Raw genomic sequence first — 144,179 nt, forward strand, 5'->3', positions numbered from 1 at the left:
CCACAGAGACCTGGCAGGCCAGAAAAAACAGGCATGATATATTCAAGGTAATAAAGAGGAAGAATATGCAGCCAAGAATTTAGGAGTGATAAAAAGCTTCGAGGGTAAATAGAAACCAGAAGAATTTGTGATCACCAAACCAGCCTACAAGAAATATTGAAAGGGGTCCTCTAACAAAGAGAGAGCCCCAGAGTAACACAGACCAGATAGGAACAGAGATGATATACAGTATTAGTCATCTTACAGCAGGCAAAACAATGGCAATAAATTCCTATCTTTCAATAGTTACCCTGAATGTAAATGGGCTAAAGGCCCCAATCAAAAGACACAGAGTGTCAGACTGGATAAAAAAAGCAAGAGCCATGTCTGCAAGCAAGAGACTCATTTTAGATCCAAAGACACCCCCAGATTTAAAGTGAGGGGGTAGAAAACCATTATCATGCTAATGGACAGCAAAAGAAAGCTGGGGTGGCAATAGTCATACAAATCAGATATTAAGCTTAAGACTATAATAAGAGATGAGGAAGGACACTATATCATACTTAAAGAGTCTGTCCAACAAGAAGATCTAACAATTTTATTATTTTTTTTATTTTTATTTTTTTTAAGATTTTATTTATTTATTTGACAGACAGAGATCACAAGCAGGCAGAGAGGCAGGCAGAGAGAGAGGAGGAAGCAGGCTCCCTGCTGAGCAGAGAGCCCGATGCGGGGCTCGATCCCAGGACTCTGAGATCATGACCTGAGCCGAAGGCAGCGGTTTACCCACTGAGCCACCCAGGCGCCACCAGATCTAACAATTTTAAATATCAATGTCCCTAACATGGGAGCAGCCATGTACATAAAGCAACTAATAACAAAATCAAAGAAAAACATTGACAAGAATACAGCAATAGTAGGGGACTTTAACCCCCCCCCCCCCCCCACTGAAATGGACAGATATCTAAACAAAAGCTCAAGAAGGAAATAAAGGCTAAAATGACACACTGGACCAAATGGACATCACAGATATATTCAGAACATTCCTTCCAAAGCAAAAGAATTCACATTCTTCTCTAGTGCACATGGAACATTCTCCAGAATAGATCACATCCTCGGTCAGAAATCAGGTCCCGGCCAGTACCAAAAGACTGGGATTATTCCTTGCATATATTCAGACCACAATGCTTTGAAAATCAAACTCAATCACAAGAGGAAAGCTGGAAAAAACTTAAATACAGGGGCGCCTGAGTGGCTCAGTGGGTTAAAGCCTCTGCCTTCGACTCAGGTCATGATCCCAGGATCCTGGGATCGAGTCTCCCATCAGGCTCTCTGCTCAGCAGGGAGCCTGCTTCCCTTCCTCTCTCTCTGCCTGCCTCTCTGTCTACTTATGGTCTCTGTCTGTCAAATAAATAAATAAAATCTTAAAAAAAAAACCCATCTTAAATACATGGAAGCTAAAGAACATCCTACTAAAGAGGGGCACCTGGGTGGCTCAGTGGGTTAATCCTCTGCCTTCGGCTCAGGTCATGATCTCAGGGTCCTGGGATCAAGCCCGCCATTGGGCTCTCTGCTCAGCAGGAAGCCTAGTTCCCACCTCTCTGCCTGACTTCTGCCTACTTGTATTCTCTCTTTCTCACTGTAAATAAAATCTTTATAAAAATAAATAAATAAATAAATAAATAAGTCATGGAAACAAATGAAAATGAAAACACAACTGTTCAAACTCTTTGGGATGCAGCAAAGATGGTCCTGAGAGGAAAGTGTATAGCAATACAAGCCTTTCTCAAGAAACAAGAAAGGTCTCAAATACATAACCTAACCCTATACCTAAAGGAGCTGGAGCAAGAACAGCAAATATAGCCTAAACCCAGCAGCAGAAGAGAAATAAGAGAAATCAAAGAAATAGAAACCGAAAGAACAGTAGAACAGATCAATGAAACTAGGAGCTGGTTCTTTGAAAGAATTAGTAAGGTTGATAAGCCCCTGGCCAGACCTATCAAAAAGAAGAGAGAAAGGACCCAAATTAATAAAATCATGAATGAAAAAGGAGAGAGCAGAACCAACGCCAAAGAAATACAAATAATTGTAAGAACATATTATGAGCAACATGTGCCAGCAAATTAGACAATCTGGAAGAAATGGATGCATTCTCAGAATCATATAAACTACCAAAACTGAACCAGGAATAAACAGAAAACCTGAACAGACCTATAACCAGTAAGGAGATTGAAGCAGTCTTCAAAAATCTCCCAACAAGCCTGGGTGGCTCAGTCGTTAAGCATCTCCCTTCAGCTCAGGTCATGATCTCAGAGTCCTGGGATCAAGTCCCACTTGAGGCTTCCCTCAGGAAACCTGTTTGTCTCTCTCCCACTTCCTCTGCTTGTGTTTCCTTTCTCGCTGTATTTCTCTCTGTTAAATAAGTAAGTAAAATCTTAAAACAAACAAACAAACAAACAAACAAAAGAAACCTCCCAACAAACAAAGGCCCAGGGCCAGATAGCTTCCCAGGGGAATTCTACCAAACATTTAAAGAAGAATTAATTCCTATTCTCCTGAAATTGTTCCAAAAAATAGAAATGGAAGGAAAACTTCCAAACTCATTTTATGAGGCCAGCATTACCTTGACCCCCAAACCAAAAAAGACCCCGTCAAAAAGGAGAATTACAGACCAATATCCTTGATGAACCTGGACGCAAAAATTCTCACCAAAATACTAGCCAATGGGTTCCAACAGAACATTAAAAGGATTATTCACTACGACCAAGAAGGATTTATTCCTGGGTTGCAAGACTGGTTCAACATCTGCAAATCAATCAGTATGATACAATACATTAATAAAAGAAAAAAACAATTACCATATGATCCTCTCAATAGATGCTGAAAAAGCATTTGACAAAGTACAGCATCCTTTCTTGATTAAAATTCTTCATAGTGTAGGCACAGAGAGTACATACTTCAGTATCATCAAAGCCATCTATGAAAAACCCACAGTGAATATCATTCTCAATGGGGAAAACCTGAGAGCTTTTCCGCTAAGGTCAGGAACACACAGGGATGTCCACTATCACCCCTGCTATTCAACATAGTACTAGAAGTCCTAGGCTCAGCAATCAGACAACAACAACAACAAAAACAAACAAAAGGCATCCGAATCATCAAAGAAGTCAAACTCTTCACTCTTTGCAGGTGACATGATACTTTATGTGGAAAATCCAAAAGATTCCACCCCAAAACTGCTAGAACTCATACAGGAATTCAGTAAAGTATCAGGATATAAAATCAATGCACAGAAATCAGTTGCACTTCTATACAACAACAAGACAGAAGAAAGAGAAATTAAGGATTCAATCCCATTTATAATTGCACCAAAACCATAACATACCTAGGAATAAATCTATCCAAAGAGGCAAAGGATCAGTACTCAGAAACTACAGATGCATGGAAGAAACTGAGGAAGACACAAAGAGAAAATGGAAAAACATTCCATGATCATGGACTGGAAGAACAAATATTGTGAAAATGTCTATGTTACGTAGAACAATCTACACATTCAATGCAATCCCTATTAAAATACCATCAACTTTTTTTTTCACAGAAATGGAACAAATAATCTTAAAACTTGTATAGAATCAGAAAAGACCCTGAATAGCCACAGCAATGTTGAAAAAGAAAACCAAAGCTCGTGGCATCATAATTCCAGACTTCAAGCTCTATTACAAAACTGTAATCATCAAGACAGTATGGTACTGGCACAATAAACAGACACATAGATTAATGCAACAGAATAGAGAACTCAGAAACGGACCCTCAACTCTATGGTCAACCTATCTTCGACAAAGCAGGAAAGAGTATCCAATGAAAAAAGACAGCCTCTTCAACAAATGGTCTTGGTTAAATTGGACAGCTACATACAGAAGGAATATGGACCATTTCCTTACCCCACACACAAAAATAGACTCAAAATGGACGAAAGACCTCAATGTGAGACAGGAATCTATCAAAATCCTTGAGAAGGGGCGCCTGGGTGGCTCAGTCGGTTAAAGCCTCTGCCTTCCACTTGGGTCATGATTCCAGGGTCCTGGGATCGAGCTCTGCATCGGGCTCTCTGCTCAGCAGGAAGCCTGCTTCCTCCTCTCTCTCTCTGCCTGCCTCTCTGCCTACTTCTGATCTTTGTCAAAAAAAAAAAAAAAATCCTTGAGGAGAACACAGGCAGCAACTCTTCAACCTTAGCCACAGCAATTTCTTCCTAGACACATCATCAAAGGCAAGAGGAGCAAGGGCAAAAATGAACTACTGGGATTTCATCTACTATTGGTAACATTCAAAAAGCAAGATAAAATGCTTTTGCACAGCAAGGGAAACAGTCAACAAAACCAAAAAACAACTAACAGAATGGGACAGAATATTTGCAAATGACATATCAGATAAAGAAAGGGCTGGTATCCAAAATCTACCAAACTCAAACTTATCAAACTCAACACCCAAAGAACAAATAATCCAATCAAGAAATGGGCAGAATACATAAACAGACATTTCTGCAAAGACATGGCCAACAGACACATGAAAACATGCTCAATACTATTAGGCATCAGAGAAATACAAATAAAAACCACAATGAGATACCACCTCACACTAGTCAAAATGGCTAAAATTAACAAGCCAGGAAACAAGACACTAGCAAGGATAGGGAGAAAGGGAAACCCTCCTACATTGTTGGTGGGAATGTAAGCTGGTGTAGCCACTCTGGAAAACAGTAAGGAGGTACCTCAAAAAGTTGAAAATAGGGCTATTCTATGACGTAGCAACTGCACTACTGGGTATTTACCCCAAACATAAAAATGGACTGATCTGAAGGGGCATCTGCATCCTAATGTTTATAGCAGCAATGTCCACAATAGTCAAACTATGGAAAGAGCCCAGGTGTCCATCAACAGATGGATGAAGATGTGGTACATATATATATATGGCAGAATATTATGCAGCCTTTAACAAAAACAAAATCTTGGAGCACCTGGGTGGCTCAGTGGGTTAAGCCTCTGCCTTCAGCTCAGGTCATGATCTCAGGGTCCTGGGATCGAGTTCAGCATCGGGCTCTCTGCTCAGCGGGGAGCCTGCTTCCCCTCTCTCTCTGTCTGCCTCTCTGCCTACTTGTGATCTCTGTCAACTAAATATTTAAAAACAAAAACAAAACAAAACAAGAAACCCAAAATCTTGCCATTTGCAATGACATGGATGGAACTAGAGGGCATTATGCCGAGGAAAATAAGTCAATCAGAGAAAGACAATTATCATATGATCTCACTGATATGTGGAATTTGAGAAACAAGGTAGAGGATCATAGGAGAAGACAGCAAAAAATGAAATAAGAAGGGAGACAAACCATAAAAGACTCTTAATCTCAGGAAACAAACAGGGTTGCTGGAGTGAAGGGGGATGGGAGGGATGGGGTGGCTGGGTGATGGACATTGGGGAGGGTGTGTGTTGTGGTGAGCACTGTGTATTGTGTTAAGACTGATGAATCATATCTTAAAAAATGGGGATGCTGTGGGTGGCTCAGTTGGTTAAGCCACTGCTTTCGGCTCAGGTCATGATACCAGAGTACCAGGATCGAGTCCCACACAGGGTTCCCAGCTCCGTGGGAAGTCTGCTTCTCCCTCTGACCTTCTCTCCTCTCATGTTCTCTCACTCTGTCTCAAATAAATTAAAATCTTATTTAAAAAAAGACTGATGAATCACATACCTGTACCCCTGAAATAAATAATATATTATATGTTAGTAATAAAAAATAAAGGTCAAGTTTAATGTATGTTATCTTATTTTCAACTTATGCTCGGAGTTCACATAAAATGGATTCAGTTATCCACACAAAGAGAGCATGCAAACAAAATGTTAAAAACGGGTGAAACTACTATAATGTACATTCACTGTACTGGATGTTCAAATTTTGTTCAAAGTTTCAGATTTTACAGAAGAAAAACTGAGGGGATAAACCACACTCAGTCCAAACATCCTGTTAAGGGTAAAGTCAGTTATTCTGGACTAGTGCCACAAGGCCCCCACCTTTTTCTCCTGGAGGCCCTTCTTGCGATGGTTTGTGGGGGATGCCGGGGCCCAGGATGTTCAGAGCATGAGACAGCGGAGTATTCTTGCTTTCATTTAGAAGAATGGCTTGTGGCCCATACATGTCCCTTCTTATACACAGAAATACACACACCCTTGAACCTAAGTCTCTTTTCTTTCTACCTATAGGTAACGTTCAAAAAGAAAAACAGGGGGCGCCTGGGTGGCTCAGTCCTTAAACGTCTGCCTTATTCTCAGGTCATAATCCCAGAGTTCTGGAATCGAGTCTGGCCTAGGGCTCCCCGCTAGGTGGGGCGCCTGCTTCTCCCTCTGCCTGCTGCTCCCCCTGCTTGTGTTCTCTTTCTGGCTGTCCCTGTCAAATAAATACATAAAATCTTTTTTTAAAATTAATTTTTTTTTAATTTGACAGAGATCACAAGTAGACAGAGAGAGAGAGAGACAGAGAGAGAAGGGACTCAGCCTCCCCGCTGAGCAGAGAGCTCGATGCGCGGCTGGATCCCAGGACCCCGAGATCATGACCTGAGCCAAAGGCAGAGGCTTTAACCCACTGAGCCACACGCGCCCCTAAACACATAAAAAATAAAGAAAAAATAAAGAAAAATAAAGAAAAAATAAAGAAAAGAAAAAGAAAAACAGACAATGCCAAGGCCAAACGCTAGCAAGAAACTTTCTCTTGCCTAGGAGTAGAGGAAAGGACCGCTGAACCAAGGCTCCGCCGGTGCTCACCACAAGGGCCAGGATTGCCAGCGTCGTGAGAACCGCAGGGCACCGGGTCGGGACAACGTCCCTGGCTCGTCGGAAATTCACTTCCTCCGGGAAAAGAGTCGCAACGGTTACTTGAGGCGTCTGAACCGGGAGGCACCGTGGCCGAAAACACTCCGCAGGCGCGCCCTCACCGCACCCGGCCCGGCCCAAAGCGGGCACCAGCGACCGCGAAGGGCACGAGCTCATGGATTCCTCTCCTCTCAAGAGGCCGTTTGGAGACTGGGTCACACCTGTGTTTTAACGCCCTCCGCGCATTCGGGCTTCCTTTTCACGCGGCCTTGCCGAACACAGGCTCAGCCCCCCGACGACTAACTTGAGTCGCCCAGGGAGACGCTGAGCATCGCGACAAATACCGCCGCGCGCGAGTGACGCCACTTCCGCTTCCTGCCTTTCGCCGTAAGGGGCGGGGCTCCAACTAGAACCGTCGGACTCGTTGGACCACTTCTTGCTGGGAACCCGTAGTTTCCTCTCCAGTGGGTGCTGAGGGTCTTCGAGTTGGGCCAGCGTGGGGGCAGACGGCAGGGACAGACCCGAGAGACTAAGTGGGGCTCGAGCCAGGCCTGTGCTGTGTTTGGAAGTCAGGAGGGCAAGGCTGGGCATGGGGCGGGGGGCGGGGTCTACCCTCAGAGGATGCTTTCTTAACAAGTAATTTTGAGGGTTCCCCCTTACCCTAAAAATTCTCTTCAAACTCTAGAGTCCAACAGATTTCCTAATTTTCTTCTAAATGAATTGTTTTTAGTGACATTTTAAGAATGTAGTTTCATGGGATAGCAGTGTGGAATAGTAGATCTATTTTTCCTTTCCTTTTTTTTTTTAAATTTATTTGACAGAGAGAGAGATCACAAGTAGACAGAGAGGCAGGCAGAGAGAGAGGGAGGAGCAGGCTCCCTGCCCAGCAGACAGCCGGATGTGGGGCTTGATCCCAGGACCCTGAGATCATGACCTGAGCTGAAGGCAGAGGATTGACCCACTGAGCCACCCAGGCCCCCTCATTTTTCCTTTTTCTTCACAAATAAACTGTACTGTAGTAGGACCTATTGATAAACTATCCGTGACATGCGGATTTAAAATCCCACTTTTGTTATGTAGTAAATTCCTCTATATACACTTGCATTGGCTTCATTTTTTTTATTTTTCAAAAATTTCCATACAGTCCAGGGCCCCCCATTCTAAGTTGTGGAACAGCACCTATAACAGGCATTTTCAGTTATTCAGCAATGGTTCTAAAGTTCCTACCACTGTCGGGTGATGTGGATTTCAGTGGGTGGTCATGGTGGAGTTCATAAAGGTTCTTTTAGATCCCAGTTTATTAGCACATTACGGAGAATGGTTTATGTGCATTATCAAATGTGTCTTACTCATCCCTTGAATTCATAACTGTTTTGCTATGTTCATGTTTCTGTATAACATATTTCATTTTCATGTACCCAAAGGAATCTTTTGAAAAAAATCTGTTTTTTTTTTTGCCTTGCCTTGAAAAATTCTCTTTGAACTCTAGATTACATACATGTTTCCTACTTTCTTTCTTAGTGTATGTTTTAATGACAATATAATGTTTATCCTCCAAGAATGCAATTTATCATGTGATGTTGGAGAGTGGATCTATTTTTGCTTTTTCTCCAGAAACATAGTCTTCTGTAGAATGATCTACTGATAAGCTATCCTCGACATACTGATTTGAAATTCCACTTTCATTAAACAGTGAATTGCTCTATATGCAGGTGCATATATCATATTTCTAGACTTAGGGTCATATCATACTCTCTTTTTACAGTAATTTTATACTATATTTTAGCATTTAGTGGTAAAACTATTATGGCAGCTAATGGTTATTACATCTTTTTGCTCAATGTTCTTCAGAGACAAAATTTTTTATGAATTTACTTATGTAGCTATTATCATGATTTTCCCTTTGGTCTGTGTTTTGCAACAGCTATTATTGAGATATAATTCACATATCATATGATTTACTCTTTTAAAACTATACCGATCCACGTTTTTTAGTATATCACAGAGTGGTGCAAACGTTACATTTTAGAACCTTTGGATCACTCTGCAAGCACCCGTGGCTGTCCAACCCTTATTTTCTTCCTCCCTCAACATTTAAGCACCCACAAATCTATTGTCTTTCTCTATCAGTTTGTATTGATTGTATAGTCATTTCATGGAAATGAAATAATATAATTTTTGTTAGTGATTTTTTTCACTTAGTGTGCTTTTCAAGGTTCATATGCTTTGTAGTATACATCATTTTAAAAAAGATTTTGAGAGAGAGAGAGAGAGAGAGAGAGAGAAAGAGAGAAAGCACACTTGAGTGGGGGCGTGGCCGAGGACAAGGGGGAGAGAGAATCTCAGGCAGACTCCCTGAGCACAGAGCCTGGCTCAGAACTTAATCCCAGGACCCTGAGATCATGGCCTGAGCCAAAATCAGGAGTTAGCAGTTTAACCAACTGCGCCATCCATTCACCCTCATCATGTTTTTTCTTGGTGACTAATATCCCATTGTATGAGTATATTACATTTTATTTACTTATCAGTTGATGAATATTTGGGTTGTTTCCACTTTGTGCGTATTAGGAGTGTAGTTGTTGGTTTTTTTTTTTTTTTTAATGTATGCTCTATGCCCAAGGTGGAGCTTGAACTCATGAGCCCGAGATTCATGTTTGTTTGTTTGTTTGTTTTTAAATATTTTTATTTGTCAGAGAGAGCACAAGCCCGGGGAGCAGCAGGCAGAGTCAGAAGCAGGCTCCCCACTAAGCAGGGACCTGATGCATGACTTGATCCCAGTACCCGAGGATCATAACCTGAGCCAAAGACAGACGCTTAACTATCTGACTTGATACAATTTATACAGGAATTTTACTCAGGGCATCTTAGAGATGGGGGCATCAGCTGGATGAAATCCAGGTGCTACGCATCTATTCTTTGCAAAATCCAGAACTTACTCCACAAATTTTATAGATCAAGAGGATGCCCCGGCTTTTTTTTTTTTTTTTTTTTTTTTTTTTTTTTTTAACCAGGGAGAACTGTAGGGAAATCAAAAGTTTCACATGCACACAATTGACAGCTAACATTTAAATAGATTTTGTGGTGCACTCTGTGTGTCATGAAGGGGAGAAACTATGTTATCTTGAACAAATTTATAGAGGACCAAAGCAAGCCTACCACCCCCATCCTGGCCTTGGCTATATTAGTCTACAAGGGGCCCAAAACAGGTAGCCCCAAGAGAGGTCATCATTTGAACACGAGCAAAAAGGAGGCTTAAAGCTGCAGTCAATATTGTCAGTGATCCTACAGTCCTTAGGTTCTCACTGTGGCTCCCACTTCCTAAGGACAGCCCTTCCCAACTACCGACTCTTCTACATCAAAAATAAACTTTTTCTTCTTTTTTTTTTTTTAAAGATTTTATTTATTTATTTGATAGAGAGAAATTACAAGTACACTGAGAGGCAGGCAGAGAGAGAGAGAGAAGGAAGCAGGCTCCCTGCTGAGCAGAGAGCCCGATGCGGGGCTCGATCCCAGGACCCTGAGATCATGACCTGAGCCGAAGGCAGCGGCTTAACCCACTGAGCCACCCAGGCGCCCCTCAAAAATAAACTTTTATGGACACTGTACATATTGTTGCAGGTCATGAACCAAATGTTAATGGATTGGACTGTAGTCAACCCTGTGTTGGGTCACCTATTTCTCCTTTCAAAATTAAGGGCTTAACTCTCCAGGTTCAGGGACTACAGCCATCTGACAACCCTCAGCCTTTAACCCTCTTGGAGAATTGCCCGCAGCTAAAGAAAGCCGACTCACTTACCCACACAGATCTCCTGCTGCAGGAGCATAACTGCCTGACAGCCATCTGTATCCACCACTGTCTTTGGTCTGAGAAACCTCCTGGGCTGCTCCCATCCACTGATTGGTCACAGGTGGATACCAGAGCACGCCGACTGCCAGGCTCACACAATGACATTCATGACGACGGTCAATTAACCCTGCCAAAATGGTGTCTCCTCCTTCTGGCTTAACAGATCTCAAATTCCAGGCATCTGGAAAACTTCAATAGGACCATGGCCATATTTCTGGAAGAGCTAACCTTGTAGGTGTCAAGAGCTCTAAAGCTGCTGAGGCCAGCGTTGAAGAGACCTGAAGCAAATACTGCCCTATCGGCTCACTGGGCATGACATTAGACAGGGCTGCTTCTAACAAGCCTTGATTTCTGGACCCAAGTATCCCATATATTTGAGTTAGGGAACATTATGATTGTCACTGACTTAGAGTGTATATGCATCCTGTGAATTGTGTAGCGAGAATATCTACCGTACGCAAAAGTCTGCTCTAAATGTCATCATACTTTTTGAAATTAAGCCTGTTGCATACTTCCCATTAAACAAAATTTTTAAAGATTTTATTTATTTATTTGAGAGAGAGAATGAGAGAGACAGCACATGAGGGGGAGAAGTCAGAGGGAGAAGCAGACTCCCCGATGAGCAGGGAGCCTGATGTGGGACTCGATCCTGGGGCTCCAGGATCATGACCTGAGCTGAAGGCAGCTGCTTAACCAGCTGAACCACCCAGGTGCCCCTAAACAAAATTTTAAAAACTAACCATACTCACCATTTTTCATCTGCATAGTTTTGCCTCTATCCTCACACTCTGTGATAAACTTTAGAGGTGGTTTATATTGGCACCTCTGTTTCCTCAATACTCACTCATCAACCCACTCTACCTGGATTGTTTAGGTCCCTCTCCCTCATGTTAGAGGTAAAAAATGGAGCCCTCTCTAATATCAACAAAGGCCTCCATGTCACCAGCAAATGTAAAGGGATATTTTTAGTTCTCATTTGGTTAGTCCTTTCAACAGAACCCAAACTATTAACCACTCTGCTTTTCTTCAGGAAGGACCTCTTTGCCTCCATGACACTGTGGACTAAATGATCTTTGAAATCTCCAAAGATTCTTCAAGGAATGGGTATTCCACAAAGTTGATTCCTGGTTTTTGTTCTTGTAGAAATTAAATGTTTCTTAGGGGATGTTTTCTCATTTTAAGTCAAACCAAAGGAAAAAGATTTTTTTTTTTTTTTTTTTTTTTTTTTTAGAATATACCTTCATCTTTGCCCACTGTTGCCTACCCAGACATGACTATAAAATTCCCATTCTTTCATCTTTATATCCCAGGGGACCTGAATTGTTTGCAGTGAGGAAAGTGAGAAGAACAATTTTTTCAATGAGGACCTTTGAGAATTCAGCCACTGTGATAATAACATGTCCCGTTCCCCCTTTCCTGTAATTCTCTGAGGGCAGCTTAGGGGTTCTCCTGGGACAGACTTCTGAGAAGAGAAAGCTTCCATGCTAATCATCAGAGAGGGTAGGATCATTGCTTCCCAGTCATGGCTGGAGGAGTAGGGGGAAAAGGGGTGAGAAAGTGAGCACTGGGTGTATCTCTAGAGTAATGAGTTAGGTTCAGTCCCATATTTAGTCTACAAAGCTGAAGTCCCTGTAGTATGAAGGTGCTTTACTTGCTACTTAAACCAGTCTTCCCCAGCTCTTGTTCTGTTTCCTTCTCTTTCAGAATCTAGAGACACTCTTCAGTAAGTTATTTTCCAGTGAGTCTCATCTTTATCATTTCCCATGAATTCTAGTTCCTGTTCCATCACTTATTATTAACTACTCAGTTGATACGTGTTATGCATGATATGTTGTCCTCTTTATTCCTCAAGTGATTAGATTTTTAAAAATTATATTCACTGTTTCTGCTGGCAGATTTGCCTTAAGTGTCTGATCACACTTAATAGTTCTGTATTGTCGTTGTTTTCCTTTAGTGTCCACAATACATCTACAAATAATGCAATCATTTCTGACATTTGGTATTCAGGCTAATATCCACTCCCTATCTTACTAATCTCTATAAATATTCATGAGAATATGCAGTGATTGAGTTGGAGCAGATTGTCTTGACCTGCTCACAAATATAAGAGAAATAATTTAGTTTATTAATGTAGAATACCCTGTTGGCTGCAGTTTTTTTTTTTTTAACGTGACCTCTGTGCTGAGCATGGGGCTCAAACTCACAACCCAGAGATCAAGAGTTGCATGGTCTACTGACTGAACCAGCCAGGTGCCCCTTGGTTGCAGTTTTAAACAACTATTCTTTATTGTGTTAAGAAACTGACCAAAGTTCCTTCATGTAGTAAGAGACTCTTTCCAGGCAACTAAGCACAGTAATGACTATTACATTTTCTCAAATATTTTTTTCCATTGTGATTATGGTTATGTTCCTCTTCATTTCTTTATCTTTGTGATGCAGACTTTTAGCAAACATCGTAGCATTAAGGAACTTTCCATTCCTAAAATACTTGTTTTACTTGTTTAGGATATACTACTCTTCTTAAATAGGCATGACTGCATTGTATTTAACTTTACTATTCCAAGTTGCTGTTGTCATTGTTTTTGTCTACATTTACTCATATGATGAGCTTGAAGATTCCTTTCTTGTGTTATAGTGGAAGCTTTTGGTTTCAATCTTTATTATACACCTAACATGTCATATGTGGAACACATAGTATGTGCAGACACCATGTCTTTAGAAAGAGCAAAAACAGTCACAACCTCTGGCCCACAAATAAACATAAAATCACCAATGTGAGAGGCATATTAAGGAATAGTACAGGAAGCTCCCTGTGTGCTCCTCACATACTCTGTCCCTCCTGGACTTCACTGTCTGCTCTCCATCTCACTGGCCTCTCAAATCCCTTCCATTACTAAGCTGACCCAACCACGGAGAAAGTGCAAATTCTGTTCTCAGGACCTGAAGTACGTGCTCTTTCCTTATTTCCCTTGATTAACCATTACCCATGCTTCCTCTTGCAGCTCAAGTGTGTCGGGGGCAGCTATGTACAGAACATGCAACGTGGCGCTTGCGCCTGCGGCCAGGCAGAGGACCTGCGCACCACCTGAAAGATGATTGGCTATGCCCAGAACAGGAAGCCCGTGGACACTGCGTGTGCTCTATCATGCTAAGCGTTGATCATGCTTCCTTTCATGTGTACAGCCTGCTGATTGGAGGGGAGGGGATATAAATAGGTAAATATCCGGGTGAGACTACAATAAAGATTCGCAAGCTTGTCACTCCGTGTCTCCTGGTCGTTCTTGCTGGCGAGAGTGACACAAGTGTACCTATTTCAGAAAAGACTTTTCTATTACCTCCTCAGACTAAATTGGTTCTCAGTAATTCTTTTCTCTTTAATTGCAATCTCTAGACATTAGAAATAACAAGGACCTCCTTTTTGTCATGGATAATGTAAACATTTATTTTCATGTTAAATTTGCCTTTTAATTTTTTTTAAAGATTTTATTTATTTATTTGACAGAGAGAAATCACAAGTAGATGGAGAGGCAGGCAGAGAGAGAGAGAGAGAGGGAAGCAGGCTCCCTGCTGAGCAGAGAGCCTGATGCGGGACTCAATCCCAGGACCCTGAGATCATGACCTGAGCTGAAGGCAGCGGCTTAACCCACTGAGCCACCCAGGCGCCCCTGCCTTTTAATTTTTTAAGGATGATTTCCTTTATAGAAGTTTTTGAATATTTTAAATCAAATCTACCAGACATGTCAAAAATCAGCAATGGAAGTGCTGATTTTTAATACAACAGACACCTGCTCTGGAGTGGGCACACAGGAGCACACACTCCCAAACTTTGTATTTTACTTTAGTGGTTGTGTGCTTCTGTTTCACCCTATTATCTATGTAGTCCACCTGCTCATCTCTGTTCTTAGAGAAATCCACCTGGCAAGTGGTATCTGAAAGAGGGAGGTATAGGGTATTCATGAATGAGAAGTGCTTGAAGGTGGTCAAAAGAGTTACCAGACCTATTGTGTTTATAATGATCAGAATTCCATCTTTGATGGATGTCTCAGTTTAATATTGATAAGTGATAGCTATACAAGGCAGATTTATTGTGATGGTAAGGGCAGAAGCTCACATTTTCCAAGTGTCCACAGAATGTCACAAGAACTACAGTAGAAACATAACATGCATCTTTTCATTTAATTCACTAACCAGGCTTACAGTGTAGGGAATACTAACCACTCCTATTGTAGAGGTACACTATCTGCAGCTATAAGAGATTAACTTTCTCCAGGTCACACACAGGGAGTACATTGGTAGACCAAATTTCTGTTCTAGAAAGACTGACCCAAGATCTCATATTTGGAATAGCAGGTCTATACTGAGTTTGGGGATATTTGTCTACCAAAGGAATTGACAAAAATAGCCATCATTTATTGCCATCCTACTGTGTACAAGAGCATTCTGAATCCTCACAAAGAAGTTAATATCAATAACTGCATATTTAGAATGAAAAATAATAAGACACATAATAATAACAGATAGTTAACTGTCACGTTGATAGGCAGCATCACCTCATCAAAGTAAGGCTATTTGAGTTGAGAATCCACATTGTATAACTAGTATAGAGATATCTGAATAATGGAGATTATCAAAGAAGACATTTGATGTCTTCACTTCTTTTGAATGATCGTATCATAGAAGAAATTGGCTGATGTCCATGGCCTCAAATAGAATTATACCAGTGAGTAGGCAATTAAAAAAAATTAAAAATTTAAAAATGTTTAAATTTAAAAAAATAGAGAGATGTCTAAATTTTTGAAAGGATACCTAAGTACATTTAGATTGAAAATGAGCTACCACTTGGGTGAGTGAATGAATCATTGCCTTTGGAAGGACTAATGGAGGGTGAAGGATGTCCACCTAAAGGTGGTATTAGAAATATGATGACTGGCTGCTGTGCCAGTTGGCTAGTCACTGAATATTGCTTTCAACCCCTGCTCTAGCAGGCACATTGGCTACATGGAAGCAGGAAACCATACCAGAGGATCCGAATTCTTCCTCCAGGGCCTCTCAGATGACCCAGAACTGTAGCCCCTCCTCTTTGGTTTGTTTCTGTTCATGTACTTGGTCACCATGCTGGGAAACATGCTCATCATTCTGGCTATCCTCTCTGACTCCCATCTCCACACACCCATGTACTTCTTCCTCTCCAACCTGTCCTCTGTTGACATCTGTTTCATCTCCACTACTGTCCCAAACATGCTGATAAACATCCAGGAACAAAGCAAAGACATCTCCTATACTGGATGCCTCATTCAGGTGTATTTTTTTTTTTTTTATGATTTTTGCTGGAATGGATGGTTTCCTCCTGACTGTGATGGCCTATGACCGGTTTGTGGCCATCTGCCACCCCCTGCACTACACAGTCATCATGAACCCACCACTCTGTGGCCTGCTGGTTCTGGTGTGTTGGGTCATCATTTTCTAGGTCTCCCTGATTCATATCCTACTGATGAAGTGGCTGACCTTCTGCCCCGGCACAGAAATTCCACATTTCTTCTGTGAAGTGGTTCAGATTCTCAAGGTGGCTTGCTCTGACACCCTCATCAATAATATCTTTTTATATGTGTCCACTTCCATACTGGGTGTGTTTCTTCTTATTGGGATCCTCTTTTCATACTCTCTGATTGTCTCCTCTTTAATGGGAGTATCCTCTGCAGCAGGAAAATATAAAGCATTTTCAACCTGTGGGTCTCACCTCTCTGTGGTCTCCTTGTACTATGGGACAAGCCTGTGACTTCATTCTTCACAGAGTTCCTCTGCAACTCATTCTTCACAGAGCTCAATTGGCTCAGTGATGTACACTGTGGTCACTCCCATGCTGAATCCCTTCATCTACAGCCTGAGGAATAAGGATGTGAAGGGGGCCCTAGGAAGATTCCGCAATCCAGGAGCCCTTTGTCCATGAGAAACGACTGGCCTAAGAACCAAGGGGACATTGTGGGCTCCAAAGGCAAATACTGTGCATGTAAATCTGGGTTTCTTCCCTCTCCTAAAAGACAGGCCTCACTTCTTCTATTCCTAAAGTACTCACAAGTTTGTTTTTGTTAGGTTTTGTTTTTGTGTGAGTTTCTCCCTAACAACCTCCTCAATAATTTTTTCTCCTTTTTCTTCCCTATTTGGAGCCTATAATATTCTTTGGTCAGCTTTCCTAGAGCCATTCCTGAGATTTTCAATATTACATGTGAAGTACTTATATCAAGTGCTAGCATGGTTTCCTCCCCAAATTGTCCTCTGGAATGCTGATATCCTTCACCTTGATTTGGTTATATGTTTGTTTTAACCTGGAAGAAATGGAATGGAAATCACACAATAGTCATAACCAAAATGCTTGCCATATTGAGATTGTACTTATTGCTCTACATCTGCAAATTTATGTATCTTGACATTTCCTTAAGATATTTTCTCTCTTTAAAAAAGGTTGGCATTGGGGTGTGGAAACCTGACTCTGAGCTCACACTCCTAAGTTTGCTACCAAAGTGTTCCTGAAAACACTGGTCTCATTTTCAACTTCAACAGTGGGAATGTTGATTTGAAACCTTGTTTGTTCAGGGTTTTTTTTTTTTTTTTTAAGGATTTTACTCATTTGGAGAAAGAGTGCAAGAGCACACAAGCAGGGGAGTGGTAGGCAGAGGGACAGGGAGAAGCAAGCTCTCCAATGTGGGACTCAGTCCTTGGACCTTGGGATCATGCCCTGAGACAATAGCAGACACTTAACTAAGACACCCCGGTGTCCCTCATTTGTTCAGGTTTGTAGGTATTATAGTGCATTGCATATCACTGAAATATTGCCTACTTGTCTTCTTCCTCTTCCTTCTTTCCCTCTACATATTCTTTGTTCTATTGGACCTTTATTTCTCATGTCAGGCTCTCTGCTCAGTGGGGAGCCTGCCTCTCCCTCTCCCTCTGCCTGCTGCTCCCTCTGCTTGTGCACTCTGTCAAAAAAAAAAGTCTTCAAAAAATAGTAAACAAGAACAAAAAAAGAATTTTGATAGAAATGAGTCTGCAGTGAGGAGTGTATTTGTCAGCATTTCTCCTCCATTTGCAGGGATCCTTTCACTTTCTCCATTGCATACCAACCTGCCAATCAGTGTTCAGCAACAGGTGCTCAAGGTAACAAGTAACAGGGAATTATCCCCCAACTAGGATAGCTCTCTCTCTCTCTCTTTTTAAAAGATTTTGTTTATTTATTTGATAGAGAGAGAGGTGGGGAGCACAAGTGGCAGGCAGAGGGAGAGGGAGAAGCAGGCTCTCTGTCGAGCAGGGAGCCTGATGCAGGGCTCAATCCCAGGATCTAGGATCATGACCCAAGCTGAAGGCAGCTGCTTAACCTACTGAGCTCTTGGAGTCCAAGGACAGCTCTTGATGGAGAGGTGTGAAGTATACCGTCTTCATCATCAATTAGCTGGCATAATTCTCATATCTCTGTTTTGTACCACTTTCCAATATTTCCCCACAGGAAAAAAACTGTTCAATTGCTGTGGGAGCTGACTTAGGGCACATTTTATTGGATGTACTTTCTTCCCTGTTTCACTTCCCCTCTCCCTAACCCATGTCCTTCTTCCTTGCTTCTTCCAGTAATGTGCGTGCCAATGAATCACTGGCTCCGTGTCTTCTTCTGAGGAACCCAAATGAAGTGATGTAGTAAAGATTGTGATGGGTATTAAAACAATTATCAGGGATGGAACTAATAACTTTTGGGACAAAACCAACCCAAACAAAAAACAAGTATTCCATATATAATTAGATCTTCAAATTACTGGAAAAAAGACATATTTCAGCAATATGGGGCAGCTTAAATTCATTTTCAGTCCATTAAGTTTCAAGCAATGTTTAATTATTGTCTATGTGTACAAATTGAAGAGGGTACCAAAGAGGTAAATATGATTGCAATACAGAATTGTGAGCATAATAATGTTGGTGTGTAATAGAATCTGTTGAAAAGAAAGGTAAAAGTTTACGACTCAAGTAATTCCAGAGAAAACATTTGCTTAATGAAATTATTGAGATATAATTTGTATACCATAAAATCCATTCAAAATGTAAATTCAGTAATTTTAGTAAACTTATAGAATTATGTGCCTATTACAATGCAATTTTAGAACATTTCTATCACTCCAAAATTTCCCTTGTCTCCAGTTGCAGTTACTGTCCACTCTCACCTCAGTCTTAGGTAACACCATATCTGCTTCCTGTCTCTATAAATTGGCTTTCTCTAGATATTTTATGTAAATGTAATCATACAATATATGGTCTTTTGAGTCTCACTTCTTTCACTTAGCATAATTATTTTTGAGGGTTATCTAGTGGAAAACTTATATCAGTATTTTGTTTCTTATAATTGCAGAATAATACTCAAACATATAAATATACTTCTATTTGTTTATTCATTTATCAGCTGGTAGACACTTGGATATTCCAGCTTGGGGTTATTATGAATAATTCTATTATGAACATTTGCATGTGTGTCTCTGTGGTGACATGTGTTTTCATTTCTTTGGAGTAGATAACTCATGGTGTAATTACTGAGTCACATGGTAAACTGATGTTCCATTTTAAAAAATCTCCTAAACTGTTTTTTTCAAAGTGGCTCCACTATTTTATATTTTTACATACATTCCCTTGAGCAATGAATGATGGTTCCACAGTTTCCACATCACCAACACTTGGGATTCATCAAAAACTTCTTAAAAAGACTTTATTTATTTATTTGACAGAGAAAGAGATTACTAGTAGGTAGAGAGGCAGGCAGAGAGAGAGGGGGAAACAGGCTCCCTGCTGAGTAGAGAGCCCAATGTGGGGCTTGATCCCTGGACCCTAAGATCATGACCTGAACCGAAGGCAGAAGCTTAACCCATTGAATCACCCAGGTGCCCCAAAAACTTTAAAAAAAAAAAGATTTTTATTTATTCATTTAATTGATGGAGAGAGAGAGAGAGAGACAGTGAAAGAGGAGAGTGGATATACACAAGCAAGGAGAGTGGCAGAGGGAGAAGCAGGCTCCCCACTGAGCAGGGAGCCTGATGCGGGGCTCAATCCCAGGACCCTGGGATCATGACCTGAGCTGAAGGCAGACGCCTAATGACTGAGACATCCAGGTGCCGCTCATCAAAAACTTCTAATGGGACAATACACTTGAGCACTGCGTAACAAATAATCAGTAGAAATTTAACTAAAGAATGGTTTGGGTAGGAAGTAGAGAGAAGAGTCGGAACTAGAGCAGAAAGGAACCACGTACACATAAACATGGAAAATTCAAGACTAAGGCATTTCAGGATGATATATAGAACTGTTGACTGAGTTATTAGAAATAAACCTAGAGGGGAATCTGGATGGCTCAGTGGGTTAAAGCCTCTGCTTTCAGCTCAGGTCATGATCCCAGGGTCCTGGGATCAAGCCCCACATTGGGCTCTCTGCTCTGAGGAGAGCCTGCTTCCTCCTCTCTCTCCCTGCCTGCCTCTCTTGCCTACTTGTAATCTCTGTCCGTCAAATAAATAAATAAATAAATAAAATCTTAAAAAAAAAGATATAAACCTAGATATGTAGATGAAGGACAGACTATTAAGAATCCAATTTGAAGGATGCCTGGGTGGTTCAGTTGGTTAGGGATCGGACTCTTAATTTCGGCTCAGGTCATGGTCTCAGGGTTGTGAGATCAAGCCCTGAACTGGCTCTGCATGGGGAAAGGAGCCTGCTTGAGAGTCTCTCCCTCTGTCTTCCCCACTCCTCCCCGCCTCTGCTCTAAAAAGAGAGAGAATCTAATTAAGGATTTTGAAAGCAATGGAACACTAGGGCCATGCTGTAACCACAGATGTATTACGAAGACTTTAGGGTTGCTCTGAGTGGGAGAAACTGGAGGCAGAAGTAATATTTAGAAGACCCTTGAAGTAGTTGAGGGGAAAAGATGATGGGGACCTGACCTAACCAGTGGCAGTAAGATGGGAAGATTTTGGAAGAGAGATATATTAATTTCCTATTGAAGCTATAACACACTGCCATAAGTCTAGTGGCTTAAGATGACACAAATTTATTATTTTACGTTGCTGGAAGTCAGAAGTCTAAAATGCATCAGCAGGGCTACTTTCTTTCTGGAGGTGCTTGAGGAAATCTGTTTACTTGCTCTTTCCAAATTCTAGAGACCTCCACCATTAGTGGGAGTTTTGGTATTCAGGTATAAGACTACAAAGCCCCATCAGAGCTCAAGAACAAGGAGGGACATTTTGAGAGGGCAGACCTATGCCCAGATGGTCGGCTAAATATAGTCCCAGCCACACACTTGGAAACAGTTTTATCCTCATGTGGACTTGGATATAGCTCCATTTGGCTCTGGCACCATCCCTCAGCCCCCAGAAGAAGACACAACCACCCATACCTTTCAGGTTAACAGGCTGCTGACCTCACTTTGAGATGCGGACTATGAGCAGCCAGCCTGTGATCCAACTCCAGTCTCTATGATCTGGGGTCTTCTGCACATAAGAATCCAGAATGACATGTGCCCGTCTGTGTCTGTGCCTGTCAGCAGGTTTGCCTCCAGACCTGGTCTGACTGCAGATCTTGAAGCAGCCCACAACCCAGCTCCAAACACTTTGAGTCCCACCCAAGGGGAGACTCGTCCATCAGTGCCCACTGAAGCAGGCCTACAGAACTCAGACATGGAGGGGACTCTAACGCAGGACATGGCTCCAGCCCCTCTCAGCTGTGCTATGGGGCCATTCATGCACGTCTAGTGAGAGAGCCATACTTTCCCAAACAACTAGGAAAATAGCTCTGCCGCCTGTGGATCCTGACAAGAATCCTTGTGCGGGGCCAGCCCTACTGACCAAGGTCCTGGAGGCGGTCCTGTCTACCCAGGGACCAGGCAAGGTTTACTGCCCTACTAACAGGATTTTCAAACAGACTGTTACAGATCCAGGAGCAGCTATATTACATGGCTCCAACCCAGCTCAACTATGATCCTAGAAGCAAACCACCAGGCCTGAAACCCAGCAGAAGGTCTTTGAGTGAAAGCAGCTTCTAAAGACTGAAAGAAGTGTTTACTCCTTCAAATGCACAGACCCTAATACCAATACCACTTGTCTGCATACTCTACTAGCTGATCTGTGAAGGATGTCAAGCTGAATACCTACTGCAGTTATATGCAACAAATATCACCTACCATTATATATTTACCATGAGATATTAAAACATATAAGCCTACCATAATCAAGAGTGAGATATGTTTATATATAAATACATTACTAGTACACAAGAGTTTTAGAAACTGATACAGGTATTTATAAGAATTGTTTTTTAAATAGGGGTGCAATTCCAATTCAGTGTGCCAGTTAATTTATCAGTAAGTGGTACTAAAACAATTAGCCATGTTTTCTGGGGGAAAAATGTGTCTGGATCCACTACCACACACTCTATGTCAAAACACATTCCATGCAAATTAGAGATTTAAGTGTCTTTAAATATATTTAAGAAGAAAATGATAAAATCCAAATACGATCTGTTGTTTGAAGAGACTTTTAAAATTAAAGCAGGATAGGCACCTGGGTGGCTCAGTGGGTTAAAGCCTCTGCCTTTGGCTCGGGTCATGATCTCAGGGTCCTGGGATAGAGCCCATCGGGCTCTCTGCTCAGTGGGGAGCCTGCTTCCTCTTCTCTCTCTCTGCCTGCCTCTCTGCCTACTTGTGATTTCTATTTGTTGAATAAATAAGTAAAATCTTTAAAAAATAAAATTAAAGATAGTCTTTTTGCGGGTGCTTGGGTGGCTCAGTCGGTTAAGGGTCCAACTCTTGGTTTTGGCTCAGGTTGGTGATCTCAGGGTCGTGGAATCATGCCCTCCATTGGGCTCCTTGCTGGGCAGGAAGTCTGCCCAGTCTCTCCCTCTGCTCCCCATACTCTCTCATAAATAAAATCTTTAAAAAAAACCACCCCTAGACTTCTTCATCTATATAACACTTAAACCTTTGTACAGATGGCCTGAAGGGCAGGGCGTGAGGCGTGCAGGAGGGAGAGCACCTAGGCTGGGGCAGTGCTCAGGAGCATGAGGGTCATAGTACTGCAGCCCTGGGGTCCTGGCATTTTTTAGCATCTGTGAAAGCTTCCTTATAATTCATTTCCTCTCACTACAGTATTAAGAATTATACCAAATTGAAGGGCTCTTGGGTGGCTTAGTCGTTAAGCATCCGCCTTCAGCTCAGGTCATGATCCCAGGGTTCTGGGGGTAGAGCCCCACATCAGGCTCCCTGCTCAGCGGGAAGCCTGCTTCTCCCTCTCCCACTGCTTGTATTCCCTCTCTTGCTGTCTCTCTCTCTGTCAAATAAATAAATAAAAATCTTTAAAAAAAGAATTATATGAAATTGAAAAGATATGAATATCCTAAAACAAGAAAATGTAAGACATTACACTCTTCTTGTCACTCACATTCCTCTGGAATAAGCAGAATTGCAGACGAATTCAATGGAATTTTTTCTGTTCAGTTATAGTATTTGTTTTATGAGAAAACCAGACTAAAATATTTTGACAACAGAAAGGATGATTCTGATAAAGAGACATCAAATGATTTGCCAAAATTTACAGATGTAATCAAGACCAGAAATAGAAATTCTAACTACCTTGTTCCCAGTCCTGTATTGAGAATTCTAGACCAAACTGCCTTTTGTGGAAAAAAAAAAAAAATCTGCTGATACTGAAATTTGTGATGAAGGGTGTGACTCATCTGAATTGGCAACCAACAAACTCAAGAGGAGAGTCCTATAGGGGCACCTGGGTGGCTCAGTGGGTTCAAGCCTCTGCCTTCAGATCAGGTCATGATCCCAGGGTCCTAGGATCGAGCCCCACGTCGGGATCTCTGCTCTGCAGGGAGCCTGCTTCCTCTTCTCTCTCTCTCTGCCTGCCTCTCTGCCTACTTGTGTTCTCTGTCAAGTGAATAAATAAAATCTTTAAAAAAATGTGGGGTGCCTGGGTGGCTCTGTGGGTTAAAGCCTCTGCCTTCAGCTCAGGTCATAATCCCAGGGTCCTGGGATCAAGCCCCGCATCAGGCTCTCTGCTCAGCACGGAGCCTGCTTCCTCCTCTCTCTCTCTCTCTGCCTGCATCTCTGCCTACTTGTGATCTGCCTGTCAAATAAATAAATAAAATCTTTAAAAAAGTGTGCGAACTTTGCGAGTTCAACAGCATATATTTTTCTGCTATAAAGCAGCATATGATGCTGAAGCACAAAGGTACTAATTCAAATGCATTGAATATGCAAGGAAAGTTTCTCTACCAACATGCTTCTGATTAAACACATCAAACTGCATGAAGAGGATCCCTACATTTGTAAATACTGTAATAATAAAACATTGATTTTTGAGAATAGCCAGCACATTGAAGACACCCATTTAGTGACTTTTATTGCTGTGAGCAGTGCAATGCAGAGTTATCTTCAAGCAACGAAGGCTACCTACATTTCCAGGAGCACACTATTAGTGTCAGTTTTGTAAACATGAAACCAATGATCCAGGAGACTTGCAAAGCCATGTGGTAAATGAACATGCATGTAAATCAACTGAGTGCTAAGTATTAACAATGGAGAACATGGATAGTACATCCTCTTTAGCAAAATAATCTTTTCTAAAAAATATATGGGGCGCCTGGGTGGCTCAGTGGGTTAAGCCTCTGCCTTTGGCTCAGGTCCTGGGATCTCAGGGTCCTGGGATCAAGCCCTGTGCATCATGCTCTCTGCTCAGAAGGGAGCCTGCTTCCCCCCACCCCGGCCCCCCCATCTCGGCCTGCCTCTCTGCCTACTTGTGATCTGTGTCAAATAAATAAAATCTTTTAAAAATATATTTTATTTATTTATTTTGAGAGAAGGCATTTTGCGGGGAAGGGCAGCAAGAGAAGGAGAGAGAGACTCTCGAGGAGACTCCCCACCGAATGCAGAGCCAGATTCAGGCTTGATCTCATGATCCTGAGATCAGGACCTGAGCCCAAATCAAGAGTTCGATGTTTGACAGCTATCCAGGTCCCTACAAAATTCCCTTTGACAAATATAAAAACTTCTTTGTATGTCAAGTATGTGGTTTTCAGAGTAGACTTAATATGAATGCTAACAGGCATGTTGCTATTGAACATACTAAAATTTTTCCTCATGCTTGTGATAACTGTGAAAACGAGTTTTCAAGTATGTGAGAATACAGCAAACATAAATTCACATTTATCTGAAGGGATTTATTTATGTCAATACTGTTAACATTCAACAGGACAAACTGAAGATCTTAAAGTTCATTAGATTTCAAGTAATCAGCTGACTCACTTTTAGCCCTAGTGACTGCTAGATGGGGTTTGGAAATGAATGAATGAATAAGTCACCTTCCCGTCCGTAAGACAAATTAATTATTTTCTTTAACTTCCATAACGTTGATGTAAACTAATAAATTTGGCATTTTTGGTGATGTTAAAGAACAATTAAATATTTGTACAATTAAAGATGAAACATTAACACAGCAACAGAGGTTATCAATTCAGTCGATGCATAAAACACAGTTGATGATGCGCAAGAACAGGACGTTTCTCTTTTTATTGATGAACAACTGACATACAATAATTGATTACTTTCAGGGGCACACAGTGATTTGACACATACACACGTCATGAAATGATCACCACAATAAGTCTAGTTAACAGCTGTTACCATACAAAGAATGGTGAAATATTACATCGACTATATTCCATATGCGGGCCCATGACATCTCCTGTCTTACTTTACAACCGGAAGACTGGACTTCTTATCCTCCTTCACATACTTTGTCCATTACGCCTCCACTTCCCTCCTCTAAGTCCTGAATAGATGGGATCACCCAATCGTGTTAAAAAAGAGCTCTATTTACTGCAAAAACGCCACTCAATAACACTCAAAATAAAGGCCTAAAAATGGGATGGACCGCTGGGTTCTCGGGCTTATCGATAAGGAACGACGACCGTACAGGCTCTAGGAACTGCGGGGAGGGAGACACGAAACCTTTCACTGAGCAGGCCCTTGGGTTTGCCCAGGGGTGTCCTCCCACCGCGCAAACTGCAGCTGGGGCTCGCCCCACGCCACCCCGGCCCACTCAGCGCACGGGTCCCGCCGTCCGCCCGCAGCCGCGCCCACGTACCTGGGTCCAGCCCTCGCCGTGTCCTCCCGGCCGCATCCCGGCCTCAAACCTAGCGCAGCCCGTCCCGCCATTCAGCCGGCGAATGAGGGAGTCACAGTTCTGCGGTCTGAAGTGGAAGCCCCGCCCCCTTGACAGGAAGCGGAAGTGGCGTCACACGCCCGCCGGGGTCTCTTCCGGCTGCTTCCTCTGGACCGCGTTCAGCGCTTGGGGATGGTAGTGGTGAGCTGTGGGCTGGCTGTGGTAAGGGCGGCGTGAAGGGGAGTGAAGGAGGAGGGAACGCAGGGACGGGTTTAGTCAGGGTCGCGGATGGGCCCGCTGAGGGGCCGAGCTGCGCGGTGCGCATCCGCCATTGAGGCCGGCGGTTCCCGCCCCGAGCCGTTGTGGACCTGCTGTGAGGCCGCTGCCTTGGGGTCTTTTGTGTCCACTGCGCAGGCCGCCTTTGTGACTTTTCTCAAGGAGGTAAAGAATTTCAGCTGTTGGGAGTGACCCAGACTCCGCCTCCTCGGGGACCTGACTGGTGAGCATTGGGAAAGCTGGTTCACAAGGGCTTGCGTTTTCTTTTCGTGCGGAAGAGAATGTGGCTTTGTCACGCTCGTCCTTTATTTTGGACGCACCGTGTCTTAGTCGGAAGGTATTTTGTTTTCTCGGACGTCAGTAGTGGGCATGTTTCAGAAGCCAGTGATACACGCGTGCACCACAAGTGTACTACAGAGAAGCAGATTTCACCTACCTTAACATCCTTCCCTCCTGAACCCGTCCATCCCCACCAGGTTTCAAACTAGGGGACCCCTGGAGAAGAGAATGGAGGCTATATTACCCCACTTTTAAATAATTGAATTTCACAATTACAGGACGTGTATTTCCCCGACATTTTTGTTTCCAAAGATCTTAACCTAAAGGAAATGTAAATACTACTGCTATGAATGTGGTCGAAGTAGGTTCGCCCATTTTCGCATTTTGCATGGTTGCGCTCTCTGGATCACGACATGTATTGAGAGTAAAAAGGAAATTGCAGGCGTGATACTTGACCTTTAAATACTCGGTAGTGTTGGCGCCTGGGTGGCTCAGTTAGTTGGTTGAGCGTCTGTCTTCGGTTCAGGTCATGATCCCGGGGTCCTGCGATCGAGCCCCACAGAGCAGGGAGTCTCCTTCTCCCTCTGCCTCTGCCTGCTACTCCCCCTGCTTGTGCTCGCTCTTTCTGTCAAATAAATAAATAAAACCTTTTTAAAAAGTTAAAAAAAAAAAAAAGACCGGTGATGTATCTCCTAAGTATAAGGACATTTTGCTACTAAAACGATAATACATTGATTTCACCCCAGAAAATTAAAAATGTTAACTGATACCTGCTCCGTGAAAATAAAATCCTATACATTGTCTTAAAATGTTTTTGGACATTTTTGGATCTAGGACTCAGTTAAGGTTTATATGTGACAATATATATGTTTATGTCTCTTAGTCACTTTTAAGCTAAAGCAGAGCTATTGTTTCTTCAGAATACTGACTTGGAAGAGTCACATGTTTTTTGAGAAACTCATACTTTTGATATTCGTGATTTTATTTCCATGATGTGTTTAAATGCTTTGTTCATCTTGTAATTTTGTAATATGGTCATTGGGTCTGGTATAGAGGTTGGTAGACTTTGTGTCAGAAAAGGCCAAGGTAGTAATGTAACGGGGGGCTCAGGGGTGCAAGAGCACCTGTTTCTGGGGCTCTAAAACAGACCAGGTTCCGCCGCTAGTTGCTGACAAAATCAAAGAGGAGAGGGCCGCCTGGGTGGCTCAGTGGGTTAAAGCCTCTGCCTTCAGCTCGGGTCATGATCCCAGGGTCCTGGGATCGAGCCCCACATTGGGCTCTCTGCTCAGCAGGGAGCCTGCTTCCCCCTCTCTCTCTGCCTGCCTCTCTGCCTACTTGTGATCTCTCTCTGTGTGTCAAATAAATAAAGTCTTTTAAAAAAAGGAGTTATAATGTACATCAAGTATGTTATCTCCCTCATGGTCCATAGTAACTACTGCTGAAATTTAGTTATAATCTCACAAAAATCAGTTACCTAAAGACTAAATTGTAAAGTTATCCTGTAATAACTTGAGTATTAATGAAAACGGGAAGGATATAGATGCAACTAATCTTTTGAAGAATTAATCTTTGTATCTCCTCCTGCAATGTTGGTATTGTTTCTGGATTATATTGTCCAGTGGTGGGGAATTTCAGGATACTCCTTTCAGCTTTTCCTACCATAATGGTCCTTACCCTATGGGTCAGAGATAAGGAAATTCTGCTAGTTGCCAAAAATTCCAATTATATATTTAGGTTTTAGGGAAAGAAATAAACACAGGGTGGGTGCTTGCTACAGCTGGATCCAGTCTGCGTTCACTGAAGGTTAAGATTAAAAAAAAAAAAAAAAATCACCTCCTAAGTCTCTGCTTTGGTGGTGTGCCAGAATGATATTTTGGATCCTCAGGAATTATTGTCTTCTTAGAGACTGTCTGAATATTTCCTTTTCCCCCATGCATAGTCACTTGTAAATGACTGTACATCCTTTTATGAAGAGCCTGTAGGAAGGTTTATAGTGTGACTAGTGGTGATGATGCAAGATCCTTCCTTTGCTGAAGGAGTCCCAAGTTTGTGATATGGCCTATGTCTTGAAGTTGGGTAGGTGGCTTGATTTTCCACAGTGGTCAGTCAAATCTGAGTTTTGGTTACTGTACTTGAGGTTTCTAGTTATAGACATCAAATCAAATTCTAGTACATAGGTTGGCAAACTGAACCCTGGGCCAAATCTGGCTCTCCACCTTTTTCTGTAAATACAGCTTTAGACAAACTTAACCATATGGTTTACATTTTTAAAAAAATATTTTACTCATTTGTTTGATAGAGAGCACAAGCAGAGGGAGAAGCAGGCAGAAGGAGAAGCAGGCTGCCGAGCAAGGGAGCCTGATGCAGGGCTCAATCCCAGGACCGTGGGACCATGACCTGAGCCAAAGGCAGATGCTTAACTACTGAGCCACCCACGTGCCCCTGGTTTACATATTTTCTATGGCTTCTTTGAAACCACAGAGACAGACTTGAGTTTATATAGCACAGACAGTATTTGGCCTGCTGTGCCCGCAATGTACTGTATGGACTGGTAAAGCAGGTTTGTTGAGCTCTGCTAGAACAGGCTGCATATCTGTTTCATTGCAAGGGACCAGGTAGGCTGGGCTCAGTTAGCCACCGCTAGTGATTTCTGCAGGCCAGAGCACTCTGATTCCTGTTTCATTCCCACTGCTCTTGACAGTTCACATGCCTACTTTTTCTGTGGCAATTAAGTGCTGCCTACTTGATTTCTGCCTCTCTGGCTTTGCATCATCCCCACTGAAATCAGGGAACTCTGTGATCGTATAGCCCCAACAGTTGTACCTCACCTATCATGGAGAATAACCACAGAGGCTTCTAGGATGGAGGCCATCTACTTACCTGTTTTCTGTGCCCTTGTGGAGACCCTTCTGTTCTCTCAACATAGAGTGGGGAGTGGGGCTGTGTATCACACAGGATAAATCCAATGTCACATTGCTATCTCTCTGGGATTTGCCCCTTCACATTTTATGGTGGAATTTCTGACATGTGAACTTGTTACTGTGGGTTACCATTGAGTCTATGGTACCATCCAAGCAAGTAAGCTGTTAGAGCTTTCCCTGCATCCATGAGGTAGTATATATTAAACCCATACTGTCATTATTATAAGTGCTCCCATGTCAATGAATTTGGCCCAGTTTATTGTTATATCCACACTTAAGGGTCTGGCATGCTTATAGTTTATTCCCCGACAGGGTACTCAGGTTTCTTCTACATATTATACTAGTTGGAACTGTTCTGTTGTACAAGCTATTTTATCTTGCATTGACTTGTATCCCTGTTACCCTGCACTATGAATTCATTATGTCACTAGAGGCAGTAGCAGGTATTTTGGGTGGATCTTGAAGAGAAGGAGCATTTCCTTCTAAGACTTTTGCCCCAAGTGAGAGTTCTTCGGTATTTTTAAGTAGAGGAAGGCTCATCTCAGAAACCAGAGGGCAGGAGACTTCCTGATGAGGGAGAGTTGGTGTCTTGTGGATTCAAGATTGTGACTTTCATCTTGGTCTGACTCAGTGTCCCCATTCATTTTCAAATCTCATTCTGCCCTTATCAGTGCCCTTATTTTCACATGAACAACTAGTTGATATAGACACTCTAATTGTGGTTGTAATTTTACCTGTGCAGTTAAATTTCATGTTTGATTTTCAGCGGTGTCAGTCCTATGGCCACAAAAAATGTCCTTTTTAAGAGTTGTCTTGAGGCTTTGTGATGATCAGACCTTGATACGAGCATGCCATTTTCTGTGCAACTCTAGTCATAAGACTCTGTCTCTCACCACAGTCTTTGTAATCATTACTGAGGTAACAGCTAAGCCTTGCATTCACTTGGATTCCCAAGGCAAGTGCTTCTGTTTACATCTTCCAAGTGATAGCACTCATAATGCAGCTGAGTGTCTTTCAAGGAGCTCGGCATCTGGCTTCAGACAAAGATTTGATGAAATCAACCCCCACATCTCTATAGATACTCTACTACTCTGTAGATAGCATTTGGGCTGCTGTTCTCTTTTCAGTTTATTAAAGAGAGTCAATAATGTTCAACATAGGAGTTGTCCTTTAAACTCTATCAGGTTAAAAGATAGAAGGAAGCCTTATTAAGAAAGAACTAAAAATAAAATAAAATAAAAGCTTGGTGAAAAACAGAAGTTATAATAATAAGGAAGTTCTGGAAAGACTCCTAAAAATAGATCACTGTGAAGGACAGGCTGATTGGGCATTGCTCCTTTGCCAGGGCGAGGGTCAGACTTTGATTGCTTTGAGCCTCAGTCAAGACCCTCCAGAGGCTGTTGAATACTTGGAGAGTCTATTGAGTTTTCTAAAATCCTTCCAGCATTATTTTTCTTAAAATTTTGGATCCTATTTAGAACCGCCTTCCCTTTTTCCTGTCATATTACCCAAGAAGCAAACCAAAATATTTGTGTATACATTTGTATTTGTATATAAGATACTCTTTATTTTTTCATCTATTTGAGTTTTTGCTTCAGAAGCACCAATAAGCGGATGTGTCCATTAATAACTGAATATCTTGTCCCTTGGGAATAATGGGCCATTAAGCCCTGGGCCATTTTCTGTATATTTCACCGTTTTCTGCATAATGCCTAGGACAGAGCCACAATTTCTTAATTATTTGTGGAAAGAAGGAAGGAATAAGCCTATTAGATAAATTAAAAGGAGGTGCAGGGCTCCAAGCCACTCTCAGCTCCATGAAGCGAAGCTCAAGGGTGTTACCAAATTAAACGCTTCATTTTGTTCCTCTTCATAATATCCAGCAGTATTCTAGGCCAGTGCTGGTGAATGGAAATATAATGTGCAGGCCAAGTATATGATTAAAGCTTTTCTGTAACTGCAATAAACAAAAAAGAAGGAAATCTTATGTAATAATATACTTTATCCCATCTATTGAATATATTTCATCATGGAACTCCGTATAAGAATTGAGGTATTTTAAATTCTTCTCATCATACTAAGTATTCAGAATTCACTGGACACAAAATTTTCATCAGATGTATTTTATGTGTTTGGATCACGTAATAAATATAGTTGAGAAAGATGTATTTAAGTTTATGGAAACATTTAAGTTTTCTAATAAACCTGCAAAAAGTTTAAAATTTAAAATTTAATTAAAAATAAATAAAATCTAAAATCCTGTTTTTGCTAACTGCGTATCAATTACTCAATGGCACATGTGGCTGCTGGCTACCAGAATGGACAAGGCAGGTCTAGAATGACGTTTGCTCATATTGGGGAATAAGAACCTCAGGATCTCAAACATTTGAGAGAAGCCTGTCTACATTTAATTGTGGATCTCTTTTTTTTCATAATTGGATAGTATTGGACCAGTGATTAGTGTTCTGTGAATCTAGCTTTATCAGCTATTAAAATAGGGCAGATGATACCTACTGTAAAGGGTTGTTACAACAATTAGGTGAGCGGATACACATACAGCTCCTAGTAAGACAGATATCTGTCATATGTCTGTTGTAAGGAAATGGTAATAGCTATTACTGACTTTCATGCCAAAGGTTATAACATTTTTAGTGAATTTCCCGTATACCTCTACTGAGAGAGAGCTAATGTATGATGTTTGATAATGGATTAGTAATGCTTACTGATTGATGATTGATATGAATGAAAGATACTCTGGGTAACACTGTGCCAAGAGTAATGAAGTCTGCCATATTTACTCAGATTTTTAAGTTGCACTCAAGTGATCTTGGCATCAAATTTCTCATCAGGCATATTTCATCACTCTCCCAGGATGGCAGCCATTGATCTGACCCATGGTAAGTCATTGTTGATTCTCATTTTCAGATGATTCTTAAAGGTCACCCCTACACAGTATAGGGCAGCATCTGGGTCTAGGCAGTCAGGCTGCCGGTTCATTTAGAAAGAGCTGAAATAGGCCAGAGAATGCTGTTACCTACGTCAGCTTCCTGGTGTGTATGCTTTGGGACTTGGTGCTGCATAATCCCATAGATGAATTTTATTATCTTGGACAAATAAAGAATTGGATTTCCCAGGGACTGGGTTTCCATATCTGTAAAATAAGGCGATGACCCCTTTCCTTGTGGGTGGTATGTCTAGCATGTCCCTTTTATGGCTCTGGGTGAGGGAGGGCTACTCTGATATTTTATGGCAGTATTGTGTATTTCTGTGAGATTTCTTGAGTGTACAGGAATATATAGAAATCTCAAACTAGGATGGAATGATGTTTCAGGTAGGTGATTCTGGTCATGCTGCATTCTTTTTTTTTTCCTCCCAGATCTTTCTAGAGATCCTTTTTATCTGCCTGAGGAAAAAACAGAGGCAGAAAGGATGGTGGCTGTCTGGCTGAAAAATTATCAACAGGTAATAAAAAAGCATATGAATCAACGGAATACCATACTTACATCCACCAGGTGGATACATTCCTTCTAGGACATCTGTGTTCTGAGCTTCCTAAAGCAAATAAACCCCGTACAAGTCCCCAGTTGCATTTTCCCTGAAAGGGGACACTCATATTGAAAAGGGATTACTCTGAAAATAATCTTAGTATTTCACTAATCACCTGTGAACCTCATGGATAACAGGTACATATTTCCACCTTGCTATGTGTTCTGACGTGGTAAGGAGGGTGTAAGTATCTTTTTCAATGAATTTAGTCATTCTGTGTTATTTATCAAGGATCTTTAGTGTGCTTAGAAGTCTACTGCAATGGAGGGAAATAAGAACTCCTACTCTGGTTTTTCTGAGATAAGCTTAAAAGGTGCCATTAAAGCCATATGAGTGGAGATGAGCAGTGAGTGAGTTTAGATGGGAAGAAGAGGACCTAGGACCACAGAACCGTGGGAGGATAAAGAGAAATCTCCTAGACCTGCATAGGTATTGAATCTCCTGTCCTCATTCTCCCGTGAACATTGGTGGAGATGTTTTTTGTCTCAAGCCAACATGGGTGTGATGGTTTAGAGTGCAGTGACCTTCGAGGATGTGGCAGTGGACTTCACCCAGGAGGAGTGGCTGTTACTGGACCTTACTCAGAGAAACCTATACAGAAAAGTGATGCTGGAGAACTACCAGAACCTGGTTGCAGTAGGTAAGTCTGCCAGCATTCCAGATGTGTGTCATATGCTTACTGTGTTTCCAGCCTTGGTGATGCCCTCTGAACATAATCGGGAAAAAGAGATACATAGTCCCTGCACTAAAGGGTTATCGTCTGCAATGCGTGTTCTGTCAATGTGGCCCTCTGTTTGGAATTTACATTCTTAGACTCCATTTCTGACATTCCGAATTATAAAGCTGGGGTTGTCGCCCCATCTTCTGTGTTTCAGTAAGCCATCCTGCTGATTGTGATGCACTCCAGTGTTTGAGGACCACTCCTCTAGTGGTTTCCCCATCAGAATGAAGATCTTTCATCATCTTAATTTCCTATTTGAGTACCTATATGCTCTATAAATATGTATATACATTCAAAATTGGCTTTCAGGTGTCAAGAGATAACTTATCTCTTGTCACAGAAGGGGAGTACTTGCCTCTCTTGGTCCTTTGGGGATAATTTCATGGCTTTCATTAGAAATATAGTTCTAGATTTATTAGAGGCTTTGTCTTCTCTTGCATGAGCCTCTCCTCTTAATGTACCTTTTCCTGTGGACAGAGTATCAACTATCGAAACCTAAGCTGATTGCTTGGTTGGAACAACAAGAGCTGAGGACAGTGGAGAAGGGAGTTTTCCAAGGTGAGTGCTGTTAACAGTCCTAACTGGTCATTCTGAAGGATGGCATCTTTGCAACTTTGATATGTAAAATTTTAAGATCCATTGGTCTCAGAGGGATGAAACCATTTACCTCTGATGTTTGGGATATCTTCAGGTTCCTTCAGTCTTTTACTTAAAATTCCTATGATCTCACAAATGACCTGTTCTGATTCTTTAAGTTTATCATTTTGGTGTATCCTCCTTGTCCAGGTATTTTTCACATGTCTACTTGGTAATAATATATTACCTTGATAATATTTTGTTATTGTTTGACATCTTGTTTGATTTTCAGAAAATTATTTTTTAGTAAGCCTCTGAAGTCTGTCCCTACACACTCATTGTCATATATTGCCCATAAAAAAACAGGTGTTTTTTTTTTCTTGTTATTTCACCATTTTTGATAGGAAAATAAAGAAAAGTGAGTCTTAATTTAAAATTGTTTAGTGGTGCTTCGGTGGCTCAGTCATTAAGCATCTGCCTTTGGCTCATATCATAATCCCAGGGTCCTGGGATTGAGCCCCACAGAGGGCTCCCTGCTCAGCAGGAAGCCTGTTTCTCCCTCTTCCATTCCCCCTGCTTGTATTCTCTCTCTCTCTTGCTGTCTCTCTCTCTCTGTCAAATAAATAAAATCTTTTTTTTTTTAAGATTTTATTTATTTATTTGGCAGAGAGAGAGAGCATAAGCAGGGAGAGCTGCAGGCAGAGGGAGAAGGAGAAAGCAGGCTCCCTGCTGAGCAGAGAGCCTGACATGGGACTTGATCCCAGGACTTTGGGATAATGACCCGAGCCAAATGCAGACACTTAACTGACTGAGCCACCCAGGTGCCCACATAAATAAAATCTTTTTTTTTTTTTTAAAGATTTTATTTATTTATTTGACAGAGAGAGATCACAGTAGACAGAGAGGCAGGCAGAGAGAGAGAGAGGGAAGCAGGCTCCCTGCTGAGCAGAGAGCCCAATGCGGGACTCGATCCCAGGACCCTGAGATCATGACCCGAGCTGAAGGCAGCGGCTTAACCCACTGAGCCACCCAGGCGCCCCCAAATAAATAAAATCTTAAAAAAAAAAAAAGGAGAAAGAAAATTGTTTAGCCTATGATTTCTTCCTGCAAATACTTAAATTTGTGTTTTATTTTACTTTAGAATGGGAAACACAGCCTCAAACGAAAGGATCAGCATCTCACCAAGAATTTTTTGGAGGAAAAACAGCCATTGAAATACAGAAAGTAAGATTGATATGTGATATTTCTTATATTCCACATTCAAAAAAGATTGGTGGTCCTGTTATAAAATTCAGTGCAAGTGTGAGATACTTGAGACAATTGGCATTCACCAAAGATAGAGTAATTCGGAAATAATCTGAATATGACGATTTGGCATTTATAATCCAAATCTATCTTGAAAATTGTTGCTCTCTAGATGCCACAGGTACACATTCCCAGATATATAACTTGTGATTGAATCTTTAAATATTTTCATGAAATTTTAATGGAATGATCTTAAGAGTAGATGGCATCAGTTTTTGGCAGACAGGTTCCCTGGCTTAACTTGAAAGAAATCAACAGGACCTGTATTTATGTAATGAAAATGCTAAGAGTCATATCATCACCATGTTTCTTGCATTGTAAGGTTGAAATTTATCATCAGTCTGAAAATCCTGTCATCATCTTTCATCCCTTCCATCAACAGGAGAGGAACCCCCATGGAGCAGAACTCTCTGGCTGTGAGCAAGGTGGAAAAGTCTTGAATAAACATTTAAACCTTAAGATACACATGAGAACTCAAAGTCGAGGGAATAGTTTTGAGTGTAATCAGTATCACAGTGGCCTCCTTAATCTGCAGAAGAAAAACTCTACTAAAGAGAAACTTTCTGAGTTTAATCAGTGTGGTAAAGTCTACAGGCGGACTCCACATGCAGTGCGTGAGAGAACCAGCGTGGCCGATAAGACTTTGGAATGCAGTGACTGTGGGAAAACTTTTATTAGTCGTTCACACTTTCAGGCACATAGGAGAACTCACAGTGGAAGAGATTTCAGTGAATGGAAGCCATTTATAAAAGCTTCAGTTTTCTCAGCAGGCCAAAAGGAGCATGTACAGACACAGGCTGCTCACGAGCCCCATGAAGGTAAACAGTGTGGGAAGTCTTACGCAGATTCCAAGTGCCTCGATAATCGTATCATTCGACTTCATGGTGGAAGAAAACCCTTTGAATGTAGTGAATGTAGGAAAGCCTTCACTACATCCTCACGCCTTTATGTGCATTTGCGAATTCACACTGGAGAGAAACCCTATCGATGTAAAGAATGTGGGAAACACTTCCAGTGGCCCTCACTCCTTCGTAAACATGTTCGTACTCACAGTGGTGAGAAGCCCTATAAATGTAAGGAATGTGGAAAAGCCGTCAGTCGTTCTTCAGTTCTTAATGAGCATTTGAGAATTCACACTGGAGAGAAGCCCTATAAATGTAAGGAATGTGGGAAACACTTCGCTTGGCTGTCAGTCCTTCGGAAACATGTTCAAACTCACAGTGGTGAGAAGCCCTATAAATGTAAGGAATGTGGGAAAGCCCTCAGTAGTTCCTCAATTCTTAATGAACATCTGAGAATTCACACTGGAGAGAAGCCCTATAAGTGTAAGGAGTGTGGGAAAGCCTTTACTAATTCCTCACGGCTTAGTGTACATTTGAGAATTCACACTGGAGAGAAACCCTATCAATGTAAGGAATGTGGGAAAGCTTTTGTTTGGCCCTCAGTCCTTAAAAAACATCTACGAACTCATAGTGGAGAGAAGCCCTTTGAATGTGGTGAATGTGAGAAAGCCTTCAGTAATCCCTCCTATCTTAAGGAACGTTTGAGACCTCATACTGGAGAGAAACCCTTTCAATGTGGTGAATGCGGGGAAGCCTTTAGGACTTTCTTGTATTTTAATAGCCATTTGAGAAATCACTCTAGAGAGTAATCCTATGAACTTAAGTACTGTGGGCTTTCACTAGTGCTCTCCTGATTTGACATTTAAGTATTCACACTGGATAGAAACCCTATTAATGTAAGGAATATGGGAAAGGCTTCACTTGGTCTTCCAACCTTCATAAACATACACGGATTCAAAGTACAGAGTGACCCTATGACTGTTAATGGACTGTGGGAAAGCCTTCACTACTTCCACATTTGAAGTCACACTGGAAATAAACCCTATGAATGTAAACACCAAGGAAAAGCCTTTACTGTTGCCTCAACCTGTAAAATTATAAAAATTGATACCAGAGAGCAACCCCTTGAACGTAAGGAATGTGAGAAAAACTTAACATTGAAGTCATGACTTAACACCTTAAAGCGCAGAAGAGATTGAAGACTTAATGTATGTAATAAGAGTGACAAGGTCTGTTATTCCAGTGCATTTCAAAAAACTAAACAACCCACATTCGAGAGAAACTATGAATATGAGGAATGTGGAAAGGTCTACAGGTGTCCCGTTGTATATGTGAAAGAACTCACTAGTTAGATGCCTATGAAGTTAAGCAATGTGGGAAAGTTAAGCAATCAGTGTCCCACAAACCATGTTGGAGGAACACAGTGAAGTTCAATGTAAGAGCTGTGTGGGGCCCGTTTATAGGCTGACTTCATGGATCTATTTTGAACGTGTGTCACTCTGCCCTGATCATTTGTGGGAATGGTCTGGCTTTCTGCCCTTGAGAGCAGTGCTCAAACTAAACTAAACTAGTGCCAGCCTAGTTTGTAGTACCTGGTTTTCAGCCTACCCCCACGTGGGACTACCACCGTTAGACTTACCGCTGTGCAAGCCACCTGGATCCTCTAGTTACACTGACCTTGTCTAATACTGTGAAGATGGTGAGCATGTGTATCAGTTCAGTGCGCGTAGTCCGTCTGCAGTGCCTCATGCTGGTGAAGGGGAAGGACATAGGTCTCTAAATTTCCTGAAAATGTTCTCTCTCATACCTGCTCTTTCTGGGTTAGGAAAGACTTAAGAATTAACAGTGAGGTTATACACCCTGGTCTCATAGCTCTCGGAAGAGAGCAGCACACCTAGTACTAGGTTAGAAAATACCTTTAACCTCGGGCAGAACACGGCGAGGCTAATAACAGAATGTTCTCTTAGTTCCCAAATCACCAAGGCCTGGAAGAACAGTTATGTCCTTTGTGTTCCGAAACAGCTGCACTTGGCATGTGACGTGCTGATTTGTTTACATCACTTCAGATGCTGTGAGGTGGGAAACCTTGTGAATAGGACAGGTCCTGATACTCTTGTCATACTTGATGTCCCACTGGCAGTTCTTGCAAGTGGCCTTTGGGCAGAGACACAGAATCTATCAAAACCTTGGTTTAATTTTGAGTTAACACATTCATATACTTGTAATACTTGAGCAGCCTTTAGTTATGTCATGGGTGGCCTTGGAGGCTACAGCAGCTTACTGTCACTTCCCTTCTAGCTTAATCATATCAGTGGAATACACTCCAGCCAATCAGGTTTAATGATAATTTCTGATCAGACGTGACCTGGATAGGGGCACCTGTGTGCTTCAGTCAGTTAAATGTCCAACTCTTAATTTCAGCTCAGGTCTCAATCTCAGGGTTGTAAATTCAATCCCTGCATCGGGCTCCAGGCAGGGCATGGAGCCTACTTAAAAAGAATTGACATGGGTACATTCCTGTATGTTTGTGTTTGATTGAGATAGGGATATGAAATGAGTCTCCTGAGTATGGGTGTAGTCTTAACTGCATTGTGTATATTGCAATATATAATACACTGGTCTTAAGTGACGTTATCTCAAAAACCCACAAGTCCTAATTCCCACAATCTGATACCCTCATCAGTAACATCTATATGTTCCAGTAATGATGGTAGCTGACTTCTGTCTCACCAGGATCCTCTTTTCATACTCTCGGATTGTCTCCCCCTTAATGTCTTTTATATGGGGAAACATGAAGCATTTTCCACCTGTGGGTCTCACTACTCTGTGATCTCCTTTTCCTGTGGGAAAAGCCTGTGGCAGTCTAGCTCAGTTCTGCTGGAGCCATTCTGGTTAGCCTTCTCTAACCAGAGAAGCTTGATTACCTCAGTGACATGCACTGTGGTCACACCCATGCTGAACTCCTTCATTGACAGCCTGGGAAGCAAGGATGTGATGGGGTCCTGGGTTCTCCGCCTGGGAGAGATGATGGTCCATGATGGGATGCTGGCCTCAGAGCCAAGAGGACATTATGGGCCCCAAATGCAAATATTGTGAATTTAAGTTTTCTGGTTATTATTCTCTCATAATGGATATATTTATTTTACTCTATTCCCATAGCACCTAGGACTTGCTTCTATTTGTCTTTGCTTCTCAACAACCTCTTCAGTAACTACATTGTTACCTTTCTTCCCTAATTAGAGCACCAAATTTCTGTCCTGGTCAGATTTCCTATAGCCATTCCTCAGATGTCCAACATTAGATATGAAGTACCACATCAAATGTGGCATGGTTTTCTCAAAAATCATCCTCTGAAATGTTGATATTTGCATTCATTTACTTTGGGTGTTTTTTTTTTTTTTTCATATAAGTGGAATGAGAAGGGTACTACAGTTGTAATTGAAGCACTTGCCATATAAAAACTACTGTTTTATGTATATAATTTGATGGAATTCTTGGAGATACTTTCTCATTTACCCCATTTTTCATAAAAGTTTGTGATTGCAATGGATTCTACCCTGGACACAGAGACATAATTTTGAACTTCCGGTGTGTAGGAATCTAGATTTAAGTGGTAGTTTGCTTAGGTGTTTTTATGTGGTATATTGCATAGGGTAAATCTGATATATTGCCTCTTCTTTGCCTTCTGTCCTCTTTCTTTCATCCCCCCTTTCCTTTATTATCTTTGTTTAATTGAACCTTTATTTTCTGTTACTGCCAACAAGACCCAGGTGGAAACTACTTTATCAGTACATGACTGGTGGAAGAAAGAACAAAAACAATGAATGTTTCATGGATAGAGTATTTGTTTGGGAATATGAAAACATCTGGAAATGGACAGTGGTAATGGTTGCACAAAAACCAGTGTACTTGATGCCAACTGATTAGAACTGTACACCTAAGTGTTTAAAATGGTTAATATTGTTATATGTATTTAAACACAATAAAAAAGTGACAGTGGAAAGAGATTGTGAGATTTCTTTCTGGTAATATCCTTTAATTCCATAATGTAATTGATGACTTGTTAGTTTTTAGAGAAATATTTTAATATTGGCCCTCAACAGTCTAGACCACAAAGGAATCCAGAAGGACTTGTGTCCAACTGGTTCCTTGAGGTGGGTCTGCTCACTTTGGTCTCCCTGCCGATCTTGAAGCAGCCCACAACCCGGCTCCAGACACTGAGCCACAATATAGGAGGAATCCTGCCCACCCAGAAGAAGTCTTGCCTTTCAGTCCCCTCTCTGAGGCAGGCCTGCAGAATTTGGGTCATGGAGGTGAACCCTAAGTTAGCCTTGTGACTTGGCTCCAATCCCTTTCAGTTGTGGTTTGAGGCCATTTATGCCTGCCAAGTGATGTGTTATGAGCCCTACCTATCCACATAACCAGAAATACTACTGCTATCTTTGGATCCTGAATTAGTACCTTGTCCTAGTGTCAGCCCTACTGACTAAGGTCCTGGAGAGATGTCTCTTCTGACCAGGGTGAAGACAAAGTCATTTGCTTTGGTAACAGGATTGTGTACCACAGACTCAATGCAGAGCTGGCAGCAGCCAGGTCTGGTCTCAATCCCTCCCACTTGACTATGATTCCCGAAGCAAAACCCATCACCCCAGAGACATGACATGAGATCGTTTTTATCCATGAAAACAGTCTATACAGTCTGAAAGACATTTGTTTAATTACAGAGACACAAATGACAAGCCCAGTTGCCTGCAGACACGGCCAGCAGACCATTAAGTAGCCTAAGTTGAGCTGACAGATGAAGGGCTTTTCTGTACTGATGTGGCACTAAAGACTGGAAGAGTGATTACTCAAACATATAGAAATAGGCAACGATCACAAGAATTAGGCAAACATCATCAATGGAAGTACCTTAAGCTGAGCACCTACTGTGGTAAATGTAACATTACCAACCTTCTTATATTTACCACAAAATATTAAGACTTAAAACACTACTATAATCAAAACGGATAGGAGCATAAGCAAATGCAATACTAGTGCAGGAGTCTATTGTTTAATAAAGTCAGAGTTTTGTATCTGTAGGTCAAAAATAATTTATGATTGGTACTTAATCAATTGGCCATCTTTTCTGGGAGAAAGAGGGATTGGATCCACTACTCACCTCATATGTTAAAATATATCCTATGAGGATTAAAGAGGTCGGTGTTTTTAAATAGATTATATTTAAGAAGTAAACTATAAAATGCATATATAATTGAGAGTTTCAAAGGACTTTTTAAAGCAAGTTAGGAAATGCAGATACAACTTTTATTTTTTAAAATTTATCTACGAGAGAGCCCACACGTGGGCTGGGGGAGCAAAGGGAGAGAGTCCCAAGCAGACTCTGTGCTGAGTGCAGAGCCCAACTCAGCTCAATCCCATGACCCTGAGATCAGGACCTGAGCTGAGACCAAGAGCTGGATGGCCAACTAACTAACTGTGCCACCCAAGAACCCATCCAGTTACGATTTTTTAAAATGCTTCTTTGCCTACATAAAAATCAAAGGATTTGTGCAGTAAAACATGAAAAACTAATGTAGCAAAATAGGTTATCAATTCAGTAGATGCACACAAAACATTTAATGATGCCCATGAACAAGTCTTGATAAATATGTTTTAAATCAGTGTTTTAGGGGCTCCTGGGTGGCTCAGTCATTTAATTGTCTGCCTTGGGCTCAGGTCATGATCCCAGGGTCCTGGTATTGAGTCCCTCATTGGGCTCCCTGCTCAGCAGAGTCTTCTCCCTTTCTCTCTGCCTGCTGTTCTACCTACTTTTGATCTTTGTCTCTTTGTGTCCAATAAATAAAATCTTAAAAAAAAATTAAAAATCAGGGCACCTGTGTAGCTCAGTGGGTTAAAGCCTCTGCCTTCGGCTCAGGTCATGATCTCAGGGTCCTGGGATCCAGCCCCAACTCGGGCTCTCTGCTCAGCGGGGAGCCTGCTTCCCTTCCCCTCTCTCTGCTGCCTCTCTGCCTACTTCTAATCTCTGTCTGTCAAATAAATAAATAAAATCTTAAAAAAAAAGGAACCAGTGATAAGAGTTTACCATTTTGTCCAATATAAAAAGAAATGAGGGGGCAATAAAGGCCTATATGTGGGTTTGATGGAATAGGGGCAACATAGCAGTTTACGAATTAGGGGGAGATAAATACTGGGAAAAATGACATGAGAGACATAAATCCATTTTTATTAGTAATGACATATTATGGGCTAATGTTCCAAATGAAAGCAAAGGATTTTAAAATATTTCAAATAGATAAGCTCCATATACAGTATGTGTAAAAGGAGACTATTGAAAGGGCACAAGATTAACAAATTAATGAAAAATAAGTTGATGTAACTACAGTACTTCACAAACTTCATGAAGAAGCAGCAGAGTAGGGGCACTATTCCCCTCTTGCTCAGAGAGGAAACCTCCTGCGGAAGAAATTTCATTACTGCGTTGCAGATACTCAGCCTGGCCGCCACTGTTCTCCCTCTACCATTAAACCTTGACTCTATTAGAATTGCTTTCCATTTCCAAAAGTCTTGAATGTGTGATTTGATTATTCCCTTCTTCCAAGGTGTTAGGTGAACCTGTCACTATCTCACAGGTGTTGGCAGAGGAGCTGAGACTGACGTTAGAGACCAGGGCAATAACTGACTCATGGTATAGCCAGTAACATGAGCATCAGCATGTGTAAATTGGCTCCATTGTCCCATCTCACAGGGGTTCCAAGGGGCCCAGGTGCTGGAGAAGAACGCTGAGCTTGCAGAACACGGTTTATTTGAATCAGTCAGCAAGCAGGCTCTTTATCTTAACAGGACAGATGATGTCATCTCTCAAGATTCCACACTGCAAAGGCACATCTAACAAATGGCCCAGTGGAAGAGTGATCAGGGATTTGCATTCTTCCCAGGTAAAAAAGTGAATGAGAGCAAGAGAAAAAGGTGAACAGATAATTCCCACTGAAGCTGTAAGACATGTGTGAAGTTTGATTTGGATTATTAGAATGGTTTCATTAAGCCTCAAAAAGTGTCATCAAGCAGCTGCAGCCCTGATGGCCACACATGACATAAACCAACCCAACACTGCTCTGCATCAGAGCTGTATGAATTTGTATCACTAAGGCTGTTTTCACAGCACATGGATTGAATGATTAGCACAGAGCCAGACCCCATCACCACGACTCCTTGGAGCTTGAGCTCCAGATGGTAAGGATGTTTTGCCAGGCTGTGGTGTTGGGTATAGGAACGGAAGAGCACATTCATTGTCCTCACTCACCCTCCTAATACACAGCTTGAATAGAAGGCCTTCCCAGTTGGCAGGGGTGTGTTCATAGGGCATGTACTCATGCTGCCTCTTGGTACAAGGTGTAATCTCACCTCTTCTCCACTCATTCCATGCATCATCCCGAGATTCCATGAGATAGGATCCGACGAGAGGGGCACAAGGTCTTCTTTCCAAAATTGAGACATGTTTTGCATACCCTACCCTGGCCAGTATGATTCAGTGTAGATGGACTCCATGAGCAGTTTGAACAGTGATGCCCTGAGGCACTGTGCTTGAAATGTAAGACCAAGTCAATCCAGTAAGAGTATTCAGGTGGGTAGAAGACAGTAAGGACAATAAAGTGTGAATCATGTAGGCCCACTTTTGGGCGGGATGCAACATGGAAGGTGTAGCCACTAGACTCGCCTGGCCAGGCCAATCAGGGCAAAGATACATCATGCCCCCAGAAAAGGTTGGGACACAATGATAAATGTTTAAAACAGACCTTACAACCACCCGCAAGACTAATGCCTGTCAACAGACATAAGATTCTTGTTTTTAAAAGTATTTGAGAGAGCATATAGGAGCAGGGGTGTGGGGGCATTGGGGAGAGAAGCCCCAAGCAGATGCCCTGCTGAGTGCAGAGCCCAATGAGAGGCTCAATCCCAAGACTCATGAGATCACGACCTGAGCCAAAACCAAGAGTCAGACACCCAAACAACTGAGCCACCGAGGCGCCCCCTCACATTCTTTATATCCATAGTGTTTTAATTCAGTTTGAATTCAAATGGGATTTTTAAAAAAGATTTTATTTATCTGACAGACAGAGATCACAAGTAGGCAGAGAGGCAGGCAAGCAGGCTCCCTGCTGAACAGAGGGCCCAGTGCAGGGCTCCAACCCAGGACCCTGACATGACCCGAGCCGAAGGCAGAGGTTTAACCCACGGAGCCACCCAAGCGCCCTTCAATTGGATTAAAACATGAATAATTTTGGAAGGGTTTTCTATATTCCTTACATTTGAAGTACTTCTCCAGAGTGCAATGTTTTATGTTTACCAAGAGAAAAATAACTAATGAAAACTGAATGATAAGCTATTGTTTCAACAGTTTTAACTAATGAAGGTTTTCCCACATTCCTTACATTTATAAGGTTTTCTCCAGTATGAATTCTTAAAAGGTTGTGCTACTTTTGAGGCAACTATAAAAGCTCTCCCACTTTTATTAGTCATAGTAATTCTCTCCAGTGTGAGTATGTATGTAAGTGATAAAGTGGAAACTGGCAAATGCTTTCCCACACACAGACTACCCTCAGTTTCTCTCCATTGTGAGTTCTGAGAGGATTAGTAAAATTAGAAGCAGCAGTAAAGGCTTTCCTGTTTGTCACATTTAAAAGGCTTCTCCATGAAAAAGGCAGCTCCAGATCTGTAGCTGAATGATAAGCTATTGTTTCAACAGTTTTAAACACAGAAAATAAAGTTGTCTGGGTGTTTAACTCTCCTAGGTATGTAGAACAAATAAATAAATAAATAAAAATAAAAATAAAAGGCTTCTCCATAGTGTGAGCTTGTAGTATGTTCCGTATGTTTTGAGAATGCAGTATAGGCTTTCCCACATTCCTTACACTGGTAGCACTTTATTCCAGTGTGATTAAGACATGAGGAAATCTTTCCACATTCTTACATACAAAGGTACTCTCTTCAGTATCAGATCTTGTATATCTCTTAAAATTGGGAGACGTAACAAAGGCTTCTCACTCCCTTACATTTATAGGGTTTCTCTCCTGTCAATTCACATGTGTATGTAAAGGTTTGCACAACAAGGAATATTTTCACCACATTCCTCACATTCATAAATCTGTTAGTGGAAGTTTCTTCATGCACTCGTGAAGAACGGGTCTCACCTTCCTTGCTTTCACAGGTTTTTTCTTCTCCATCGTGAGTTGTCATTTGTCCTTTGAAGTAAGACTGATCACAGAAGGCCTTCCCACTGTCACTGCACGTGAAGGTTTTCTCTTGGGTGTTGGTTTTCCAGTCCAAAATATTTGGAGTCAGATGGTTTTTTCCTTGTTGTTTAAACCCAGGAAGTCTGTCTCCACTACAGGGTTTCTCCTGCAGAGAAAGGAAGCCTTTTCCATATTCCTTACTCTCGAAAGTGTTCCCTCCATTCTGAGTTCTCCTGTGTCTAAAGGTATGAGCATTCACTCAAGTCTTTCTGACACTGCTCACAAAGATTTCCCATTCAACATGATTTCTTGCCTGTAGGAGAATAGATGAATGATGCTTCACAAAGATTTCTAAGTCATTAATTGACCCTACCTGTATCAAAATAGAAATAGCATTGCAGTGTTGATTAGGATTCATACCATTTCCAGTGCATTTATATACCTCCTGCCCTGTTCGTTTCTTTCCAGCTGGGATGACAGATTCCTTCTGCCAGCACAGTGGGCCATCTTTTAAAATCCTAGAGGGATTCCTTTTGTTTCATGGAATTTCAATTTTTTTTTTTTTTTAACGATTTCGTTTGTGAGAGAGAGCAAGCATGCACTAGTGGGGTGAACAGCAGGCAGAGGGAGAAGCAGGCTCCCCGCTGAGCAAGGAAGCCAATGTGGGACTCGATCCCAGGACTCTGGGATCATGACCTGAGTAGAAGGCTGATGTTTAACCGACTGAGCCACCTAGGCATCCCTGTTTCAGGGAATTGTTTTCAAAACTCAACATCCATTTATATATGTGGGAATGAATACTTGTTGGAATTGTGAAGTGACAAGTTTCGAGGTAGATTTAGTATATCCCCAAATTCATCACACTGAGGATATCTCACAAGAAAAATTGTTTTGTCTTTGGAAAATGTCCCTTATCTCAAATGTCTATCACTCGTGCTAATATTCTAGCTAAGGAAAAGCTCAATCTTTTCTAAGTATGGGAAATAAAAAAATACTTTATAAACTTTCAATATTTCTATCCTATTGGATGTTTTTTTCCCAAAATATTCTGCCAAATTACTGAGTATTTGGTTTTACGCTGTACTTTGTTTGAAAGTAAGAGAGAATAACAAATATAAGAAATTATCAAAATACATGTAGGTTAAAGGAGTTAAAAATAGTGAGGTTCATTTGAATTTGTTACAAAATTAAACATGCCAAAAACCAGTACAATGGATTTGAAGAGTTTGGCTATGTCAACTATTTATTTATTTAAAAGATATTTATTTATTTATTTATTTAACAGAGAGAGAGAGAGACTGACTGAGAGGTCACAGGTAGGCAGAGAGACAGGCAGAGAGATGGGGGAAGCAGGCTCCCTGCTGGGCAGAGAGGCTGATGGGCCGAAGGCAGAGGCTTAACCCACTAAGCCACCTAGGTGCCCCAACAATTTAGTAATGATGTTAAGAAGTTGGTGAGAAAAACGACTCTGAAATTAAACATGATTCTCTTCAAGGGCAGTATCGCTCATGATGCCCTTCTCTGATTACAGCTGAGTGAGAATCACTGTGGCACTGTATGGCAACCATGTCTGTTCATGTGGATTAACTTGAATGCAGAGATATTTGGGAATTTCAAGCTAGAATGGAATGAATTCCAGTCAGGTAAATGGGGCAATTACAGTCATCTCTGGTATTCAGTCTTCTTTCTTTTCTCCTAGGTTTTCCTTCTAAGGACATGTTGTCCTTTCTTGAAACAAGGATTGAAGCAGAAAAGATGAAGACTGAATGTTTAACAGGTTCTTCTTAGGTAAGAAAAAAGTTGATACTTCAATAAAAATAACATGCTACATCTACCAGATACATATATTTCCTTATAGGTAGACCTGTTTCCACAGCTTCCTAAAGGAAGAGTCACTCTGAGCCCTGTTGAATTTTCTCACAAAGTACAGCCTATCAGAATGAGAGAATACCAAATAAACCCAGTATCCGCATTTCATAAAGGTGACTACATGTTATTTTGGCAGGTGCTTATATGATGAGGCTCAAAGTGTGCATTCCTTGGTTTATAAATTCATCAGTGCTTACAGGTATCTCTCTCTCTTTTTTTTTTTGATTTTATTTATTTATTTTGACAGAGAGATCACAGTAGTCAGAGAGGCAGGCAGAGAGAGAGAGAGGGAAGCAGGCTCCCTGCTGAGCAGAGAGCCCGATGCGGGACTCGATCCCAGGACCCTGAGATCATGACCTGAGCCGAAGGCAGCGGCTTAATCCACTGAGCCACCCAGGCACCCCCAGGTATCTTTTTTCTCAGGAGTTTGCTGCAAGAAGAAAACCGGACAAGAGTTTTTATTATTTATTTATTTAAAAAGATTTTATTTATTTATTTGAGAGAGAAAGAGAGAGAGAGCATGGGAGGGGAGAGATTCAGAGGGAGAAGCAGACTTCCCACTGAGCAGGCAGCGCAATGTGGGACTCCATCCCAGGACTCCAGGATCATGACCTAAGCTGAGAGATAGGAGTGTGGCACACATTCATTCTGAAACATTCCTCTCTTGTATGGTACCCCAGCATGTACTCACAGCCTCTAAGGCTATATAATAACACATCTTTAGAGTCACAGGATTGTGGAGATCTTTCTGTCTTGTGGCTACCTAAGCCATACTTCTGTGAGTCTCCTTAATAAACCATTTCTCATCAAACTATACTTGTTTGCCTTCTTTGGTCTTATATCTCCTTTGGCTTTGGAGTTTGTTTTGCATATACCTTTCAGAAAACAGTGCTAAACACTCTTCTCTCTGTTGATAACTCACTCATGGTTGATATACTTCATTCCTGGCTTCAGTAAAGCCTCTAACGCATAAACTTAATACAAGTCTAAAAGCTCTTGTCCAGGGGCGCCTGGGTGGCTCAGGTTCCGACCTCAGGACTCTGTATTGTGCAGGTAGAACCTAAAGCAGTGTCTTTGAAAAAGGGCATCAACAAGGACTTATTATGGGACATATTCTAGGCAATCATCCTGCAAAGCTGAGGGTGAAATCTGCTGGAATGCTGCACTATATGAACCAAGATTATTTCAGAGCAGATCAAGACTGTTAAATGGACAGGGCCTTCTCCATCTCTCTGGAGATCAGGTTATTTGAAGTGGGGTTCATATCAATCAATCAATCAAAAATATTGATTAGTAACAATTCAACAGGATCAATTACTTTTTCTGTGCAGATGACATGCATGAAAGCTACTATAACAGGATGGTGTACAAGATATTATTAATATCAACTGCCAATAACTGAGGACTGTTACATATCAGATGTCTCATTAGAGTTTTGAGCTCACACATATGTGGAAAAATTTGTGTATCTGAATCTGTTTCTTTTAACGATTTTATTTTTAAGTCATCTCTATACCCAACATGGGGCTCAAACTCACAACCCTGAGATCAAGAATCACATGCTCTACCCGCTGAGCCAGTCAAGCATCCTTCCCCACCTTTTCTTAAAAAAATTTTTTTTAAAAGATATTTTTTATTTATTTGACAGACAGAGAGAGAGCGGACACACGTAGTCAGAGAGGCAGGCAGAGACAGTGGAGGAAGCAGGCTCTCTGCTGAGCAGAGAGCCTGATACAGGGCTCAATCCCAGGACCCTGAGATCATGACCTGAGCCGCAGGCAGAGGCCTTAACCCACTGAGCCACCCAGGTGTCCCTTAAACCCTTAAAAAAGATTTTAAGTGTGAATCTATTCATTCAACTGTAATGATCTAAACACAAATAAAACATATCTGTTAAAATTTAGTGTCCAATGAATTTTTAACTTTGAATGAAGAAAATAATGCAAAGCATCTAAATTTTTGGTACTGACTGCATACTGCAGTAACTACTTTATATAATAAAGAAGTAAAATATTCTTCAAAATAATACTAGCTTTTTCATTTTTGTTCATTGTAGATACTGAAAATAATTATGTTCATGGTCTACACATACTTTTACTGGACAGCACTGGTCGAAGCTGTGGCTGAGTATATAAAGGAAAAAAAAAACTCATATCTGTCAATATCACTGAGCTTGCCTCCTTGGATGGGAAGCTTGAAGCTTGTTCATTTCAATTCTTACTGAGGATTTATTCCTTTCTTCTGTTCAGTAAATAGTAAGTTATGTCTGTGGCAGATACTCATGAGAACAGTTACATATACGGAAAATGTCCCAGACATAAAAGATCCAACATTCCTAGCGTAGAAGATAGACAATAAAGTAATAACTGACTTATCAATTCATAAGTGACATGGGAAAATAAACAGATGGGGGGAAAAAAAGGGTGTCCTATATACACACCCCACATAGATTCTGTTGGTTTCTGGGCAAGACAATGGAGAAAAAGAGAATCATTAGCTCTTCCATATTTAACCTAAAAAGATTAGAAAAGGAATGCCAAAGTTTTTACAAAATAACTCAGAACATGTTCAAGTGCTGAAGCTCCCACAGGTGTTGGTTGGAACCTCCGATCAAACAGATGTGTGCTTCCCCTTGCCTTGACAGAGGGGCAAGTCCATGCCACACTTTGCTCAACATGTGTGCATTTTGTGTGTCTTTTCAGACAACCGCCACTTCATATTTTGCATCTGTTCCGTTTTCTATTTAATTTGCCTTTATGTTTCTTCATTTTGCCACAGACTTCCTTTATGTTTTTTTTAATGTTTGTTTTTTAACTCTCTATATTTTATGTCTAACTTTCTAAAAAAAGATGATTTCTTTGAGAGAGAGAGATCGCAAGTAGGCAGAGAAGCTTCCCCCTCCCCCCGCCTGCCTGCCTCTCTGCCTACTAGTGATCACTATCAAATAAAATCTAAAAAAAAAAAAAGAAAGTATATTAACTTCCTACGTGAACGTAATGCATCAGAAGCAAAGAACGCGCAAAAAATAAAGTCAAACCGTCAGATAAAACATTCCTTTGCATCCAAGAGGAAAACAGGCCCGTGGGAACCAGCTCCCCCCACAGTGCTCACCTGAGTGCGCCTGAACCGCGTGGTCCGTGAGGACGCGAGGACACCGCCAGAATCTACCAACTCGGCGGATGAAGCTCTTTTCCCCCTGCAGAAAAGTAACCAAAGTTGCTTCGCAGGCTCCTGAAGAGGGAAGCAGTGTATGAACCGACCCCCCAGAAGCACCCTTCTGTTTCCTGAGAAGCTACTCCCGAGGCCCTCTTGTTTGTCATCCCTACACCCAAGGTAAGGCCTGAACTCACCACCCCAAGATCGAGTGGCTCGCTCCATTCACTGAGCCCGCCAGGCTCTCCACGGGCCAGGTCTCTTTAAGCAGGCACCTGGGAGGCCCGAGACACTTGTCCTTTAAATGCCACCTTCCAGCCTCCCAGGCCCTTCCCTCTCCCTCGTGTTAGCCTCCAGACGCTGGCAGGCGCGCACTCACAGCCAAAGCGAAACCAGACCAGCGGCGGAAAAGACCCCGGCGCCTGCGTGATCTCACTTCCGCTTCCCGCCTGAGGTCGGAAGGGGCGGGCCCCCGCGGGCGGCCATCAACCTCGTCGGACCACCTCAGGCGGGAGAGCGCTGGTTTCCTCCCGCCCGGGTGTGGGGGGGCAGGGCTGGGCGAGGCCCCGGGGCGGGGACAGAATGGGATCCAGAGACTAGGCGGAAGTTAGGACCCGCACCATGGGCGGGGCTGCAGGGCCGAATAGACCCAGTTCCTGTCTGCACTGCTTAATATTTAAGCTGGAAGGGCGAGTGTGTGGGGCGTCGACCCCACAATAAGCTCGGGAGAACTGCCTCCCCTCCCCTTGTTCCTGGACCCTTTACAAGGATTCTCCCCTATCTAACGTTCTTGCCAATCCTTAAAGTGGTCTAGCTCCTCCAGTCAGTCCCTTCTTTAGGTTTTTGAGCACCATGCTAAACTCCAGTAAGTGATTCCTTTAGATTTTCAATGTAATGGCATTTTCTGCAAATCTGTCCCCCCGCGCCATAATAATTCTTTTTATTTATTTATTTTTAAATACAATTGATACCGGACATTCTTCACTTCTCAGGAATATATCTGAAGTTTCTCCAGTAATCATGTTCTCTGTGGTTGCTGTGGTTTTCAGTGGATGACCTTTACGGAGTTAATAAAGATGTTTAAGCCCTGATCTTAATGACATTTTATTGAGTTGTTCATGTGCATTATCAAATGTCTTATACATCTATAATTATTTTGCTAGGTTGTTTCATGTGTTGCTGTACAGAATACTAAATGTATGTAGCCAAATAATCTATTTTTTAAAAAATATTTTAAGATTTGAGAGAGAGAGAGAATGAGTGGGGAGAAGCAGACTCTGCAGTGAGCAGGGAGCCTGAGATGGGGCTCAATCGCAGGACCCTGAGACCAGGACAGGAGCTGAAGGCAGCTGTCTAACCGACTGAGCTTCCCAGAGGCCCCCAAATAATTTGTTTCTTGCCTTTAAATGTCCAAACTATATACTGAATTTGTTCCTCACATTTTTTATTTTTTTTTAAAGATTTTATTTTATTTGACAGACAGAGATTACAAGTAGGCAGAGAGGTAGGCAGAGAGAGAGGGGAGGAAGCAGGCTCCCTGCTGAGCAAAGAGCCCGATGCGGGGCTCGATCAGGACCCTGGGATCATGACCTGAGCCGAAGGCAGAGGCTTTAACCCACTGAGCCACCCAGGCGCCCCTCTCACATTTATTAAAGACATTTTTTTTTTAAGACTTATTTATTTGAGTGATTGAGAGAGGGAGAGAAGGAACAGGGAGAAGGACGGAGGGTGAGGGAGAAGCAGGTTCCAAGTTGAGCAGGGAGCTCCTGCTGGGCTCAATCCCAGGACACTGGTATCATGGGAGCTGAAGGAAGCCGCTTAACCGACTGAGCTTCCCAGGTGCCCCTATTAAAGACATTTGAATTTTTAATCCTCGTGGAGTTGATTTCACCATGTGGTGTGGGGTAGTGGATCTGGTTATTTTATTTCCTACAGAAAACATGGCCAGTTGTGGTACCACTTACCAGTAAGAGCTGCTAATATATGTTGCAACTTACTGCTCTAGGTGCTTCAGAGATAAGACTTTTTTTAATGCTTTTAATGATACAGCTATGCCATAATTTTTGTTTTTTTTAAAAATAGCTTTATTGACCTATAATTCACATAACCTACAATTTGTGCATTTGAAACTTAAACATTCAATGTTCTTTTAATTAAATTCCAGAGTTGTGCAACTAGCACAATTTTAGAACTTTTTTGTCACTCCAAAAGAATCATTCCTTTGGCTATCATCCCATTTTCTTCCTCTCTTAGTGAGTAGGTAACCATGAATGTATTTTCTCACTCTAAAGATTTGCCTTTTCTGGACATTTCATGTAAATGAAATCATAAAATCCTTTGCTGATAGCTTCTTTTCACTTAGCATGTTTTCAAGGTTCATATGTGTTGTAGTATGCATCATTTTTAATTGCTGAATGATATTCCTTTGTATGGATATACTACATGTTATTAATATATTTATCAATTGATGCACATTTAGGTTGTTTACATTTAGGTTGTATTATGAGTACTGCTGCTCTGAACATTCACATATTTTTGTGTGTCTGCAGACATATTTTAATTTATCCTGGGTATTGTATTAGAATTCCCCAGAGAAATAGAACATATAGCCCTGAAATGTATGGTGAGTTCAGAAGGATCTATTATATATACACACATACAATGGACACAACATACTTTATACGTACTTATACATATACAACATGACTTTTTATATAAGGAACTACTTACATAACTATGAAAGCTGAGAAATCTCTCAATCTACGAGAACTATGAAAGTAGGTGGTACCTTTCAAACACTCCGGAGCCAGACTGCCCACAATATAGATTTCAGTCCCTGTCTCAAAGCCCAAGAAGAGGAATACCAAGAGCAGAAGATCACTATCCCAGTTCAACAATCAGCCAGAAAAAGAGAACACAGTCGTCCTCTGCTTTTTCGTCCATTCAGGTCCTAAATCGCATTGGATGATGTCTGTCCATGTTGGGGAGGGTGATATGCTATGCTTAGTCTATTTATTTAAATGCGAAACTCCTGGAATATGCCAACAGGCACTGCCAAAAATAACATTAATGAGATATCTAGGTATTTCATGACACAGTCTAGCTGACACACGAAATTAATTAATAGTTAATTAATTAATAGGTATCTACCTACGACTGGAATTGCTGGGTCAAATAGTAATTATATATTTGACCTTTTGAAGTACTATCAGACTGTTTTCCAAAGTGGCTACACCATTTTATACTTTACCCATCAGTATATGAGCTATTTCCCAATGTCATTTGTTAATTTTTTTTTTATTAGCTATTCTAAATGGTAAGAAGTGGTATCTCCTTGTGATTTGGGTCATTTTTCTACCAGTGATGTTGATGACTAGTGGTAACTTTTCATGTATTTGTTGCTATTTGTTATGTCCTTGGAGAAATGTCTCTTCAAATCTCTTGTCTATTTTAAAATTGAATTATTTGTCATTGTTTAGTAAGAGTTATTTATATATTCTGCATGGAAGTTTCTTTTTGCATATATGAATTGCAAGTATTTTCTACCACTCCATGGGTTGTCTTTCACTTTCTTGATGTGTTCTTTGGAGTACAAAAGTATTTAAATGTTGATGATGGTCCTCTTAAGTACAAAAGATCTTAATTTTGATAAACTACAATTTATCTATTTTTTTCTTTGATTGCAAGTGTTTTTGGTATCGCATCTAAGAAACCATTGCCAAATTCAATGTCAAGAAGCTTTCCTCCTATGCTTTCTTCTGGGAATTTTGCAGTTTTGTCTTTGGTTGATCTTTCGTCCATTTTTTTTTTTTTTTTTAAATAAAGTAAGAGATGGAAAGCAGTAACATTCCAGTGCTTTGTCACATATGGCTGGCAGTTCCATTTGCATAGTCCAGGAACTCTCGACTACTCTTTACTTAGTTAATACCAAAAGATAAGATATAGTTATTTATCCTAAATTTTTGAGATAGGCAAAATTGAATTATTAAGTGGAGAAGCAGTAGAGATAAGTACCTCTTTATTATGCTTATATAATAAGTTTTATTTTTTTTTAAGATTTTACTTGAGAGAGAGATCATGAGAGGGGAGAAGGTCAGGAGGAAGCAGACTCCCCGCCAATCTGGGAGCCCAATGTGGGACTGGATCCCAGTACCCCAGTATCATGACCCGAGCTGAAGGCACTCGCTTAGCCAACTGAGCCACCCATTCACCCCGTATAATAAGTTTTAAACCCTGAAAGCCAGTTTTTACACCTACTGAGCCATATTAATTTTTTTAACCAAGTATCCACAGAATTGTTTTATCAAGGAATAAAGCCAAAGACCTTAATTTAAATTTATTTTTCATGGTTGTCAGGGCCTTGATGATTAAGATGGGATAATTTAGGTTGATGGTTACAATACTTATGGGAAATTTAGACATTACTACAATTACAGTGGGGTACACCTACTTTCTTCTATTTTAATTATTTTTTTGATTATAGGAGAAATGTTTAAATTTAGTGGGGTTCCCAAGTATAGCTATAATTTGAGCCCTAGTATTGATAACAATTTATGAAGCCCTGTCAATTAGTGTATTTTAGCAATGTTATATTTAATTTAGAACAAATTGTGGAGGTGCAAAAGCCTTGGTGACCCTTTTATCTTTGTAATACATAAATTCTTTAATATATAAATTTTGTTGCTTATTTGTTGCATATATAGTTATATATAAAACTTATGTAAGTTTTTAACATAGAAACCTTAATATATAACTAAGTTTTCAATTGATTCAAATTATGGATCTTTGTTTTAGTTTAGTTGTGTGTAGTGTATATTTATAATTTACATATATACATATCTATATTAAATGTTGGAAATGTACATAATTTACTTTACCTTTTGTTTTCTCCCCTGTATCTATGGGTTTATTTTTCATTATCATTTTTAAATGAGTAAGCAATTGAAGACTAACATTATGTTTATAGACCTGACAGTTGCTTGGTACAGAAGACTTAAAGTTCCTGTTCTTTGGGAAGGGAGGGGTTACTTGTAGTCACATAGAGCCCCTGCTGCTATACCTTTTTTCTTCTGGTCTCTCACCTTTCCCTATTTTTTTTCTTTACGTATTTACCTATAAGCTCCTGATGGTATTGAGTGGACCTTTGCTATGCGCAGTGACCTCCCTTTCTAGACTGTGCCTTTCAACCTCAGAGGGACTGGAATCTCTCTCCAAGAGAGAAATATGGGGGAATCCCAATTTTGTAACATTTGGTTTTCAAGAAGATGCTCTTACATGTTGATAGGCAGTGGCACTCGAGAGCCCACGTACATTGACCAGGAGATTTACAAACGGGTTTGAGTTGAGAAACCTCCCGAGATTTTTTAAGGGGAGCAGGGAAAAATGTTCTTACCCTTTTCCCTTTTTCATGAAACATGGATCTCATCTCCCACCAGGTAGGCAGGGGAACAAATCACAACAGAAGCAAAATGAGGAATAACAGGGACATATGTGATGGCTGCTGAGGACCTCCTGATCTCTTTGGCCCCCACAGGAGATGTAGTGGCTGAGGAGATCCCCCTTCGTGTTGCAGGGACCACCACTCCACAGTGCTGAGGAGAGGTAAGTTGTTTCTGGTTGTCCTCACATACTGGTAAGGAGAAAATGTTATCAGCTAAGTCAATTGTTTGCATTTATACCAAGTGAATTAAAACATTATTAGGGGAGCAAAGTGGGGAGAATATAAGAATGAAAGGACAAGGGTCCCTGGGTGGCTCAGTTGGTTAAGTGTCTGCCTTCGGCTTAGGTCATGATCCCAGTGGGATCCTGGGATCCTGGGGTTCTGGGATTGAGCCCCACATCAGGTTCCCTGCTCAGTGGAGAGTCTGCTTCCCCCTCTCCCCACTGTTCACGCTTTCTCTCTCTCTAATAAACAAATAAACCTTAAAAAAAAGAATGAAAGGACAATTTATCAGAAATATAAAATGAGGGGCACCTGGGTGGCTCAGTCTGTTAAGTATCTGCCTTCGACTCATGTCATGATTCCAGGATTGAGCCCCACATTGGGCTCCCAGCTCAGCAGAGACCCTGCTTTTCCCCCTGCCCCTCACCCTCCTGCGCGTGCTCTCTAATAAATAAGTAGCAATAAAATCTTAAAAAAAGAAATATAAAATGACCACATTTGTATGCATCTAGCTATAGTGCCTAAAAGTAAGACAGAATTAAAAAAAACAAACAAACAATCTGACTACCCCCAGTAATAGTATCACATTTAACATATGTCTCTCAATAAAGGACAAATGAGGAGAGGTTTGTAATAATAAAAATTTTAAAAACAAAAGATTCATACATCAGACACACTGATAATACTGAATAATTACAGAATAGGCATTGCTTCCAACCATATTTAAAAGATTCCTAAGACTTGACCACATAGGAGATATTCTCAGTTAACTGAAATCCCTTGAAACAGAAGCTCCCTCCAGAGTGGTTTACATCAGTTAGTTTATTTTTCTTGTGTTAGATGAAGCCCAGAAATAAGCAACCCGAGGTTGGTAGAGCCAAATGATACTGTATATCCCTGTGGTATAATCAGTAGCCTCTGACTATCATCCTCTTGGTCTATTTTCTAGGAAAACAAAAGAGATGAGACACAGGGCAAATGTTGAAGAGAAGATGCCAACTGAGATACTCCCATTGCCACAACTTCTTTAGAACCCACGAGTAGTGACCTCTACCTATTTCTCACTGACCAGTACCAAGAGCTTATGGGGGCTCAAAGCAGCAAAGTAAGTTGAGAGAGTTCCTTAAAAAATTGTTCACACTGCCAACTTGAATATAACTATAGTTTTGTTACTTTAGGAAAGGGAAGGAGGAATGGATCTGGGGATACTCGCTGTATCCGACACATTGGGCCACATAGCAAGTCTCCAATAATTTTGTTTTAAATAATGTCATACAGAATCTACATCATAAAGACCACGCATCTGTGTATAATCCAATTAAATTAGAAATCTACCAAAAATAACTAAAATATGCAGAGTCTGCACATTAAAAATCCATTTCTAAATAACCTACAGGTCCAAGACATCTTGATGAGGATTGGACCACATTCAGTACTAAATTATGGTGAAAACATTATTTATCAAAATTTTGTGGTATAGACTAGGGAGCATTTAGAGTGCCATATAACCTTTAATTCTCATCAGTTAACAAGCTGTCACACTTTCAGGATGAGACACTCACTGATAAAGACAATCACAGAACGATAACATTCGTAAGATTGTTCTCAGTATAGCGTAAGTCAAGAGTTGTGCCTGGGCTTTCTACATTGGTCACAGCAGGGCTGCTCTCTTGTGTGAGTTGTAAAATGAGGAATGAGGGGTAAAGGCCCAACAAAGGCTTTCCTGTAGTCATTTCACTCAAACTTTCTGCCCAGTATGTATTCGCTTGTGCATTATAAGGTTAGTGCTGGTGCTGAATGCCTTTCCACACTGAATGCATTGATAGGGCTTCTCTCCTGTGTGAGTTCTCACGTGTACCCTTAGGCACGAGGAATTCCTAAAGGCCTTCCCACATTCTTTACACTCATAGGTTTTCTCTCCAGTATGAGTTCTCTTGTGCACGATGAGGTAAGAGCCTGTACTGAAGGATTTTCCACACTGACTACACTCGTAAGGTTTCTCTCCAGTGTGAGACCGAGTGTGTTTCTTAAGGGATGACTGATCAATGAAGGCTTTCCCACAGTTACTGCATTCGTAGGGTTTCTCTCCAGTGTGGGTTCTCATATGCTTCTGAAGGGATGAAGGAACAGTGAAAGCCTTGCCACATTCCTTACAGTCATAGGGTTTCTCTCCAGTGTGAGTCCTTTTGTGCACATTAAGATGAGAGCTCTGGCTGAAGGATTTTCCGCAGTGATTACACTCATACGGTTTCTCTCCCGTGTGAGATCTCACATGCTTTTTAAGGGAAGACTGAAAAATGAAGGCTTTCCCACAGTCACCACATTCATAAGGCTTCTCTCTGGCACGAGGTCTCACACATTTCTGAAGGGACAAGGAGCTGGTGAACGCTTTTCCGTGCTCCTTACATTTTGAGCTTTCCTCCATGGTACACATTGTTTTGTGGACACCAAGGGAGGCTCGTTCTCCATGATCATGGCATTCACAGAATTCCTCTCCAGTAGGTATTTGCACATGTACTGAAAAGGAAGAGTGTAAGCTGAAGGACCTAAGACACTGATTACATGGATGAGATTTCTCTCTTGTGAGAGTCCTTAAGCATTTCCTAAGGGATGCCTCTTGATGGAAAGCTTTGCCGCAATTATTAAACTCACAAGTTTTCTCTCCACTGTGAGTACTTACATGACTGCTAAGAGTTGAGGGGTGGCCAAGGTCCTTCCCATATTCTTTATAATTGAAGCATTTCTCTCCCTCACAATATCTTGTACATATAAAGTGATAGTTCTTTCTGAAGAATTTTCCACAATGATCAAATTCCAAGGATTTCTTGCCAGGTTGAGTTGGTACCTGCAGAACAAGTAAGTGGTAACTAAAGACTTTCTCACTTTCTTTATACTCATGGGAATTCTCTTCTGTGTGGATTCTGCCATATATAGGAAGTACATGATTATGACTGACATTTTTACTATTTTCAGTGCATGTATGTGATTTTTTTCCCCCTATTAGTTCAAGTTGAATCAACTGAATGCTCTAACCCAGGACTCCATCATTCTTAACAAAGGGCATCCTATATACAGAATTTTGCCAATAATGAGTGAAGAATGAATTAACCATGTATTAAATACTTACAAACATTTAAATAAATGTTTACTTTTTGGTATTCTCTGTGGGGCAGCAAATATTGAGCTTGGTTTAGAGATTTCTCTAATTTTATGAGATTCAGGAAGATGTTTCTGAGACAGCTTTCTGGTGAGTGAATGCTACCTGCCTCACTGTCTTGCCTCATTTGGAAGCTGGTGCTTTAACTCAATAGCATCAAAGACTCCTCCTACTTTAAAAATAATCAGAAATCATTCCTGGTGAATCTTACCATTTTTATGCTATTGCAAGTTTTTCCCCCAGAAGCATTCTTCAGAGGAATCCCATCTTTTGATTTCAGTTGACTATCCCAATCTGAAATTGAAAAATTTTGAAACTATTGGGATAAAAAGTAAGGATAACAGAAAAAAGGAGGTGGGCACCCTATGAATTGTTTTCAGGAACACTAAATATGGAAAGGAAATGTGAAAGAGAAGATATAACCTGTGACCAGAGGACCTGTTCTAGGAAGTTGGCTCTGGGAAAAGATGCTAATGATAAGAATAAGCAATGGAAATGGGAAGTATTTCATTTAGAAAGGATTCTGGAGGTTTGGAATAATAGGAGAGTGTATTATCTGGAAAGCAAAGTAGGGAAAATGGAACAAAAAGTATTCAAGGAAATGTCAAATTTAAAGAGGAATTAAAACAGCTTTTTCTCTGAGACCACATGAAAACGTGAATGAAAGGCAAGATGGTGAAAGACGGAAAGCTCACATAATGGCCTGATTCTTCCACAAACTGACAGGCCCAAATGGACCATCCCCCACCAAGTCTCCTCCACATAATGACTCCTTTCTGCTTGGGGCTCACCTGTAAAGGCCCCTTGGAGAATTGCCCCCTCCTCTGTCCCCAGCACTTCCTGCTCCACCTCCGTGATCAGACTGTGTTTGCAGAGAGGGTATCCTGCTCACGGAGAAAGACACATGAGGTGGGGAACTGTGAAGGACACAAGAAATCTGTCCACAAAACTGATTCCAATACTTTGATATTAAGGGATTCTGAAGATAGACAAGTAAAACTTCAGGAGTGACCAAAGAATCAGATCTGAGCTCTTTTACAAGGTCCACAAAACAGACACCTACATATGCCCTATCCACAGGGAACTAACCCTCGAAATCCAAGTCTAAGAGCAGAGACATACTGCAAATCACCTAAATTTACAATAATAATGAAAATGAAATCAGTGTGTTTTTATGGAAAGCCATGAAACTGCCCCATAAGGGCAGAAGCTATTCTTTTTGTCTTTACCATGTATTGTCATTCTTTTCACATATCCTAGAACATGGTATGTGAGGAAGGACCATTTGCTGCATGAAGAAATGAGAGAATGAAGGAATGAGGCCAGTCTTACCCACGGAGGCCAGGTTCCTGTAGTTCTCCAGCATCACGTCTCTGTACAGGGTTTTCTGAGCAGGGTCCAACAGCGCCCACTCCTCTTGGGAGAAGTCCACTGCCACCTCCTCAAAGGTCACTGAATCCTGAAACATCACATGCATTGTGGCTCAGGCAAGGCTCATCTCTAACAACGTAGGAAAAGAATGGTGGAGAGGCTGCCAGCACTGGGGAAAGAGACTAGCACACAGCAGGCCTGCAGGTGCTTCAGAGGCCTCCCAGTATCTCATTAACTGAGACTCAAGGCTCAGTTCTTAGAACTCTCCTCTTTCGCTCTCCTTGCCTGGATCATCTCATCTAGACTCATGCTTTAAGCATCCTGTCTAATATATAGTTGACCTGCTCTTCCCACTACTAGTCTTACCCAGTCTTAGCCAAGATTGAGTACAGATTGACTGTACGGCAGGATGAGAAAAATACTTGGAAAATGAATGCTTTTCCTAGTGAAAAATCTCTCTTGTCCTGCACAGCACCCAGCAGAATATGGAACCAATACTCAACTTAGAGGAAGATCTTGGAAAAAAAAAATTAACAAATGATGTAGCAATAGAAGTCTTTCCTACTGCATTCTTTATCTCATTGAGAGGCCCAGAGAAGTGGGGAAGACTGAGGCCAGCTCAGTTGAAATTGTAGGTCAGGGGCAAGAGATATCTCCTTTGGGAACAGCAATGTTTTTTGGAAAGAGAATAATTTCCTGTATACCTGTGACCTGGTTGTCAGAAATCCTGCAGCCATTCTTCCTCCTGTGTGTCTCCCTCCTTACCAGACAGGGTTCTAAGCAAGCAGACCTAGAGAAGAAAGAAGCCACCAGAGTCTGGGTTGGACAGATATTCAACACTTACACCCTAGAAGCTTCCACATACTAGCTTCAGAAGGAACACAGACACACACACACACACACACACACACACACACACACACACACACACACACACAAAAACCCACAGTACACTTCCCTGTTAGGATTTTACTTTCCTATCCTAGAACAAGTAGGAATCAGGAATATAGGATTTATTTTTAGCTTTTACACTTTTTTTCTAGACTGAACTACTAAAAATGTCTAGAGTCAAAAGGCATTGTGAGAAGCAATGTGCCTTTCTAAAACCACCATGCCTCTAAATGTCATTTGCCCAGGAAAGAAACAAGGGGGCTCATTTGAGAAACAGCTGAGTCCAGTGTAGAACAGGAAATGTTCAAGGTGAGTCTGAAACATCATATAGCAGAAACCAAGAAACCCAACAAAGGCTAACGGGGTTGTATCAAAAAGATAAAGGAGGAAATTAAAAAAAAAAAAAAAAACCAGCTCTCCTTGGCTTAAGATGGAACAGTTTACAAAATGACTGCAATATGTTGAAATCATCAAATCTAAAACAAAATAATGAGTTCATAATGATATTAAAAAAAAAACAAAACTCTACTGGTCAGTGTTGGAGGGGGCCAGGCTATCAACTCATAATTCTGAAAATTCCGAAAGGAAAGTATCAAGCATATATCCCTCTCTCTTTTGTGGAAAATATTTTTATGATTTCCAAACTGCTGTAATGAGGTGAAGTTCTTTACAGAAGAATTGTACAAGCTTTATAAGAAGCTTCGTTTATCATAAAGAAAATGCTAGAGTCAGAAAGTCACCATTCTAAAGCACTAGTACATTAATGGATCATGGCAATGACCACCAACAGCTACTAAGTTATTAGGTGAGAAGTAAATGGGGATGTTTATTTCTGACTTTTAATTCTGAAAAAACTTTCAAACTGAAAGAAAATAATGGTGTGAACATGAACTTCCACAGACTCTTCACCATTAAAGTTTGCTTTCTCTCTCTACCCCTGTGTTCCCTCTCTGTTTCAGCAAGAATGTTAAGAAAAGTCTGTTCGAGGGAAAACAGCAGATGTCATGACCCTTTTCTCCTCTGTACTTCAGAGTGACGCCGGAACTTGGATATTCTCCAATGTAACCACAATGAGCAAAATCAGGATTATTTAATATGGATTTAACACTCCATATGCAGCATTTCACTAACTGGCCCAATAATGTCCTTTATAGCAATCACTTTGTAAATTTCCCATACAGGACCATGCCCTCAAACCATGGTTCTTTACTCTTCTTTGATCTGGACCTATTCCTTGGCCTTTCATCTTTCAAGATATGAAGGTATCTGATCACAAAAGTTCTGATATGATGTAAGAAGAAACAGTACCATCTGTGAAGTATTTTTGCCAAAAAACCCCCTGACAAATCTTTTCACATTAGCAGTTTATAAAAAGAGGAAAGAGGAAGGACTGAGGGACCTGTTAAAATGACATCATGAAGGGACACCTGAATGGCTCAGTACTGTGATAATGCTAAAAACTTCCTGTTAAGCCTAAATCTAGCCAAGCTTCTAGACTAAAGACTTTCAACAGGAAATACAGAGATAAACAAGTTAAACACCAAGATGCAGCAATCAGCCAAACCTACAATGCAGAACACTTTAAAGACAAATGACTTAGTATCTCCAATTAGTTGATTAACAAAAAAAGGAAAAAGGGAGATGAAACAGGTACTTAAGAGATCTATACCTCAAAAAACAATGTGGGAGCTCTGATAGGATCCTGACTTGAGCAAACCAACTGTAAAAAGTTATTCTGGAGACAATCAGGGAACTCTGGAGTCTGCCAGGTGAGAAAATGCTATGGTGGTATGTACCAGCTACAGATTCATACTTAAGTATTTACTGATGAAAGGACGTGATATCTACAATGTGTTATTTTAAAAAACCCTCCAGGAAAAAAAAAAAAAAAAGAAACAGGTGGACAGGCTACTAGCACTATCCCAGCACTATTACCTCAATAGTACAGGAGCCACCACTCACATAAGGCTGTTGAGCGCTTGAAATGAAGCCAGTGTTAGAATTTAAATTTAGGGGCGCCTGGGTGGCTCAGTGGGTTAAAGCCTCTGCTTTCAGCTCAGGTTATGATCCCGGGATCCTGGGATCGAGTCCCGCATCGGGCTCTCTGCTTCAGCAGGGAACCTGCTTCCTCCTCTCTCTCTCTGCCTGCATCTCTCCTACTTGTGATCTCTGTCTGTCAAATTAAAAAAAAAATCTAAAAAAAAAAGAATTTAAATTTAAATTTAAATGGCTATATGTGGATAGTGTATTAAACAGCCAGGCTATGATGATCCCAAATTGGTAAAATATTGATAAATGTCCAAGCTGAGTGTTGACAACATAAGGATTCACTATACTGTTCTATTCTTATGTGTGCTTGAAATTTCCCTATGAAAAGCTTAAAAATTTAAAAGGATAAAATAAAGACATTTTTAAGTAAAAACTTGAGAGAGTTTACCCATCAAAGGATCACTAAAATAAATTACAAGTTTGTGCAACAGAAATGTTAAAAAAGTAGAGTGAACAATAATCAAATGGGTATGTAAGGGCCTATTTAGCCAGAGTGGCTCCACCTCAGTTGAACAGCCATTTTGTTGTTTATGCAGTAAAACTTAAATTGACCCTGCCCCCCCAGGGGAACTTACTTAAAAGCAAGTCCAGGAAACCAGTCCCAGGTAATGAATGAAGCCCAAATACAAGGGTGGGTCAGGTCAGATGGAGATAACAGCCCAAAGGCAGGGATGAGTTGGGTCAGGTGGAGACATCCAATCAGTAGAGCACACATACTGTCTCCCTAGCTACCAAGGAGTGTGGACCCTGCCCTCTGGGCGCCTTTTAGGCGCCAATTCTGACCAAGGTAAAAGGCTAGTTCAAATGTCTACTATAGGGCAAATTGCAATTCAATTGGTCACTTATGTGTGACCTAGCATGACTGTGCAGCTTTCTCTGTGTATACCATTTCATTGGCCACCTGTGCGTGGCCAGGCCCAACCACATGGCCTTTGCCCTTAAAAGCTAGTCTGTAAGGCAGAGAGGGGTCATCCTCTCTGTAAGGGGTGGTCCCGACGGTCTGTTTGGTGGTAGGTTTGATTCTTGATGCTTGGCGTGAAATAAAGCTTTGCTTGACCTTCACTCTGTATTAGTCTCGCTCCTTTGACCATGGACCCATTATTGGGGGACGCAACATGTAAAGTAAATGAACCTTGATCATATAAAATGGTAATAATAGTCTAATTTGTGAGAAGAAAAAGCAATCTAGAATCCTAATACTGAATAAAAAACCACTTAAATTTGGAGGGAGATGACTGCAGTTTTACGCTACTTGTATTCTTGCAGAACAGAATAGAGATGTTGATTAGCTTTTGACTTTAAGTGTGCCTGATAAAGATACTAGGATGACCACTAAGTGAATGGACTCACAGGTTTAACTCACAGTCTAGAAGAAAAAAATGGAACAAAACCCCCCCAAACTCTCAATTATTCCAAAAGTGAGGAAAATACATATAAGCAGAGAAAAGAAACAAAAAAAAGCAGGTAAAGTAAAAAGCACAATGCAAGACAGTAGAAAATATTGATATCAATAATCACAATTAATATACAAGTAAATGGATTAAACTCTACAGTTTAAAAACAAAGATTGACATGTTAGATTAAGATGAATTACAGCTCTATGCTCTTTCATGAGATGCATTTAAAACCAAAACAAAAGCATCTGGGTGGCTCAGTCAGTTACACATCTGCCTTTGGTTGAGGTCATGATCCCAGAGTCCTGGGATCTAGCTTCACGTTGGGCTCTCTGTTCAGTGGGGAACCTGCTTTTCCCTGTCCCTCTGGTGCTCCCCCTGCTTGGGCTCTCTCTAATAAATAAATAAAATCTTTAAAAAAACCAAAACAAAACCAGAAAGACTGATGGGACACCTGTGTGGCTCAGTTGGTCAAGCTGATGCCTTCAGCTCAGGTCATGATCCCAGGGTCCTGGGATCCCAAGTTGGGCTCTTTGCTCAGCAGGGAGCCTGCTTCTCTCTTTCTGCCTCTGCCTGCTGCTCTGCCTGCTTGCGCACTCTCTCTCTGACACATAAATAAATAAAATCTTTAAAAAATAAACCAAAAAGACTGAATCTCAAAAATAAAAATGATACACCAGGCAAATATATATTAACCAAAATTGTTTATTTTCACATTAAAAAAACAAAACAAAACAAAAATATAGGCTCCATGCCCAGTATGGAGCCCAACATGGGGCTTGAACTCAAAAATGTGAGATCAACACCTGAGCTGAAACCAAGAGTTGGATGCTTAACTGACTTGAGTCACCTAAGTGCCTCTTGATTTCATACATTTTAAAACAAAAGGTATTATGAAAGACAACTACATTAGAAGAGGTTCAATTCACTAGACATATATAAAGATTCTGAAGTTGCGTAGACTCACACCGTCATAAAAGCTAAGAGAATTAAAGGAGAAATACACAAATCACCATGAATGTTGAAGACTTTAACATACTACTGTCAGTGATGTAGAGGTCAGTGGGGGGGGGCGGGGAAGAGGAAGTAAAGATTTGAATAAAATGAACAAGCTTCACCTGTAAGGGCTAATTTGGTCAATACTGGCTTCACCCCCATAGAATAGCCATCCCCGATATATAGGTAGTGAACTTAGATTGAACCTACCCTTTCCCCCAGGGAGAAAGCGCTTAAAAACAAAACCGGTGAAATACGGCTGACTGGTGAAACACGGCCAAATAGTCCCAATAATGGAGCACAGATACCAGGACATGTCAGGCTGACCAGAGATAACGGAGTCCAGATACCACCAGGACGTGTTCGGCCAGATGGGAACGTCCAATCAAGGGAAAGCGCACGTATTACCTCCCTACCCGCCAAGGACATGTTCAGCCAGGTGGAGTTGTCCAATCAAGTAAAAGCGCACATAATACCCACCAGGGAGTGTGAGCCCCCACCCTTTGGACACCAGACCAAGGCGCTAATTCTAGCCGAGGTCATAGGCTGAGTTAAGTGACTATCATGGGGTAAAATGTAATCTAAATGGCTGCCAGTACGATACCCAGCATGATTGTGTGACATTTTCTGTGTGCTGCATTCTCATTGGCCAGGCTCAACTATGTGGCTTTTACCCTATAAAAACTAGCCTATGAGAATAGAAGGTTGTCACTTTCCTTTGTGAAAGGTGACCCCCAACGTTTGGTTCTGGTTTTTGATGCTTGGCACAAAATAAAGCCCTGCTTAACTTTCGCTTTGTATTGGTCTCATCCTTTTGTCCACGGACCCTTTCACACCTAAAACACAAACACTACACTCATAAATGGAGAATACACATATTTTTTTCAAGCACAAGTGGAGTATTTATAAAAACTAGCTCTCTTCCTATAATATACAGCCAGTCTTAAAGCTTTCAATTTTAGTATATATGCTGTGATGTGAGCACTAGTTTTAAAGCTTTTGAGGGATTTATATACAGATATGTTCCTTGACCAAAATGAAATTCAGTTAAAAAATAAGACTATTATGTTGAGCCATATGACACTGACATTTATTTATTTATTTAAAAAAAGATTTTATTTATTTATCTGGCACAGAGAGAGAGAGAGAGAGAGAGAGCGAGCAAGTGAGCAAAAAGCAGGGCAAGTGGCAGGTAGAGGGAGAGGGAGAAGCAGGCTCCCCACTGAGCAAGGAGCCTGATGTGGGGCTTGATCCCAGGACCCTGGTATCACGACCTGTGCCAAAGGCAGACGCTAAACCAACTGAGCTACCCAGGCGCCCCAACACTGCCATTTCTGTAGATAAAAAAATGGTGGAAACTTAGCAGGTTCACATGGTTTGATCTAATATTAAAAGCCATACATTTGGAGTTTAGAGAACATCATCTTTATGAGTAACTCATGAATAAAATATATAATTGATAAATTAAACTGGAGTTAGAAAATATGTAATACTATGATTATCGATCAATTCTAACTACCAAATCTTGTAAGATGCAGCTAAAGCAGGCCTTAGGAAAAAAAAAAAAAGTAGGCGTTATATATTTACATTAGAGAAAAGTGAAGAATTAACTCAAGTTTCCAGTTAAAGAATTGAGAAAAAAAATCCCAAAAGAAGAAAAGTTAAAGGAAAAAAGATAGAAAAAAGAAATGAAGAACTAGAAAACAAAAACTAGGGGTACCTGGGTGGTGCAGTCAATTAAGCAGCCAACAACTCTTAGTTTCAGCTCAGACTATGATCTCAGGGTAGTGAGATCGAGCCCTGCCTGGGCTCCACACTGAGCATAGAGTACGCTTGAGATTCTCTCACCCTCTGCCTTTTGCTCCTCCCACTTGTGCATTCTCTAAAATAAATAAATTAAAAAAAAAAGTAGAGATCAATCAAGCAAAAAAAAAGAAAAATTTGGCCCTTTGAAATTGATAAAATAGGAAGAAATCATGCAAGATTATTCAAGAAGGGAGAAGGCTCAAAGAAAATTAAACACCCCCCTATACAATTATAAATGCTACAGAGATTAAACATATAAAATATTATGATTAATTTTGCCAATCGAGCTCAAAACTCACAGGAAATCCATCAATTTCTTGAGACATAAAATTTACAAAAAATGCCTCTACAGAAATAAACAAACCAAGTAGTATTAAAATTACAAAAAATGAACCAGGCAGTGAGGGCTATGCAACATTGTGAATGTCATTAATGCCATTGAATTTTATGTTTAAAATGCTTATAATGGCAAATTTTATGTTTTCATATATATGTATATAACACACATGTGATACATGTGTACACATACATGCATACACACAGATGTATACACACGTGTATGTATGTATGTATGTATTTTAAAGTAGGATCCACATGCAGCATGGAACCCAAGGTGGGGCCTGAACTCACAACTCTGATATCAAGACCTGAGCCAACAATCAAGAGTCAGAAACCCAAACAACTGAGCCACCCAAGCACCCCTTGTTATAAATATTTTTCATCACAATAAAAAAAAATGCAGAAAAACTTGAAATAACTGGGGCTATTGCTGACCTCCTCAGAGAGATTTCTCACCTCCCCAGCTCCAGAAACTTAATGCCTGGACAGATATCTTAAAACAAAACAAAATATAAAACAAAATGAAGAGCCAGGCATTTAAATTTCACCACACAAAAAACCCCACAAGGCTTGGATTGTATAAGTTGGTTCTGCCATTTGAAGAGGAGAGAATTCTAATCGGACTCAAAATTTTTCAGGAATCAGACATACTCATGAAGACTCTGGTTACATCTCATATTTGTATATTACTAAACATTAGCAGAGATAGTAACTTACTGACTCTATAAAGAAAGAGTTATATATTTAGAAGGTTTTATTTAGAAATTTAGGCATCATGCAAAACTCCAGAATTCTGCATGACCCCAAAATGTCACGTTTGCATTCTGATTATTCTATTACAATACCTTATACAATTACCACAAGGGAGAAAGGAGGAGGAAGCGGATACTCTTCTTTTTTAAACAACTTTACAAAACAGTCTGTGTTACTCAAAGGGATTACCTTGACTAAAGGTATTAAAGGGAAGAACATTCTTTGTGACTGGTATAATGTTGACAGTAAGCATTACACAGCCATAGTAAAAAAACCTAAATGATAGGCAATTTCATTAATGAACAGATATAAACAACCTAAAGGTCAAACCAAATACATCAATAAATGATGTTAATACATCACAACCAAGTTGCGTTTATTCCAGGAATATCAGAGATGCTTAACAGAAAATCTACTAATATTTGTCTAATTCATAGATCAAAGAAAACTATGATCATCTCAGTGACACAGTATAAATGTCTTGCAATAGTCAACATTTCACAGAACTTAAAAATAATCTTAGCCAATTCTATAAAACAAACACAATTCAAGGGGTGTCTGCATGGCTCAGTTGGTTGAGCATCCCACTCTAGACTTCACCTCAGGTCATGATCTCAGGGTCCTGGGATGGGGTTGTTTCCCCCTCCCCCCACAAACATCTAACTTCCTAGCGATAAGCAGAGGGCCTTTGAGACACAGAGAAAGGCAGTGGTGGCTCCTCTAGTCGAGTTTTAAGTCTTAGCAGTGTTGTGTATTAGGGAGTGTTAGGGAAAATGTGGGATGGGGTTGGGGGGACAAGGATAGGGAGACATAACAGGTTGTAAGATTACAGAGGAAGAATAAACCTGTCATTATTCACAGATGACATGACTGTTATAATGTAAACATCCAAGAATCTACAGGTAAATTATCTGAAAACCAAAGAGATCTACAGCTTGCTGGATGGAAAAGAAACACTCTGAAGGTTCAAAACAGACGAAGCCCCATGGACTGGGGTGGTTGACAATACCATTGGACATACTACACATGACCCCACAACTTTACCTCTAAATACGACCCTGGCGCAGAAATGGGAAGAAACATGCACAACCCCATGGAGAGGGGAGCAATTCAACCATCCACCTGTCCACAGGGGACTAAGATCCATCTGCACAAATCCAAGCCAGGTCGGGGTCCGGGGTGGGGAGGATCTTAGTGATAAGTATTTCAAGGTAATGCCGTTAACGCAGCAAGTGAGACAGAAAAGAGCATTTTCTTGAGGAAAAATAACTCTTAATTTGGGGGAGAACTTTAAAGAGAGGAGTACGGGGTATGGGTTAAAGTCCTCGCCGGCACGCCCTGACCACATCCCCACCCGCCTCCTCTCGGCCCGATGTCCCGAGTGGCCACAGATGGAAGGGGGTCAAGGTCCAGGTAGGAAAGACAGGGACAGCTGGGAGTCCTGGTGCGGAGGGGCACCATGAGGCCCAGAAGTGCCGTAGCCTCGAAGCTGTTGGCGCTGGAAACCGTCCAATTGACCTCGCCGCAATGCCGCACAGCCCCCTCCAACCCGCAGACCCACACCTGGCTACAGCCAGGGTGCACTTCCGCTTCCGGCCTCAGGCTGTGCCCGGCGCCCTCAGAAACTGTGACTTTCCACTGATCCACCCTGGGGCGCTGCTGTGCGGAGAAGGCAGGGGCTGGGAGATTGGCCAAGGAGGCGCTGCAGGGTAAAAGGACAAGGGGAGTTTTTGTATCCTTTAATAAAGGGGGGAACTCCTGGCTCAGTCCGTAGGGTAAACCACACTTGATCTGGGATGGTAAGTTCGCGCCCCATCTTAGGTGCAGGGATTAAAAAAGAGTAAAGGGGCAACGCGAAGAGTGGAGCAATTTGATCTCAGAGCCGTCCTTGACGCTACACGATCTCTCCAAGGGGAAAGAGGAGGAGTTCCCCCAAACCGAAAAAGTGACTAAGCGACAAAGGAAAAGGGGCATAAACCTCACTTCTAAGCCATTATGGATTCACATGTGAGGTCACTAGCCCTCCTATCTTCCTAACCAAAATAAGTCCCCACCGAGGTCAGACTCAATTTTAATTAATTTTGCATTTTTTTCGAAATTCCTGAAAACCAACACATATAACCGTGACAATCTGAAATTAAATCATTTTTACTGTTACAGGTGCCGAAACAGTGGAGAAAAATATCCCTTCTATTTGGGACTCTGAATTTGAAGAATGATTACTAAAAAGCAAAATGAGAAGCAAAAAGGTCAGCTGTATTCTGGTATGATTAAATCATAGTAAAATCGTACCAGAATAAGGTCTCTGGTGCCAGCCACGGGGGTTTTCATGTTCATTTTTCGGATCTGCTGAGTAAGTGGCTTAAGAGTAGTCATGTGCTTAATTATTATCATGGTTATATTCCGAATATCTGATGCCTAACAAGACTATGCACAATGTGCATGTACAATTGGAAGGATGAAATTGCCTGTGTAATTTCCACAACGAGAGGGAAACGAAATGGGAGAACTGAAAATGAGATAAAAATTATTGAAATTATTCAAAAAACTCATAAAAATTATTCAGTCACAGCTGCAAAACCATGGGCTAGTTTTCACTCCTATCAAGGCCCAGCCTATGACTATCTGCTATCACTTTTGCCTGAATATATGTTTCACATTCTTTGCAATTAGTAGATGGCCACGTTTTGAGAGGAAGGGCAGATTCAGTTCTGCTGGCAGTTCTGGGTCAGCTGCAACATCAACAGTGGGTTTCTGTGTGGAATCTGTGTTCTAATTGAATTGAGTTCTCTACTGAGGGGAACACAATAATTCCGAAAATCTGGCCACTTGAAATACAGAAGCCAGAGGAACAGAATTTGGCTGCTGCTAATCTCGATGAGACCAGAAAGCCTGGAGTCAGTGGCTAGGGTTCCTTTGTTAGCTCAAAACACTGAGCTAGAATCCACCAGAAATGATGGTGCATATTTCATGTCACATAAATCACATAAGTAGAATAAGAACAGTGGCTCCTCAGAGAGTTGTAATGAAGATGAAATGACTCAGTCCATGGAAAGCCTTCAGGGCATTTCACAGCACACAGTAAGTGCAAACTAAATGGGAGCTCTAACCAGCCCCTGTTGAGGGCATGACTGTTAGAAAGTTTCCATTGACATCTGATAACAAATCATTTCCCATATTAATGATCTCATTTAGCAAATGGAAATGAGGCTTAGGAGAGGCTAAGGGAAGTACCCCAAACACATAGCTCAAAGGCAAGGGCAGGATCCACACTCCTGCAGTCAGGCTTCAGTCTGAGCCCTTAACACCCAAGCTCTACCTGGGCAAAAAGCCAAATTCTGAAACACAGTGGGACCCTGGAATTTTCCCAGTTAGCTGTCTAGACCACTGAAGAGACTAATCATAAAAAAGAAAAAAAGAGAGTAAGTCTGTTGATTATTATTGCTGTGTAACAAACCACCCCAAACATACTAACAGCAGTTCTTACAATGTTGTTGCCAGACTGAGAGACCCCAAGACACTTTCAGGCAGTCTGTGAGGTCAAAACTATTATTATAATAGTTCTATGATTTGCCATTTCATCATGTTGACATTTATATTGATGAAACAGAAGCAATTGTGGATAAAATGCTGGCTCCTTGGCAGAAATCAAGGCAGTGGCATCAAGTGCCACAAACACTGTATTCTTCGTTGGCACATACTCATGATAAACAAAAAGCCCAATTTTCCTTAAAAATGCCCTTGAGGCATGAGAAAAAATCTGGAAAATATATATACCTGCAACATTTGAAAAATATGCATAATGTAGTGAACTATTTTCTATACAAGTGACACATGAAGGTACAAAATCACGTATGGATAAAATATCCATAGTGCAAAAAAAAAAAAAAAGAAAAATCAATGGATTTTAATAGAATAGGAAGAGTTCACTCATAGAATTTCATACTCCACAGTGCAACTAAATCCTTAAGAAACGACTATTAGTTGAATTTTGGGTATCAAAAGGTATCAAAGAGCCAAAATTATCTGAAATACTTTTTTCTACCTATGTATCTCACTGAAGCCAAATTTTCTATATATACTTCATCTAAAATAAGGCAAAAAACTGAATGCAGAAGGGCCTATGAGACTCCAGCTCTCATTAATTAAGCTAGATGAAATGATCTTTTGGCCAAGCTTGTCATTCATCTGGAAAGGAAAAAAAAAATACTTAATGACACCTGTTAAAAATGGTGAGGCAGACTTTGCTTCAGCCATCGTGACAGGTACAGGGACCACTGGAACAAGACTTCACAGTGGGGGAGAATGGGCTCAAGCTCAAATACAGCATGGTAAGTGGGAACTTACAGGCAAGGAGCAGAATAGGGGTCAGTGGATGGAAAATTACTAAGAGGAAACAAGAGGGGTTTAGGGATTCTGGCTGAACTGACCTAACAGAATCTTTGCTGAAGACAGGCCAGGGTGACTAGAAATCACCTGAAGGATAGTGGAGGATGAGGGAAAGCTTGCTAAACTGACTCAGCAGGGTTCTTATTAAAACTGGATTTGGTTAAGTGTACCGACAGACCTAGGAAAAGGTTCAGGAGACTTACTCAAGTTTGGTTAAGAGAAGACTCTCACTTCTCACATTTTTTTGGTCTTCAACTCAGTTATTTTTCATAAATATGTACATTATGAAATGAATTATAAATATTTGAAAAATCTGTCTTAAATTCTAATATGTCAAATACTCAAAAGATACAATGTTTTGTATGCTCAATTTTAGAGTATGCAAGAGTCCCAAGATCAAAAAATTTGAAAACTGCTGGTGTGGACTCCCCACCATTTTATTTTCACAGATCATGAGTCAGGAATTTGGACAAGATACAAAGGGAATGAATGGATTATCTCTGCCCTACAAAGATCAGGGCCTTACCTGGGAAAACTCACACAGCTCAAGGTGGCTCCAAAGACAAAGGCCTAGAGATATCTGTAGACTCACACCTGCATCTGGTTTAGTAATTTAGTAATATGCACTTCAGGTACTTCCAAGTCTTTTCAAGGCCTGTTAGCTCATTCCTTTTAAGTGCTGGATATTCCATTGTCTGGATGCATCAGTTTATTCATTTACCTACTGAAGACATTCATTCACCTACATAAGTTTTGCAATGAGGAATATAACTGCTATAAACATTCATGTGCAAACAAAGAAAAACCCCTGAAACAGCTTGCATGTGTTGGTTTCTGAATGAACATAAGTTTCAACTTCTTTGGGTAAATACCAAGGACCATGGATACTGGATCATCTGGTAAGAGTATGTTTAGTTCCATAAGAAACCACCAAACTTTTCCAAAGCAGCTGTACAATTTTGTATTCCCACCAGCAAAGAAGTTTTTGGTGCTATTAGTGTTCCAGATTTAGGGCATTCTCAGATATGTGGTGGTATCTTATTTTGACTTGTACTTTTCTGTATGATATGATGTGGAGCATCTTTTCATAAATGCTTATTTTCCATCTTTACATCTTCTGTGGAGGAGTGTCCATTAAGGTCTTTGACCCATTTTTGATAGGCTATTTCTTAGTGTTGAGTTTTAAGACTTCCTTGCATATGCTGGATAATGGTCCTTTAATCCAAACGTGTCTTCTGCAAAGATTTTCTCCCAACCCGTGCTTGTCTTCTCACTCTCTTAACAAGGGCTTTCATAGAGCCCAAGTTTTTAATTTTAATGAAGTCTAGTTTATCAATTATTTATGGATCAAGCTCTCAGTTTTTTATTTAAAAAGGTATTGCTACAACCAAGGACATTTAAGATTTCTCCTATGTTATCTTCTAGGAGTTGTGTATTTTCCACTTAGGTTTACAATGCATTTTGAGTTAATTTTTGTGGAATGTTCAGTGTCTAGATTCATTCTTTTTTATGTGGATGTCTAATAGTTCCAGTCTCATTTGTTGGAAAGAATTATCTTCCCTCCATTCTACTGCCTTTGCTCCTCTGTCGAAGATAAGCTGACTACTTATGTGGGCCTATTTCTCAGCAATCTGTTCTGTTCCATCAATCTGTCTGTTCACTTACCAACACCAGCTGACTTGATGTAGGTTTCTATTAAGTCCTGAAGCCAGGTAGTTTCAGACCTCCAACTTTGTTCTCCTTCAATATTGTGATGTCTATTCTGCATCTTTGCATCTCCATATAAACATAAGAATCAGTTTGTCAATATCCACAAAATAAATTGTTGGAACTTTGATTGTACTGAATCAATTAGATTGGGAAGAACTAACATCTTGACAATACAGAGCATATCCATGAACATTAAATCATGAACATTAAATCTCTCTCCATTTATTTGGTTCTTTGATTTCATTCATGACAGTTTTGTAGTTTTACCTATATAGATGATGCACATATTTTGTTGTGCTAATATAAATAGTATTGTATTTGCAATTTCAAATTCTATTTGTTCATTGCTAGTAAGAGATTTCATGGATGCATGTATGTATCAAAACTTAAGTCATACACTTAACATATGTAGACTAATGCATGGCAATTATACCTTAATAAACCCTCTAACAACAAGAAAAAAGATATTTGAACATACATTTCACCAAAGATAAATGGATGACAAGTACGTGAAAAGATGTTCAACATCACTGGTCTTTAAAACTACTGGTCTACTTTGAGAAAAGATACACACACACAGAGACAACTCATTTTAAACAATGGGCTTTCTTTTCCAGTATCAATTTTTCTGTATGCAGTAACTAAAGATTTGTACTCTAAAACTTTCCCCAATTTTTTTTAACACTTTTTTATTTATGGATTTTTTATTAAAAAATCTTTTGTAACAAAATGATTTTTAAAAAGATTTTATTTATTTGAGAGAGGGAGTGCACAAGCAGGGGGAGCGGCAGGCAGAGGGAGAAGCAGGCTCCTCGCTGAGCAGAGAGCCTGATATGGGACTTCTAATCCCAGCACCCTGAGGATCATGACCCGAGCCAAAGGCAGACACTTTACTGACTGAGCCACCCAGGTGTCCCACAAAGGTTTTTCACTTATAAAACCCTTTAAGACTTCAATTTTTATAAATATATGTAAGATATTTACTGAAAACAGTTTTTACATTCACAAAGAATCTTATTATGTAACATCAATTGGCATAGTCTTTTCCACGTTCCCTACAATTATACTTTACAGTTCCTCTCCAGTGTAAATTATGTTTCCTAATAAAGAACAATCAAAGGCTTTTTTATAACCCTTTCACGCATGGGATCACTCTTAATGTGTACTTTCATAGCTTCCCAAAGTGGGGGGATGAAAATTTTTTTTATAGAAGATTTTTCATACCTGTGAAATCACAGCCAAATAGTAAAGTATAAGGCAGAGCTAAAGGTTTCCTACATTCCTCATTAATAAGGTTACCTTCACTGTGAATTAGTCTGTGCTTTCTAAGAGAAAGTTTAAAGACTTGCCCATATTCTTTGCAAGCATAAGCTTCTCTCAAGAGTGAAATATTATACATTCAGTAAGGCATGTCATAGTAAAGGGTTTCCCACATTCCTCATCTATGTATGGATTTTCTCCACTGTGAGTTCTTAAATGTTGAATAAGATATGTGGACTGAGAAACACATGGGTGGTTCAGTTGGTTAAGTATCTGCCTCCAGCTCAAGTCATGATCCCAGAGTCCTGGGATGGAGTCCTGCATCAATCTCCTTGCTCAGCGGGGAGTCTGCTCCCCCTTCTGCCGGCTGCTCTCTCTCCTTGTGCTCTAACAAATAATAAATAAAATGTTAAAAAGAAAAAAGGTATGTGGACTGAGTAAAGGCTTTCCCACAGTCCTTACATTCAAAAGGTCATCCACCAGTGTGAGCTCTCATTTGTACCATAAGGCCTGATGAAACAGTGAAGGCTCTCTCACATTTTTTACATCTACATGGCTTCTCTCCAGTATGTGTTTTGTTGACTGAAGTATGAGGAATATCTAAATGATTTCCCATATTTCCTTACATTCAAAAGGTCTTTCTATACTGTGAGTTCCTAAATGTTGAATAAGAAATGAGGATCAAATAAAGGCTTTCCCACACTGCTTACCATTACAGGGTTTTAGAGTTTGCATGTGACTTTTAAAGCAAGATTAGTTACTAAAGGCCTTCCGACTTTCCTTACAAACATAAGGCTTCTTGCCAGTGTGAGTTCTTAAATGTACAGTAAGGAACTAACAAAGCCTTTTCCACATTCCTTACATTCCTAAGTCTTCTCTCCAGTGTGAGTTCTTTTGTGTTTTATAAGACCTGCAGAATCGGTGAAGGTTTCCAAGTTATTTACTACACTCATATGGTTTTTCTCCAGTGTGAACTTACACGTGAGTATTAAGTTTTGGGAAACAAGTAAACTCTTTACTACACTCCTTGAAAACACAATGCTTCTCATATGAAGTTGTATAATTTAAGCAAGGTTTGGGGAACAAGGAATGGCTTTCTCAAATTTCTTACATTCCATAGGCATCAGTTCACTATGAGTTCTTAAATGATAAATAAGACAAGATCAAATAAAGGTTTTCCCACATTCTTACAATGTTTTAAGACTTTTTTCTATTGTTCATTTGCGTATGTACAAAAGCTTGTAGAATGAGAAAAAGCTTTCCTACATTCTTTAAGGGTATGTGGCCTTTCTCCACTATGAATTCTTACACATTCTCTAAGGTGTAAGGAAGAAGGAATGCCTTTCCCACAGTCTGTACATTTATAGGGTTTCTTTTGAGTGTAAGTTTTCTTGTGAACCAGATATGGATTTTGGCTGAAACCTGTTTCACACTGATTACACTTAGGAGGCTTTTCTCCATTATCGGTCTTATTGTGTAGATTAAGGGCAGAGTTCTTTGTGAATGCTTTTACACACTGGTTGCACTCACAAGTTTTCTTTCTAATGTGAGTACTCTATAAACCTTAAAGGAGAGTTCACTCAAGGCTTCTTCCCAATGGTGAAAATTCAACAGTTACTCTCCAATATGGCTTCTCTCCTGTTGATGAAGAGATTAGTCACGACTTATGAAAGTTCTCCAGCTTTATTACACTCAGAGATCCTTCCCTCTGCCTTGAATTCTGTTATACTACACAGGAAATAAATGAGTATGACTGAAGTTTTTTGTATTTTTTTCTTCCATTTTCACTGAATGCAATGCATGGTTCCAGACCTCAGTGCTTTCAAGCAGAATGAAGTGACCATTCTGCTAAAAAGTTCTGTTGTAGTCTTTACTTTCGCAAGGATTCTTACAGAGTTTAGCTGTAAGCTGTTAACCATTGAGACGAAATTACTTACCCAAAACTTTATCTCAATTATGTATTTAAAGGGTTTGTCAAATTCTTAAGGCTCAGAAATCTGTGAGAAAAGTTTCTTTTGGGATGAGTAACACTAGCTGTTACAGTTATCATGTTGCTTTTCTATCTTATGGAATTTCCAATCTTCCACTGGTGTGGAAGGCAAGGAATTACACTGTCGATCTTACCATTTCTACCACATTGGGTGTTTTCCCCTGCAAAATATTCTGCTGAGGTGCTGACCATTTGGTATTAAGACAAATCTCCCAATCTGAAATAAGATTAAAAAAAACATTAAGGTCTTGGAGAAATAAATGATGGAAGGAAAGTGTTAGAAAAAAAAAAAAAAGAGGCCAATGTCTACTTACTTTCGAAGACTGACTTGAAATATAAAATAAAAAAAAATGAATATACAGAGATTGAGAATTCTGACTATATTAAGAGTTTGGCAATAATAAGGTGCTGGTGAAGTTGGTAGGTGATTTTCTAAGAAATGATTCTATAAATGTTGAAACTAATGGTGAACAGAAAGCAGTGTGACCAGGAAAGCAAAGAATGAAAGGAAATGAATAAAGAGCTAAATGCAAAATTTAAAGAAGTAGATCCGTCAGGTCAAAAGGAAGTTTCAGAAAAGTGGACGAAAAGTTAAAGAGAAGTCTAAAGTACCCAAGGAACCACAGAAATCAAAGGGACCAGCATTCTCAGGAAAAATCCATCTTCAAAAGCTTCCTATTTAATGTTTCCAAAAAGACTGCAGGTCTCATGGACTCCTGCTATTTTTCGTAAAGAAATCATCTCTCCCTTTTCCTTTACCCCTCAGAATCCTTCCTACTACCCTCTGCTCTCCTTTTTGCTCCGCCTGAAAGATCAGACCTGGTCTGCACGTATGGTACCTGGCTCTCAGAGAAAAAAGCTTGATACAAGAACATGCAAGGGATGACAAATCCATAAGTCAGGACCAAGATTCTGCTCTCCAGGGATACCAAATACTGTCAGGTATAACTTGAGAAACAATAAAATGTTTGTGACAACCTTTTCAAACCAATAAACTTTGTTTTTCAGACCAAAAAACTTTCAAATGAAACTAAAATGCAAACACATACTCGCTCACTGTTCACCAAAAGGGGTGCTGACCTTTCCCCTGAAACCCAGGCTCAAACTTGTATTCAGAAACACTTTTGAAGTCCTAAGCCTTTCAGTCCATAGAGAAAATAAAAGCAGAGCAACAAACAAATTTTCATTTTCAAGAGGAAGCCATGTCAAGATAAGATCTACAAGAACAGAAACAATATCTGCTCTTTTTACCACTGCACTCCCATTAGTCAGCATAGAGCCTAGAATATAGTCACTTAAGAAAGATTAGTTCCAGAAAAAGCCAAACGAAGGCATGGCACCAACCTTACCTATTGTAGTCAGACTGTTGTAGTTCTCCATCATCACATCGCTGCACAGCCCTCTCTGGGTTTGATCCAGCAAAGACCACTCCTGAGTGAATTCCACAGCCACATCCTCAAAGGTCATGGGTGATGGGTCCTAAACCCATCACAAACATCCCAGCATCAGGTAGTTGCCATCTAAACCCATGTTCACTGGAGAAAGAGAATGGGAGACCCAAAGCTTAGACAGTGTTCCATGTTCTCCCATCATCTCTCCCAGGGCTTCTCCTATCCACACATATTCACTGGGGACCTCATCCAGTCATATAACTTTAAGAGCACCTCTTTCACCCAGTTGAATGTATCTCACCACAAATACACTGTACACTTTCTAATCTTCCCTATTGACTGAGTACATTACAGACACCATAAATGCTGGCAAATAAATGAATCATTCCTCTAGCAACAGCACACATTCTGAGAAACACATGTCCACTCCCTCACAATGTATCATAGCACACTGAGAGCACACAATCAGCGTGGATGGGAGCTGGACTGAATTAGTAAACACTGGGATAACAGTATCATTTCCCTACGTCTCTGTCAACCTCATAAAAAAGTCCTAAAACCTGAGAAAATGTAACTGGCTACTCAGTCCCTAGACAGGCCCTGTATACATAAATAAACTGTTCCACTACAAGAAAACATATCTACCTCGTAGGAAGAAGCATGTACTTTTATAAAAGAATAAATTTCCTACTTACGCGAGAAAAATTTGTTAGACACCTGGTCATTATCCTTTCTCCTTCTGACTTCTCCTCAGAAGTCTTGAGAAAGGTGACCTTGGGGAGAGGAAATAAAACCTGAGAACCTAGGCTCCCGAAATTCCCACTTAGGCTAGAAGCTACTCCACACTGATTCTAAATTGACACACATGCTGTTGCCATGAAATACCCAAGCAGCCTGCTTCATCTGAAGTCAGAAAAAGGGTTCTCAGCTTTGGAAGGAGAGTTTAATAATTCCATTTTATGGAAAAAGAAATTTAAAGTTCAGAGAGGTAAAGCTGTTGTTTTCTTTGGCCAACAATAGTGAATCTCATCATGTGATTAAGCAGACCCTCCCCCACAAAAATACCCATCCTCACCCCTGCTTCCCAAATCTCAGGATACAGACATCAGGATGTTCTTATCTACTCAAGCCCCTCTCCTAGACAGCATAGAAACAGGACTGCTTAGACCCTGACCACAAGACAGGCTGTTTATAGGCCCAGTAAAACAGTCTCTGACAGGAGCATCAATAAGGACTTACCACAAGAGAAAAGATCAATGGCTGGCATCCTGTAGGTAAGACAGTAAAATCTGCCTGAACCCTTCTTGTTCTCAAAGTCCTTCAAGACAGTGTCTGAGTTTAGAGGCCAATCTCAATTCTTCTTTATTAAGCAGCAGTGGAACCCTGCCACACAACATCAGTCTTTAAGAAATAAGCATTAGTCAGCTGTCATGAAGCATCATTTATTAGCTCTCTGTAGAAAATGAAATTACATTATATGAAAGCCATTAAAAATTGTAGAGTTTACCACATGAATACAAATAACAATCGTCATTTACTGAGTCCCTGTCATGTACCAGAAGCAGTGGTAGCTCATATGATTATCAACAAAATTATCATTACTGTCATTCCACAGTTGAGGCAACCTACACTGAGACAGCAGCAGTCACTGGCCCAAGATCACCAATTAGGAAGACCAGTAACCTGAATACAGGTTACTCTATATCATAAGCCTGAACTCCCGAGCTTTTTGTGATTTGCCAACATACCTGGACAACGATTATAAAATGGTGTGCAAGAAATGACTAACTCAGCAGGTCTGGGTGCTCAAATCCTGCACTTTCCTGAGAAAACCTGTCTTCAGACCTACTCTTGGTGGGGCTGTGGGAGACAACCCGACTCCATGGAATACCCAGCGTGATAATGTTTTCGTCTGCCAGTTGGACTGATGGTTTATGCTAACAATGTGATTTATGGTGAACATCTGTTTTATGCCTGAGGCTCTGGGCAATGTTCTAACAGTCTGAATTCCAGCTGGAGCTTAAGTGGCTGCAGTCAGTCATGTAGGTGGTGCATGCCTACAGGACTGACCCACAATAAAAACCTGGACACCAAAGCTCAGGGACTATAGACTGAATGTCTGCACTTCCCTGCCTCTTCAAACATTGAAACCCAATTCCCAATGTGGTGGTTTCTGGAGATGGGGGCCTTTGAGAGGTAATGATGGGATGAGTGCCTTTTATGAGAGACCCCAGGGACCTACCTCGCTCCTTCTGCCATGTGATAACACAGTGAGAAGACTGCCTTCTATTAACCAATAAGGAGATCCTCACCTGACACCACTTTGCTGCCATTTTGATACTGATTTTCCCAGTCTCCAAAACTGTGAGACATTTCTGTTGTTTGTAAGCCACCCAATCTATAATATTTTTTGTTCTAGCAGTACAACTGAATAATCTAATATACTGTGTGAGCTTCCTTGGTTGGCCATATTTCACATGTGATGTTACACATTATTACTAGGAATATTGTGCAATGCCCATTTGACTGCGCTGGGGAAAGACACTTGGATGCTTATGCCTGTCTTGTTCTGGAATTAATCCCACATGTCTCATCCCTCTGCGATTCTGATCTGTATTTTATAAACTGTCATGCTGGGTTTAATAGCATGAATCTTTTCAGTCCTACTGCATTGCTGAGCACTAGGGTGTTCATGAGGATCCCTAGCACAAAATGTTTAATTCAGACATCTTTGCACTCCTCCAGCTGGCAAAATCACATAGGCCCAGTTGCCTTCCTTCAAGTCCTTATATTGGCTTTTGCCTTCATTCATTAAGCAAATTTTTATGAAGGTCCTTCCCTTTGCTACATAATACACTAGGCACTGAGGAGAGCACAGTGAACTAACAGAAAATCCCCAATACCTTACATTTTTCACATTCTAAAGGTAAGCAGATACTAAACAATAAATCCACATCCTATTAGTTGGTGTTCAGTGCTGGGGGAAAATAGGAACAGATAAGGAATATTATCCTCTGCCTTCCCCAACACACACAGAGATACACCTAAGGATTTCTAGGCAAACTCAGTACTAGCTCTGCAAAAAATAAAGACAGAATAGAAAAATAACCATTTCAAAAGGCTCTTGAAAAACTGACATCTGATTTGCCTAAAAAGTGATAGTTAACTTTTGATCCAAAGCACTGGAACAATTCCATGGTAAACAAAATAAACTCAGTATATATTTCAGATACTGCTCTATTTCACTGGCAGCTTAGTAACACTCATGCAAGCGATCTGACCAATCCCCCAAGTTTTACCAGAGGGTATAAAATGTTGCGTAGGTAGAATGCTACATCAGACTGTGCCCAAAGTTTATCTTTTTTTCTTAAAAAACCTCACACCTTAGTTTTCCCTTAAATTCGCCTTTTAAAAATTCCTTATTTATACTATTTTTTTTTTTTTACTTATGCTTTATGTTCATTTTGTTGATCATTTCAAACACTTGGAAATTATAGAGTTCATTTTTCAAACATTTTGTTGAATTATTCAAACAAGTGTAGAGTTACAAGTGTACAGTACATTATCATGAATTTCTCCACCCCTAAGCACTCATATGCCTCATCTAAATTATTCCTTTCTCCTCACCAAATGGAAGCATTATTCTGACTTCTAACACTATAATTTTGCCTGTTTTGAACTTCATATAAAATCATGACATGCATTAGTGTCTAGTGTCTTCCGTTCAACATCCTATTCCACATGCTTCTCTCTTTCCCTCTGCCCCTCTTCCTTCTGTTCTCTCTCTCAAATAAGTAAGTCTTAACAACAACAACAAAAAAAGTACAAAGTGAACTGGGGATTTATCTTACACCTAAAGACTAATAGGGTTTAAAGACTAAAAGGATTCATGTTGAAGGAACACAGGATTCAAAAGGACTACCCTTGGGCAAATGTGCGACAGTTTCAGTGTCAAAATAATAGTGAATGAAAGAAAAGTCCAAGAATATATTGTGATATTCCAAAAAGAAAAAAAGTAGAGGATAGGGGAGGTGGGGAAAGAAAGCTGCATAGCTAAAGACTGGAGAAGGAATGACAGAATTAAGAAAAAAAGGATTTTGTAACCTGCCTCCCCGCCCACGTAAAAACAGACTGAGGCAAAGACTGACAAATGAGGTGAAACCTTTGGATGAAAGGCTGTTAGGAAACAGATTACCCTGTTGCCAAGTATCACCCAAGGATTACCTCAAAAAAATTTGTGACTATGAGAGAAGTGCACCTTGACTAAAAGCTTCTCATTCCTAATAAACAATGGGACAACTTGCACTTCCCCACCTCCCGATGAGCTACAATACAAAGTATACAGAAATATTCAAATGTCTAAATTTGCAGTCTAACCAGTCAGGCACTGGCTGGTTCTTTGGGGACTGAGAACATGAAATGTGGCTAGTGTGACTGAAGGACTAGATTCTTAATTTGATTTATTTTAATTAGAATTTAGAAATAAAATTGATTCAGGTACTCAAAAAAACTCTTCAGTATGTTTGATCAATCTGGATTTGGAGATCTTTTTCTACAGCAAAACAGTAAGAGCTAAATACAGATGGCAAGTTTCTAATGAAAACTCAGCATCCACAGTGAGATCCACATACACACTGGGTTTTCCAGCAACTTATTACAAAAGGAAAGAAATGTAAAATTTCTCATTAATAGTTCTCTATTAACTACATTAGTAATTGACTTCATCATAAATTTATATTGATAATTGGTAAGTTGATTAAACACTAAAAATTTCAGGGCTTCAAACTGTTCTTGGTTGGCTACTCAAAATTATAAAAAAATTACATCTGTATAATCTGTACCTCACTATATATATGTATTAGACAGTACTGCTCTAGACCCAAGTCTACTTTACAAGAAACAATTAAATGAAATCCTAGGAAGGGACCCCTGGGTGGCTCAGTCGGTTAAGCCTCTGCCTCCTGCTCAGGTCATGATCCCAGAGTCCTTTGCTCAGTGGGGAGCCTGCCTCTCCCTCGGCCTGCGCTCTCCGACATATAAACAAATAAAATCTTTTTAAAAGTAAGTAAGTATATGAAGTCACAGGAAAACATCATCATATTGGAATGCCAACATCTTACAATAACACTCTTCGGGAACGTTCAAGGACCAAAATTAACTTTTTTTTTTTTTAAATGCAGGCAACTTTAATAGACACTTTCGGAAAAATGGAACTACTTCCTTGGACCGGCAGTGGAGCGCCGTCCTCAGTAGAAGGCTGTCCTGCTGCATGCTTACCGCGAAGGGGTGAAGCGAATGTCTGCCATTTGCCATTAATCGGTTCATCACAACACCCAGGACGGGAGACAAATCTCAGCCAGGAGTGAACGCGGATGAAGGCTCCACGGATGCTCATTTTACTGCCGCCACAGATTTAAGGACGAATTTCCAGGTGAACAGCCGAAAGAAAAACCCACCTGTCCACACTCCTCGTACTTGGGCTCAATTCAGTTGCAGCTAACGGCAACCGGCCCGCCTCCCGCTGCCCCTCAGGGGCTCCAGAACTCGAAGCTCCGGGCGCTGAGGTACTTCGGCGAATCTCTTCACGCCTGCGCTTTGTGTCCCACACGCGTGCTCCCTCGGAACCTGCAGAGGTCCCTCTCTCCAGCGGAGAACTTACCGAACTGCCATCACCAGTGCCCACGCGCGCACCCGCCCGCAGGAAACGCAACCGCAGGCTGCCGGGCGCGGGGGACGCCGGAGCCGGAGTCGCCGCGGCCAGGGAAGGCCTAGCCGGCACGCCTCCCCCTGGGGCAACCGTTGCCGCCGCGGCGGCCCAGCCTGCCCGGGCTCTCGGAAGAAGCGACCCTCAACACCGCCGCTCCCTCTCGGGATCCTCCTTTCCCGCGTAGGCGCTCTGAGGGAGGGCGTTGAGAGCCGACGACTTTCCCTCAAACGCGGGAGTGGCGCGCGGCCAAGATGGCCGCCGTCCTGCGCATGCGCTCTTTCGGTCTCCGAGAACAGGGCAAGGGGTGGGGCCTCGCGGGAAGCGGGGATGACGCGGGCTGCTGGGTAACCAGCGGTTTACTTTCCTCTCCAGCCTGGTGCTCTTACACGTCTTAACTGAATAATACTTGCTTTCAAATCGTGGTGTATACGTGAACACATCACAGTCTTTATTGCGCAGCTGCCAATACCTCTCGCTGCACCCAGTTTAATGATTTAATTGGCTTGGCTCTGCATGGGGAGCCTGGCTGAAGTGTATCCTCCATGTAGCCCTCATCATGCTACTGGACTCATGGTCCTGGTCGGTCTTGTCTGAAGTTCCCGAAAAGAACAGAATCAAGAGCACCTGGGGGGCTCAGTCAGTTAAGCGTCTGACTCTTGGTTTTTGGCTCAGGTCATGATCCCACCACCTTGGGATCAATCAAGCCTCTTATTGGGCTCTGTGCAAAGGACAGAATCTGCTTCTCTCTCCCTCTCCCTGCTCACTCTCTGTCAAATAAATACATAAATACAATCTTTTAAAAAATAAAACAATTTTGGTATAAGCCCCTATGAACACAATTAATTACAGTATCTGTGTTAGCCTCCTATTGTCGCTGTAACAAGTTACCAGAAACTTAGTAGCCTAAAAAAAATTTATTATCTCATAGTTGTGAAGGTCAGGCATTTGAAATGGGTCTCACTGGGCCAAATTCAGGGTTGTGTTTCTTCTGGAGACTGTAGGGGAGAATTCATTTCCTCGCCTTTCCAGCTTCTAGAGGTTGTCTCCATTCCTTGGCTCATGACCATAAATCACTCTGGTCACTGCTTCCATTCTCACATTTCTTCCTGACTCTGACCCTACTGCTCCCTCTTTCACTTATAAAGATCCTTGTGATTACATTGGGCCCACCTCAATAATCCCCCCATCTTAAGAACCTTTATTTAGCCATACCTGCACAGTCCCCTTTGGCATACAAAGTAATACACTCACAGGTTCTGGGGATTAGGACTTGGACATCTTTGGCAGGGACATTATTCTGTCTACCACAAAAAAAAATCTAAAAAGAATTCTTAGCTAGATACATAAAAAAATCAGGGGCCAGAACTGTAGAGAAATGACTGCTGTGGCACTCTGAGACTTTGTATCTATCCACATAGGCCATGCAGGCAAAGACTTGACTTGCGGCCAGTCTGAATGTTGGCTGAATGCCTTGTGATTCTCCCAGAACATGAGAGGATGGGAGGTCTGGAAGGAGCAGCTATGAGGCCATCTCCCACTCACCTCCCCTGGGAAACTGTCAGAAGACAATTTCTTATTGCCTCCTAGGTTCTGATGAGATAAGGGGCTTTTCCCCCTGCCCCTTCAGAAGAGAAATGCAGAATATATGCTAAGCTGCGGTCTAGATTGGGCTCTTCAGCTACTGGGAAGAGTCAAAGTCACAGAGCACAGGTTAAAGCTGATGGTCATTTGTGGCTGGCGTTATCTATTTAGTCTGAGGGGATTCATTCTACTTCCTGGGTACTGGGAGCAAGTCCAAGTTTGTTCCACAGTGCCTTTAAGAGAGCACAGCATGGGTGGGCCTGGGTGGCTCAGTTGGTTAAGCATCTGCCTTCAACTCGGCTCATGATCTTGGGGTCTTGGGGTCAAGCCCCACATCAGTTTCCCTGCTCAGCGGAGAGTCTGATTTTCCCTCTCCCCAGGTAGGACCCCTGCTCATGCTCTCTTTCTCTCTCAAATAAATAAAATCTTAAAAAAAAAAAAGTGAGAGAGCGCAGCATGTGGGCAGTGGGTGAGGATGCCTTTCTCCCCTTTATTGAGTAGAACATATTATTAGCCAAATTTATAACTTTGGCTCAAACGTCAACAATTAAGGCAGTGATATCAGGTAGGGGAGCTCTAATGAAGGGAATAATCATGTTTCACTATAGTCTATGGTGAGCTTCATTTATGCTTAGTGGTTTTTTTTTTTAAAGATTTTATTTATTTATTTGACAGAGAGAAATCACAAGTAGATGGAGAGGCAGGCAGAGAGAGAGAGAGAGGGAAGCAGGCTCCCTGCTGAGCAGAGAGCGCGATGCGGGACCTGATCCCAGGACCCTGAGATCATGACCCAAGCCGAAGGCAGCGGCTTAAACCACTGAGCCACCCAGGCGCCCCTATGCTTAGTGGTTTTAAGCACAGGCTGCACCAGGAACTGGAAGGTGAAATGGCAGGAATTGGTATCCCTTCTTTCACTAAATCAGCGAGGATGGGCCAAACTCCTTCAGTGCCTTTCCTCTGTCAATGGCTCCTGGTGCATACTGACATCTCCACTGATAGTGGAAAATTAAGTCATTATGAAAGGCTGGTGCCCACCAATAGCAAAAGTTCTTGGCTTGTTTCATGAGGTTTGCTCATCAGCAGGTCCTATTCCAATAATGGAAAAGGGACTGTCTGGGAGGAATATCCAGGATAGAATCATCTTTTAGCAAAAGTGGGCCCATTTTACTAGTTAAGCTGATAATTGTTAATCCTCCTCCCAGATATTCATTTCCTGGGGTAGGGGAGAGGGACTGCTTTCTTGGGTTGGGTCCTTAAAGATAGAGATGATGTGTATTTCATCCTCCAAGAGTCAGCTTCTCCTTTATTTATTTATTTAGTTTGCCTTCTCCTTTGCCTTTTTTTTTGTCTTTTACTACTTTTTGGAAGGTCAATGGCAAAGCAGAGGATAAATCATCTCAGTTCTTACAGTGGTGACACTGTACTTTTTTTTTTTTTTCCAGCAAAGGGACCAGTCCTTTTTCTCCCAGGATCCTGTACCCTGTCATGTCTCATCTCCCCCAGAGTCTGGGCTCTTTCCTCCTCTGGGTGGCATCCTGGTGAGAAGCTGTAGTTAAGTAGGACCCAACACCCATCTTGTGGTCTAGAACATTCCTCTAATAAAATAGCCACCTTCGTTGGGCCCCTGGGAAGGGTTCGGATATAAACTTCTTTGACTTTAGCTATTTTAAGTAATGTTTTAGCTAGCTGGGCCCAAGAATTGGGGGTCTCGATGTTCTTCTGGGGAAGGACTGGAATGCCATCCTTGACAACAGATCTGAGGGGGGACGACAGCTAAAGCCTGCTTGTTGTGCTTGGGAGACCTGCCATCTTGGCCTTATGGGCTTATTAACTTGTTGTAGCAATGCCCAGGGACATGGACATCCTCTTGTCCCAGAGGAGCCCAAAACACCAGCCTGGTCATGGGGACCTCTTCTTGCTATAGCCCAAGATGGGGTCAGGGGCAGGCCACCCCTGGTCCAGAGGTGGATACTCCTCCCCTTTTCCTATTTGGACCCATAATTCCTACAAGGCCCAGCAGCTGCTTAGTGGGGGACTAGACAGGCAGGCTGACCTCTTTCCCCAGGCAGCTATACCTCTAACCACAAAAGTCAGTTCCAGTAGTGTAGGTTCACTGAAATACCCAGGAGGTAGGGAAGCTGGAGGGACTCCATTTTATTATTTAAAAAATTAAAAAAACTATTTTATTTATTTAGGGGGTGCCTGGGTAGCTCAGTGGGTTAAAGTCTCTGCCTTCGGCTCAGGTCATGATCCCAGGGTCCTGGGATCAAGCCCCGCATCGGGCTCTCTGCTTGGCAGGGAGCCTGCTTCCCAACCCCCTCTGCTGTCTGCCTCTCTGCCTACTGGTGATCTCCTTCAGGCATCTTTAAAAAAATTTATTTATTTATTTATTTATTTATTTATTTATTTATTTATTTATTTGACAGACACAGATCTCAAGTAGGCAGGGGTGGGGTGGGAAAGCAGGCTCCCCGCTGAGCAGAGAACTTCATGTGGGGCTGCATTCCAGGACCCTGGGATCATGACCTAAGTCAAAGGCAGAGGCTTTAACCCACTGAGTCACCTAGGCACCCCTATTTTTATAAAAAAAATTTAAAAAAGATTTTATATATTTACTTATTTTTTAAAAAAGATTTTATTTATTTGAGAGAGAGAGAGACCGAGAGAGAGCATGAGATGGGAGAAGGTCAGAGGGAGAAGCAGACTCCCTATGGAGCTGGGAGCCCTATGTGGGACTTGATCCCAGGACCCCAGGATCGTGACCTGAGCCGAAGGCAGTCACTTAACCAACTGAGCCACCCAGGCACCCATATACTTATTTGAGAGAAAGAAAGAGAGAGTGAGCATGAGTGGGGCAAAGGGCAGAAAGAGATGCAGACTCCCCACTGAATGGGGAACCTGGTGAGGGGCTCAGTCCTGGGACTCTAGGATCATAACCTGAGCAGAAGACAGATACTTAACTAACTGAGCCACCCAGGCACCCCTGACTCCATTTTAGATTGGTTCTATCTCTGCTATTTTGCTGTTAGGCCCCATTTACTCATGTTCAATATTTTACCTTTGAATAAGTCATAAAAGCTATACTCCTCCTTCAAAGGGGATGCAAGGAAGTTGATCATTTTCTGAGTTTTGTCTTAGGCCCCAAACACCTGATCACACCTAAGTGGAGCCAGATCCCAAACACATTCCAGGACATTCGTTTTGAAGAAGCCTCAGCTGATACTGGCATCAGTACCTATTGCCCTACCTATTGCCATGATACCTATTGTTCACCTGACACTTACCTTTGAATGGACCTCATCCTGGTCCCCTCAAGAGACATGTACTCTGGACCCCTTTCCAATATCAACCCCTAACCCCAACCAACCAAGGACAAGACTCATTTACTTTTCCTTTTCAAGTCTCCCATACACTCCATTTGTTATTTTCTGTCACTCACACTACTCAGTAAACTCTGCTTTCACTTTTTCTGGCTTGCGTGTGATTTCTGTCCTTCGAGAAGCCAAGAACCAAGGGACCCTCTTCCAAGTCCTTGGACCAGCCTGCCTGCTTCACCTGTACCACCACTTGGTGAGGCTAATGAGACATAGTGGGAGATCACAAAAACTGTACAGAGTAAAACAGCACAGAGCAACACCAAATAGACAACAGAGGTGTTTCAGAGTTTCAACCACTTGAGGCTGTCCAGTATAGCTTTGCTGATTGATTGCCCTATTGAGTGTGGTCCCTATACCTCTTTCCTGATTACCTCAGTCCTACCCTGATCATCAGATTCCTGTGGGGAATCTGGGAGATTTGGAGGCAGATTTAGGAAAAAGATAGGACTACAAGAAGCCGTAACATCCAATGAGCTTTACTGGGTTGACAAAGATTCTCTTCTTCACCAAACTCTACTCAGGATCTCCTGAACTCCCCTGCCGCTAGATCTTGGGTTTTGGACTCCTCTGTATTGTCTAATTTTAGCAAGTCAGTTAGGCCAGAATTTCCCATCCTCTATACCTGATCATCCTTGATATCTACTCAGTTTCCTCATCCCTCAGGGGATGTCCAATCATCTGGCCTACCTTCAGCAAGAGTCCTGTTAGGTTGATTTAGGAATCCAGGAACCCCTCTTATCTCTGATGTTTCCCCTTACTAATTTTCCATCCATCAACTTCCAACATGCCCCTTGGCTATAAATTCTCATTTGCCCATGGGATATTTGGAATTGAACCTGGTTCTATATTGAGGTCTCTTTTTCCATGATGCAATAGTACTGAATAAAATGTTTTACCACCTTAAATCCACCGCCGTTTTTCCTTTGACAGGGTGGCACCTGGACAGAGTTGCATGAGAGGGAAAGTCCCAGCCATGGGACCATCCAAAGGCTTATGGCTCAGGAGCCACCATCCAGAAGGGAAGAGAGCAAGGCAACCCCTGAGGCAGAACGGCATCTGGGAGGGAGTGTGCTCCGCAGAATGGAGTGGTCGGAGAGCTTTGACAGGTCACAGCAGCTCAGTGTCTTCTAATCACAAGTCTCTATTTTACCAATGTTCAGTAGATGCTGGGAGATGGTTTCACAGAGTATGTAAAGCAGAAAGGCTCTGAATAGCTAAAAATGTGCTTGTTTAGGCCATTTTGGATATGTACAAGTTTGAGTTTGAGTTTGGCCCCAGGCTTTTGAGTTAATGAGTCTTAGCATATAGTGAAGAAATAAACCTAGGGGCCAATATACAGAGTACAGCTGTGCTTGTTAGCGTAACGAATGTCCACCTCACACTACATGCCAAAATGCATTCCTGGAAGAGTAAAGATTGAAAAGTTTTAAAAATAATAAAATGTGGAAGAAAATTAGGAAAATACTTTTATACTCTAGAGTTTGTGAAAACTTCTATAAAAGCAAGCTAGGAAACCGAGAAACCAATTTTTAAAAGGTATAGATTCATTGAGTTATACAGAATTAAGTATTTATACAGATACGATATCATAAAGAGAGTTAAAGGAGCAAAATTACATTACCAATTCAGTAGATGCATACACATTTGATGACACTGATCAAAAACTGGTATAATGTCTTCATAAAGTCAGATTTTAAAAGGGACTTCATTAACTTGATAAAGAACACAACCTAGCTTACCTAGGATTTTTTTTTTTTAAGATTTTATTTATTTATTTGACAGAGAGAAATCACAAGTAGTCGGAGAGGCAGGCAGAGAGAGAGAGAGGGAAGCAGGCTCTCTGCTCAGCAGGGAGCCTGATGCGGGACTCGATCCCAGGACCCTGAGATCATGACCTGAGCCGAAGGCAGCTGCTTAACCCACTGAGCCACCCAGGCGTCCTTACCTAGGATTCTTGATAATCATTATTAACAAAGACAAGAATGCTTGATTTCTTTTCGACTTTATGACAATTTGAGAGGCCTTGCACAAACAAGAAGAAGAAAATTAAAGAGTTAATAAGAACAGAAAATGTTATTTATATGGAAAGTCAACATAACGGACTGACAAGTATTACAGGAGAGCAAGGTTTCCACGTAAAGGGACCTACATCAATCGCCTTTCTCTGCAAGAGCAGTAATCGATAAAACAATGAAAAGGAAAACTAAAGGCCTAATGAGAGGACAAAATGAATGGGAGATCCTAGGAATTGGTATAGGCTCAAAGTTCTAAGTATTGTATCCTGTGTACGACATCGTGGAGAAGCGTATAAATGCAATTGATGAGTGTCCGGTTTTCTGACTCCTGAGCCGGGATGGGAGGCCCTAACCCTATACCCGCCGCTAGCCCTAATCACCACGGCCACCCCCTAGACCTTAACTCCCCAAGAATTTTCAACCAAGTCCCGCCCCTCGCACTGGTCCCACCCTAAAGCCTGCCCTTCGGAATACACAACTAAGCCACGCCCCTAGGCGCTGTCTCGCCCCAGCTCCGCCCCACAAGCCTAAACAACCAAATCCCACCACTGACCGGAGGCCCCTGGGAGCCCCGTCCAACCCCAAGTCCTGCGCTGATCCAGCCTCAGGCCCCAAACGCGTCTCTCTGCAAGAAGAAACTAGCATTTTTCTCGACCTTGCGGCTGCCAGCAACCTCCTCCCGTCATTGCCCCCGCGGCCCTCTGCCCCGCCCCACCCCGCCCCGCCCCGCCCCCTGACTCGCAATCCGTATAGCTCAGCTCACTAGGCCCCGCCCCTCACGTTGTGCGCGGCTCAGAAACCGGAAGCAGACGTGCGCTCCTGCGCGTGCGCGAGCTGGCGGCCATAGCTTCACTGGGCCACACTCGCGTCTGGGGTAGTTTTTTGCTCTGGTTCGCCGCGTCCTTCCGGACTCGGTCTGGCCAGCCCCAGGTCCGGCCTCCGGGCGGGGGAGAGGTTGGCACCGGGCGGACGGCCACTCTGGCCGTGCCCCCTGCCTCAGCCGGAACCCAGCACCGGGGGTCCCCCGCTCTGCCGCGGCTGGTTCCAAACTCACTGAATCAGGAGCTGTGGGCTGCGTCTAGCAGCGGGGGTGAGTCGGCTGCAGGCTAGCGTTAGCGAACCACCTTCCTCTGTAGTCGGCCTTCCAGAGCATCCTCTGCTGTCTTTTCGGAAAGTAAAAGCATCCCTGCCATTCGGTCACGGGGACGAGCGCCTCCACCTCGTCTGTACGCTGGTCAGTGGATTTCGGCGTGTTCGGTGAGCGCGGGGTGACGTTTGCCTCCACTCCGTTCCCATCTCCCCTTCTGGTGCAGATCTTTGATCCGTGAATTTTCCCTTGCCTGTGGGCATCAGTTTGATACATTTTATTCAGGTACATAAACGTGAACTGATTACTTAGTATCTCTGTAACCCCCTTCAAAGTCGAATGCAGCTATAAATTTTAATCATTTATCTGTAGGTTATTTTGAATTTCACACCGAGAATGAGATCATGTGTCATTTGCAACGTTTTCTCTTTTATTCCAGTACCTTGCTTTCTTCTAATTTAGTGTGTTTGCTAGTGTCCATCAGTGGACAGTCAGTACTAGAATAGCATATAACTTGCATCTTTGCCTTGTTCCTGATCCCAGAGGGAATTATTCTATCATTTCAGCATTTACAGAGGATGTTTGTGGGGCACCTGGATGGCTCAATTAAGTGAGCACTTGTTCATTTTTATGATTCTTTTAATTTTTTTTAATATTAATTTTGTCCTACTTTCATTTCCCTAGACATGTATGCTGTTCTTTTTCCATCCTTAAGTTAATGATTAGCCGACTCGTACTGATTTTATTTTCTCTGGGAGTTGATGATATTCACATAAATTCGTGAATATATGTACCACACCAACTGTGGATTTCCAGTGTTACTGAAACACTTCTTTTAATTTTCTGCTTCCCTGCCACAAAAGTATTCCTAACTGGCTAAAAATAAATGTGTGTGTGCCTCTTTATCCCTGTAATATACTGCATTATTGTGTATCGCATACCACACCTTTTACATCTTGTTCATTTACTGCTCCCTCTCATGATTATAACATCCGCGTCCTTCATGTTTTGTTCTGTGCTATATCCCCTGTGACTGTATGTAGTGGGATTGGGGTAAATATTAGCTAAGTAAATATGAAATAAAGGAGCAAGAGGTAAAGGCCTTAAGGGAAGCTTCCTTGACCAAAAAGAGAGCCTAGTCAAAGGAGCTCGAAGATAAAACATTTATTTATTTATTTTAAAGATTTTTGAAAAATTAATTAATTAATTAATTAATTTATCTCTCTCCAGAGAGAGAGAGAGAGACCAGAGGGAGAGGGACAAACAGACTTTGCACTGAGCACAGAGCCTGATGCAGGGCTTGTTCCCACGACCCTGAGATCATGACCTGAGATGAATTCAAGAGTTGGACACTTAACCACCTGAGCCACCTAGGCGCCCCAAGATAAGACATGTAAATAGAATACTTCATCTGTCTACTTTCCGTAGTGCACAGTAGAGTTCTAGGCTAGACTCTCATCATGTTAGTTATAACAGCCTCACTAACAAATAAACTGTAGGGTATATGTTCAGAAATAGACTCATTGGGAGTTTAGGCTCTGAAGCCAGACAGGCCTGCATTCACACACCCATCTGTGTGATACATCCTGTGTTACATACACCTTAGCAGCTTTCTGACTGGATAACTTTGAGTTTATGGTTAATTGATTCTCAGATTTCTCAGCTATAACCTGGTTGTAATAATACCTGATTTGCAGAGCTTCTCTAAAAGAAAAGCTCTCTGAAGATCATTCTTACATCACAGTTGCTCAAATGGCACCTTATTAATTTAGTGAAGGATGTTGTGATTTTTATCGGTTTTAAAATGTACTTCTGGGGGATGCCTGGGTGGCTCAGTCAGTTAAGCGGCTGCCTTTGGCTTGGGTCATGATACCAGGGTCCTGGGATTGAGCCCAGGATGGGCTCCCTACTCGGCTGGGACCCTGCTTCGCCCTCTACCTCTGCCTGCCTGTGCTTGCTCTCTCTCTCTGACAAATAAATAAATAAAGTCTTTTAAAAGAATGTCCTACTAGATCCACTGCCTGGGAAAAACTGTTGTGTTTTTGTTATTTTAAATTTATGTACTAGAGCTGCACATGCCGCTGTCGGAGATGACATGTTACTAACTTCACTTCTGGTGTTTTGCTCTGCTTTTCTGTACTGTGTAGGCACAGTTCAGCAGGAGAGTCACAGCTTGGCAGTCTTCTCTGCCTCCTACATGTGGAGTTTAGTACATTGGTGCTTTTTCGCAAAAATCAAGTTTCAGAGGCCCTGCAGCCCATGAAGGGGTCAGTGGTCAGGGTCTGAGCAGTAATTCCTGTTAGCCTGCCAGTGGTGCAGAAGTAAGAAATACTGGGAGTGGAGCCATCAGACGTCACAGCTATAAGTGCCTTTTGGGATTTGACACTGTGTATTTTTATGGTGGCAGGCATTGTCTGCTGTTTTTTGTTTTCCATTATCATGGGAAAACTGACAGCTCAACTTTTTTAGATTTCAGTTAACTTAGAACATGGGACTTTTAGCTATTTTTAACCTTTTTAAATTATCAGGGACCCCAGCAATTTTTTTTTTTTTTTTTTTAAAGCTCTAGTGGAGGTAAGATTATTCCACCTCCTTAAAAGATCAGTGTGTGTATTTGGTTGGGTGTCTTGGGCATATGTGTTATACACGTGTGGGTGTGTGTTTTGAGGGAAGCGGCCCCTCATAATGGATGTGCTGTAGCATCCAGGCTCATGAGTTTTGGAAATTGTGGGGAGACCTGGATTCTCGTGTTTTCTTTCTCCTGCTTTAGCTCTAACCTCTCAGTGCTCTGACTTTCTTCATGAAGGGAACATGGAAGAAGAAAAAAGGGCTGCTGAGTTACAGAAAAATATGACACAGGTAGGTAGAAGCTAATGATTCTCCAAAAGCATTTTCCATCCCACCAAGTCCTTGACCTCCTAATTGTTTAAAGCAGTGGTCAGCAATCTATTTCTCTATGGGGCCACATTGTAAGTATCTTAGACATTGAAGGTTCTAGAGTTTCTGTTGCAATTAAACCGTGAATTTAGTTTGAAAGCAGCCACAGGCAGTACATAAACAAATGTTTTATTGTGTTCCAATAAAACTTCACTTACACAAGCAAGTAGTAGGCTGGATTTAGCCCATATGCTGTAGTTCGCTGACCCCTGGCCTAGAGTACAAGCCAACTGTGGGCCTGAGTTGCAAGTTGTATTTTTGCAAGGCTCCTGGGCCTCAGGTTTGTGGGAAGGGGAATGTTCCCTGTTCCTCAGTGTATTTTTTTTTTTAAGATTTTATTTATTTATTTGACAGAGATCACAAGTAGGCAGAGAGGCAGGCAGAGAGAGAGGAGGAAGCAGGCTTCCTGCTGAGCAGAAAGCCCGATGTAGGGCTCGATCCCAGGACCCTGGGATCATGACCTGAGCCGAAGGCAGAGGCTTTAACCCACTGAGCCACCCAGGTGCCCCCCTCAGTGTATTTTTATGCATTTAAATCTCACTTGTAGTTGGCACAGTCTTTTATGTTGTGCTGATTGCTGTGGTGGGAAAGAAGGAAGCAGGTGAAATTGTTTGTGTCAGTGTGGAAATTATTTCACCTCTAGAGCATTTCTGTCATTTCTGCTATTGGCTCTGGACTGTCTTGGATCATTATAAGACTGGAATTGGTCACCATCAAACCGTGTGAGAGATAAACTTGGTGTTTTAGAAGTGTGGTTAGATCCATGAGACAGGATGGGGTCAGTTAGGAAGGATGTAATGAATAGAAAGAGAAAGATCAGATGTCTGAACTCTAGGGTAGATGTTGGGAGACCATAAAATCTTCAGAACTTCCTATGAATTGATTCTCAGTTCCCTAGTGTTAGCAGCCTCATCAGTCTTCTTGCACATGTGGGGAGAATAGGCACCTTTCTGAACGGATATATTTGGGATGTTTTAGGACTCCGTGGTCTTTGAGGATGTGGCTGTGGACTTCACCCAGGAGGAATGGGCTCTGCTGGATCTGGCTCAGAGGAGCCTCTACAGAGATGTGATGCTGGAAAACTTTCAGAACCTGGCCTCACTAGGTAAGAATGGCAACATTCCTTCATTTAGTTGTTTAGAAAATAATTTCACTAATTGATCTTGTTCCAGGAGTTAGGCTGAGGAATTGGAATGAATTGGTAAATAAGACCGACATTGTCACAGGCCCCAAAGAACTTAGAGTCTAATGGCTTCACCATCACATAAACGTGTATAGTGAACTGCCTTTTTCTTTTTCTTTTCTTTTCTTAAGATTTTATTTACTTATTTGTCAAAGAGAGAGAAAGCGAGTGAGCACAAGCAGGGAGAGCAGCTGACTCCCTGCTGAGCTGGGAGCCAGATGTGGGACTCGATCTCAGGACCCTGGGATCATGACCTGAGCCGAAGGCGGATGCCTGACTGACTGAGCCACCCAGGTGTCCCTGTCTTTATTTTTCTTGTGGCTAAAAGTCTTGAGGGTTATTAAGTGTTAGAAGTGCGGGCACAGACTTCAGGGGTCACTTTGGGCCTTAGGGAGGTTTGTGGTTTGGGTCCTTTTTACTGACATCAATGCTCTTGACTCAGAAAGATACCTGTAAACAAGAGGGGTCATTACTCAGTGCAGAGAGAGAGAACACATGACATGGGGAGCTGCGGTATGTTTCAGAATGAAGGTGCTAAAAAGTACATATTATTGGGTTTGTACTTTGGGTGAGTGCTTTGGAGATGGGTCTTGGAAGCAGGCTGTATTGGTTTCCTAGGCCTTTCATAACAAAGTACCCCAAACTGTGGCTAAAAACAGCAGAAACTTACTCTTTCACATTTCTGGCGACTGGAAGTACAAAATCTGGGTGTCAATAGGGCCATGCTCCTTTTGAAGGCTCTATGGCAGAAGTCTCTCCTGGTCTCTCCCTAGCTTCCGGTGGTTGCCAGCAATTGTTGGCATTTCTTGGTTTGCAGTGATACCTTTATCTTTCTTTTTTTTTTTTAGGTTTTTATTTTCGAGTGATCTCTACGCCCAACGTGGGGCTGGAACCCACCGTCCTGAGATCAGGAGTTGCATGCTCTACCGAATGAGCCAGCCAGGCACCCTGTGCAGCTGGATCATTCTAATCTCTGCCTTTATCTTCACATGGCCCTCTTCCTCTGTCTCTATGCCTTTCCTTTAAAGGACACTGCTCAGAGGATTTAAGACTGACCCTAATCCAGTATAACTCCATCTTTACTTGATTATAGCTACATATTTCTAGATAAGATACATTATTTCCAAATAAAATAACATTCTGAAGTTTCAAGAAGGAACAGGCTATTTTATTTCAATACACTTACTTTTTTTAGAGCAGTTGTAGATTCCGAGCAGAAGTGAGTGGTAGATAACAGGGACTTCTCCTGTACACCCTGCTCCCATCCAGGTATAGCCTCTTCCACTATCCACATCTCCTGCCAGAGTGGTACATTTGTTACAGTTGATGAGCTGGAGCTGACACATCATCATCATCACCCTGAGTCCATCATTCAACACAGAATACATTCTGTGCTTTGGACAAAGATGTAATGGTACATATTCATCGTTAGAGTATCATACAGAGTACTTCCACGGCCCTAAAAGTCCTCTTTGCCTTGTCAGTTCATCTCCTTCCCCACTAACCTGTGGCAACCACCAATCTTTTTACTCTTTCCATAGTTTTGGCTTTTTTTTTAGAATGTCTTGTAGTTGGAATCATATACTATATAGATTTTTTTTCCAGTGGCTTCTTTTATTTAGTAATGCGCATTTATGCTTCTTTCGTGTCTTTTCATGGCTTGATAATTCTTTTCTTTCTAGTTCTGAATAATATTTTATTGTCTGGGTGTAACGCAGTTTTATTCCTTCACCCTCTGAAGGACATCTTAATTGTTTCTAAGTTTGGGCAGCTGTGAATAAAGCTGCAGTAAACATGCGTGTGCAGGTTTTTGTGTGGACGTGTTTTCAGCTCCTTTGGGTAAATTCCAAGGAGTGTGATTGCTGATCATATGGTAAGATTAGTTTTGTAAGAAGCTGCCAGACTATCTCCCCAAGTGCTGGACCATCTCACATTCCCCGCAGCAGTGAATGAGAGCTCCTGTTCACAGTCTTGCCAGCATTTGTTGCTGTCGGTGTTCTGAATTTTAGCTGTTCTCATAGGTGATCTAAGGTGTGGCGGTTTCTCATTGTTTTAATTTGTATTTTCCTGATGACATGCTCGGATATCTTTTCATATGATGTTTTCTTTGAGGAGTTTAAAAATTTTGCATTTTTATTTAGCTCTTTGATCCATTTTGAGTTTTTTTTTTTTTTTAAGATTTTATTTATATGTCAGAGAGAGCGCGTGTGCAAGCAGGGGGTGCAGCAGGTAGAGGGAGAACAGGCTCCCGCTGAGCAAGGAACCCGATGTGGGACTCGATCCCAGGACCTCAGGATCATGACCTGAGCCGAAGGGAGATGCTTAACCTACTGAGCCACTCAGCTGTCCCCATTTTGAGTTGATTTTGTGAAGAATGTAAAAGTCTGTGTCTAGATTCATTTTCTTTCATGTTGATGGCTTGTTTCAGTCTCTTTTGGAAAGACTATCTTCTCCACATATTGCCTTTGCTCCTTTGTCATATATCAGCTGACCATATGTAGGTCTATTTCTGCCTCTCTATTCTGTTTCATGGCTCTTTATGGCCATAACTTTTCAAGGGACACTGCTCAACCCAGTCCACAGGGGGTCACTTTAGGTTGGATGCTGCCCAAATCTTTTTTTTAAAGATTTTATTTATTCATTTGACAGACAGAGATCACAAGCAGGCAGAGAGCAGGCAGAGAGAGAGGAAGGGAAACAGGCTCCCTGCTGAGCAGAGAGCCCGATGCGGGGCTTGATCCCAGGACCCTGAGATCATGACCTGAGCTGAAGGCAGAGGCTTTAACCCACTGAGCCACCCAGGCGCCCCAAGATAGACATTTTATTATTAAGTATTTCGTCGGGGGCACAGTGACTGGATGAGTCATCCTTAGATTAAATTATGTAGTGGCCTTAATTTGTTTAATTTTATCATGGTCTAGGGGTGCCTGGGTGGCCTAGTAGTTAAACATCTGTCTTTTGCTTAGGTCATGATCCCAGGGTCCTGGGATCAAGCCCCACATTGGGCTCCCTGCTCAGCGGGAAGCCTGCATCTCCCTCTCCCACTCCCCCTGCTTATGTTCCTCTCTCGCTGTATCTCTCTCTGTCAAATAAATAAAATCTTAAAAAAAAATTATCATGTTCAGAGTAATCTTGTTTAAGGTTGGTATTCTGTGAGATTACTAATGTGCAACAGGAGAACAGAATGGCCTGGCTGTATCACATGAGCTTCTAACAAAGTTTAGATAATGAATGTCACATCAGTTCTAGAAATCAGAGGCTGTGTCATTGTCTTTGTCATTGTCTACTCCCCCACCCTGCCCCTGGTTAAAAAAACCTTTTGACATTTTGTAGAAATTCAGTTTGCTCTTTCCCATCGTTACAGTATCAGGAGAGCAAAATTTTGACCCTGTCTCATGGAAGTGTTTATGGATCATCATTGTTTTTCCTCACGATGCACCTTTCTGCGTTAACAGGGTATCCACTACACACACCATATCTGATCTCCCAGTGGAAACAAGAGGAGGACCTGGAGACAGTGGAAGGAGGACCTGTCCAGGGGGAGCACCAGGAAGGCAAGGGTCCTTGGGAAAAACTCTCCTGGTTGGGGGAATATTAGGTTTGGAAAAATCAAATAAAAGCAAAGCAAAACTTTGTTTTGTTTGAGGAGTCTGATCTTCCAGCTATCTTGGATTACTATTTTGACTTTTATCGGTATTCTCACCCTTCCCTTGTTCCTGAAATACTGCCCGTATTTCTTCTTGTAAGTTAGTATTTGGTCATATGCACTTTAGGAAGGAACTGGTTCCTTTTTATTTTGTTTTCCTTTTTAAGTTTTATTTATTGAAGCAGTCTCTATACCCCACGTAGGGTTCAAGCTCATGGCCCCAAGATCAAGAGTTGCATGCTTTTCCAACTGAGCCAGCCAAGTCCCCCTTGTTTTCCTAATAGTACCTTATTTGTGCTACTGTCAGTCTCAGTCTCCATGGAATAATTTCTTGCTTACTGTTTTGACCCTTCTGCATATTACCAAAGTCCTGAAACAGCCACATTGCCAGAAGTGCCTTGCTCATAGGTACCTGTACTTTTTTGTTTCAGGTTTTGAGATTCAGCTTAAAACCAGTGAATCAGTAGCTCCACAAGATATTTATGGACAGGAAATATCCAATGAACAGAAAATAGTGAGACTCAAAAGGAATGATTCTCGCTCATCCATTTTACACAAAAACTGGGAATACCAGGGTGTTTGTTATCAGAACAAAAACCATGAGAGACATTTGAGGTGAGTGCCATTCATAAAAGGAAAAGTAATGCATCAGGAAAGAATCTTAAAATGTCATAAAACTTAAAAAATGTTTATCTAGAATTTGTTCCAAAATTGTGATTTCATAAAGAATTTTTTCAAGATTTTTTTTCCCCAAAAGACATTGCAATCTTCAATGTTTGACACAGAGTTCAGTTGTAAGCAATTATCAGAAAAATTGTACGTCAAGAAAACCTCAGTGGTAATATTGGGTATCGTAGACCCTTCTGTGAGAACTTTGAACTTGTAACTTGACAGGGCAGAAAATGTACCTAGTCACTGAAAACGATAAAAGTTTATTTATTACTAATAATGTGCTTTTATTTTTAAAAGAAGTCCAGTTGTGGAGAACATCTATGAATGCAGTGAAGAGAATCGGTGTGGACAAGCCTTGGGCCAAATTTCACATCTGAATGTACTCAAGAGAACTACTGAAGTAAAGTCCTATGAATGCCATGAGTGTAAAAAGGCCTTCACGGATCATTTGTCCCTTAAGAATCACATCAGGTCTCACACTGGAAGCAAACCCTATCAGTGTAAAGAATGTGGGAAAGCTTTCCATTTTCTTGCTTGTTTTAAGAAGCATGTGACAAATCCCACCGAAGGGAAACCCTATGAATGTAAAGACTGTACAAAAGCCTTCAGTTGTTCTTCCTTCTTTAGGGCACATATGAAGATTCACACTGGAAAGATGAACTTCGAATGTAAGGAATGTGGAAAAACCTTTAGCTGTTCTTCGTCCCTGACGGAACATAAAAGGATTCACAGTGGAGATAAGCCTTATGAATGTAGGGAATGTGGGAAGGCATTTAGTTGTTCCTCCTCACTCTCCAAACATAAAAGAATTCACAGCGGAGACAAGCCATATGAATGTAAGGACTGTGGGAAAGCCTTTAGTTCTTCCTCTCACCTCATAATACATATACGAATTCACACTGGAGAGAAGCCTTACGAGTGTAAAGAGTGTGGGAAGGCCTTCAGCGAATCCTCCAAACTCACTGTCCATGTCAGAACACACACAGGCGAGAAACCCTATAAATGTAAGGACTGTGGGAAAGCCTACAACTGTCCCTCCTCCTTAAGTATCCATATGAGAAAACACACTGGAGAGAAACCCTATGAATGTCTGGAATGTGGAAAAGCCTTCTATCTTCCCACTTCCCTTAATACACACGTGAAAAATCAAAGTAGGGAGAAACCCTATGAATGTAAGGAATGTGGAAAAGCCTTTAGTTGTCCCTCATCCTTCAGAGCACACGTGAGAGATCACACTGGGAAGATACAATATGAATGTAAGGAATGTGGGAAGGCCTTCAGCCGTTCCTCGTCCCTCACCGAACACTTGAGAACTCACACTGGAGAGAAGCCTTACGAGTGTAAAGAATGTGGGAAAGCCTTTATTAGTTCTTCCCACCTGACAGTTCATATACGAACTCACACTGGAGAGAAACCTTATGAATGTAAGAAATGTGGCAAAGCCTTTATTTACCCCTCAGCTCTGAGGATCCACATGAGAACACATACTGGGGAGAAACCGTATGAATGTAAGCAATGCGGGAAAGCCTTTCGCCATTCTTCGTACCTTACTGTCCATGCAAGGATGCACACGGGGGAGAAACCCTTCGAATGTCTGGAATGTGGGAAGGCCTTCAGTTGTCCCTCATCCTTTCGAAGACATGTAAGAAGCCACACTGGAGAGAAACCATATGAATGTAAGGAATGCGGGAAAGCCTTCGTGTGTCCTGCCTACTTTCGAAGACATGTGAAAACTCACACTAGGGAAAATGTGTAAATGGTAAGAAATGTGGGAATGTCTGCAAGGTGTTTTCACCTCGCAGCATAGCTGGAACGCTGTGGAGATGCACCGTGAATGTAAGAAAGCAAAAAAGTGTTGCTTCTCTGTTTGACGACTTGAGAACTCAGAGCTGAGAGAAACCTGCCTCCGTACGCCCTGTGGGAATGCCTTTGTGAATGTCACTTCCGGTGTATAAGAAAATTCACAAGAGCAGCACAGATCAGGACCTCACTTGTAAAGTGGACTGCTGGCTCATTGATAGTTAGTTTCTGTTTTCTGATATGAATTATTTCAGATGATAAATTTTCCTCTAATACCTTTTTAGTTCTAACCACATTTTATTACAGGTACCTTTATTTCAGCCGAGATGTAAATGTTCTTTATGTTACAGAATCTTTTGGACCCATAGGGGGTTTAAGGTGTTTTTCATCAGGCAGGGGTGGTTTTTAAAAAAAAATTAATATCTAATTAATGCTCATTGTTTGCTGGGTGTGCAGTCATAATGGTATCAACGCTTTGGTATTTGTAATTTCTTTTGTGATTTTTTTTTCTTGTAATTGGTAATTTCATTTTGATCTAGTATGGGAGATTACTGGAAATTGCCTACCCAATATATTTTCTCTCTCTCTCTCTTTTTTTTTTTTTAAGTAAAAGAACCTAAAGTTTTTGAGATTATCAGTTTTTACTATTAAAACCTTTTTCTGTCTAATAAGTTATTTCAACAGAAATTAATAAGTGCAAAGAGCTCAACAGAGAGTCGTATCTAATACGTTGTTTTTGTATTTTGTTCTTTGTCCTCATTAGTGGCTGGGAATTGGACCCAGTATTTTGAGTTTAAAAACGGACCTTGTGACAAGAAAGCTAGAAGTAAAGTTGATTGAGCTGGCTTGTGTATGTTAGTTTGGACCTGGTTAGGACTCCATTTCTCAGAATCGTTTCCTATCCAGTCCCGGGTTAGGGCTGTCTGAAACAGAGAGTTTGCATGAGAATTGGAAGGCAGTGGGAAGAAGCTATTATCCTTCATTTAGTGGGGCCACAAGATGGAGACACACATAGGGGCCTGGTGGGCTTCTACATCCAGCTCATTTTCACCAGTCAATACTGGCTTGAAACAGAACATTAAATGCTTTAACCTTAGTAACGTCAGAGGCAGCAGCTCCGTAGACCTCTCTGTAAGTTCCCCTGTCACGGTCATACACAGCTTCTTAGGTTCTCTGGCAAGTTCCGCCATTGTTATTTTGCTGATAGGATAGCCCCTCTGGCATGTCAGCTGGCTCTATAGAGGGGCCCGAGTTCAGAGCAGGATTGTTAATCTGTGTCGTGCAAGCCCATCACGTCATTTTGCTGCAGGGCATAGACATCTCTGCAACTCCTCTGGCATCTCAGGCAAGAAGGGCTGTGGACAGTAAGGAAAATTAGGTACCATCATCCTGTTTTAGTGGAGGAAGATTTACATTTGACATCTTCCAACAGATTTTTCTGCTCTTTTATTTGAGAAAGATGAGAGCTGATTGGTTTGTGCTTCTTCAGTACATCTAGCTGCACTTTCCCCTTTCCATCATATTTCCCCTTTATCCCTTATCATTTTCTGCTGTTTCAGTAAAGCAAAAATACACTAATATGCGCGACATTTGCTAATCTTCAGTGTATAGCTTGATGGAATTTCACTTATGTACATACCGCGATAAACAGAGGTTCCCAGGATTCAAGAAGGCTTATTTATCTGACTTCTCAATAATGTCCCACAGAGGAACCACAGTTTGACTTTTATTCAGTTTATTAGGTTTGTTTCTTTTTGATCCTCTTGGTCTTTATCTGAGTGCTTAAACACAATACGTACAATTATGTGTTTGGCTTCTTTTCTTAGCATGATGTCTGGTTAGCCTTTTAATTGCTCTTTTTTTTAATACTTAAATTTAAAAATTTTTTAAAATAAACATATAATGTATTATTAGCCCCAGGGGTACCGGTCTGTGAATCAACCAGGTTTACACACTTCACAGCACTCACCATAGCCCATACCCTCCCCAATGTCCATAATCCCACCTCCCTCTTCCTACCCCCCTCACCCTGGCAACCCTCAGTTTGCCCTGTGAGATTGAGTCTCTTATGGTTTGTCTCCCTTCCTTCCTACCCCCAAACCCCGTCACGTTGCATCTCTACTTCCTCATATCAGGGAGTTCATGTGATAGTTGTCTTTCTCCTTAATTGCTCTTTTTGCTGGTTTACACTTACTTCTCTTGGTGTATGTTTTGTTTGTAGGAATGAGATCCCTGGCTCATAGGGTTGGCTGTAGCATTAGTTTCAATAGGTATTCCCGTTTTTTGAAAAGGTGGCTTCCATCTATCCTCCTAAAAGCAATGCATGCAAATTCCAGTCATACCACCTAGTTGGACAGCCTTTTCTAATCTTAGGTATCCAGCAGAGGATGTGGGAATATCCTGCTTTGGTTTTAGTTTGCAGTTACCTGACATGTAGTGATGGTAAATACTTTTTATGTGCTTATTGGCTATTTGGATATCTTAAAAAAAATTTTTTTTTTTTAAGATTTTATTTATTCAATTGAAAGAAAGAAAGCACAGGCAGGGGGGAGGGGCAGAGGGAGAAGGAGTAGCAGGCTCCCCACAGAGGGGGGATCTCCCCAGGCGGGGCTCCATCCCAGGACTCTGAGGTTGTGACCTGAGCCAAAGGCAGTGGCTTAACTGACTGAGCCACCCAGGTGCCCCTGTTTGGTATCTTTTATGAGGGCACCCTGTTGAAGCATTTCACTCATTTTTGGTTTTTATTTTATGTGAAGGGTTTCCTTCTACTTACTTGTCCTTTATTGTATGTATGTGTACTTCTGTGTCTAGTTATATACACGTACATGTATAAAACCATGTGTTATATATCATATATATTCATAACTTACATGTATTATATATACATACATTGCAGATTACTTTTCCCTGGCTCTGGCTTGTCTTTTCACTCTTCTCTTTGGTGTGAATTATAAAGGGAATTTATTGGTTTGATTTTTGATAAGTCCTCGGGTACAAGTAGTTTCAGGGATGCCTGGGCTCCTGGGGTTAAAAAGCTCTTACCTGGAGGAGTTCTGTGTCCGTGTCTTGGCTATGCATCTTCTTGCATTTAGCTGTTCTTCGTGGCAGGTTCTTTCTGTTGTGGGTCCCAGAAGATCCAGGCTGCTTTTTCTCTAGGTTGAAGTCTCAGGGAGAAAAGAGCAACTCCAATGTGATCATTATAATAGAATCTGATTGGCTCACTTGTTATCGAATCACTGTGGCCAGAGGAATGTAATACTCTGATTTGTTCAGGACTGGCTGGAGTGCTCATCCCCAAACCAGAGTAGAGTTTGCACCAACCCAATCAGAGTCCTGACCATTGTGATGTATGGCGAGGGGAGGAGGCCCCAGTGGGCAAGTGGGGTAATACTGTGAGCTAGCTTGTTGTGCTTTACTGGGGTCTTAGCAACAGGAGGGAACTGAAGTCTGGTAACTCAGCAGGCCCTGAGACAGGTCAGATGCCATCTGTTAATGTATTTTTAGAATGCTAAAGATGGCTTCTCAACCCTTATGTTGCTTTGCGGTACATTTAGAAATCTGGTTGTGAGAGACTTAACAGCACTTAAAAAAAAATTATTTATTTATTTGACAGACATGGATCACAAGTAGGCAGAGAGGCAGGCAGAGAGAGAGGAGGGAAGCAGGCTCCCTGCCGAGCAGAGAGCCCAATGCAGATCTTGATCCCAGGACCCTGGGATCATGACCTGAGCTGAAGGCAGAGGCTTAACCCACTGAGCCACCCAGGCACCCCTAGCATTTTTATTCTTTAAGATTGTCTTGCCTTCTCTATTCTTCATTTGTTTCTATATTATTTTTAGAGTTTCCTTATCAGTTTTCACAGGTAAGCTGAGAGTATGCTGGGAATTGCATTGACTTGATGCCATAACCTGAATGAAATTGACATCTTTACAATATTGAGTCTTCCAATTAAATGTAATGTAATCATCCTTTTACCTGGGTTGTCTTTAATTTGTCTTAACAGTGTTTTTTAGCTTAATTATAGAGGTCTTGAATCTCTTTAATTTATTTCTAGGTATGTGGTATGTTTTGCTCTGTAAATATTTTTATTTATTTCCTTTTTGATTTTTCAGCTAGCATGAATTACAATTTCTTTTTGTACATTGATCTTTTTACCCAGTGATGTTTATAAATTAAATTATTATACTTAAATTATATTCAAATAGTTCGTGGATTATTTTGGATTTTCTGTGTACAATTTTGTTGATAACAAAAGAAAGTCTTACTTGATTTCTAAATTTTATCTTTTACTTTTTTGCCTTACTTGTTTACAGTGATGAATAAAAATGACGAATCTGAACATCTTTGCCCTGTTCCTGATCTTAGGGGAAAATGTTCCATATTTCATAAATATAATAATAGCTGCAAGTTTTTCATAGATTACTTTTAATAATGAAAAGAATTGTTTTATTCTCAATTTGCCAAGGTTTTTTTTTTTATTGTGAGTGAATATTTTATCCAGTGCCTTCTCTGTGTGTCATTGTCTTAAAAAATCCTTCAGTTTGTTAACGTGAATAACTACATTCCTTGATTTTTAGATGGTAAACCTTGTCTTCCTGGAATAAACTACACTTGGACATGGTAGATATTGGCTTATTAGCTTTCTCATTTTGCTAGATTCAGTATACAACTTAAAAAAAATTATTTTTGTGTCTGTTAATTAGAGGTTTGTCTTATAATTTCCTTTAAAGTACTTGTCTGTTTTCTATGTAAAATTTATGTGGCCCCATAAAAGCATAAAAGCAGTTGGAAACTATTCTGGAAGACTTTATATAAAATTTAAACCAGTTAGTGCTTATCTGTTTGGAATAGTTCACCAGTGAATCTGTCTTCTGGGTTTTCTCCCCAGAAATCTTTTGTAAGATAGTTTCGTTGGTGAGTTACACCAAATATAAGGAGACAAAAGATTAGTCAGTTTTTTAATTTGTTCTTGCATTGGTTTTGCTAAATTGTGCCTGTCCATTCCATAACTTTTCAAACGTGTTGGCATAAATTTTGTTGATAATATCCTATAATTCTTTTTTTTAAATTTATTTTTTATTTATTTTCAGCATAACAGTATTCATTATTTTTTTCACAACACCTAGTGCTCCATGCAATCCGTGCCCTATATAATACCCACTACTTGGTACCCCAACCTCCCATCCACCCACCAATTCAAACCCCTCAGATTGTTTTTTAGAGTCCATAGTATCTCGTGGTTCACCTCCCCTTCCAATTTCCAACTCCCGTCTCCTCTCTAACTCCCCATGTCCTCCATGCTATTTGTTATGCTCCACAAATAAGTGAAACCGTATGATAATTGACTCTCTCTGCTTGACTTATTTCACTCAGCATAATCTCTTCCAGTCCCATCCATGTTGCTACAAAAGTTGGGTATTCGTCCTTTCTGATGGAGGCATAATACTCCATAGTGTATATGGACCACATCTTCCTTATCCATTCATCCGTTGAAGGGCATCTTTGTTCTTTCCACAGTTCGGCGATTGTGGCCATTGCTGCTATAAGCATTGGGGTATAGATGGCCCTTCTTTTCACTCCATCTGTATCTTTGGGGTAAATACCCAGGAGTGCAATGGCAGGGTCATAGGGAAGTTCTATTTTTAATTTCTTGAGGAATCTCCACACTGTTCTCCAAAGAGGCTGCACCAACTTGCATTCCCACGAACAGCATAAGAGGGTTCCCCTTTCTCCACATCCTCTCCAACACATGTTGTTTCCTGTCTGGCTAATTTTGGCCCTTCTAACTGGTGTAAGGTGATATCTCAATGTAGTTTTAATTTGAATCTCCCTGAGGGCTAGTGATGAACATTTTTTCATGTGTCTGATAGCCATTTGTATGTCTTCATTGGAGAAGTGTCTGTCCATATCTTCTGCCCATTTTTTGATATGTTTGTCTGTTTCATGTGTGTTGAGTTTGAGGAGTTCATTATAGATCCTGGATATCAACCTTTTGTCTGTACTGTCATTTGCAAATATCTTCTCCCATTCTGTGGGTTGCCTCTTTGTTTTCTTGACTGTTCCTTTGCTGTGCAGAAGCTTTTGATTTTGATGAAGTCCCAAAAGTTTATATTCACTTTTGTTTCCTTTGCTTTTGGAGACATATTTTAAAAGAAGTTGCTGTGGCTGATATTGAAGAGATTACTGCCTATGTTCTCCTCTAGGATTCTGATGGATTCCTGTCTCACGTTGAGGTCTTTTATCCATTTAGAGTTTATCTTTGTGTATGGTGTAAGAGAATGGTCGAGTTTCATTCTTCTACATATAGCTGCCCAGTTTTCCCAGCACCATTTATTGAAGAGACTGTCTTTTTTTCCACTGGATATTTTTTCCTGCTTTGTCAAAGATTATTTGCCCATAGAATTGAGGGTCCATATCTGGGCTCTCTACTCTGTTCCACTGGTCTATGTGTCTGTTTTTATGCCAGTACCATGCTGTCTTGGTGATCACAGCTTTGTAGTAAAGCTTGAAATCAGGTAGCATGATGCCCCCAGCTTTACTTTTGTTTTTCAACTGCAATAGAATTTTTAAGTGGAAATAATCTTTACAGAAAGAGCCTCCCTTGTGGGTATGTGCCTAGAGGATGCCAAATGAACTTCCTTTTGGGAGGAGGGGACACTCAGAAGTCCTTGAGCAAGAACAAGGACACTTTTTCCTCCTATGGTTCTCCAAGATAGTGAAGTCTTCAGGGAGTGGAGTTCATGGGCCAGTTCAGCTAATTATCAACTCTGCTTGCATGTTTCCAGGTCACAATTCCATAATCAGCCTACGTCTCCAGCTTTCAGGCTGCCAGTCCCTGTCAAGTGGGTTTCATACCTCTGTCTCCTCCCAGAGTAGTGATCTCTACCGGGAAGCCTGGCCCGAGTCTGTCTTTCTGCCAGTCCTGGGGACAGAGCCTCAGCCATTGTTGCTCACCAAGCAGGGGAGGGGCAGCCCCCTTCCTCCTTGCTTATGCACCACCAAAGCCACAGGGCAACCAGTGAGGGCCATGGGAGACAGCGGATGGAGGAGGGCATGGGGGATCATTGATTCCTTATTGCCAGGCTAGCAGGAGCCTTGGGTTACACATGGTAGGGTGTGCAAAGTTTTCACTCCAAGCACTGTGAAGTTTATGTTCTTGATTCTAATGAGAGTCTAAGGACTCACTGAGAACTCTGCTTTCCTCCCACACTGGTTCTAGCTCTACAATGGCAGGAAATCAGTCTCTGAAGTGTCCCAGAGTACACCGATGAAGACAGTAAGCATGAGATCATTAAATTTCATTGGCTTCCTATATGACAGGCTCAGAGTAAGCGTTCTGTGTAGCTTGCTTCATTTCATCTGCATACCCCGCCCTCCGCCCCCAAGGAAGAGGACTGCACATGATCATCATTTTACAGATGAATAAAGGAGCACAGCATTTAAATATAACTTGTATTCAGTCATGGGATAAAATGGGTATGAATTCAGATTTGAATCCTCACATCCAGATTCCAGACACAGGTCATCTAGCCATCTACCTCCTACCAACCCAGTCTGTCATTTTACCTGCCAGGTCACTTTGGAGGTTTCCAGTAGCCCTCAGTGGGGAGTAATAGGTACTCCTTGCACCAGCTAGACTATAGTAATAGACTAATAGGATGACAGATGAGATATGGATCATAGAAGATATGGATCATAGAAGGCTCAGCCAGTTACAGGTCTCTCTTGTCCCCAGTCCACATTTTCCTTATACTGTCTTCCTTCTTCATTCTAATTGCAAAGATTAAACAATATAGTGGAAACTGTGTATGTGATGAATGTACACAGAAAGTACAAAATAGATTTCCTATGTTATTAATAGGCTTGTCTCATACTATTTGATTAAAATATCCTGTGATCTGAAGGCACAATTTCCCTAGATCTTTGAACACAAATACTGAGTGGAGGGAAATACTGAATCTCACTCATTTCTGATTTCCCAGAGCCTATACTATCCTTGGCACAGAACAGGCAACACAAATAAAAACATCTCTGTTAAACATTAAATAGGCCCTTAATTTTTAAGTTAACAAACATGTGAGTTTAATCTGTCAGCAAATGCATTCGAGCAATTTAAGGAGAATTAGGACTTCTATATCAAGAATCTGGGAGTATTTCCATTTTCTCAGTTAATATTGTGGGTCTCAGAACATTTAACATGAGCTCTACTCTTCCTTTTTTTTTTTTTTTTGTTTTTAAATTTATTTATCTGACAGATCACAAGTAAGCAGAGAGGCAGCCAGAGAGAGAGGAAGGGAAGCAGGCTCCCTGCTGAGCAGAGAGCCTGATGCAGGGCTCCATCCCAGGACGCTGGGACTGTGACCTGAGTGGAAGGCAGAGACCCAACCCACTGAGCCACCCAGGCGCCCTGAGCTCTACTCTTCTAACAAGTTTTTTTTTTTTTTTTTTAAAGATTTTATTTATTTATTTGACAGAGATCACAAGTAGGCAGAGAGGCAGGCAGAGGGAGGGAGGAGGAAACAGTCTCCACACTGAGCAGAGAGCCCTGTGTGGGGCTTGATCCCAGGACCCTGGGATCATGACCCGAGCTGAAGGGAGAGGCCTTAACCCACTGAGCCACCCAGGCTCCCTTCTTCTAACAAATTTTGAAGTGTTTATATATTACCATTGACTTTAGGTGCAATGTTGCACATCTCTAGGACTTCTTTTGCTTGACTGAAATTTCATGCCCTTTGATTAGGAACTCTCCATTTCTCCCTCCTGCCACCATTCTACTCTGACTCTGAACATAACTGGAATTATGCATTATTTGTCATTCTGTGATTGGCTTATTTCACTTAGCATAATATCCTTAAGGTTACGAAATGGGAGAAAACATTTGCAAACCATATGTTGTTTCAAATGACAGAATTTCCTTCTTTTTTCAGCCTGAATAGATATGTCGTATACTAGATGCATAGTAGAATATACTATGCAAGTATATATACACAATATATGTGTATATATACACAATAATAGTATATACACACTTTTGTATATATATGATTTGCATTTCTATGATGAATAGTGATACTGAGCACCTTTTCATATACTTGTTAGCTATTTGTGTATCTCCTTTGTGAAAATGTCTGTTTAAGTCCTTAACCCATTTTTTAAAAATCAGGTTATTAGTTGTTTGTTTGTTTACTATTGGGTTATTGGAGTTTCTTTTTTTTTTTAAATTTTTTATTTCTTTTCAGCATAACAGTATTCATTGTTTTTGCACCACACCCAGTGCTCCATGCAATCCATGCCCTCTGTAATACCCACCACCTGGTACCTCGACCTCCCACCCCCCGCCCCTTCAAGACCCTCAGGTTGTTTTTCAGGGACCATAGTCTCTCATGGTTCACCTCCCCTTCCAATTTCTCTCAACTCCCTTCTCCTCTCCATCTCCCCCATGGCTTCCATGTTATTTGTTATGCTCCACAAATAAGTGAAACCATATGATAATTGACTCTCTCTGCTTGACTTATTTCACTCAGCATAATCTCTTCCAGTCCCGTCCATGTTGCTACAAAAGTTGGGTATTTATCCTTTTTGACGGAGGCATAATACTCCATAGTGTATATGGACCACATCTTCCTTATCCATTCATCCGTTGAAGGGCATCTTGGTTCTTATTGGAGTTTCTTTTACTTTTTGAGATTTAGCCAATTATTAGACATGTGGTTTGCAAATGTTTTCTCCCATTCCACAGGTTGTTTTTTCGCTGATGAGGAACTGAAGTGCCCTGATGTGCCACAGGTCTTAAATTGTTGCTGAGATCAGGTGGAATTGTGTCTTTAAATCCCATACCCTTTCTATTATCTGTGACGCCACTCTTGTACCAAGGATATTAGCACCACTCCTAGACAGCTACTGTGGACTTTCCTGGGATATTTCCATTGAGGCTTTCCTCTCAATTAGTAGCACTCATTCTAAATTTTGGAGTTTGATGAGGAAAACGAAAGTGTCACCTGGTCAAAGAATGTTAAATGAGATAGCAACAGCAATATTAATATATTTGGGTTCTCTAGAGAACCTAATAGGATATGTGTATATTTATATAGAGATTTAAGAAATTGGTTCACATGATTATGGTGACTTGCTAAGTCCAAATGTTGCAAGGTAGGCTAAGCAGGGAGGAAATACAGGAAGAGCTGCAATTCACGTCCAAAGACAGTCTGATGGCAAGATTCCTGCTTTCTCTGGGATGTCAGCCTTTATTCTATTAAGGCCTTCAACTGATTGGTTAAGCCCCACCTCTCTTATAGAGGGTAATATACTTTACTCAAAATCCATTGATCTAAATGTTAATCTCAGCCAAAAAATACTCAAAAATACTACCAGATTCTTGATATAAAAGTCCTAATTCTCCCTAAATTGCTTAATCATTTGATTACTGATAAACTCACATGTTTATTTATGTTAATTTAAAATTTAAGTCTGGGTTTTTTATTAAGATGTATGAAAGTTGAAAGTCAGAAGAAGCACAGGTACTTCCACTCCTGAGAAGTGGAAGGCCTCAGACCCTACAAAGGACATTTACTTTTCTTCTGATCCTGGTCCATTAATATTAACAAGCCCTCAGAGATTGGGAGAAAACACAGATCAATTTGGTTAATTATGAGCTCTGTGCATTGAACTTTCAAAGCCCACACAACTGTAAATAATCGGCTTGTGCCCTGCAAACTTTCAGTGGCCAGTGTGAGCACAGTTGGCTCTGTATGTGTGTCTTCTCTTCCCTGAGTCGCTTATACACCAAGGGTTCCACACCTGACTCTGTCTTCCTACCCAACCTGAGAACAGAGCCCAAGTCTTCACAACTCACAGGCATAAGAAGAGTGATGGACCGTCATTCCTTTATCATGCCCCATCGTAGAGGACCCATAGTCCAGTGAGTGATGTTGGAGATACTGGATACAGAAGAAACTGGGGGAGCATTGTCTCTTCATCATCAGGAGAAGCAGGAGAGTAGGTGTAGCTGTATGGAAGGGCACCAATATGCAGGTTGAGCTCAGAGGCCTGTGAAGTTTGTATTCTTGGTTCTAGTGGGAATCTGAGAATTGTCATTCAGAGTTCAGCTTTCCTCCCACACTGGTTCTAGCTCCTGTAGGAATCTCCCTCACCAGAGCAGAAAATAAGTTCCTCTAAACTGTCCCGTAAGCACTCCAAAATGACCATGGAAGTGATGATGAAGGGGAACAGGGGAATGATACCAGATGACCAGATATATGACATCATGAACCTTTACTAAGGATTCCAATCCTAATCTCTGAAATAAGTGCTTTATGTAGACTGTTTCTTTTCATCTGCCTAGTCACCCCTAAAATACACAGGTACATGTTATTGTTCTTTTACAGAGGAGAAGAGGATTATAGCCTTTTAATATAACTTGTGCTAGGTCATGGGATAGAATGGGATGAAGCCAGGTTTGAATCAGAGTCTGACTCCAGGCACACGGCACCTGGCATTGATGCAAACAACCATTTCATTTAACAGAGTAAAGAAGTTAAATGTATGTGCCTCAGATCCATGATATAATTTTAAGTCCTATCTTCTTATTATGGAATAAGCAGGAGCAAGTTCTTAGTATCTCTGAGCCTCAAAACTGTCATCTAACTTGATTCCTAGTTGATACCACTCCATTAAGTAAGGACTAGGTGACTAGATATGAATACTACCAATGTGGTTAAAAACATGACAGATGCATACAGTAAAGGCAAAAATTTTAGATATTATTATTGATAATATTGATTAATATTGTTAATACCAACCTTTATGTCCTTCAACCAATATATCCTGTGATCTGATTGGTTTTCAATGGTTTCCTGACAAAAAATTTAATTTTTACTCCTATACAAGGTAAGTACTGAGTGCTTGGAAGGAAATGACTGAATCACATTATTTCTATTTCCCCAGATCTTGTATCATCTTTGGTACAGAGTAGACAACAACAACAACAAAACCCCCCAATATATTAAATATTGAGTAGGACTTTCTCTGAATCACAGGAACAAAAGATAGTCAATATGGCTTGCATACACTGGTCTTTTCCTGCCTGTGCCTTCTTTCATTTTAGGGATAAGAGATAAGATAAAATAGCACTTGGGGGAACCTGGGTGTCTCAGTCATGAAGCAGCTGTCTTTGGCTTAGGTCATAATCCCAAGGCCTTGGGATCGAGGCTGGCTTCTGGCTCCTTGCTCAGTGGGAAGCTGGCTTTCCCCTCTCCCACTGCTCCCATCCCCTGCTTGTGTTCCCTCTCTTGCTGTCTGTCTCTTTAAAATAAATAAATAAAATCTTAAAAAAAGATAAAATAGCACTTGTTTGTATCTATGTCATAAACATTCAATAGGATCTTTCTTTCTTTCTTTCTTTCTTTTTTTTTAAAGCAGTCTCCACGCCCAGCATGTTACCCAACACAGCCTTGAACCATGACCCTGAAATCACGATCCGAGCCTGGGATCAAAAATTGGATGCTTAACCAATTGAGCCACCAGGCACCTCTCTATTATTTTCTATTTAATAGCATCTGCAATGTTCAGTTGTTCAAAAATCATCACAGTGCTTTTCGTAAGTATGAAAAAGAAAAGGCAGAATGAGAAGGGGAAGATAAAGTTAACTGTGTAGGTTTAAACACTTTTTCGGATTTCTAGTGACCTGAGACAAGAGAGCCTCCAGATTCTCTGCCATGTAACACAATGAAAGGTTATTAAGACTTCTTAGAATTGCATTTCATCAGTAAGCCCATAGTTACAATAATGATTCAAATTCTGGTTACATAGGTGTGTGGGGGGCTCAGTCGGTTAAGCATCTGCCTTGGGCTCAGGTCCTGATCCCGGAGTCCTGGGATGGGCGAGTCTGCTTTTCCCCTTCTCCTCTGCCCCTTCCCCTGCTTGTGTGTGAGTGTTTGCATGTGCACTCTCTCCCTCAAATAAATAAATAAAATCTTAAAGAAAAAGCAAAAAAAAAAAATTCTGGTTACAAAACAATGACCAAATATTTATTAAGTTCCACTTCCCACGCATCTCTGGAGATGGCTTATCTTTCGATTTCCAGAGATGCGAGGCGAGCACACACAGGTCGAGGGATTTACACATCTTCCTGTGAATTAGGGTACTGGACCAGGGATTTTTCAGGAGCACTTATGGCAGTAAAATAGTGGATTATAGGATTTCCTAGCAACAGTAATGCACTTTACAGCCGAGTTTGAAAATCTGAGATATGGAAATATTATCCCCTACATAAGATGTGAATTTTTATATGGAGCTATCACAGAATGACGGTAACTAAATACTTGAGAAATATTTCTGATTGTATACTTTAATAATAGCATGTAGTTGATAGCAACTAATTTTTCTGGGAAAACAAATATAGGCAATAAGTAGTGAAATTGAACTTGCATTGATTTTTATAACACAATATCCTCCGTGCAGCTGTCATATAGAAATTCTTACTTGCATGATATGCAGAAAGGATTTTCTGCATATCATGCAAGGATTTTCATCCTTGATTTGCATCCTTGATTTCAAATCAAAAGGATTTTCATAGGGTTGTTGAAATAAGGAATCAATAAACAAAATGAAGTTAATTCCTCAGTTAGTACTTTGTATTACTTGAGGTGTTATTATCTAGATTTAAACACAATGTTGTAGTAAACAAGGACACTTTACATGCAGTGTGCCTAGTCACACACTGTTTAGGTAAATTTTCAAGAAAACCCTTTGTAAATACATAAATAATTACATCATGGAAACACCCAAAGAAAATATACCCACCTAATTAATGACAGTGATTGCTTTGGGGACCGATGTGCAGGGCAATGAGATCATGCAGGAATTTAAAGAAAGCTAAAATTTTATCAGTAATATTTCAAATCTTTGTAAAATATGAGTTTGGAAGCAAATATTAGTAAATGCTTATATTTTAATATAGTTTTTGGGCATTCATTATAGTAATAATAGGTAATACTCACTGACCATATTCTAAGTGCCTGGCAATATCTTAAGGCATTGCTTTTGACCCTGGCTGTACATTAGTACGACCAAGAATTGTGCAGGTAGAGATTATTATTTAATTGGCTCTAGGCAGTGAACAGGATGTCAGTACATTTTATAATATTAATGGGTAAGTATAATAATCAACTAGGATTGAGAACCACAGGTCTGAGCACTTTATGCTTTATTTAATTTCTTCAAACAACACAATAAGGTAAGTTCAGTTGTTATTACCATTTTACCAATGTGGAAATTCCCCAGGTGTTTGTTATGTTAGTCTTTGTACTTTTCTCTTTGGATTTTTCTCTAAATTAAACCATAGTGTGACCTGTCAAGAGAAATGAATATCAGAGTTGCCTTCAGGGGATTTATTTAAAAATAATTCTATTTAGGGCTGGCTGACTGGTTTAGTCAGTGGAGCGTGTGACTCTTGATCTCAGGGTCGTAGGTTTGGTTAGCTGTGGAGATTGCTTCAAAATAAAATCTTAAAAAAATTATTGTATTTAAGGAGAATTGATTTTATTGTTTATTTATGTATTTACTTATTTCTTTATTTTCAGCAACATGGATGGACCTAGAGGGCATAATGCTAAGTGAAATAATTCAGAGAAAGACAAATACCATATGATTTCACTCATAAATGGAATTTAAGAAACAAAAGAAATGAACAAATAAAAAAAAGACAAACAAACAAAAAAATCCCAGACTCTTAAGTGGAATTAATTTTAAAAAGAGTGAATTAAGGAGAATTCTCCTAGTTTCAGTAAAGACTGAAGTTATGGAAGCATAAGAAGGCTAGATTTCAGACCTGGTTTGGGGGGTCTTGTATGGTCCTAAATTCCTTAATTATAAATGAGAGAGTTGGATTTCATGAGGACAGGGCACTTCCAAATGCTTGGGTTTAGAAATACATATAAACACTTTTACCAATGCCAAACCACTGCAAAATAGGGACCAAAAAAACCCCCAAAGAGCAGAGTCAAACACCAGTGTCAATTTCCCTGATATTGTGTAAGGTTGATATTTAGTCCTGTGTAAGATGAGAGATAGGAAGAAAGTACTTTTTACAAATTAATTATTGTTTAATGATTCAGAGCTGCATTGTAAATGAATGCCATCTATGGGGTCAGTGATACGGCATGATTTTGTGCATTTAACCCAAACATACTCATCAAAATTTGAAGTCTATCAGGCCACAGTTAAAAGTTATATTTGAAAAGACTTTAAAAAGACAACCCGCATATTTGAGTGAGCATGTATTTCCATGGAGAGATGTCAAAAACCAGAAACTGATGAAAACCTCTGAAGATAATGAACACATTAAAAAAAACCTTTCTGATTATAAACATTTGACTTTAGAGTGTCAATAATGTAGTTCTAGCAATTATACAGCTTATCAATATTCTAAAGGGAATTTCTTGCACTTATTTGAATAAAATAAGGCTGTTTCTAAGTGTCCTTTAATCAGAATGATTTTTTTTCCTTAAAGGGAGAAGAATGTTTCCTATTCGGTATGATTCTTTAAGAGTATTTTATGGTAATGATGGATTTGTCAGTTATCTCCAAATGTTCATGCTCCTTTAACATTCTTTGGTTGAGTGTTTTTAAAGTATGTATATAGAGAGAGATGTGGATAACACAGAAATCAATGAGGAAACAGTTCTAAGAAAATTAGATCTAAGACACAGAAAGATTGCTGAAGACACTGGAATGTATGGCCCTGTGTGTGAATATTTTACTTGTGAATTGCTCGAATACACAATGGGGACACAGTACTGGATGCCCATTCACTTGATCCACTTTTCCAACCCTCTTTTCTTTTTCAGAAGGTGTCCAAGCTACATAGAACCACAAAATCTAACACGTGTCTCAGAATTCTTCCTCACGGGACTCTCAGATGATCCAGAACTGCAGCCCCTTCTCTTTGGGCTGTTTCTGTCCATGTACCTGGTCACCTTGCTTGGGAACCTGCTCATCATCCTGGCCGTCTGCTCTGACCCCCACCTCCACACCCCCATGTATTTCTTCCTGTCCAACCTGTCCTTGGCTGACATTGGTTTCACTTCTACCACAATCCCCAAGATGATTGTGGACATCCAAACTCAGAGCACAGCCATCTCCTATATGGGTTGCCTGACTCAGATGTCTTTTTTTATGCTTTTTGGATGTTTGGATAGTCTCCTCCTGGCTGTGATGGCATATGACCGGTTCGTCGCCATCTGTCACCCCCTGCGCTACTTGGTCATCATGAACCCCCGCCTCTGTGGCCTGCTGGTTTTGACATCTTTTTTCATCAGCCTGTTGGTCTCCCAGATGCACAATTCAGTTGTGTTGCAACTCACCTATTTCAAGGATGTGGAAATTTCTCATTTCTTCTGTGACCCTTCTCAGCTCCTGAATCTGGCCTGTTCTGACACTTTCACTAACAACATAGTCATGTATTTTGTTGGTGCCATCTCTGGCTTTCTCCCTATCTCAGGCATCCTTTTCTCTTACTATAAAATTGTCTCCTCCATTCTGAGAATCCCATCCACAGGTGGGCAGCACAAAGCCTTCTCTACCTGTGGCTCCCACCTGTCAGTTGTTTGCTTGTTTTATGGAACAGGCCTTGGGGTGTACCTCAGTACAGCAGTCTCACGTTCTCCCAGGAAAGGTGCAGTGGCCTCAGTGGTGTATACTGTGGTCACCCCCATGCTGAACCCTTTCATCTACAGCCTGAGGAACAGGGACATCAAAAGGGCCATGTGGAGGCTCTTCAGCAAAACCATCTGATTGCAGCACTCGTGCCATCCATTTGGAGTGTAGGTTGGAAAGTGCAGCAAAACTAAGCACCTAGACCTGAAAATCCTACCTCTCTCACCACATCATTTTTGTAGTTGTCATGGCTTTCATCTATCTCCTCGCTTAACATCTGAAAATTGCTTTCTTCCCTATGTCTTAAATGGGACTGAGGGAGTATTCTGGGGTCCCTTGTATATTATAATCACTGCATGACTAAATCTTATTGTATCTACAGAGACTCTGTGCTTTATCATTGGCTACCCAAGCATCCCAGAAAGATGAGCAGTTTTCCTTTTATATATTTCAAATTCACATATTTCCCACAGTTCTTGTGGATTTTCCATACAAATCACTTATTTATCCAATTGGTTTGTGCAGGTTATGTGGGTGGACGTATGTCACTGGTTCTCAAACTTGGTATTTATCTATTTTATTTTCAAGTACAATTAGGTATAGTGTTTTATTAGGTTCGGGGGTACAATATGATTCAACAGTTATATACATTTCTCAGTGCTCATCAAGATAGGTGTACCCTTTTAAAAGATTTTATTTATTTATTTATTTATTTATTTATTTGAGAGAGAGAGAGAGAGAGAGAGAGAGAGAGAGAAACACACATAGAGAGGGGAGGGGCAGAGGTACAGGGAGAATCAGACTATCCACTCAGGGGGGAGCCCAACTTGAGGTGATGCCAGGAACCAAAGATCATGACCTGAGCCAAAGGCAGACACTTAACTGACTGAGCCTCCCAGGCACCCCAAGAGAAGTGTACTCTTAATCCCCTTTAACTATTTCACCTATCCCTTCACTCATCTCTCCTCTGGCAATCACCAACTTGTTCTCTGTTTTTAAAAGTCTGTTTTTTTGTTTGTCTCTTTTTTTCTTTGTTCATTTGTTTTGTTTCTTAAATTCAACATAGCCATGAAATCATACGATATTTGTTTTTTTCTGACTGACACATTTCACTTAACGTCATAGCCCATAGGTCCATCCATGTTGTCAGGAAAGATGCATAGATAGGACTTAGAAAGTTATGGTGTACAACTATCCACATCTCTGTTTATCTACTAGAAAAAACAGATAAACCAAAACCATAGTTTGTTTGTTTTCAAGGGCTGAGAACCCCACAGAAATCTAAGAAAATATACTCTGGAGCGAGTTGATTCCTCTCTAGTTAGCAGAAATCACAACCACTGGGGAGATCTGTTAAATTTGGGAATGGAATGGCTACGAATTGGCATACCAGTGGTGGAGGGGCTCTCCTGGTATAACAGAAACCAGGGAGTCTACTTGAGCCTGTGTCACCAGAAGCAGTAAAGTGGGATCTACTGAAATACCCAATGGAGAGAAAGTTCTACCCATTTTCCAATTTGTCTAAGAATTTTTGCTGTGTGACAAATTCGGGACTATGTTGGAAAGCAGACAGATATGACATGAGTCTTGAAGTGCTTGGAGCACAAAGTTCTTGTAGAGGATGAGACTTGTGTGGTGGGCAGTACCTGAGAGGCTCCCAGTGTTCCCCAACTCCTGTTTTTTTTGCTCTTGTGTATGTCCCTCTTATTGAAAGTGAAATAGAAACAGTGACTTGTTTCCAACAATGAGAACGTGGAAGAAATGCTGAGAAATCACTTCCAGGAATAGAGTGGGGGGAGGGTGTGAGGGAAGGCGGCTTTCTTCCTGCTGTCGCCTCTCTCTTACTCTCTTTGTTGCTCAGGTTGATGGAACTCAATTGCCATGTTATAAGCTGCCCCATCAAGGGTCTACGTTTCAAGGAGCTGAGGAAATTCTCTGGCTAATAACCTGCAAGCATGTGAATTCTACCATCAGCCCCAGGAGTGAGATTGTAAGTGGACTTCTGCTAGTTGAGCCTTGGGATGATTACAGCCCTGGCCAACACCTTGATTGTATTGTTATGAGAGGCTCTCTGAAGTATTTAAGTAGAGTATCAGTTACCAAAAATATGTGAAAATCAATAGTTTTCTAATACCAATTAGAGAAAAACAGAACTGAAGCCCGATTCAAATTAGCCAAAAAATAAACAAAACAGATGAACACAAGAGAAGGGAAGGAAATATAAAATAAGATAAAAACAGAGAGTGGGGCAAGCCACAAGAGACTCTTAACTATAGGGAACAAACTGAGGGTTGCTGGAGGGGTGGTGGGGGATGGGATAATTGGGTGATGGGTATTAAGAAGGACACTTGTAATGGACACTGGGTGTTAGATGCAATATTTCAGACTGTTTATTATCTAGGCTTTATAAAACACATCCAGGCAAACTAAAGGTAGACCATCTTGACATAAATGTGTGCAATAACTAAATAAATTCCTTAGTTTTGATATAACATATAGATGCAGATGAATCACTAAACTCTATCTCTGAAACTAATACTACACTATAAATTAACTAACTTGAATTTAAATAAAATATCAAAAATAACCTGTGAATCTCCAACATATAAAATGCCAACCCAAGCAAGAACTAAAGAAATGAAAATAGAAAGTTATCCTTAGAGCAAATATTAACTGAGAAAATGGAAATAGTATCACGTTCTTTGTACAGAAGACCGAATTCTTTCCAACTTCATGATTCATACAATCATTTTACAGATATCAAAATCACACACCAAAGGATCAATTGAAAAAAAAGTCTTAAATGTACAAGCATTATTTCATTGGAGCAATAATGTGTTCTTTAATACTCTATTTCTAAATAATTTGTTCTTTAATATTCTATTTCTTTATTTAATATTTTCTATTTCTTTAATATTCTCTATAAATGGCAACCCAATATAGTGACAACTCTCTCTAGAGTAATAAGCTTTTGGATAAGAAGTGTCCTTACAGATCATTATCCTCCCTCTCATGTGTAGTTCATAATATAAAATTGGAACCCAAAATACACTCACTTATATTAGCTGAAAAACAATATTTCAGACTGTTTATTATCTAGGCTTTATAAAACACATCCAGGCAAACTAAAGGTAGACCATCTTGACATAAATGTGTGAAATAACTAAATAAATTTCTTAGTTTTGATATAACATATATACTTGTAGACTTTAAACAGTGGAGTTTAAACATGGGAGTAAAGAGGGGCAAAAAAGAAAAGGAGAAAGTTGACATTTGACATATCAAGTATGTAAAATACTTGATACTTTTTAATTTAATTTAATTTTTTAAAAAATTAATTTATTTATTTTCAGAAAAACAGTATTCATTATTTTTTCACCACACCCAGTGCTCCATGCAATCTGTGCCCTCTATAATACCCACCACCTGTTACTCTGACCTCCCCCCCCGCCACTTCAAACCCCTCAGATTGTTTTTCAGAGTCCATAGTCTCTCATGATTCACCTCCCCTTCCAATTTACCCCAACTCCCTTATCCTCTCTAACTCCCCATGTCCTCCATGCTTTTTGTTATGCTCCACAAATAAGTGAAGCCATATGATAATTGACTCTCTCTGCTTGACTTATTTCATTCAGCATAATCTCTTCCAGTCCCATCCATGTTGATACAAAAGTTGGGTATTCGTCCTTTCTGATGGAGGCATAATACTCCATAGTGTATATGGACCACATCTTCCTTATCCATTCGTCTGTTGAAGGGCATCTATATTCTTTCCACAGTTTGGCGACCGTGGCCATGCTGCTATAAACATTGGGTTACAGATGGCCCTTCTTTTCACTCCATATGTATCTTTGGGGTAAATACCCAGGAGTGCAATTGCAGGGTCATAGGGAAGTTCTATTTTTAATTTCTTGAGGAATCTCCACACTGTTCTCCAAAGTGGCTGCACCAACTTGCATTCCCACGAACAGCATAAGAGGGTTCCCCTTTCTCCACATCCTCTCCAACACATGTTGTTTCCTGTTTTGTTAATTTTGGCCATTCTAACTGGTGTAAGGTGATATCTCAATGTAGTTTTAATTTGAATCTCCCTGATGGCTAGTGATGATGAACATTTTTTCATGTGTCTGATAGCCATTTGTATGTCTTTACTGGAGAAGTGTCTGTCCATATCTTCTGCGCATTTTTTGATATGCTTGTCTGTTTCATGTGTGTTGAGTTTGAGGAGTTCATTATAGATCCTGGATATCAATCTTTTGTCTGTACTGTCATTTGCAAATATCTTCTTTTGATTTTGATTTTGATGAAGTCCCAAAAGTTCATCTTTGCCTTTGGAGACATATCTTGAAAGAAGTTGCTGTGGCTGATATCGAAGAGATTACTACCTATGTTCTCCTCTAGGATTCTGATGGATTCCTGTCTCACATTGAGGTCTTTTATCCATTTTGAGTTTATCTTTGTTTACGGTGTAAGAGAATGGTCGAGTTTCATTCTTCTACATATAGCTGCCCAGTTTTCCCAGCACCATTTATTGAAGAGACTGTCTTTTTTCCACTGTATATTTTTTTCTGTTTTGTTGAAGATTATTTGACCATAGAGTTGAGAGTTCATATCTGGGCTCTCTACTCTGTTCCACTGGTGTATGTGTCTGTTTTCATGCCAGTACCATGCTGTCTTGGTGATCACAGCTTTGTAGTAAAGCTTGAAATCAGGTAACGTGATGCCCCCAGCTTTATTTTTGTTTTTCAACATTTCCTTAGCGATTCGGGATCTCTTCTGATTCCATACAAATTTTAGGATTATTTGCTCTAGCTCTTTGAAGAATACCAGTGGAATTTTGATCGGAATGGCATTAAAAGTATAGATTGCTCTAGGCAGTATAGACATTTTAACAATGTTTATTCTTCTGATCCACGAGCATGGAATGGTCTTCCATCTTTTTGTGTCTTCTTCAGTTTCTTTCATGAGTGTTCTGTCGTTCCTTGAGTACAGATCCTTTAACTCTTTGGTTAGGTTTATTCCCAGGTATCTTATGGTTCTTGGTGCTATAGTAAATGGAATTGATTCTCTAACTTCCCTTTCTGTATTTTCATTATTAGTGTATAAGAATGCCACTGATTTCTGTACATTGACTTTGTATCCTGCCACGTTGCTGAATTGTATGAGTTCTAGTAGTTTGGGGGTGGATTCTTTTGGGTTTTCCATATAAAGAATCATGTCATCTGCAAAGAGAGTTTGACTTCTTCATTACCAATTTGGATACCTTTTATTTCTCTTTGTTGTCTGATTGCTGTTGCTAGGACTTCTAATACTATGTTGAACAAGAGTGGTGAGAGTGGGCATATTTGTCATGTTCCTGATCTCAACGGGAAGGCTGCTAGCTTTTCCCCTTGTGGATGATATTTGCTGTGGATCTTTCATAGATAGATTTGATGAGGTTCAGGAATGTTCCCTCTATCCTTATACTTTGAAGCGTTTTAATCAGGAACGGATGCTGGATTTTGTCAAATGCTTTTTTCTGCATCAACTGAGAGGGCCATGTGGTTCTTCTCTCTTCTCTTATTAATTTTTTCTATCACATTGATTGATTTGCGAATGTTGAACCATCCTTGTAGCCCAGGGATGAATCCCACCTGGTCATGGTGGATAATCTTTTTAATGTGCTGTTGGATCCTGTTGGCTAGGATCTTGTTGAGAATCTTAGCATCCATACTCATCAGTGATATTGGTCTGAAATTCTCCTTTTTGGTAGGGTCTTTGCCTGGTTTGGGGCTCAGGGTAATGCTGGCTTCATAGAAAGAGTCTGGAAGTTTTCCTTCTGCTTCAATTTTTTGAAACAGCTTCAGAAGAATAGGGGTTATTTCTTCTTTGAAAGTTTGGTAGAATTCTCCAGGGAATCCATCAGGTCCTGTGCTCTTGTTTTTTGGGAGGTTTTTAATCACCACTTCAATCTCGTTACTAGATATTGGTCTATTCAGGTTGTCAATTTCTTCCTGATTCAATTTTGGGAGTTTATAGTTTTCCAGAAATGCATCCATTTCATGTAGGTTGCTTAGCTTATTGGCATATAACTGTTGATAATAACTTCTGATGATTGTTTCTACTTCCTTGGTGATCTCTCCCTTTTCATTCATAATTTTATGAATTTGAGCTTTCTCTCCTTTCTTTTGGTTTAGTGTTGCCAATGGTTTATCGATCTTATTGATTCTTTCAAAAAATCAGCTTCTAGTTTCATTGATACGTTCTACTGTATCTCTGGTTTCTACCTCATAGATCTAAGCTCTGATCTTGACTATTTCCCTTCTTATTTGTGGAGTTTTGATTTTTTGTTGATTCTCCAGTTCTTTAAGGTGTAGAGACAGCTGGTGTGTTCTGGATTTTTCAATTTTTTTGAGGGATGCTTGGATGGCTATGTATTTCCCCCTTAGGACCGCCTTTGCTGTATCCCATAGGTTTTGGATCGAAGTGTCTTCATTGTCATTCGTTTCCATGAATTGTTTCAGTTCTTCCTTGATCTCCTGGTTGATCCAAGCATTCTTAAGCAAGGTGGTCTTTAGCTTCCAGGTGTTTGAGTTCCTTCAGAACTTTTCCTTGTGATTGAGCTCCAGTTTCAAAGCATTGTGATCTGAGAATGTGCAGGGAATAATCTCAGTCTTTTGGTATCAGTTGAGTCCTGATTTATGACCCAGTATGTGGTCTATTCTGGAGAAGGTTCCATGTGAACTTGAGAAGAACGAGTATTCTGTTGTTTTAGGGTGGAATGTTCTGTATATATCTATGAGGTCCATCTGGTCCAATGTGTCATTCAATGGTTTTGTTTCTTTATTGGTTTTCTGCTTCGATGATCTGTCTATTTCTGAGAGAGGCGTGTTAAGATCTCCAATGATTAGTGTATTCATATCAGTATGACTCTTTAGCTTGATTAACAGTTGTCTTATGTAATTGGCTGCTCCCATATTGGGGGAATAGATATTTACAATTGTTAGATCATCTTGGTGGACAGTCCCTTTAAGAATGATGTAGTATCCTTCTGGATCTCTGAGTATAGTCTTTAGTTTAAAATCTAATTTGTCTGATATGAGAATTGCTACCCCAGCCTTTTTTTGAGGCCCATTGGCATGAAAGATGCTTCTCCATCCCTTCACTTTCAGTCTGGGTGTATCTTTAGGTTCAAAATGGGTCTCTTGTAGACAACATATGTATGGGTCCTGTCGCTTTATCCAATCTGCAACCCTGTGCCATTTTATGGGTGCATTTAGGCCATTCACATTGAGAGTGATTATTGATAGATATGTTTTTATTGACATCGAGTTACTTTTGAAGTCTTTCCTTCTGTAGATTGTCTCTATATTTCTGTTCAATGCTATTCTTGGGCTTTTTCCTCCTTTAAAGAAGCCCCCTTAATATTTCCTGTAGTGTTGGCTTGGTGGTTGCATAGTCTTTCAAGCCTTGCCGGCCCTGGAAACTCTTTATCTCTCCATCCATTTTGAATGTTATTCTTGCTGGATAAAGTATTCTTGGCTGCATGTTCTTCTCATTTAGTGCCCTGAATATATCTTGCCAGGCTTTTCTGGCTTGCCAGGTCTCTGTGGACAGGTCTGACGTTATTCTGATGGGCTTTCCTCTGTACATAAGGATCTTCTTTGTCCTAGCTGCTTTCAAGAGGTTCTGCCTACAGTTTAATTCTTCATTCTTAGTATTAGGTGTCTCGAGGACTTTCAAGAATCTGTAATCTTGGGGGGAAACCTTTCGGCCTCTAGTACATAAACGCTGGTTCCATTCACGAGATTTGGAAAATTTTCATGAAGAGCTTGTTCCACTATATCTTCTAGACTTCTTTCTTTCTCCTCCCCTTCAGGGATTCCAATAATTCTGACATTGGAACGTTTCATGGCATCATTTATTTCCCTGATTCTGTTTTTGTGGCTTCTGAGCTGTTTGTTCCAGGCTTTCTCCTGATCCTTTCTCTCTATCTGTTTGTCCTCCAGATCACTAATTCTATCTTCTGTCTCATTTACTGCCCACTGGCGTCTTCTGCTCCAGTAGAGCTCCGGACCTGTATAATTCTGATCTCAGGCTGATTTTGTGGGTGACTGGAGATCTTTGGAAGGTAATCAGCTCACTTTAGGGTGCAGGTTGAATGGGTGCCTCCTCCTACTTCCCTGCCATCTTGTCTCCCCTTAACAAACTTTTTAAATGAAAGGTTTGAGAATGAGACTTTCATTAAAAAATATGGACAATTAGGCCTTGCTTCCCAATGATGTCATAGATTTATAGTTCTGTAACAATTCTTGCTAACTATTTTTTAAATTTATTTTTTATTTATTTTCAGCATAACAGTATTCATTATTTTTGTACCTCACCCAGTGATCCATGCAATCTGTGCTCTCTATAATACCCACCACCTGGTACCCCAACCTTCCGCCCCCCACCCCTGCAAAACCCTCAGATTGTTTTTCAGAGTCCACAGTCTCTCATGATTCACCTCCCCTTCCAATTTCCCCCAACTCCCTTCTCCTCTCTAACTCCCTATGTCCTCCATGCTATTTGTTATGCTCCACAAATAAGTGAAACCATATGATAATTGACTCTCTATGCTTCTTATTTCACTTAGCATAATCTCTAGCTAATTATTTTTAAAACTGTATGATTGTATATAGCATTAGTGCTTATATAAATCAATTAATAATTTTCTACAAAACACCTAAAAAAGGGCACTTGGGTGGCTCAGTGGGTTAAGCCTCTGCCTTCAGCTCAGGTCATGATCTCAGGGTCCTTGGATTGGGCTCTCTGCTCAGTGGAGAGCCTGTTTCCTCCTCTCTCTCTGCCTGCCTCTCTGCCTACTTGTAATTTCTCCCTTTGTGTGCCAAATAAAGTAAATACAATCTTTAAAAAAACACCTAAAAAAAAGAAGAAGAAAAAGGAAAAAGAAAAAAGAAAAAAAGTCTGCATTTTATGTTACAATTCTGCAACTTGGAAGGAAGAAGCAAGGAATACGGCTGAATTTCTTCCTGAGGAGAGGAAGAACTCAGACCCTTCCCAAAACATTCACTTGTTTCCCTTTCCTCTTCTAATAACATTAGCAGGTCCTGGGGCATCTGGGTGGCTCAGTCAATTGGGTTTCTGATTCCTGGCTTTGGCTCAGGTTGTGATCTCAGGGTCATGGGATGGAGCCCCATGTCAGGCTCCATGCTCAGTGTGGAGTTTGCTAGATATTCTCTCTCCCTCCCTCACCCCTCCCACTGTTCTCTCTCTTTCTCTCTCTCAATAAACAGATAAAATCCTTAAAAACACGTGCTCATGCACACACACACACACACACCCATTATCAAGTCCTCAGCAGTTGGGACAACATGGAGCAACTAGCTAATTATGTGCTTTGTGCATTGAGTCTCCCAAATCATACAATTGTAAATAATTGGCAGTTGCCTCCAGGTTTTAGTTTGAAGGTTCTAATACAGTAGCTCCATACCTGTGTCTCCTCCCTTTGTGGGCATCTGCATCAGAAGGTCTCAGACTTCCTGCCAGTCCTGAGGAGGGATTTTGACCCTTTATCACACATCAGACAGGTGATAAGTACTCCTTGGTCATGTTCCAACAGAGATGCATCCAAGCCCGGTAAGTTCTGAGGGGGACAGTGATTGGAAGAGGGACTCTCAGGAGCATTTTTTCCTCTTCAACAACACAAACATGATGATACCAGGTAGACGGATGGGAGGGCATCGGTTTCAAATTTCCAGATGAGAGCCCTGTGAAATTTGTTTTCTTGGTTCTGGTGAGGTTCTGAGAACTCTCATGAAGAGTTATGCTTCCACTCTCACTGCTTCTGGTCTGGTTGGCATCTCCCCCATCACAACCACACATGGATCTCTTTAACCTTTCCCTAAGCTACTCCAAAATGATCCTGAAGTAAGATTATGATAACTGGAAGGAGGAAGATGACATTGACCATTATCTACAACACAATGTACTTTTATTGAGGGTTTCCTAAATGTCAGGCTCTGAGGTATGTGTTTTACTTAGCTTGTTTGATTTCATCTGCATAATCTATCCCAAATTGTAAGTGCACACATTATTATTATTTTACATAAAATGAAAAGAGTGTAGCATTTTATGTAACGTGTGCCAGGTCATGACTTAGGGTTGAATGTTTGAATCTGGGCATCAGACTAGTCTTCTCCTCTGCCAACCCAAAATGGTTATGTCACTCCCTCTAGGGGTTTCTGGCAGACCACTGTTGGAGAGCAGTAGATAGTACTTCCTGCATCAACTATAGGAATAATGGCTGAAATCATAGGCAGTGATCATTGACACATGATTATTTAGGGAGATCTCTCTCTCTCTCATCCCTGCTCCTAGATTTTCGCTTCAACTGTTCACCTCCTCCTCCATCCTTTCTTTAAAATATTTTATTTATTTATTTGAGATAGAGAGCTAGTAAGGGAAAGAGGAGGATCAGGGAAGCAGAGGGAGAGGGAGAAGCAGGATCCTCACTGAATAGTGAGCCCAAAGTGAGGCTCTGTCCCAGGACTCAGGATCATCCTCAGCTGGAGGCAGATGCTTAACTGACTGAGCCACCCAGGCTCCCCTCTCCTCCATTCTTATAATCAGCCTTCTCATTCACAAAGGGAGACACAAAATGTCCATTTCTACTCAGGAAATCAAATAGGGTTTAAAATGTATCTCAAATGTACCTGTAGTTAAAACTTCTGTACCTCTGCTTAAAACTTTCAGAAATTCTGGAAACAAGGAAGTTCATGGGACTCAGAGTATGACAATTTAATTTTGAAACTTGTCTGCTCCACTTATTATTAGTGTGCTATGCGGCAAGTCCCTGGTATCTCTGAGAATTAGGGCTATCATCTAAGTTGATTCCTAGTTGATACAGCTCAGCTGAATAAGGATTTTTGAAAAAAGATTTTATTTATTTGACAGACATAGATCACAAGTAGGCAGACAGACAGGCAGAAGAGAGGGGGAAGCAGGCTCCCTGAGCTGAGCAGAGAGCCTGATGGGGCGCTCAATGCCAGGACTCTGGGCTCCATCCCAGGACCCTGGGATCATGACCTGAGCTGAAGACAGAGGCTTTAACTCATGGAGCCACCCAGGCACCCCTCAACTTAATAAGGATTAAAATGGATGCCTTCCATGCAATAAATATGTGATGAATGCATAAAGTAGAGCATAATAAAATTTTTAAAGATTTTATTTATTTGAGACAGAGAGAGAGAGAGAGAGAGAGAGAGAGAGAGAGAAGCGAAGCACAAGCAGGGGGAGGGGCAGAGGGAGATGGAGAAGCAAACTCCCTGCTGAGCAGAGAGATCCAGGCGGGGCTGGATCTTGAGATCATGACCTGAGCCAAAGGCAGATACTTAATCAACTGAGCCACTTAGGTGCCCCCAAAGGCAAACTAAATTTTAGGTATTTTATTACTAAGAATGATAAAACTAATTCTCATGTCATTAGACAATATCTGGTGACCAGAAATTGCGATTTCCCTACAGCTTTAGCAGGACTTTTCACCTTTGTTTATACAAGTACATCTTTAGCATATGGAGGGAAACAACTGAGTCTCATTTATTTCTCAATCCCCAGAGCCTATACTTTGGCACAGAGGAGGCATCAAAATTTTAAAAATCTCAGTTCTTGGTGCTCTGATACCCTTCAGGAGAGTTTCTCTAGGGTAAATGTGTATGGAGAGAGGTGAATAATGAAGAAAACAATGAAGAAATGAGTTTTAAGAAATAAGTGTCACACTGAGAAATACCCCTGAAAGTACTAGGGTATATGACCACAAGTGTGAATAATTTATTTGTGAATTGTTTGAATAAACAATAGGGACACAGTGCTAGATGCCCATTTGTTTCATTTTTCCAACCCTCTTTTCTTTTTCAGAAGGTGTCCAAGCTACATAGAACCACAAAATCTAACACATGTCTCAGAATTCTTCCTCACGGGACTCTCAGATGATCTGGAACTGCAGCCCCTTCTCTTTGGACTGTTCCTGTCCATGTACCTGGTCACAGTTCTGGGGAACCTGCTCATCATCCTGGCTGTCAGCTCTGACCCCCACCTCCACACCCCCATGTATTTCTTCCTGTCCAACCTGTCCTTGGCTGACATTGGTTTCACTTCTACCACAATCCCCAAGATGATCGTGGACATCCAAACTCAGAGCAGAGTCATCTCCTATATGGGTTGCCTGACTCAGATGTCTTTTTTGATCCTTTTTGGATGTATGGATGGTATGCTTCTGACTGCGATGGCATATGACCGGTTTGTGGCCATCTGTCACCCTCTACACTACTCAGTCATAATGAACCCCCGCCTCTGTGGCTTTTTAGTTTTGTTGTCTTTTTTTGTTAGCCTTTTGGACTCCCAGTTGCACAATTTGATTGTGTTACAACTTACCTGCTTCAAGGACATGAAAATTTCTAATTTTTTCTGTGACCCTTCTCAGCTCCTGAACCTTGCCTGTTCTGACACTTTCACCAATAACATAATCACGTATTTTGTTGGTGCCATCTCTGGTTTTCTCCCTATTTCAGGGATCTTTTTATCTTACTATAAAATTGTTTCCTCCATTCTGAGAGTCCCATCCATAGGTGGGAAGTACAAAGCCTTCTCTACCTGTGGCTCTCACCTGTCAGTTGTTTGCTTATTTTATGGAACTGCTATTGGAGTGTACCTTGGATCAGCATTGTTGCCTTCCCCCAGGAAGGACATGGTGGCCTCTGTTGTGTACACTGTAGTCACTCCCATGCTGAACCCCTTCATTTACAGCCTGAGGAACAGGGATATCAAGAGTGCCCTATGGAGGTTCCTCAGAAGAACAGGCTAATCTCAATATGTGCACAATCCTTTTTGAAGTGTGGGTTGAAAAAATCAGCAAAACCAAACATGTAGACCAGCAAATACTGCTTTCTTGGTCACATTATTTTTTCAGTCTTATAGTTCCCATTCCTCTTCATGTTTCATATATGAATATTACTTTTTAAAATTTGTTTTTAATTGGTTTGCAGGAGTATTCTGGGATGCCTTGTACATCATAACAAATGCATGAGAGGTTCTTCTCAGTGACCTGGTATCCAGGTGAAATGTAGAACTCTCTATCTCTCTTTTAAAAGATTTATTTGTTCATTTGAGAAGGGGAGGAGGGGCTTAGGTAGAGGGAGAGAGAGAGAACATCAAGTGGACTCCCCACTGAGCTTGGAGCCTGTCACAGGGCTCTATCCCATGATACTGAGATCATGACCTGAGCCAAAACCAAGAACTAGATGCTCAACCAACTGAGCCACCTAGGTGCCCCTACTTAAATTTTATGTTCTTTTCCATGGTTCCTGTGTACTTTCCATACCAATCTTCCATCTCTCAAAGCTGTTTATGTGGGTAAAGTCTAAGGATGTTGTTTACTGGTCCTCAACCATGGATTTTGTTAGACTCTCCTGAGGAGTCTTATAAATAATGATGACTGAGTCTTATCACCAGAGATTCTGACTTAGTTGGACAGGTGTGTGTGTAGGTATGAGGATTTTTAAAAAACACCCAAGATGGTTTAGATGTGAGTTCCTAAAGAGATCAAGCTCAAAAGGGTAAGTTGTGAAAAAAATTATTGTAGTTCCAGGCAATGGTTTCTTTTTCAAATGTTTTCTTCAAATAATTGACCTCCAATACTGTAAAATTTTTTTGTGTGCTGGTTGGTTAAGTCGCTCTACTTCAAACTCATCTTTCTATACTTATCTTGTAATACTAAAGGTGAGTCTCTTGAAATCACTGCTTTATTTTCCCTCTGGCTTTCTTGTTATATATATATATATATACATATATATATATATATGTATATATATATACATTTTTTCCTTTCTTCAAATTTTTACTTAAATTCCAGTTAGTTAACATACAGTGTAATATTAGTTTCATGTGTAGAATTTAGTGATTCATCACTTACACATCACACCCCATGTTCATCATAAGTACCCTTCTTAATACCCACCACCCATTTAACCTATCCCCCTGCTCACCTCCCCTCCAGTAATCCTCAGTTCATTTTCTGTACTTAAGAGATGTTACATATTTTTAATAATGGCCAGCAAATGTCTTTCTACTCTAAAATTAAGTAAAGTTCACTATTCCCTTTAAACCCCTAGGCACTTGGTATTTACTGGCTTCTTGTTTTTCACCACATTGTTTCACTTTTTGCTTTGTCCTACAGAAGCTATTTAACCAACTACCTACACTCAATTCTCTTTATTAAAATAATTAGCTTGAATTCTTTTTTCTATTTATTTATTTGAGAGAGAAAGAGAGAAAGAATGGGAGTGGGGGGAGGGGCAGAGGGAGAGGGAGAGAATCTTAAGCAGACTCCATGTTGAGAATGGAGCCCACAGGTCATGATCCCAGGGTCCTGGGATCGAGCCCTGCATCAGGCTCCCTGCTCAGTGGGAAGCCTGCTTCCTCCTCTCTCTCTGACTGCCTCTCTGCCTACTTGCGATTTCTGCCTGTCAAATACATAAATAAAATCTTTAAAAAAAAAAGAGAGAGAATGGAACCCAAATGGGGGCTCGATCCCATGATCTTGAGATCATGACCTGAGCTGAAAACAAGAGTCAGGCATTTAAACAATGGAGCCATCCAGGTGCCCCTGATATCTTTTTTCTTGACTGAGCCCTGAATGTTAAATTATAACATGAGGAGAAAGGTATGTTATGAGTTGTGTGCAGTTGGAACATTACAAAATAAGCTCATAAAATAAAGGTGGTTTTAAAGATATATCTTTGTTAGGAGTGTACAACTGAGATCTAAGTACTAGATCTCAGTACATATTTCCTGTAGATGGGTGACTCTAATGATACCTGAGGATTACTAAGTCACAAATTTCATCATAAATAAATAGTGCTTTGTCTTCATTTAAAAATTCCTCAGCAGCAAAGGTTTATATTGTTAACAAAGAGGAATTCTTTTCTTTCTGTAGTAATGGCTTGTTTAGAACTTCACTTTGTTATCATGCTTCCTTGTCTTCTGTCATTGGTAAATCAATCTTTGGGCTCCATTTGGTTCTTATTCTTCTTCTTTCTCCTCCTCCTCCAACTCCTTCTTTCCTTCTTCCACCTCCTCTTCCTCTTTCTCTTCTTTTACTCCTCTTCCTCCTTCTTCTTCGATTTAATTTATTTATTTGTGAGAGAGAGAGAGCATAAGCAAGGGGTTAGACAGAGGGTGAGGGAGAAGCAGGGTCCTCACTCAGGGAGGGATCCTGACATGGGGCTTGATCCCATGACCTGAACTGAAGACAGATGCTTAACTGACTGAGGCACCCAGGGACCTCCATTTGGTTCTTCAATAAGAGTATCCATCTTTCTTTAGAAATGTCATATATAGATTTTTGGTTGTAACTGTAAACTGTGGAAAGAACCAAGATGCCCTTCAATGGACAAATGGTAAGAAAGATGTGGTCCATATACACTATGGAGTATTATGCCTCTATCAGGATGAATACCCAACTTTTGTATCAACATGGATGGGACTGGAAGAGATTATGCTGAGTGAAATAAGTCAAGCAGAGAGAGTCAATTATCATATGGTTTCACTTATTTGTGGAGCATAACAAATAACATGGAAGCCATGGGGGAGATGGAGAGGAGAAGGGAGTTGAGGGAAATTGGAAGGGGAGGTGAATCATGAGAGACTATGGGCTCTGAAAAACAACCCGAGGTTCTTGAAGGGGCGGGAGGTGGGAGGTTGGGGGAACCAGATGGTGGGTATTAGGGAGGGCCCGTGTTGCATGGAGCACTGGGTGTAGTGCAAAAACAATGAATACTGTTATGCTGAAAAGAAATGAAAAAAAAAAAAAAAGAATAGGAAAGAGAGATAGTAGAAAAAAATGCGAGATAGGAAAATACTCCACTGCCCAAATATGGGCTAAAAAATTTGAAAATTTTAGCAACTCAAAGTTCATTTCTGAGCCTCAGAATTCTCAGCAGCAAATTAGGTGTAATAGAGCTTATCTTCCAAGGCCATGCAGTAATTGTAAATAATTGTGCCATGGTTCAATCAGATGGTAGTTTCCCATCAAATGGTAAATCCTATTATAACATTAAGGAAGTTAATTTAAATAAGCATCCCAGTAATTTATAAGTAACTTGATGTGTGGCTTTGAATATGATACATAACATTTTTCTATTTAAATTTCTCATCTATAGAGTTATGACAACAAGAACACTTAAATGAAAGGCTGGTTGAGAAGATATATTAAATGTGCTTAACATAACATGATTTAGCATATAGTAGAAGATCAATAAGAGCAAACTGTCATAATCAATATATTAACAGGCCATTGTATGGTTTGAACATATAGGCTTTGTGGGCCAAAATCTGATTTGCAAAATCAGCTTTTCTAACTCATTACCTGAATGCTCTGGGATATATATATATATATATATATATATATATATATATATATTTTTTTTTTTTTTTTTGTTCTGGGATATATTTTTAATAATTTTTTGGTCTCTAATCATTCATTTTAAATGATATTTAGCTGAAATCATTCTAGGATTAAAAAGACAATGTGCAGGGGCACCTGGGTGGCTCAGTGGTTTAAAGCCTCTGCCTTCAGCTCAGGTCATGATCTCAGGGTCCTGGATCAAGCCCTTCAGTGGGAAGCCTGTTTCCTCCTCTCTCTCTGCCTGCCTCTCTACCTACTTGTGATCTCTCTCTCTGTCAAATAAGTAAATAAAATCTTAAAAAAAAAAAAAGACAATGTGCACATGGTAAGAACCAAGTAAATATAGATCCCATCATCATCATCATCTACCCTGTGGTTGATATATTTATATTTCAACTTTATTGAGAATAGTTGATAGGCAAAATTGTGTACAATGTGTCAATTTGGTTCCCTAATATATTGTAAGGTGATTACTACCAGAGAGTTAGCTAACACTTCCATTATGCCACATAATTACCATTTCATTTTTGTGGTGAGAACATTAAGGATCTACTTTCTTTCTTTCATTTTTTAAGATATTTATTTATTTATTTGACAGACAGAGGTCACAAGTAGGCAGAGAGGCAGGCAGAGAGAGAGGGAGGAAGCAGGCTCCCTGCTGAGCAGAGACCCTGATGTGGGGTTTGATCCCAGGAACCTGGGATCATGACTTGAGCCAAAGGCAGAGGCTTTAGCCCACTGAACCACCCAGGTGCCTCTAAGATCTACTTTCTTAGCAAATTGTAAATATATAACACAGTATTGTTAACTATAATCATCATGCTGTACATTAGATCCCCAGAACTTATCTATCTTATATCTGGAAGTTTGTACCCTTTAACCAACATATCCCTACACCCCTTCCCCTGCCAAGGGAGCCACTTTTAAACTTTTTGTTTCTATGAGTTTGGCTGCTTCAGATTCCACATATAAGAGCTATCATGCAATATTTGTCTTTCTCTGACTTATTTCGCTTAGCACAATGCCCTTAACATCCATCTCTGTTGCAAATGGCAGAATTTGTTTCTTTCTTATAGCTGAATAATATTCCATTGTGTGTGTAGGTATATATGTCACATCTTCATTCATTCCTTTGTTGACAAACAAAGGTTATTTTGGATAATGTGAATAATGCTGCAATGAACAAGGGAACACAGATAACTCTTGGACATCCTCTTTTCATTTCCTGTGGATATATGTCAAGAAGTAAGATTGTTGGATAATATTGTAGTTCTATTTTTAATATTTTGAGACAGCTATATGCTGTTTTCCATCATGTTCATACTGATGTACATTCCCACAACAGTGCACAAAGGTTCCCTTTTCTCCATATCCTTGTCAACATTTGTTATACATGTCTTTGAAGATAGTCATTTTAACAAGTATGAATGTATGAAATGATATTTCATTGTGATTTTGCTTTGCATTTCCCTGATGATGAATGATGTCAAACACATTTCAGGTATCTATTGGTCATTTGTTAGTCCACTTTGGAATATATACTGCTTACTTAGCTCCTCTGCCCATTTAAAATTTTTTTTTTTTTTTTGCCATTGAGTAGTGTGTTGTTTATATATTTTGTACATTAAGTTCTTATCAGGTATATTATTTCCAAATATGTCCTCCCATTCTCACATTCTGTGGTTGCTTCTTCATTCTGTTGTTTCTTTTGCTATACAGAAGGTTTTTAGTTTGATGTAGTCTCACTTCTTTATTTTTGATTTTGCTTTTGCTTTTAGTGTCCTATCCAGCAAATTGCTGCCAGACCAAGGTGAAGGAGTTCCCCCTATGTTATCTTCTAGGAGTTTTATATTTTCAGATTTTGTGTTTTCTTTTTCTTTGTTTTTAGTATTAACATAACTTTTTTTTTAATTTATTTTTTTAAATTTTCAGCATAACAGTATTCATTGCTATTGTACCACACCCAGTGCTCCATGAAATCCATGTCCTCTACAATACCCACCACCTGGTACCCTGACCTCCCACCCCCCACCACTTCAAACCCCTCAGATTGTTTTTCAGAGTCCATAGTCTCTCATGGTTCGCCTCCCCTTCCAATTTCCCCCAACTCCCTTCTCCTCTATATCTCCCCATGTCCTCCATGCTATTTGTTATGCTCCACAAATAAATGAAACCATATGATAATTGACTCTCTCTGCTTGACTTATTTCACTCAGCATAATCTCTTCCAGTCCTGTCCATGTTGCTACAAAAGTTTGGTATTCGTCCTTTCTGATGGAGGCATGATACTCCATAGTATATATGGACCACATCTTCTTTATCCATTTGTACATTGAAGGGCATTTTGGTTCTTTCCACAGTTTGGCGACCGTGGCCATTGATGCTATAAACATTGGGGTACAGATGGCCCTTCTTTTCACTCCATCTGTATCTTTGGGGTAAATACCCAGGAGTGCAATGGCAGGGTCATAGGGAAGTTCTATTTTTAATTTCTTGAGGAATCTCCACACTGTTCTCCAAAGAGGCTGCACCAACTTGCATTCCCACCAACAGTGTAAGAGGGTTCCCCTTTCTCCACATCCCCTCCAACACATGTTGTTTCCTGTCTTGCTAATTTTGGCCATTCTAACTGGTGTAAGGTGATATCTCAATGTGGTTAAAATTTGAATCTCCCTGATGGCTAGTGATGATGAACATTTTTTTATGTGTCTGATAGCCATTTGTATGTCTTTATTGGAGAAGTGTCTGTCCATATCTTCTGCCCATTTAAAAAAATTTATTTATTTATTTTCAGAAAAACAGTATTCATTATTTTTTCACCACACCCAGTGATTTCTGCCCATTTTTTGATATGATTATCTGTTTTGTGTGTGTTGAGTTTGAGGAGTTCTTTATAGATCCTAGATATCAACCTTTTGTCTGTACTGTCATTTGAAAATATCTTCTCCCATTCTGTGGGTTGCCTCTTTGTTTTTTTGACTGTTTCCTTTGCTGTGCAGAAGCTTTTGATTTTGATGAAGTCCCAAAAGTTCATTTTTGCTTTTGTTTCCTTTGCCTTTGGAGACATATCTTTTTTCTTTAATATTTTAATTTTTTATATAAACATATATTTTTATCCCCAGGGGTACAGGTCTGTGAATCGCCAGGTTTACACACTTCACAGCACTCACCAAAGCACATACACTCCCCAATGTCCGTAAACCCATCCCCCTTTTCCCAACCCCCCTCCCCCCAGCAACCCTCAGTTTGTTTTGTGCGATTAAGAGTCACTTATGGTTTGTCTCCCTCCCAATCCCATTTTGTTTCATTTATTCTTCTCCTACCCACTGAAGCCCACATGTTGCATCACCACTTCCTCATATCAGGGAGATCATACGATAGTTGTCTTTCTCCACTTGACTTATTTTGCTAAGCATGATATGCTCTAGTTCCATTCATGTTGTCTCAAATGGCAAGATTTCATTTCTTTTGATGGCTGCATAGTATTCCATTGTGTATATATACCACATCTTCTTGATCCATTCATCTGTTGATGGACATCTAGGTTCTTTCCATAGTTTGGCTATTGTGGACATTGCTGCTATAAACTTTCAGGTGCACGTGCCCCTTTGGATCACTACGTTTGTATCTTTAGGGTAAATACCCAGTAGTGCAATTGCTGGGTCATAGGGCAGTTCTATTTTCAACATTTTGAGGAACCTCCCTGCTGTTTTCCAGAGTGGCTGCACCAGCTTGCATTCCCACCAACAGGGTAGGAGGGTTCCCCTTTCTCCGCATCTTCGCCAGTATCTGTCATTTGGAGACATATCTTGAAAGAAATTGCTGTGGCTGATATCAAAGAGATTACTGCCTATGTTCTCCTCTAGGATTCTGATGGATTCCTGTCTCACATTGAGGTCTTTTATCCATTTTGAGTTTATCTTTTTGTATGGTGTAAGAGAATGGTCGAGTTTCATTCTTCTACTTATAGCTGCCCAGTTATTGAAGAGACTGTCTTTTTTCCACTATATATTTTTTCCTGTTTTATCAAAGATTATTTGCCCATAGAGTTGAGGGTCCATATCTGGGCTCTCTACTCTGTTCCACTGGTGTATGTGTCTGTTTTTATGCCAGTACCATACTGTCTTGGTGATCACAGCTTTGTAGTAAAGTTGGAAATCAGGTAACGTGATGCCCCCAGCTTTATTTTTGTTTTTCAACATTTCCTTAGTGATTTGGGGTCTCTTCTGATTCCATACAAATTTTTGGATTATTTGCTCCAGTTCTTTGAAGAATACCAGTGGGATTTTGATCGGAATGACATTAAAAGTATAGATTGCTCTAGGCAGTATAGACATTTAACAATGTTTATTCTTCCGATCCAAGAGCATGGAATGGTCTTCCATCTTTTTGTGTCTTCTTCAATTTCTTTCATGAGTGTTCTTTAGTTCCTCGAGTACAGATCCTCTACCTCTTTTGTTAGGTTTATTCCCAGGTATCTTATGGTTCTTGGTGCTATAGTAAATGGAATTGATTCTCTAATTTCCCTTTCTGTATTATCATTATTAGTGTATAATAAAGCCATTGATTTCTGTACATTGACTTTGTATCCTGCCACATTGCTGAATTGTTGTATGAGTTCTAGTAGTTTGGGGGTGGATTCTTTTGGGTTTTACATATAAAGAATCATGTCATCTGCGAAGAGAGAGAGTTTGACTTCTTCATTACCAATTTGGATTTGAGGTTTGGATTTGAGTAGCAAGACTCTATTCACAAGGCACAGGGTGCAGGCACTGTCTTTCCATACAATTTAGTTTCATGCAGCTAATGAGCCGCTGAAATGTGGGAGGTCCAAATTGAGATGTTCTGTCAGTAGAAAGTGCCAGATTTTGAAAAGGTACAGAAAAGAATGTAAAACATCTCAATTTTGTGTATTAGTGAAATTATAATATGTGGGGGGTAGTGTAGTAAAATTTGGTAGAGTAAAATTTTTTATTTTAAATAAAAAATATTTTATTTATTTAAATTAAATATTAAAACAAAAAAATCCCCCAAAAGCAACCAACATGCAACCTACATTTCCTTTATCTTTTAGGTCACTCCAGACAGAATGTCAGCAGGGAAATAACTGAGCCTCATTCATTTCTGATTCCTCAGAACCTCCACTGTTGTTGGCACAGTGTAAGCAACTAATATGTATCTGTTTAAATATATAAATTATATATTATATATTCTGAGCTAAAACTTTACATACATATATATAGATTATATATAAATATATGTAAATAAAGTTTCAGCTTTGCATATATATGCATGTATATATATACATATATATGTATACACACTCGCACGCACGCGCGCACACACACACACACACCCACCCCACACTGATTATTCTTTGTTAGTTCACCAGAACTCAGTGTAGTCCATATGGCTTCTATATACACTGGGGGCTTTCCCATCTGAGCTTTCGTTTATTCTAAGGATGTCCAGTATGACTGATGAATGAGATTCAGTGGTTTCCCTCCAGGCACTCTTCCAGATTGACAAATCAAATTCATCAAACCCTGAAGAAAGGGCCACAGGAACCCTCAGTTTTGTAGCCAAATTGGACAGAAGTTGGCTAGAGCATGAAGGACCTAGTACTTGTGATTGGCATTTGAAGTGGGGTGGGAGCAGTCTTGTGAGGTAGCCTATGGGATTTGTTGTTCCAGGCAGGTAGTGTCAGAATTGAGTTAAATTTTAGGACATTCAGCTAATGTAGACAACTGCTAAGTGTGGTGGGAAAGCCTCACACATTTGCTTCAGAAATGAAGTATTCTGTGTAAAAGTAAAGGAGAAACAAAAGAGGTGAAAAACTGGGTTTGTTTTATGTATACAGTACCAAAGACTTAATTCAATTTTAATTTGTTACTCATTAGGTCAGTATTCATGCCCACTGTGTGTGGTCTTCGAGGGCAAGGTAATAGTTTCAGTGGTGAAAATGAGGACATATTTGTTCTCATTCTTATGTTCAAGAACCTCCCCAAGATTCTATAGGACATCTTCTTTAAGTTTAGTGGGATCCCCTACCGATTACTGTAATTCAACCCCAGTAGTGATTGGGAACATGGATCTTTGCCAATTGGTGCATTTCAGTAGATATTAAAGTTAATTCAGAACCGATGTTTAAGAGATGCAAAAGCACTTTATATTTTTTGTTCTTTAAATTCTAATACATTTCAGACTTTCAGCTGGGTCAAACTGTCTACCTTTGTTTCAGTTTTTTTTTTTTAATTTATTTTTTATTTTCAGCATAACAGTATTCATTATTTTTCACCACACCCAGTGCTCCATGCAATTCGTGCCCTTTATAATACCCACCACCTAGTACCCCAAACTCCCACCCCCCACCCCTTCAAAATCCTCAGATTGTTTTTCAGAGTCCATAGTCTCTCATGGTTCACCTCCCCTTCCAATTTCCCCCAACTCCCTTCTCCTCTCTAACTCCCCATGTCCTCCATGCTATTTGTTATGCTCCACAAATAAGTGAAACCATATGATAATTGACTCTCTCTGCTTGACTTATTTCACTCAGCATAATAATCTCTTCCAGTCCCGTCCATGCTGCTACAAAAGTTGGGTATTTTATAAACATATATTTTTATCCCCAGGGGTACAGGTCTGTGAATCACCAGGTTTACACACTTCACAGCACTCACCAAAGCACATACCCTCCCCAATGTCCATAATCCCACTCCCTTCTCCCAAACCCCCTCCCCCCAGCAGCCCTCAGTTTGTTTTGTGAGATTAAGAGTCACTTATGGTTTGTCTCCCTCCCAATCCCATCTTGTTTCATTGATTCTTCTCCTACCCACTTAAGCCTCCATGTTGCATCACCACTTCCTCATATCAGGGAGATCATATGATAGTTGTCTTTCTCTGCTTGACTTATTTCGCTAAGCATGATACGCTCTAGTTCCATCCATGTTGTCGCAAATGGCAAGATTTCATTTCTTTTGATGGCTGCATAGTATTCCATTGTGTATATATACCACATCTTCTTGATCCATTCATCTGTGGATGGACATCTAGGTTCTTTCCATAGTTTGGCTATTGTGGACATTGCTGCTATAAACATTCGGGTGCATGTGCCCCTTTGGATCACTACATTTGTATCTTTAGGGTAAATACCCAATAGTGCAATTGCTGGGTCATAGGGCAGTTCTATTTTCAACATTCTGAGGAAGGAATCCATCAAAATCCTTGAGGAGAACACAGGCAGCAACCTCTTCGACCTCTGCCGCAGCAACATCTTCCTAGGAACAACGCAAAAGGCAAGGGAAGCAAGGGAAAAAATGAACTATTGGGATTTCATCA

At 40.8% G+C, this 144,179-nt stretch overlaps 6 protein-coding genes, 1 long non-coding RNA gene and 2 pseudogenes across 23 annotated transcripts in view; 7 read left to right on the plus strand and 2 right to left on the minus strand.

The window, feature by feature from the left end:
- The first annotated feature begins 6,594 nt into the window (after positions 1–6,594).
- On the plus strand, positions 6,595–13,944 carry LOC309865835. The gene is made up of 2 exons (XR_014312278.1): positions 6,595–7,301; positions 13,687–13,944. It is a non-coding gene; the product is annotated as an uncharacterized lncRNA (long non-coding RNA).
- A 1,807-nt stretch (positions 13,945–15,751) lies between these two features.
- LOC309863646 (olfactory receptor 7D4-like) lies at positions 15,752–16,631 on the plus strand (annotated as a pseudogene). The gene has a single exon. The product of its transcript is annotated as an olfactory receptor 7D4-like (transcript).
- A 4,543-nt stretch (positions 16,632–21,174) lies between these two features.
- Positions 21,175–24,991, plus strand: LOC309863692 (zinc finger protein 639 pseudogene; annotated as a pseudogene). The gene is made up of 3 exons: positions 21,175–21,262; positions 23,860–24,293; positions 24,706–24,991. The product of its transcript is annotated as a zinc finger protein 639 pseudogene (transcript).
- Positions 24,992–25,970: 979 nt separating this feature from the next.
- Positions 25,971–40,332, plus strand: LOC309865698 (zinc finger protein 426-like). Its single transcript, XM_082732396.1, has 8 exons — positions 25,971–26,085; positions 26,278–26,362; positions 32,211–32,236; positions 32,716–32,801; positions 33,399–33,525; positions 34,084–34,164; positions 35,324–35,406; positions 35,870–40,332. Exons 3-8 carry the CDS (start codon positions 32,212–32,214, stop codon positions 37,136–37,138), a joined length of 1,671 nt encoding a protein of 556 aa, XP_082588522.1. The 5' UTR covers positions 25,971–26,085; positions 26,278–26,362; position 32,211; the 3' UTR covers positions 37,139–40,332.
- A 4,076-nt stretch (positions 40,333–44,408) lies between these two features.
- LOC309863742 (uncharacterized protein) lies at positions 44,409–88,839 on the minus strand (the record flags this gene model as incomplete). The annotated part of the gene is made up of 4 exons (XM_082728914.1): positions 44,409–45,728; positions 50,543–50,627; positions 85,402–85,786; positions 88,833–88,839. The coding sequence occupies 4 exons, from the start codon at positions 88,837–88,839 to the stop codon at positions 45,342–45,344; spliced, it is 864 nt and encodes a 287-aa protein (XP_082585040.1). The 3' UTR covers positions 44,409–45,341.
- LOC309865678 (zinc finger protein 177-like) lies at positions 56,870–85,408 on the minus strand. Of its 9 annotated transcripts, none has more exons than XM_082732300.1 (10): positions 85,020–85,408; positions 80,982–81,125; positions 80,438–80,515; positions 79,701–79,886; positions 78,486–78,568; positions 61,479–61,564; positions 60,736–60,862; positions 60,195–60,287; positions 59,615–59,697; positions 56,870–59,091 (listed from the first exon to the last, which is right to left on the minus strand). In XM_082732300.1, the coding sequence occupies exons 6-10, from the start codon at positions 61,509–61,511 to the stop codon at positions 57,985–57,987; spliced, it is 1,443 nt and encodes a 480-aa protein (XP_082588426.1). In that variant the 5' UTR covers positions 61,512–61,564; positions 78,486–78,568; positions 79,701–79,886; positions 80,438–80,515; positions 80,982–81,125; positions 85,020–85,408; the 3' UTR covers positions 56,870–57,984. The 9 variants fall into 9 exon arrangements, with proteins under 9 accessions (XP_082588426.1, XP_082588430.1, XP_082588429.1 ...); XM_082732304.1 differs by having other exon boundaries at positions 80,982–81,143; XM_082732303.1 differs by having other exon boundaries at positions 80,982–81,195.
- Positions 88,840–93,223: 4,384 nt separating the features above from the next.
- Positions 93,224–108,372, plus strand: ZNF699 (zinc finger protein 699). 7 transcript variants are annotated; one of them, XM_082732136.1, is made up of 6 exons: positions 93,230–93,794; positions 96,280–96,368; positions 97,425–97,551; positions 101,085–101,183; positions 101,707–101,890; positions 102,245–108,372. In XM_082732136.1, the coding sequence occupies exons 2-6, from the start codon at positions 96,321–96,323 to the stop codon at positions 103,701–103,703; spliced, it is 1,917 nt and encodes a 638-aa protein (XP_082588262.1). In that variant the 5' UTR covers positions 93,230–93,794; positions 96,280–96,320; the 3' UTR covers positions 103,704–108,372. The 7 variants fall into 7 exon arrangements, with proteins under 7 accessions (XP_082588265.1, XP_082588262.1, XP_082588260.1 ...); XM_082732134.1 differs by having other exon boundaries at positions 93,230–93,679; XM_082732137.1 differs by having other exon boundaries at positions 93,230–93,679; positions 102,248–108,372.
- A 6,641-nt stretch (positions 108,373–115,013) lies between these two features.
- On the plus strand, positions 115,014–120,781 carry LOC309865703 (olfactory receptor 7E178). The gene is made up of 2 exons (XM_082732407.1): positions 115,014–115,107; positions 119,596–120,781. The coding sequence occupies exon 2, from the start codon at positions 119,708–119,710 to the stop codon at positions 120,536–120,538; it is 831 nt and encodes a 276-aa protein (XP_082588533.1). The 5' UTR covers positions 115,014–115,107; positions 119,596–119,707; the 3' UTR covers positions 120,539–120,781.
- A 9,481-nt stretch (positions 120,782–130,262) lies between these two features.
- Positions 130,263–144,179, plus strand: part of LOC309863818 (olfactory receptor 7E24-like) — a gene marked incomplete at both ends in the record, with an annotated part of 17,924 nt that continues 4,007 nt past the window's right edge. Inside the window, 2 exons of the mRNA XM_082729002.1 lie at positions 130,263–130,309; positions 132,296–132,782. Coding sequence (XP_082585128.1) covers positions 130,263–130,309; positions 132,296–132,782 — 534 coding nt within the window. The remainder of the gene's footprint in view (positions 130,310–132,295; positions 132,783–144,179) is intronic.

This window comes from Mustela nivalis, assembly GCF_964662115.1.
Source record: "Mustela nivalis genome assembly, chromosome: 1".
Lineage (NCBI taxonomy): Eukaryota > Metazoa > Chordata > Mammalia > Carnivora > Mustelidae > Mustela > Mustela nivalis.

What these genes read in the sequence shown, in the direction of transcription:
- LOC309865698 (XM_082732396.1), top strand. Translation starts at nt 32,212, where the DNA reads ATGGCAGCCATTGATCTGACCCATG. An exon ending in CCAGAACCTGGTTGCAGTAG is followed by an intron (nt 33,526 to 34,083) that starts GTAAGTCTGCCA and finishes TCCTGTGGACAG; the next exon opens with AGTATCAACTATCGAAACCT. An exon ending in GGAGAAGGGAGTTTTCCAAG is followed by an intron (nt 34,165 to 35,323) that starts GTGAGTGCTGTT and finishes ATTTTACTTTAG; the next exon opens with AATGGGAAACACAGCCTCAA.
- LOC309865678 (XM_082732302.1), bottom strand. Translation starts at nt 61,511, where the DNA reads ATGGCTGCAGGATTTCTGACAACCAGGTCACAG. An exon ending in CAGGAACCTGGCCTCCGTGG is followed by an intron (nt 60,288 to 60,735) that starts GTAAGACTGGCC and finishes CTCCGTGAGCAG; the next exon opens with GATACCCTCTCTGCAAACAC. An exon ending in CTTGCAATAGCATAAAAATG is followed by an intron (nt 59,092 to 59,614) that starts GTAAGATTCACC and finishes CTTGTTCTGCAG; the next exon opens with GTACCAACTCAACCTGGCAA.
- ZNF699 (XM_082732136.1), top strand. Translation starts at nt 96,321, where the DNA reads ATGGAAGAAGAAAAAAGGGCTGCTGAGTTACAGAAAAATATGACACAG. An exon ending in TACAGAAAAATATGACACAG is followed by an intron (nt 96,369 to 97,424) that starts GTAGGTAGAAGC and finishes GGGATGTTTTAG; the next exon opens with GACTCCGTGGTCTTTGAGGA. An exon ending in AACCATGAGAGACATTTGAG is followed by an intron (nt 101,891 to 102,244) that starts GTGAGTGCCATT and finishes TATTTTTAAAAG; the next exon opens with AAGTCCAGTTGTGGAGAACA.
- LOC309865703 (XM_082732407.1), top strand. Translation starts at nt 119,708, where the DNA reads ATGTACCTGGTCACCTTGCTTGGGAACCTGCTCATCATCCTGGCCGTC.